The 144,179-nt window shown below is 44.8% G+C and overlaps 1 protein-coding gene across 1 annotated transcript; it reads right to left on the reverse strand.

Moving 5' to 3' along the window:
• Nucleotides 1-20,817: 20,817 nt before the first annotated feature.
• On the reverse strand, nt 20,818-103,611 carry RCOR1 (REST corepressor 1). Its single transcript, XM_033063211.1, has 13 exons — nt 103,534-103,611; nt 103,055-103,234; nt 102,903-102,962; nt 61,818-61,901; nt 44,329-44,381; nt 40,194-40,355; nt 37,530-37,648; nt 34,124-34,202; nt 29,423-29,617; nt 28,368-28,445; nt 28,151-28,208; nt 27,366-27,595; nt 20,818-25,218 (listed from the first exon to the last, which is right to left on the reverse strand). The coding sequence occupies exons 1-13, from the start codon at nt 103,580-103,582 to the stop codon at nt 25,177-25,179; spliced, it is 1,389 nt and encodes a 462-aa protein (XP_032919102.1). The 5' UTR covers nt 103,583-103,611; the 3' UTR covers nt 20,818-25,176.
• Nucleotides 103,612-144,179: the final 40,568 nt, after the last annotated feature.

The following is a 144,179-nucleotide window of genomic DNA, read 5'->3' on the forward strand; positions in this document are numbered from 1 at the left end:
TGCTATCAATGCTGAGGGCTTCCCAAAAGCCCCCCTTAATAAACACCACAGCAGCTGCACACCCCTCTGCTGAGACCGTGGTGCAGCTCCTGCAGGACATGAGGAAGACTGTGAAGGCACCCAGCCGTCCTGAGTGAGCAGAGCAGGGTGCTGCTGCAGCTCACAGCTGTCTGGCACTCCTCCAGGTGATGCTTGCTTGCTTTTCAAAAGCAAGCCACCCACAGCCAAGACCCACCACAGGGGGTTTCCCCAGCACTGGCTTTCTGCATGAAGCCCAGAGGCATCTAGGCATCTCATGGTCCAAAAGCACCGGTGGGTGGGAAGTGACCACTGAGCCCTGCCCATGGGCACTGCCCAGAGCACTGCTCCTGCTGACAACCTCCAAAGGGCTTGTGGTTTCTACCAGCAAAGTCCTTTCTCTGGATGGGGAGAGCCCAGAGGGCAGCTACCTCCATCAGAGCTCCTGTTTCACACCCGGTTAGGTGGGTGGGTGGGTGGGTGGATGGATGGATGGATGGATGGATGGATGGATGGATGGATGGATGGATGGATGGATGGATGGATGGATGGACGGATGCTTCAGTGCCTCCACCTCCTCAAAGATGCCCAGCCCCTACAGGGCAGCTCACTGAGGGATGACTCTGTCCCATCCTGAGCCTGAAGCTCACCCCTCCAACACCTTCAGGTCATCTCTGGGGACAGATGACCTGATGTTTGGGTGGAGGCCAGGCAGGTGGGAGGGGGCTCTGGGGCATGCCTGGGGTGCAGGGCAGAGGTGTGAGGGGAAGCAGCAGCTGCACACCTTCCCTAGGGAGCAGAGAGCTGAGCTACAAGTTTCAGTGCCAGTTTCAAGGCAGTGGTTCTCACAATTAACCCTCTGACCTCCCTGCATGCCCTGGCAGAGTCAGACAGGGTGGGTTGCTCAACTGGGCTTTGTACATCTCTGAGGGTAGAGATGCTGCATTCTCTCTGAGGGCCCTATTCCCATGTTTGCCACTGGTAACACCATAACATCCAGGCAGGCTGGAATTTAATCTCAGTCAATATCTGAAAATGTCATCAAAGCTGGAGCAGAGCTGGTCACTCTCACCCTTACCCCAAGTCTCCTCTGTCTGTATAAAACTGTCACGCCTCAGTCCAGCTCTGCTCCTCCTGAGCCTGCAGCATCTCACACATACACCAGGACAGGAGACAGTCTCTCAGCTAGACCTACTCCCCTCTCTGAGCTCACCATCCATGTGACAATTCACAGATTCAAATATTCTACCTCTTGCCATTTAACCTTTGTCAGCAGAGATAATTTGCAGAGGCAGATTGCGAGCTCTGTGGGACAGAAACCACATTTTTCCACTGTGTTGTACATAGTAACAGTTTCTATGTAATATTCCATAGAAATAATAGTCTTTATAAGACAGGCTAAATATAACAGCTCTAATGAAGTTACCTCTGGTCTTAAACATAACGTGCCACCTTTCCAGCCTGCGGGGCTTCAGCACACACATTGTTCCCCTTTAGCAAAAATAGGGGACTAGAATGGTTGTTTTTCTGTCCTCAGGCAGCTTTACTGCTTGTTTTTTGTCCTGCAAGCTGCTTAAATACATCCTTTACTTTCTAAATATCACATGGTGCCCTTAGGACATGTCACATTTCTCTTTTGCCACCTCCTCCTGCCCAGCCATTTCCCAGGTCTGTCCCACCACTCCATGACCTCCTCACCCCTGCCACTGCCTTTCTTGGCATCTCCATCCCCCATTACTTCCCAGCACTACCCAAATCTCAGCAGAAAACAAGTCTGCCACCTTCTCTTATGATCTTTTTTTTTTTTAATTTCCTGTGAGTATACCTAAAAATGAGGAGATAAATCTCCTAGGAAAGAAGCAAAATCATCCCCCAACCTCAGGATGAACAAAATGAAGCCTTTTCTGGTTAGCTCAAGCAGAATTGAAACTTCTCTCTAGAAGCTGTCAGCACAATAGCTTAAAAACTAAAGAAACTAATGACTTCAGCTAATGAATTAGGCAGCTCAGGCTGATTCCCACTTGTAAGTTACATGGCATCACACACAGTGCAGCAGCACAGCCATCCAGGCTAAAAATGTCCACAGCCATCTTCAGGGCTGCAGACAGTAATGGAAGGCAAGGGATTCCTTCCAGGCCTGAACTGAGAGTGCCTTGGATCAGTGCACCCTAAAGATGTAAAGTTATTAAGTGTGTTTGTTGGGACCATCTGCTCTGAGAGCTGCAGCAGCAGGCAGGGGAGGCTGCCTGCCATGGCTTGTTGTCTGTAGCTGCTTATCTGGAACCCAAGTCACAGTTGGCTGCTGGTCCAGAACTGAGAAGCGAGAGACACCCAAATGAAATGTAGTCAGCTCAAGCTTTGGCATTTCAGTCATGGGCTACCTCACTTCAAATCACTCACAGCTTCTGCTACACATGCAGAGGAAAAGAACACTCCAGAAGTTACAGATACTCCAGAGATACCCACAAACAAACAGTGGCTTAGCTAAAATTGAGTCTAGATATGGGGAGGTGGGGCAGGAGGGACAAGCCAGTATTCCTATCATGCATTTCAGGCTCACAGATAGTAAGAATCTCATTTTCCTTTCCTGCCTACCATTGATATTGTGTCCCACTGCAGGCAGTGTTTGGAGAACCCAAATAAGCAAACAGTACCCCAATGATGTGCCCCTACAGATGCAGGGCTGGTACTTGCTGTTTGCACACAATTGCCTTTACTGTGTAAAACTGACTTCATGCTCTTGTAAAAAAAGCCAGAGACCTGTCCCACATTCCTTCATGAGAGCAGGTACACCTGCTATAGCTGTGCCTACAGAACTCTATTCTATGGGCAGAGAAGGTAGATTCATTATCTGTACCCAGAGATGGGCTGGATGAAGTAGGGAAGTTCCCTTTAAAGTACCCACTTTTCATTCCCTGCGAAGGGCAGACCCAGGCAGTAGCACTCTGTACTGTGCACTGCCATAGGCTGTGGATCACTGTGTGACATGAGCCTGTCCTGCACACTGCCAAGCTGTCCAGGAGCTGGAGACAGGACCTGGGTGCCTGCAGCTAACCTGATGTGCTCAGGACCTGTGGAGCACTGTGCACTGCTCTCCCCACTACTCAGTGCTGCTCATGAAGTCGCTCTCTCTGGCAGCAGTGACCAGCACAAGTCACAGCCAAAAGCCCCGTGGCTGGGGTGGTTTAGTGCAGCCTCTGTGACTCCCTTTGCAAAGGGCAACCAGGCAGGGTGGGGGCTAATGCCACTGGTCAGCTGGCTACTGAAAAGTGCTCCCAGTAACAGTGGATGGTTACCTGCTGTAGTGGGCTGACCCTGGCTGGGTGCCAGGTGCCCACTCAGTTGCTCTGTCACTGCCTTTCCCACCGGGACAGGGGAGAGAATAGATGGGCAATGACCAGAGGGGTGAGACAGGGCAGTTTTATTACAGCAAAAAGAAGAAACAAGTGGAGATGTGCATGAACAAGAGCTAAAGAGGAAGAAGATCATTCTCTACTTCCTATCAGCAGCAATGTTCACACACTTCCTAGGAAGCAGGGCTTCAGCACGTGTAGCAGTGCCTCTGGAAGGCAAAGACTGAAAACTCAGGAATGCTCCTCCTTCCTCTTCTCTCCCTTAGCTTATATATCTGAGCTGATGTCATATGTTATGGAACATCCCTTTGGCTTATTTGGGTCAGCTGGCCTGGCTGTGTCCCCTCCCAGGATCTTGCTCCCATCCCTTTTGGCAGGTGAAGGAGTGTCCGAGGGACAGCACTGCTCAGCAGCAGTCAAAACACTGCTCTGTTATCAGCTACCCATGCAAAACACTGTAAGGGCTGTGAACGTTACCTGTCACACCCAATAGACCTGCCTAATGGGATCTCAGTTCGGGATGTTCAAATTACAAGTAGTAGGTCAATTTAGGGAGCTAGACCTGGAGCTCTGTGCTTGCAGGAGCTTGAGATGCTCTTCTGAGCATGACATTGTCACGAGGAACCAGCCACCTGCCAGGCCCAAGGTCTCCAGGCTGGGGCTGTAATTCGACTACAAAAAACCCCAAACCCCATGTAATGTTCTTATTCTGTTTTACCACTCAAGAAATGCTGTGTTTTCTGATGTGGCCAACAGCACCCAGCTGTCACTGCCAAGCAAAGGCAGCTTGGCAGCCACAGCACCCTGGCACACCAAACTGAGAGTGTGGCCACAGCCAGGGAAAGAAGAGCTGCACCAGAAGGACTGTGGAGAGGCAGGATCTTCCTTTTGCTTTGCTCTCTGTTCAGTGTTTTCCCCTTTTATTGCTTTCATTCCTCCCCTAACCTTTTCCTGCTGCTTCCTTCCTCCTCTCTCCTTGATCATGAGCCCATCCATGGTTCCTACCAAAGCCACTGGGTTTGGCCTCTGACATTTGAAGCTCCCAATACTGATCCAAGCTGTGCTCTCTCTCAGGCAAGGATCATCAGCTCCCATCAAGACTCCTCCTCCATCTCTGCACTGCATTTTGCCCCACAGCTTTTTCCTCACCACTCCCCAGAGTCACCCAGCTGTCTGAGTGAGGTTGGATTTGGAAGCTGCCAGCAGATGTCCAAGCTGCCAGCCTTGGATCACTGGAGCCAAGCACTGTGGATGCCTGAGCTTTGATGCCAGATCTGCAAGTCCCTCATGGGTGCACACAGTGCATCCCTCTGTCCAGCTGTGTTTGGACCCACAGCTCTCCCTTGCCAAGCTGCCATCTCTACTCACATCATCACCCTGTGCTCTGCTTCCAGCACTTGCTCAGAGTCAAAACATGCTCAAAGTCAAATGGCATTCACAGTGATTGGGTACCTGTGTCCTTCATTCCCACTGTTTCACCATGGCACAGTGAGCAAACACACTTCAGATTCAGCTTAGTGCAAGAAATTCTTTCATTAAATGCTCACCAGAAACCCCTCATTTTATTAATGCTGCTTATGCAGCACAGGACTCGGCATTAATCCAACATGCAGCCACCACCAAACCAAATTTGTTGCTAACAAACATGCAGAAGTGCCTGGCCACTGATGCATCCATGACCTTGTCTCCAGCATCACAAGGAATTACTGTTTTCATGCCTCCTGTTCCGTTTCCCAGGATGTTGAACAATCAATCATGGAGTGGGGAGGAAAGGGGAAATATTTCTCCTTGCTCCCAGGAGCTGCAGGACATTTCCAGCCCAAGTAAAAAGCATCAGGATAGCAGTCTGGCACCAAGTCATTCTACAGAAAAATTAGCAACTGTCCCCACTGCAACAGGAACAGGAGCTGGCTGGATATTTGTCAGGGTTTTGGCATGTGTGGGCTGGGGTTGGTTGGGGTTTTTTGCTTTTACACAAATTAATTTAGAAATGGAATGCAGAGGTGCCTCTTTTATAGCGGCTCAGCTCAGAAAAATGTTGATTTGCAGTTTTTGTGAGGGTTTAGGTGATAATGCTCCTCTTGCTTTCACTGTAGCAGCTCATTTTTACACTATGGACACACCAGTTTGCTTCCTCTTTGCTCATTTGTGAGGAATGCATGTCAGCTATATATATGCTGTTTGTTTTCTGTGTTTGTATTTCAGACCTCCTTTTTTCCCTCTTCAGGCAATCCTTATTGACAGCCTAATAAATACTACAGCCTCTCTTTCTTGTGGATTAGGAGGGCTGCAACTATCAGTTCAAATGCTCAGAATAAGCCATTTTTTCACTGCACATAATAGGGGAGGGGAAGAAAAAGCATCATAACCCATGAAGAGCAATCAGGCAGGGGAACAGCGTGCACACAAAATGCTCCGTGGCAGCTCTGGACTTACACTGTACCTGTTTCTGAAAGCTTAATTTGTCATTTCAGGATTTTGTGTAGCAGAGGATCCAGCTGCAGGCTTGAATCGCTGTATTCCCATCCGGCCAGCTCGCAGAAATCATCCAGGAGGAAAGACACACACCAGCCACCACAGGGTTGATTGTTTGCAGCAGACCAGGTTAGAATGAGTGTTCCAAACCAGCAGTGAGCCTGTATTTCTGGACACACAGAGCTGGGTCTGAGGTTCCTGAGCCAAGAGCAATCTTCTGGTCTTCTCAAGCACCCAAATATCTCAGGGTGCCACGGCCTCACCTGCTCTCCCAGAGATGGTGCTGCATTAGTTAATCCTGTGCTGCAGTATGGGCAGACAGCGGAAAGCAACACCAGATGTGCAGGCAGGATTTGCATCACTGATGTATTATGGCTGCAAAATTCAATGCTCTAGGAAAGGCCAAGGCATTGGGACTTACTGAAATCACTGTTTTTCCTAAAAAAGAAAAACAAAAACTTGTTCCTTTCCTTTACTGCAGGGAAATTACTCACAGACTCATGTAGCTTTGAGAGCACAGGGCATCAAGTGGACAAAACTGACAGGAGTAAAGGAGAAATGAGATATGAAATTAAATAATGGATTATAACACTTGTCTGTCCTGTAAGAATTTGAAAAATAAGAGACAGGAAGGTGCCCAGCACCATAAATACCATCAATAAAAGCTTGTGCGAGATTTTATTTTTATGAAGACATGCTCAAAATGAAGACAAGCAAAGCATGGCTTTAAAACAAATATAATTTTTCACAGTCAAAAAGATTAGTCTTGCTCAATAGTCTACAGCTAAGTGGGAAGAGCTGGTAATTAGGTGACACTAAAAAAGAAAGAGAACACTGCAGTCTCACCAAAAAAATGTGTTGGACGGATATCACTCTCATAAAGAAACTTCTGAGGTAAAAGGTGGGAGATTTACATCTAACTCAGTACCCTGAAATGCCTGCTTTAACACTGGGTAATAAGGGCTGCCAGAGACACCAAACTGGAAAAGACCCTGCTAAAAAAAGCTCAGTAAGGATTCACCATTGCTGAGGACCACAGCTGCAGAACCTGGCCAGAAACCCATGGTGCACTGAGCGAGCACCTCCCAACACCAGGGATGGTGCAGAGTCAGAATTGCAAGACCCAAGACAAGATTTGAAAAGTCCAGTGTCCTTGCAGAAAGGGTTTTCCATCCAGTGTGGAAGTACCCGTGGGCTTCTGCAGCTCTGCTGCACTGACAAGAGCACACTGCAGACCCAGAGAAATACACCCTGGAGCATCCCAAAGGTCCAGCCCCACCAGGAACAGCTGGCCCCAGCACAGAGGTGAGGAGGGAACCACCTGCAGGGATGTCTCCAGAAGCCAAGGCTCTCAGGGAGTGAAACACTGGTGTGAGGGTCTTTTTTAACCTGGATACCTCTGTGAGTGGGTAGAGGCTCAGTACAAGGGCTGGAAAGAAAATGTAGTCGAGCTCATGGCTGAACTCAGCCAGCAGAGTAGGAAATCATTTCTGTCATAGGCAGAGGCAAGCTGGAGGTCTGAGGAAAACAAAATGTTGAGCAGTTTTTTTCAGGTAGCAAGTTTCTATCCCAGAGCTGAAAACAGCTTAAGCTTCAGCATCTGGACTCATCTTCCCCAGCTCAGATGGAAACCTGGGTCTGCACTGTCTGTCCAGCATCCCTCATTGGGTTAAGGGAGGAGAACAGGCACCTTTGGGATGCAGTTCAGCTCATCTTAGAGATCTAACTTAGGAGGGCATGAATTTTGTCCTAGAAGAGGGAATTTTTCTCCATCAAATCAAAAGGGAGGCTTTATAACACAGGCAAACACAAGTTGGCCACGTGGGTGGCATGGTCTACACATGAGTTGGTCACCATCATCTGCAACCAGGATGGGATTCATGTCATCTAACTGAAGAAAAATATGTACCATAGTACAGAAGCTTGCAGATAATAAATACAGAGAAGCAGAACTAAAGATGGGAATAAAAACAAAATAAAAGCCCAATTCCCAGTAGTGGGAGAAGGCAATGCAGAAAGAGATACCTCTAAAGTAAAATGAAAAAGAGACAGAATTTAAAAAAAAAAAATCCAAAAACCTAAGCTAGTGTTTCTGAACATCCTGGAGGAAGCCAGATTCAGAGGCCAAGGCTGGCAAAGGTCTGCTTTTTCTGGGAAAATATATATATTGATTTTGGATCATTGTCCTTAAAATCCCAAAATAGTGTGATTAAAGATTACAAACCAGTAACCATGTGTCTAAAGTCTATCTGCCAGTCACAGCATAACAACTACGGAAACAACAGATAAACAAACCACAGCTTGTCTGTTACAAGTCAAATTGTTCCGGCGGGGAAAAATCATTGTGAATAAAATCCTCTGAGCCCAAAGTGATTTGGCTCAGTCTGGGATCTCTGGCTTATCTACCTCATGGGAAGCAATGCCTGCTGTCCCAGACCAGCATACAAATGTATAATGAGGTGTAATTCTGTGTGCTCATGGGCAATTCCAGCCTCTCTGAAGGGATTACTAGAGGGGCCAGACCAATAAGGGAACAGGAAAGCCTTGTCAGGTTCATCCAGGGAAAAGGGAGATGGGAGCTCTGCTTCTCTGGGCTGGAGAGTGAGGCTGGCTGGGCTGGAAGGGGCTGAGGGGCCAGCACAGGACACTGGGGGGCACAGGATGAGGAGGCCAGCACCAGGAATAACCAAGTCTTGCTGAATTGCTTGTTCAATGCCAGTCTGTCCTTCTGTCCCTCCAAACAGTGGGGCTGAACTGCAGTGTCCCAGAGCAGCCCAGCCAGGGCAGGTTTGGGAACAGCTTGAGTCTGCAGCCAGGGACAAGCAGATGATGCCTTTCTTCAGCTGGCAGGAGGATTTTTTAGATTTATTCATACACTGCGAGATGCATCCAAGTCATTACTCCAGTCAGGCAACGTCCCCCTCCTCCTGAGTGGGGAGGCTGTTACCCAAAGCTGGGCTCCTCCACCCAGCCTGTGACAGCTCCCTGCAGGGCAGGCAGGCTGGTCCCAGGGGATCCAGCACTGGCCAGGGGCTGAGCAGTTGCTCCTGGAGCTGCAGCTCCTCTGGGTCTCCGGTGGCTCCTCTGCATCCAGAGCACTGCGACTTCAGGGTCTGCTGCACGCTTGATGCTCAGGTTTGGAAAACAGGAATTTCTAGCCCCTGGCAGAGGTACAAGAAAGAATGCAGGAGGGAGAGGGTGATGGAGAAGAATTTGATGCTGCTCTGAGCACAGTGAAAAATAACCCTGCAGAGATAGAAAACTGATTTACAGCTAAGCTCATTTTTAGAGCGGCAGCCACCAACATCTGCTAATGGCAGTAGAAGTCCTCCCACTTTGGCTCCAGCTCCTGTATAAACTCCTCTGAAGGCTGGCAGGCATTTTGGGATGGTTCTTCCAGTATGTTTTATTGCTTTGGCGCTTCCAAAGGGAACAAATTTGTGTTCCTGATGGCCAAGGGCCACACGTAACCTGCAGCCTCCCTCTCATGGAGATTCAAACCTCCCCTGTCCCACACTGACTCGTGGATGCTGCTCCAGGCTGATGAGTGCTGGCTCAGCACCCACCTCTGCCAAGTCTGATAACAGCCCAGCATCCGACCTTCCTTCCACCTGGTCAGGAGGAAGGTTCAGGTAACCGAGCCCAGGGCAGGCATTGCCTGGAGTGTGAAACAGCTCCAGGAGCAGCCAGCCAGGGCACTGCCAGCAGGGCAGGAGAACAGCTACAACTTCTGCTCAGATTCCTCTGCGAAGGACTCAAGATGCTAATGGGTTTTAATTTTCCATGAATTTGCAAAAGCAGTATCCTGCAAAGCTGCAGATGATTGTTCATGCTTCCTCACCTAGTCTAACATTTATTATATTTTTCAAACAGACATTAGTATTAATTTAATCCTGATTTTTTTTTTTCCTGAAGCAGGCTATAATTAAATATGCTTTTCCCTGTGACATTTGCTGGGATATAGTGAGGCCAGGGCATTTTAAAAGACTCATTCAATATAACTAGCATTTCAATTAGTGTAAGCACATGGAGTAAACATTTAGAAAAAACAGCCTAGTCACTTGAACTCATCCACATGGGACAATTTGATTTTTAATTGACTGCAGTTTTTTATTTTTTCAAAGGATAGGAAGTCTGATTGAGTGCTGGAAGTCCTAGCAGAGTATGCATGCTAAAGCATGCTGAATTACATCTCATTTTCTCCTCAGAGCTGTCATTTATTTTCCTTTCCACAACTGAAGCTTCATGTTGACACTTAATCTCTGTGTTTCTGCTCTTACTTGGGGAGGTTTTCATATAGGAAATTTCCTACTGAGCAGCACTGTTTCACTGAAGAAAGCTTCTCTCTTGGTCTGTCCCATCATCATGCCTGAGCATCAGCTGGGAAAAGCGTGAGGAATATTTTCAATGGTTTACCCTTCCTCTTTAAAAACAGTAACAGAGAAATACAGTATCCATGTCATTCCTCTATTTCAGGGAACATCTCTTAAACAAAATACAATAAAGGCCTCCTTTGGGAGTTCACAGGTGCCAGCTACCTACCGAGAAGTAGGTCATTAAAGCAAGAGTCACATCTCACTGTGTATCAGTGCAGCATCTCACACAACAGACCCCTGACCTTGCTCGGGGTGCTGGGCAGGAGGCAGCAGCACTCTGCAGCAGGAACAGCCTTCCAGCCTTTAATAAGTTGTCTCAAATTACCATAGGAGACATTAAGGAAAGAGACATTTAATTACGTTCTCTGTTAGAGGAAAAAAAAAAAAAAGCCAAGCATCATTTTAATCCATCTCCCACAAGCATGGGGAAGGAACACCTTCTCTGTGCCAGGTCTCCTTTCTGTGCCATGGTGTCCAGGGGTCACTGGGAAAGGGCACCAGTGACTCCTGGAAAGCAACGCGGAAAGCTTAACTTTTCTAACCCACTATAAAGGCAGCTGCAATACAGCATTGGAGAGGTTCTCCTGCTTGGAGAACACCCCCTGTGATCCTGCAAGTGCCTGATGTTTGCACAGCCCCGAGTGTGGCATATTGGTGAGAGAGCTCCAACACTTGTGGGCTTGTCACAGGAGCCACAGGGAGAAACTGGCTGAAGCTGAAGAGACAGGCTTGGGGAACTTTCCCTGCAGGAAGCAGGGGCCTGGGGGCTTATAGGGCGAGGGGAGCATCTCCCTAAGGTGACTGCTCAAAGGCACATGCAGGAGGCTCCCACCATGGCAGCAGCAGCTCATCCTCGAGTGGCTCAGCTGGGCTGCAGCAAACTGGGTGGGTCTTTGGCTCCAGTTCTTCCCAAGACCTGGAAGAACATGGAGACAGCACTCAAGAATAAACTCGGCATCTGCACCATTATTTCTCTTCCCAATAATACTGCTGCCATACCAAAATGAAGCATGATTACAAAAGCCAACAGTGTTTCTAAAAATAAAGAAATACCAGTAAATGCCTACATATAAAATTCAGCATTTTATCTAACACTCCCAATTGAACTGAACACTGTGCTGCTCACTCTGCTGTTCCCAGGAAAAGCACAGTGCATCTCCAATTGATTTACCCTTATTACTCATTTTGTACTGGGGTTTGCAAATTCCTCTCCTGGTACAGCACATAATTTTTCTCCATTGCTGATGAACAGCAGCTGGCTGACTTCGATAAATCCCACTTGGTCACTATCAAGAATCTCCACAATCATTCCTCCTGCCCGAGTGGGTGAAACACTGCTGGCACTGCACTAGTGGGAAGCAATTTCAGTAGTTGCCTTTGTCCTTCCTTTAGCCTCTTCCACAGACCCCAGAGTTTTCCCATTATTTCAGATGCAAGAGATGCTTTCCTCAACTTAGGTGCAAGGCACTCCTCTCCAACAGGAGATTTAAATGGCATCATCTCTGGGTGGAAAATCACCTTTAGAAAGGCTCAACCCAGAACCATCAGCCACTCCCAAGGGGAACAGAACATCCCACTGTTCTTTTCCCATTTCACCCAGAGGCACTTGGCTTCAGCTGGAACCCAACACACCCCATGGCTGGAGTAAGATTTGTGAGCAGCTTAGCACCATGTCTGGTTTTGTGCTCTCAGTTCCTACGCACTGACAAGTGTCCTTAATGTGACACTTCTGGGGCTGGCATTTCCTGCCCCACAGAAAAGTTGCTGACCCAGGGGCTCTTATTAATTTATCCCTGGCCATGCTAAATAGGTGTGGACAAGACCCCAGAGCGAGGGTCCACACTCCCTTTTCCTGGCCATGAATATCCCATCCCCCCCTTTATTTTTGATAGAACTTGCAACATGTGAATACCAGAGATAAACAGAGTAGAAGGAGCAAGATGACGAGTTAAACATGGAAGCAGACCTGCCATGCCAAAGAAGCTCCTCCTCCAGCAAACCATTTCCCCACCTCTCACTATGGCAGCAGAGGTGGCACAGCAGAGCCCCACAGGGAATGCAGACCTGTGAGCTGTGCCTCTTGGTGAGAGGTGACATCTAGGTGACACGTTGCTGCAGGAGGAAGGTGGCATTCCTGGCTCAGTGCCACTGGAGCCAACCCCGTGCCCCTAGAGGAGCCTCCATGCAGCTCCCTGCCCCATGGGCTGGTTTTGCCTTGAGATCCTGGTGCCCCCCAGGCCTCCCAAGGAAACCACGTTGGCTTTTTCTCAAGGACACCTGGGGGCTTGCCTGGACTCTGCCAATTAGAGCCAGAGTTTCAGAGACTGCAGAACTGCTCTCATTTTGTATTTCATTTTTTCATTTAGATTAGTTCAGGGATCAGAAAATGAATGAGCTTAGCTCAAGTCCCACAAGCCTGCTTTTCCTCCAGGCAGCTAAACACGCTGCTCCACTTGCTAGGCAAACATTTAATCACTTTCTGCACTCAGCATCCTCCGTCACACAGGAGGTGGGCTCAAAGAGGCAAAGCAGCTACACAATTATTTCCCAAGCAAGTTGTGGCTGATGCATGAGGACAAACACAAAGACAGGAAATCACCTTTTGGATAGAAGAAACCTTGGATTGGGTTAAATGGATTTCTTGACTTCCAGAGCATCTTCAATGCAGCCATGAAACAGGAACCAGGTAACTGGTTACAGCCAGCAAATGACCTGTCTGATAATTTAATCCAGGATACACAGATGAAGGGAGATCCACCTCTGCAGGTCACCAATGCCAAATACCATGAGTTTGCTAGGAGGGCATTTAAATTCTGTAAATTCCTCCTTTCAATGAGAGGAGCAGCAAACTAATACTTGGTTTACCCAAAATAAGACTGAGGCATAGATGCTCCCTCATTTACAAGTAGCAGGCTGGAAGAACTGGCTGATCATAGTTTTCAACCTGGCAGAAGGCAATGCAATGAGATATGGCAAGTAGAAAACAAAAAGGATGCTGGGCAAATTAAGGCAGCAAAGGTAACTTAAAATTGAAGCCACTTGCTTAGGGACCTTGTGAATTCATCATTGCTTGAAGTCAAACCTGGGCATCATTCCAAGAGCTACGTTACAGCTCGAGAATAAATTACAGGTGTGACAGAGCTGATGTTCTGGAAGCACAGAGATATGATAAAGGCCGTGGAAACAGTCACATCAAGCGGATGCTATTATGAATAAATTGGCATTCCTTACCCGATGGGAGCTGCTGAAGTGTGTGGGAGAGGAAAGGGGAGAAAGGCATAATTAGGGCAAGCTCCCACAACTGCCTGTACAGATGGCTTGTCCTCCTGAGACATCTCCTCCCAAAGAGAACAGCACCACTTGGCCTGGCAGGCTGGATGAAGCCTTTGAGGCAAACACCAGCAGTGCTGGGTTTGGGAGAGCACTCCTCACTCGGGTACCCAATGCCAAACACATGTTCCACAAGCACTATCTGCTCCCTTTGGTCCTGCTGACCCAGGCACCTGCTTTGTGGGACCCTCTGCCCTCAGCTGGGCAGATTGGGCTGGAATCCAACACCAGCAACCTACCACATTACATCTGAAGGCAGCTGCATGTTTAAACCCCACTCCTTGGTTTCCAGCATTCAAACCTACAAGAAGTCATCCCACTTGATCATTTGTCACTAGATGCGTGGGTCCTTCATGCATCCCAGCACAGCTTATGCCTCCCCTTCAAACTATATTCATCCAGACTTTCTTTCAGATAAATCCCCCAAATAAATCATTAGTGATGAAGCAGTCCCCAATCCTCTAGAATAGGTATGCTTGGGCTGTCATCTGACAAGATTAATCACTTTCCAAGGCCACTGGGAACAGCCTCCCCATCCCTGCCTCCTCAGAGCTTTGCTGACTCTGGCAAAGTACAGGCTGGAGATGCCACCTGGCACTGCTGCATTGAACACAGGCTGTTTAGGATGAGTTTTTGTAGAAAGATAACCAAACTCAAAGTTACACAGCAATAAGGAATGCGGCACATCTGTCACTCAGCTCTGTTAATGATTAATTCCCTTTGCCACTGCATTTCCAGGACTTTGTCAAGAACTGATTTCTAGCCCTACCACACAGCCTGGGCTGAAGCATCCACCTGTTCACCCTCCCTGGCCAAAAATCCATCTCCTGCAAAAATAAATCCTGTCAGTTCAGGGCTCCAAGCTGCTCCCTGCTCCAGGGGCACAGCCTGCACTCAGTGCCTCCTTTCCATCCCCTGAGGACTCACACCACCTCCCTCCAGCCCCTCACCGTTCCTGCCATCGCCCTTCTGCAGCCTCAGCCTCACCACTAGACAAGAGGTGGATTTTTTGCCAGTAGATTTCAGTAACTTTGAATGGCCAGAGTAATGCAGATTTATGCCAAGCTTCTCACACAGAAGGCCTCCTCATAAGGTGGGGCCAGGAAGGAGTGCAGAGGAAATGCAAGGACACATCCATGCCCCTTCCTCCTGTAGGGTTGACAGTTTCTTCCCTAGCTTCTGCTGCAGGCACTATTTAAGACAGCAGCCTGCACACACTGCCCAGCTTCCAGCCACAAACACATGGCTTCCAAAGGCTTCTGAGAGCATTAATCAAACACTTCGGGACACAGTTTTCACATACTAATTTACTTAAATGACATGTTACTTTATCTTCTCATCCGAGACACCTAAACAGCTGAACAGAAATCACAAAGTGAATCTCAAAGGAATAATTAGTACATAAAAAATAAACCAAGCCAAGCTAAAGCCACCCAGGCAAGTGGCCCTTGGGGGTCTGCCTGCAAAACAACTCATTTAGAACAAAACAGTCACACACTGAAGAAATTTGGACACTGTTCTCCAAAGCTCCAGCTATTCTAGGAGAACAACCTGCTATAAAAGGCTGTGGTGAAAAAAGGGAACTTGTGATGCGCAGCCAGACTCAGCAGGGAAAACAACCCAAACTTTCATCCATTACTCAGGAATGGCGTTAGAGACAGGATCGTGGCAGCAGTCCCAAGCCCAAACTCCCCCACAGACTGATGGTGCTTCCACTGCTCCCAGTGTAGGTTCCAGGTACCTTCTGTTGATTTCTACCCACCCACGCTAATCTGCAGCTGGAGCACAGCCCAGCAACCTTGCTGATGTGTATAATTATCAGGACATTCTTCTTGTGCTCTCCAAGTTTACTCTGTGCTTTGATGATGCCTGGTTAGGAGTTTCCAGAAAAACCTGCTAAGAATACCATCATTGCCAAGGAGTAAGCCAACACCAAGAGCAATATCCTTCTAGTGTCAGAGAACTTCAGCCTTCAGAGAGCAAGTCCATGCTGACATCTGTCCAGAAGACTCCTGCATCCAGCTAAGGGATCCATCCCTCCAGTCTGCTACACAACCTCAGTCTCTGTGATGCTCCTCCAACAGGGACATGCAGCTCAACTCAGCCCCTTCCCACCAGCATCGACTTTTCATGGGGCTTGTCTTACACCAGCCAAAAATAACCCTTTGCTATTAGACAAGATCCACCAGAAACCTCTTTTACAAACCCCTTTTATGCTTGATCATACTGCCTATAATGACAATACTGGGGCTTTTGGTAGCCAAGTACCACAAGGATGAGGAAATGTCTCTTCCTCAGGTACGTAACTCCTATTACTGTGAAACATTAGCTAAGGGTTTTACCTCCCAAACACCACAGGCTGGCAATGCAAGCCCTAGCTGGTCATTATTCTAGGACTGACTAATCCATGGGAAGGACACATCCTAACACTGCCTATCTGCAGATGTCAGCTCACAGGTGAGTTAACCTTGCCTTAGGTTTGGCAGAAATTAGCAGCAATTACAGTTTTGCTCTGCCTCCATGAGCATGTTAGCAACTCACAGCACTGCTCAAGAAACCAGCAGTTGTTTGAAGCCTTTAGCAGGTTCTGAATTTTTAAACAAAGACATATTCTCCTGAGGGTTTACAGGCCATTAAGTAAACATTTAACTTTTTAGTAAAATGTAAAAACATTGAAAACCATCTCAATTACTCAGCTTTCATTAATACAGCACTGTGACCTCTCCATCCCAGGAGGCTGTAGAAACAAAGCTGAGTTACTAAATAAAAAAATGCACCTTTACAAAAGAAACAGACATGATTCCACTGCTTTATGACAATCTTTAAATGTAAGAACAGCAACAAAAATCATCCTCTTCGCTTCATTTTATAGATAGTGTTTTCTTTTCATAACAGAAGCAAAACATTGCAGAAGGATGGAAAACCAGACCACATTCACTACCCTCTTGTTAGTACAATTACTAGAGAAATCCTTGAGATTACCCAGTTCAATCCACAAAATTACCATCTCCAACGGACAAAGTGAAAAAGTTTCATGAATGCAACATAATTCCCTCCTCTGTGTCCTCAAAACAGGTCCACCAAGTAACAAGGAAGCCATTTCAGGAGCTGGACGCTCTCTCAAGTTGATAAAGCTTGCTAAAACCTTGCTCCTCTGACAGCACACCAATACATCCCTTCATGAGCAAGGGACATCCTTGTCAAGTTTCTGCTTAGCCCACACCTAATGAGAGGCTGACAGGTAATCATTTAAAACTGCATTTGCAGTTATTTACTATCCACCTGATCCAACTCTCCCTTGCAGACTATGTAAATGCACCTCACAAAGCTTGGATTAGGCTCCCAATTTTTTAATGCCTCCAGCAGCGGCTACACACTCTTATTTGGGGGACTTATGGCTTAATGCGTTAATAAAAAAATACCTTGGGAAATCCAGCAGAAGTTAGGGAGTCATAGGTTACTTTTATATGTACACATATACACACAAAATCAAGTTTTCTCCTTTTATTTTAAGAGATTTTCTCTGCACCTTGAGAGCCAGGCTGGCAGAAGAGGATTCAGTGTATTCCTCATTCTGGAGGCCCTAGGCAGTGTACATTCAAGGGAAGAGCAGATGCAAGTCAGTTGATATTTATTATGATCTTTTTTTCTTGACACTGAATGCTGAACCACAAATCTGGAGCCTTGGCAGATCCCAGCACTCACTGCTAACAATTCACTAAAATAAAACCATGAGGAAGAGAAGTTATCCATCCATGCCTTGGGCTAAAGGCACTGTTCATAACAAATTGCTTGACTAGTTTATTTTCCCTGTGTGCATGGAACAGTTCTCTCATATTATTTTTCTGCTGCTAAATCCCACTGTGGTTCTGGGTCACTCACTGAAAGTCAAAGAGAGAGGCTGCTTGTGATGGAGCACAGGCACAGGGTATTGTTTGCTTCCTGAGTACAGCATGGTGCTGAACCCACGGCCTCCCACGATTAATTGCAGAAACTGAAATCTTTATACAAACACTTTTAAAGGATAATTTGTTTAAGCTTAAAAGTTATCTTCTCAGAATGTTTGTGCTAGTGAGACTTGACCGTACAAGGGGGAGAACCAGTCACGCAGCAAAAGGGAATTAGCTTAAAGGAAAACATCCAATTGACTGCTTTTGGGTTTGGTTTATTAATAGTTGGTTTTAATTTATTTTTTGGGAGCATTAACTGCACAACATATTGATAAGAGACACAAAGCTACTTTTGGCATTAGAAAAGCTGTCCCTAAAGTTGTACTGGAAAGGCAAAATATGGTAGAAAATGTAGCATTATAACACTTTCAGCATTAGTGACACTTCTTCACAGGACACTTCTTACCTGAGCTGTCCCTTCAAGAGAGGTGGGATACAGGGCTCAAAGGAATTGAAATTTGGCCCAGTGGGGTTCCCTACACAATAAAGGTACATTTACAGAGCACTTAGAAGGTCCCAAGCCACTCGGGAGCTAGTTCTGTAATCAGAGGCAAATTCCAACAAGCAATGAAAATTTGGAATTTTGAGGACACATTTGTCTAGAAGCTCCAGAAGTTTCCAACAATCCCGGATTCCCCACTGTATCTTGTGTCAAGAACACAATATCCCAGAGGAACTTTGCAAAGCATTGGAAATTGGAAATATGAGGCATCAACATTTCTTTGTCAGCTCCAAGCACAATGCCCAGCACTGCAGTGAGGGGTCCTTGTCCCCTCTTGGGTTAAGCCCAGGCAGCCATGGCACCAGCGTGGTTAATGCCCAGCTCCCACACCAGAGACAGAGCCCTAGGCTCTACCTTGATCTATAATAAAGAAGGGAATAAGCACTTTCAGGATGTAATACGTTAGATCAATTTTCAACATCTAATTTAGGATTAAATTAATTATATCCTAGAAAAGCTTATTTCTCTCTAAGGGATTCTGGACAGCGAGCTCAGGCAGTGATAGCCTTACCCACTGATGAATCCTGCACCTTGCCATAGACTAGTCAGGCACAGGTGGAGCTCTGCCAAACCCACTGCACCCATTCTTCTATTTCATTTATTCACTTTTCATTGTGTCTTATTCTAAACCTTGAATACAACAAGGCAGCATCAAGGAGTCTGCAGTTGCTGAGATCTCCTATTCAACTTTTTCTAATAGAAATCAGTTTTGTCACCCACACAGTCTCATCTTCCATTTCAAAAGCCTATCCAGGTCTCGATAAGCCACAGTCCCAAAAGCTAGATGTCACACAAATTAGGTCTGTGCCCCCAAAGTGTACAGAGAGGGAAAAGCATCTCCCACTTCACATTTTATTTCCATCATCCCACACACCTTCTCTCCTGTTGCTAACTACCTTCATGAAAACCAAGAACACGTCCAGAATCAGAAAAAACACCTCACCTCTCCCTCACCCCCATCTCCAGCTACAAACAAGAAGTCAGCATGAGGTGATTCCCATTTCCTGATTGCCCAATGTGAACTTCTTACCTGGTCAGTGTTTTTAATGTGTTTGTCTGTTTTAAATCAGACAATCTTCCCCTTTGCTGCCCCTGTTAGGCTAGGCTGCAGCCATCCTCCACACAAACTTCTCCCCTTTCAGTAGGGGAAACTTCCAGGTCATTTCTCCATCAAAGTTCAGATCTCCTCTACAGTACTGTGCTCAAGAATTCCCTTCTTGATAACCCTAGAAACTTTGCTCCCATAAAATTTTGCAATGATTCCTCCTTAGTTCTTCTGCAGCAAAAGAAAACAATTTCTCTACCATTGCCAGCAGGCTTTTGCAGAAATGTTTTTGTTTGATTTTATTTGTACGTATAGATTTTGTTGACTGTTTACTAAAAACATGACCAGAAATTACATTTGCTCTTACACTTCAAAGGCTATTTGGGTGGATAAGCCAGAGCATGCTTTAGAGGTGAATAATAGGTTTGATACCTGGTTTTGTCTCTCAAACATTACTCTGTATCTTTCAGACTGGAAGATGGTTTATGAAATTAAATCCAGGTTTATACTGTTACTTTATAAAGTTGATACTTGGGGATCATATTAACATCTCAGCACACTTACCAGCACCAACAGTGAACTCTTTTCCCTTTCAGCCTGAACTCCAGCTCATACCACATCCTGCAAGGTAGCTCCTACTCTAAAGGAGAAATGCTCAGTGCCACCATGTACAATTTGTTTCTGTAGGACAGGCTGCCAGGAATACAGCATTCATTCAACACTGCATTCCCATTTACAAACACATACCATTACCAGGCACAGATACAGCACCCATGTTTCCAAAAACAGTGGCATTATCAGTACTTTACCTTTGCTTCTAGACTTCTCAGAAGAGTACATGCTCAGGCAGGGACAGTCCTCATTTCCTCACCATTTTATGCTCCCTGATTGAAAGGAAGTTCCTTCTTTTTTATCTGTTTCTCTTTGTTTACTTTAGGGTTGGGGGGCACATGGGCAAAAAGGGCTGGTTTATATTGAAGGTTTAAGTGCTTTGAGTAAAGTAACTCCCCTAAAAAAGCAGATTGCTACCTTACAATACTGGTACCGTATTCTCTACCAGCAGGGAAATTACAAGGAATGCTTTCCAGTAAGGAAACACCCTCAGCTCTCAAAAATGCTGCTTGTTCTTCCAAAACCCCAAATCAGTCTCCCTCCCTACCACTTTGCTTTGCAATATAGAAATGCATGACTAATTCCTGCCCTCCATAGGCTGCAGAGCTGGAAACCATCAGTGTCCTGCTGTAGGAGTTCTGCTGCCTTTGACACACACGAGCCAAGCAGAAAATTTCTCATCACCTGTCCTTCACTAATCCTGGACTCCCAGAGCACTGCTGGGACCTGCCTGCTCAAGGCAGTTTTCCCCAAACAGCCCCACAAAGTCTTGTCTGTGCTTCTGTGTTTAGTGCTTAGCAGCACCCCAGCATGTAAAAACAGAAAACATGATCTTCCTGAAGATTCCAAGTTGCAAAAATTTCCTGCCCTTCTGAGCACCTTCAATAGCAACACTGCACACTGCTAAGCTCTGAGGGCAAGTGTTGCCTTTTCCCATGTATTTCAAATGTTTTTTTTTTCATTTCAAAGATGACAATCCTGTTAATTTGTACAGCCAAGTGCTTTTTACATGAAGCAAAGAGGCAGTAGTCTATTCTTCAGGTCCTCCTTATTTTAGGGATGACACTGTCAGGAAGGGGGAAACCCCTTTTGCATCTCCTGACCAAAAGTTGAAAGGTAGGGGGTCAGTTACACATTAGAACCACACTTTACATCATTAACATTTTACTACATATTTTATTACATCAATGGCTTGAAAAAATTTTATTTGATGTCAGCAAACATTGGAAATCATAGAAAAATGAATTATGTAGAATTTCACAAAGGAATTTACCCCACTATAATTCCTCATACAGTAAAATAATCCGAAACCAAATGTTACTTTTCAGTGGCTAAGCAATTTTATAATGCTATGAACATTCATCACAGTAAGTGTGCTGAATAATAGAAAACAGGCAAAAAAGACATTTAAAATATTACTTACAACAGCATTATTACAACATACTTTCTTTAAAATCCCAACGAGTATTTCATCACTTCAAAAGCTATACAGCATTTCCATTATATTTGCAAACTTAACCTTATACATCTTTTAAAATCTTGAAAAAACTTCTTTTAAGCAATCTATAAGCAGTTAACAAAATTGATAAAATCTACATAATGGAATACTATACACTCCAGTATAAATTTTATTTTAGGAGAATATGAATGTAAACACTCATTATTATACAACATGCATAGACTATACTGACCTTCCATCTTCTGAACTGTAACTTTCACTGCAATTGTGCTTTACTATCAACAGGAAAAGCTGCATTAATCCAGGGAGTGGCAGAAAGTATTTGCTTTAGGGGCATTGCACAAGATCACTAGATTTTGACTTACTGAAGACAAGCTGAAGCTAATAAAATAATTTTTCTCTTTTTTTTGTAAAATACCAGCTCACTCATCGCTGAATGGGCTATGCACAAATTCATTCCAATTTGAAAAATAAACTCATTATCAAAAAAAATCTCCTATGATGTTTTTGCATTTCAGTGACTGGAGATTTTTGTTCACAAATCCAGTGATCAAGTTAGTGTAATGCACTGTTTGGCTCATATTTGGTGTGCAAGAATACCAACAGCATATTAGCGATTTCATAGAACAAAAACTGAAATTTAAAGTGACAATGAGCATATTTTAATACATAATGTTTCTGATGTATTTGTACAGGAAAGAAAAATGTTTGTCAGGACATTGCTTTAAGAGAGTAAGAGTTTCACTCTTATTTTAACTATTAAAAAAGTGTTATAGTGGATATTAATGGGGTCTTCCTGGTTGCAAACTTGTAAAAATATATTAAGAAACCATTATCCCCATTGGTATTAAATATATCGAGACACAACCATTGTGGTTGCACTACCAGGTATGGCTACTACTGTCTTAAGCATCTGATTGTACATTGTTGCTATACTGTTAAGCACAACTGAGGCGTGTATTTTTTTCCCTTGGTTGTAAGATTATATTACAAAAATTGATCACTGTTTCAAACCAGTTAAACACGAATATTCAAGTAACAAGGTTGTTTTAATGGATAAGTGAAAAAAGAAGTTACCTAGCACTTTACACAACTACATAAAAATTAAATAGAACAAATGAAATTTGTTTATGCATATGCAATACACTTTTATATCTTTAAGATTTCTAAAACTAAAACTTAAACTATCATTTTCTTTAACGATACCATATTTTGCACAATAACTTATACTTAGGAGAAATAATTTCCCATTTTCCACAAAATATATATAATTATGACATTCACATCGATAGTTTAAGAAACAAAATTTAAGTGAATATTCTTATCTTATGCAGTTATCTTTGTGGACCCTTCTAGTCAGAATGCAACCAGTTGATGTATCTAATGCTTGACCCATTTAACAAAAGAAAAACAGGGTCATCACCTAAACAAGGTCAAACCATCTCAAAAGCTAAAATGATTTTATCGCATTTAAAAACATAGTTCAAGAGAATGTAAAAAACTAAACGTTTAAAATACAGTGCTATTATATTGCATGTATCAACTACAATAAGATAGCAGTCAACTGAAAAGTAATTAAACAACTTTTTTCTTCCTAATATCACAAATTATACACATTTCCCCCTACCCCATGGGGATGAAGCCAAAACACAACTTTTCTGATAAGATGGACAGATTTGAGGGCAAAAACCAATGAGAAGTCCTCACAGGTACCTAAGTCTCCAGCAGAAGCCTCTCCTGATGAGCTCCCCCAGTTGGGATGCAAGCTCCCACACCAGCGAGGACCTGTCTCCATGCATTGGTACCAGCAGGAGGTTTAATATTTAATACTAGAGTGTTTCTAAAGAGCAGCATTGCTTTACACCACAACTGTCAACTGGATTCACAGTGCTATTTGCCCGGTCTTTATTCCTAATTCTCACTGGTTAACACCTAGCATTCCTTCTCAGAACAGATTCCCAGCTCCAACTGGCACAGGTCTGAAGGAACATTTGAGCCACCAGAGCTGCCAGTTCACAGCAACAGCTGCAGAGACACAACAGCAGCACAGGGAATAGCTCCCTTCCATCCTCCCATCACCTTGGAGGATCTCTCTGGTGCTATAAGAATGGAACTGCTCAGCAGCAGCTGCCAAGTGGCTGAAACAGGCCCTTTTGGGGCTCCACACTCTAACTTGCCCTAGGAAATCTCTACCTGTGCTGTGCCTGTGTGCTGCTGCCCAGTTTCTGACACTGAATTACTTTCCTCACACATGGCCCAAGGGTAAGGCCACACCTCAGTGCTACAAGAGGCCATGTCCCCTGCCTTTCCTGGGGCTGTGACAACACTGCAGGAGGTGCCAGAGCCAGCTCTGTTGCCCAGCTAGCATCAGCCTGCCCCACTCAGGTACAGAGAGCAGAGCCACCACAGCACACAGCACAGCAGTCAAACCTCAGCACCAAGTCCAGGGCTCGGCCCTGAGCTCCACCAACCTCAGCTGCAGGTCAGATCACAGGCTAGCTCATTTCAAGTTGTGTTAAGAAAGGCTGGTGCTGTACATCACTGTGTGCCATCTTGGCTTGAATCCTCTGTAGAGGAAGAGAGGCAAGACAGGTCCTTTTTTCCACCTGCAAAGACACCTGGTAGTTTCTTCCAACATCATTAAATTAACCATTTTTAAATGCTTTGTGACTAGTGTTATTTTGCAGCTTTCCACTGGACAAGAAATAATACTGCTGCTTCTAGCTTCCCTGGACACTGTCTGTTCGGCAGTCAGCAACCACCCTGTTCAAGGTGCAAAGTCCTTCCATGGGACTTGCAAGAACAGTTCCAGTTCAAGCCAGCTAGACAGGCCCCAGCATGGGCCATCTGAGCAGAGGGCTGGGATTTGAAAGCTGCATGCACCAAGTATTTGGAAAAGCACCTATTAGATTTTAAATTGCATATTTTGGTTCAGAACATGAAAGAGATGTGTGCTTCAGAAGGGTTAAAATGGCCAATGAAAATTAACCCAGTTCCTTCTCCATTACACTTCCAAGAAATCAAAAACTCTTGAAGGTTGAATTTTGTGCTCCAACCCTCATCCAAACTTCTGGTGGGAAAAGCAGTTTGATGTCTTTGGCAAACAGCGCTCTGAAGAGGAATGAGACACTGGGACAGAAAGTGATCTATGGTAGCCAAATGCAAAAAGGCACATATTCCCCAAAAGGAGAGGCACCAGACAAAGTTGTTTTGACTTAATCCCACAGAGGATCAGGAAAAAGAAAGTTGTGTAGCACTCACTTAACAAGTTACAATGTAAATGCTGAATGCCAGGGGTTAAATAGCGTATCAAACAGTTTCAGGTTAAGTATTCCCTTTTGCACTAAACAAAAGCCATTAAAATATACAGGAATAAAATGCTCAATTAGGAAGCTTTCTATGAAGCAAGAACACACAAATACAGTGGAAAGAATTGCACAAACCAGAAGTGTAATGAGTTACATCTACAACCTTGGCTGACCAAACCTTAGAAATAGCATTTCCTATCACTTTGCATTATTCATGATTGCTTGCTAACATGTCCTGTCACTGCAGAACAAACCTGACACGGCTGGCATGTGCACAGGCACCTCCTTTATAGAAAGCTCACTAATCATAGTGTCATCGTAAGAATACACAGGAAGCCGAGACCACGAGGCCATGCAGCAATACATACTTATACCCTACAGACCAAGTATTAAAAGAACTCCTAATGTGTAGAGTTACTGTGGGGCTGCTAAGGAGCTCCTTGTTTTGCAGGTTGGTCAAAATTTATAGACAGGTGTTACTGGTTCTAGAAGTCCCCATGCTTAAGCATAACGTTGGTGAAATGGAGAGCTGAGCTACCTGGGTGCTTTTGAAAGAAAGTGGAGGCAGTATGGAGGAATGAGGGGAGATTAAGGCAGATGTAGCACAGGACTGGAAGCGTTTGCCTTTTTTTTGGTAATAGCTGCTTGTCCACAGATATGATGCAGATGGCTGTCTGAGGTTTGCTAATACCTGATATCCTGGATAACACAGTAGTCAACACAAATTGTTCTAGGCTACAGCACCTTCTCACGAAGCAGATGCATATCTGACATCAAGAACAGAAGTAGCCTGGAGGAAAGGAGGGAGAAAAAGTAGATATTTAGTTTAAAACTAATACACATAGGCTTTCTTGCACCTTCAAACTTCAGCCCAAATCCATGGTACCAACAGTGATAAAACATACAACCCTGGCACATGGGAGGAATTCCAATGGTTTTCTTTATTCTGAGGCACACTGGGATTTGTTGTCAGGAATGTAAAGGAATTAAGACTGGAGTTGATGCTGCTTTATAACCAGCAGCCTCACCTCCCCACTTCAAATAAAAGGAACTATGGCCACTTGCTACAGAAGAGCCCAAAGCCCTCAGAAGCCTGATGAACCTTTCAGGAGGTTGGTGGCCAGACAGCAAGGCATGCCAGGGAAGAAAGCACCCAAGGGATTTCAGTGTTAGACCAGCAATGTCTTCTGGCTACTGCTGAGTCTCCTGGACTTGGCCAGACACTGCCTGTGCCAAGTGCCATCAAGAACAAGCACCAGCCATGCAGGACTGCACAAGGAGGGACCAGGAACCCACTCCCAGCCCATGCAGGTCACTTGTGTCATAATCCCAATGGCATTTCACTTTGGCCCCAGAACTGCTGAGACAGACACCCAGGCAGAACTGTGCTTAGGGCACCTCTGAAGCCAGGAGTTTCACATTAACAGCTTCTTTTGTCTGGTTCCCACCACTCAGCACTTGGTCTGCTCCAGAGTGGGCAATTTCCATCACTCATCTGGGGATCACAACTGCTGCTCTAGTAGTAATTTTACCAGACCTTGCTGTCATGCCTCCACTCTCCCAACTCATTTGGGATGCTCATTGCTCCATGGATCCTCATGCCCCATTGCTTCATACACCTGGTCACATCAGCCCACTCCAGTGCCTGCTGAAGCCATATTTTCCCAATGTCAAGTGAGACTCCCCTTTTTTGACCTCAGCTTTCAGAAGCAAGGGTGTATTTGAAGCTAGGAAGAATCTCAGAGGGCTCAGAGAAGAAAAGCTCTGCATTACAAACATACACTTCTACAGGTCACAGGAAAAGACAGTGACAAGAGCCACATATCTTTCAAATTGGTGGCTATGTACTTGCACCAATGCTGCTTGGCTCCACCTCTCAATTCTACAAGAATGGGACAGCTTCTCTCACACATGCCTGTGAAGACAATTTTCTGAGTTTGGTTTTGTTCATCTCTCATACCTTTGGAGTTAGTTTCCAAATATAAACATCTTTGAACTGCAAGTTATTAGGTTTCATGAAGCAGTGAAGTTCTGCTTTTTGAACGCCTGAAGGACAATGTCCAAGTGATCCAGCCCTAATCAGAGCAACAAAAATATGTAGCACACTGAGAAGTCTTTATCCCATGCACAACCAAAATTTGCCTTATGCTGTTGACTGTGCTTGCATTTACAATATACAGCTTTTTCAGCTTACAAATTAGGCCAAAGGGAATCCTTGATCAGACTTTTTATCACACAAACCTCTACCATGGTTTTCTTCTGCAAGATTAAATATTAGTCTTTATTGTTGATACTAAATTTTTGTAACTAACTTCCATACTTGAACACCCTACAGTCTCTTTGTTAATTTCAAACCTACATGGCCTTTGTAAAAGTGTTAACTCTGAACCTCCATCAAGAAGAGGCTGTTCCTAGAATTCTCCTTTAAAGAAACAGCTGTAAAATTAAGGAAACTTTGCCTTTAGGTAATTCCAAAGTGAAGTTTCACACACCCATCTTGCGTATAGCTTTCCTTCCTTCACTCGAGTGAAATCACTCATCAAAAATGAAAGAGCCAGCTTTGGATCAGAAGACTCTATGGTCACACAAAAAGCCAAAAACCACAAAGCCAAACTAGAAGAACTAGGAGAACTGACTGCAGGGAAAACATCCAAGTGAGATAAAGACGCAAGAGGTATTAAAACATCTGTATTCTGATGAGATGCACATACTGTCAGAGGGTTGCAAATTTACTGTTCTCCTTCCACTTTCATACAAGCTTGGATTTCCCACATCAGTACTGGAATTGTATATCCAGATGAAGTGAAATATGCAGAGATTGAAGATTGACAAAAAGGGCGCTTGCAAAGACTATATATATATATATATAAACACACACACAACTATCTGAACTGAGCTCAGATTGGGAATTTTATGTCACTTTTAAAGTGGATTTACCTCATCTTCCTCTTCAGACATTTTAGTGGAATTATCAGGGGATTTTACAGGCTTCTGGCTATTGGTTCCATTTGTCTCCTCTTTGCCGTGCTCTGCCTCCCACTCCTGCAGGACTTCATCTATGTTGAAACGACGTCGATAATTTACAAAAAAGTTTTTCACTTGCACCACAGATTTGTTTCCAATCACATCAGAGATTGCCTGAAAGTCTCGGCCATATTTCCTGATTGCTAAAAGCAACACAAAGAAAAATGAAAGCAGTGTGTTATTTCCACAAAGACCACAAATCAGGCTCAAGTCACAGCATAAAGATCCTAAGCTGAACTTCTATCAAGGTTTCAAACCTTCTTCAGATTAATCCAGGATAAAAAAAAGGTCTAAACTGTGCAAGAGACACAAGTTAAGGCCAGCCCTGGAGAACTGAAGAAAAAAGACATTTAGTAAAAGATGGGTCGAGTCAAATGTACAAGACCTGTTTAAATCTGCCTGCACTGCTTGAAAAGTTACACAGGCAAAGATCATAGCAGTCACTCCAGCAGAGTTTTCACTTTCTGAAGGCTTGGACAAGCAGACACTATTGGCAAATATTCATACGATGCCATTTATATTGCCCGGGGAGGGGAAGGGGGAATATTGCTTCCTTGTACAAATACATTCCTTGGGCATTAGTACATGGCAGTGTCAAAGTCCTCCTTCCTCAGCCACTGAAGAGAAACTCAGCTCTGAAATGCATCAGGGTTTTGACTATCAACAACAGAAGTACCAATAAACTTGCAGTGCCGTACCTTGTACAGCAAGAAGCTGTTCGTCTGTGGTCCAACGTGCGTTAAATTTTTGGACGACCTGGACAACAACAAAAATTAGGTAACTTCATTTATATATTTTCACTTGTATCTGAGCTTACAAAAACTTCTCAAAAGTGCAACAAGGAATTAACTGTTAGTCAAAGCATATCATTAGCATTTATCTTCACAATTATCAAAGGTCAGAAAATTATCTCACCTCTGGAAGTCTGTACTGTTCTATACCACCTTCAAGTTTTTCTTTGAGTGCGCTGTTTGTCTGTTTGATATTCTGAATCTGAAAAGAAAGTTTCATCCCTTTAAGGAGGATTAAAAAATGTCTTTGGACAAGCTTTTTTCCAGCAGCCTTGGCAGGAACCTCACAAGCTCAGCCTTCCAGTTTTTCTCACAGTCTGCCTTTTCCAAAAAGAAGGTTTGCTATATTGTAATAATGTACAGCAGGAACAGCTGACAAATCAGGAGATCCCATTTAAGTTATTCTCTGCTGTCTACAAATTATTTGGAGCAAGAACTGCCCCAGCTTCCAGGTCTGTATAAAGTCCAGCACAAGAAGATCAGCCCCATTTGCAGCAAGTAATGAATCAAAGACTGTTAAAGAGCTCAGTTTCTCCCAGAGTGCCAAGAAAAAGGCTTCAGGCCAAAATACCAATTCTATTAAGTTTAATAAAGAGCTTGAGACAGATCTCTGCTTTAAAAACAGCAAAATGCTCAGAACAAGGCAACAAACTCATGTAGCAAACCTGTATTTACTCACAGGTATTTACTCACAGGTTTGTTTAAAAGGCAGATCCATCAGAGAAGCAAAAGGTACATAGGAAGTTTGTATGATACCTTTTTCTAGGAAAGGCTAAGCCAAACATATCTGCCACTTCTAAAAGTACCACATGGAAAGGCAAAGAAAACAGCTGCTGCAGATGGAAATCATATACTGCTGAAACCAATGTCACCTGAGGAAAGTTACAGTTAAAACAGAAGGAATTCTGATCTGCAAGAAAAGCTAATGCTCCTTCAAGTCCCTGCTAAGAACTTCTCCTTGCTCCACTTCACGTGGAAAGTAGGCCTGCCACAGAAGTAAAACTTAAGAGATGTAAAACCCAGAGCTGCATTCAGAGCACAAGGACAGCAGAGCATCAACTAAGCATGTAGCATTGTACATCATCACTGCGCCAAGCTACAAATTCCTGCCAGTTTTACAGACTGCAACAGGCTCTACCAGCAAACCCAGCAATCACTCCTGTATGATCCTGTTCCTACCTGCCGTTTGATTGAGACTAATTCCATGTCCAGTTGTCTGAGTACAGTGGTAGCAGCTGTTGCATTGGCAGAAACAGCCTCCACATCTTCCTGGGAAAGGAACATTCCTTTGGGAGGTTTCCTCTTTGCTCTGTTCTTGGCCTGTGTACTGTGCTTCTCCTTCTTCACCTGAGGGACAGTTTCAGCAGGTGGCACCTGGGAAACAGCAGTCAGTAATGTTACAAAACTAAGTATCTTTAGAGATCCCTTCCAGCTCAAACCATTCCGTGACTCTGATTTTTAGCCACCATCAAAGGCTGGAGAACAGTAATGCCAGTATGTAGACAGAAAGACATTTTTCCTGTAAGTGGCAAGTCATGCAAACTGTCTTACACAAATTTCTATTTCCTTTAGCAGTTTTTCAGAGATACTGTGGTTGCCTTCTCTGCCCATTCTCATTTTGGGACATGCCCAATTTTGCATTTGTTAAATGTTCTGGTTATTTTCAAACCTCCAAAACCCCTCTTCTTGTTTTCATCAACAGATCTAAACACACCAGAAGGAAGCAAAGTGAAGTGTGGACACAGAAAGAACATAACTAAAACAGTTTACTGAGAATTTTTTTTACTATGTGACAGACACAGGAAGGAATAAACTGAATTTTTTAAAGGCAAAGGATAAAGGAGTGAGGTGACAACAGGATAATTCTTAGATTGTTACACCATTGCTTGGAAGCAAGGTTTTCTTGCATAGCACTTGTAAATCAACTGTTCCATCAAAATGGTGCAGTTTTGCCTAAAATAAACTTTAAGCCTTTTTTGGAAACAGGAGTATTTCACAGCCCACTTCCTGTTTTTATCCCTTATGTCTAAAGCAAAGATAGGTAGATTAGCCAGGACACTTACTACAGATCCTTCAAGAGCACACGCAACTCTAAGACAGCAAAACCATTTCTTCTAGAAGTCATACTCAACAATCAACTCATAGCTAAGATTTACTGCCCATTGACTGGGGCCTGGCCAACAACACAGAACAGAAGAATGGCAAGGAGAGAAAAAGCAGAGAGGGGAAGCAGTACATCTGAAACCTCTGCTTGATCACTGTGAGCTTTAAACATTGGCTTCACTTGGTGCTATTGTTTTGCAGCTAACATGCAGTTTCTACACAGTTTGTGGCATTTGCTCATTAGCATTCAATGCCTGCATTTGAAACCACATGAGGCTGAGCACCAAACCCCAAGTAAGTATGAGGTTCTGACTCCCAAAGGACTCCACCACAGCTGCCACAGACAAAAGCTTTCACCCTTCTCATGGGTACAGTGGCCAGAGCCCCACAGCAGCAATATGGACAGCTGCCTGCTCTCAACCCTTTTCTTCCATCCATTGGTGCAAAGTATTCCATGAGATGCAATGACTAGGGCAAGCCCAGAGGCAAGAGGTAACTCTTGCCATTGCAGGAGAGATACCCCTATTTCTCTCTGCAGACAGGAGTGATGAGCAGAAGAAACCAGAGTGGCTTAGCCACGAACAAGTCAAGTAAGCTCTGCTCTCTGCTTCAGAAGGGAGCACTTTGATAACTGAGCCAGGTAAATTATTCAGCATGGACAGACATCTCAGATCCACTCATATTTCATCTATGTACACTGCTTCCCAGGACCACGCAGCAATGCCTCACTACAGGTTCAGGCTGTCTGTTGACCAACAGGCAATGCCTGCAGTGCTAACATCCCCGAAGCCTCAACATTAAAGAAAAATAAAAGCAATTTAAAATGACTGTTACACACAGTATAAAAAATGCAAAGCTCTTTTGTGTTGCAGACAAGAACCAGAGCTCCAGCAGAACAATTTTTGACAGTTCCAAATGCCTCTAGGCCCCAGAAAAATTGGAACATCTAGTCTGTCCTGGAAACTCTTCTTTCCTGGCCACACACATTTCTCTAGAATTAAATCAATTTTTGAAAACCAGAGAGAATTAAAATGCAGGGATTTAGAAGGGATTTAGCAGTGCTCCTATTTATTTAGATATTGCCACTGCTATCCCAGTGTACTTCAGCTTACAAACCCCTTAATACAAAGTTCTTTTCCTCAGATTTCACTGTGTAAAAAAGATAGTTATCTCAAGCTACATAAAAACAAGAGGACGAAGTGGGAGGCACTTCCAGGAACAAGGAAGATACAAAGAAATCAGGTTTAGGTCATGACCTCAGTATTATGTAGCCAAATAGTTACACTAACACTGAATATTAAAAACAAAGAAAAAAAATGAAAAAAAATGAAGAAAAAAAAAATCCCTTCTCCAGTGATCCTCAAAGAGGTAAGAAGAAACAAATGAGAGATTTCAGACACTCTGAGAAATCCCAGTATTACTGGGTAAGTCAGAGAGCAACCAACAAGTCTCAGAGTTGAAAAAAGAAAATTCTCTGCAGATTTGGGACAGGGAGGTTCCTTATGGTAAGAGTCCTGGGCTGCTGGCACATCACAGCCCCTGCACGTCTGACCACATCATTAGAAGAAACCTAATGATCAAGAACAAACTTATCCCCTCCTGGTTACCTGCCCATTCTCTCTCAAGGCATTTCAATAAACCCTGTAAAATCAGAAACTGTAAAATCAGAAACATTTAATCATTGAGGTTGGAGAAGACCTCCAACATCATGGACTCCAATCTTTCACTAAACACTTGTCAACTAAACCACAGCACTAACTGCCATGTCCAGGCAGTTCATGAACACCTCCAGTTTTGGTGACTCTGCTATATCCCCAGACAGCCCATTCCAGTGCTTAACCACCCCTTCAGTGAAAAAATTCTTCCTGGTGTCCAACCTGAACCCTTCCTTGAGGACATTTTCCCTCATTGTGTCTCTGGTTGCCTGGGAGAAGAGACCAACCTCCTTTCAGGTAGTGGTATAGAGTGACAGAGGTCTCCCCTGAGTCTCCTCCTCTCCAGATTAAACAACTGCAGCTGAACTCTGAACAGGCTATGAAGGCTGTCAGCTCCACTTTGTCCTCCAGCACAATCCCTGTCCTGAAAAGTCCCAACAAGGCTGCCTGCCATGGCATACACAGCCAGACTGCATATGCTCCATGAGCTTCAGATTGGTCAGAGTGCCACAGCCTGTACCAGTGAGACAAGGAGCGCACAAAACCTTCCCCAACACTAAGATTTTCTGTAAAAATGTCTTGACAGTTATGTAAAAACAGTAACTGTCCAAACCAGACGCCTTATCTGGTTTGGCCTTTCAAGAGATGTAGCCAAGTTGGTGAAGAACTACCTTTCCCTCTTCTGCAGCAAATTCAGCACATGTTAGCATTGGCTGGGAAGGAAAAAATAATAAAGGGGTTTGAAGTGAGCTCTTTTACAGACACAAGGTTTGAAGAGCTTACAGAAAAATCTAGACTGTAAATTTATTGGAATAATGGGAAATGAGACAATAGTATTACCTAAACACTATACAGCTGCAGTACACAGCTGCAACTTAGAACCCTTCCTGTATGGGTGTTGCTGAGGCTTCTGAGAACTCAGTTTTTTATAAGGATTAATACAGATGGCTTCACATTCACTCTGCCCCTATGAAGACATCAAGGGTGCTGGTTCCTTCAGTGGAAACAATGGCTAAACATTCCTGGAAAGTCTAGAGAACACCCTCACGTGGGTGAAGAGCAGATGGGAACGTTGTGCTTTTCCAATTATTTCCATTCAAAATCATTTGTTGGAGAAATGAAACTCAATGAGAGTGACTAACAATATTGTTACTCTGGGACTTTTTTTTGATTGTGTGGGATCATGTTTTTAAATACATCTAGTGGGTTTTCCCTAAATAAAACCTTTGAAAAAAAAATTAAAATTTAAAGAGAATGACTGGGAGAGAGAGACTAGGAGAGAAATCAGGCTAGAAGAAACCAGGAAAGAGAGCTAGCTGCAAGGAGAGAAGGTCTTAAGCATCTTCCTGTAATTCATACATACAACCTCAATGCTGCTGAATGAGGCGTTTTTATTTAGTAACAGGTAACATGCACATGGAGATGAAGTATATGATTTCCTACAGGGCATTGCAGGCTGGGGTTGTATTTGTGTAACTATTTTCATCCAGAATTCTATGCCCATTGAAAATGAAGTACTTGCAGTGAGACACAAGTACTACATTTTGAGCTGATATAACAACAGGTTAAGGCCACGCTGCCAGACAAAATTAACTGGTCACAAAAGCTTTCTCCTTTACTTTTCACCAATACAGCTGCAATGCTGGTGCTAGTGAAGTGACAAATATTACTGGGAATTTCAACACATCAGGAATGTACCTTAGAGTCTAACGTGTACATAAACGCTCTTCTGTTGGTCTACCTGGAACAAAAGGATTTATTTCCCCTCCACCAAGCCATCTCCACAGGGGGATGTGCTTCTACTCCATCTCCATGCAGTTAGGTTGATTTAAACCACTGAGGGTGGTTTAAAATAACACAGCCAAAGAGAGGATAAAAAAGACTGGAAACAATCACATAGTACATTATCATGGGATTGTAAAGTGTTAAATTTTCCCAGCTCTATCCATAACAACTCATTTATGTACACTTGTCTTGATCCAAGAATAATTCTGAAGACAATTCTTTTGTTGTATGACAACTATACAAAGTACTAAAGAAAATTAGACACTGTCAGTTTCTATATGAAGTATCTAATAAGTAAACACTTTCATTTATACAGGAGTAAGAAACAGAATTATACCTCCTTTTTGCTCTCTTTGTTTTGTTCAACTTCAATGTCAATAGGGTTATTTCCATTTGCCTCCTCCATTTCATCCTCACTGGAAGACAAAAGCAAACAGTATTGAATTTGTTTGTGATAAACAGCATGCTAAAACAAATGCATGAATGTCACATCAAGCCCAACAGCCTTCCTTAGTTTCATTCCCAGGATTTGGTTTTTTGGGGGGGTTGGTGTTGGTTTTATTTGGTTTTGGTTTAAGTCACTAAATTCTTAATTCTGAGGACAGTGCATACAGGAACACTTCTCAGCAGTGTACTTAGGCAAAATAAATCTACATAGATGAAGGCAGGAGACAAGAAATTAATTCTGCAAGTTATCTTTTAAAGAACACAGGACACTAAGCATTTTTACTTCAGGCAAACTGAGACAGAAAGAAAGACTGAAAAATACAGCAAGTAGCTAAAACACAAGGTTCATACAGCTCCTCAATATTTAGCAAAACAGACATGCACAAGATGAACTCCCTCAAGAACAAGCACAAAAAATGCTTGGTTTCTCTTTTTTTTTTTTTCAGTGACAGCCTCACATTTTATTCTCCCCTGGAAAAGAAAAAGACGTTATCAGTTACAGAGTAATAATAGGCATGAAATTGGGGCCATATTGAAAGTGACCTTGACACACCTGTCCAGCCTGACTTAGGTGGAATTTTAACCATTTTCAGGATTTAGAATTTTTGTACTGCACACAACCGAAGTTAATTGCACCATTTGAAATGATGCCCAGAAACATAAGAAATAAGCTGATGTAATCAAAGCATGTTGTTAAATTAAAAAAAATCTATTTTGTCATACCAAACTTCATAGCCTGCGCTGAGGAGCATCAGCTGGTGCAGGTATGTCACAGTTTCAGGGCAGGGCTGAGTTCACAGGGAGCAGGAGCCAGCAGGCACAGCACCTGCTGGTGAGCTTGGCTGTGGCATCAGCAACTCCCTGCTGCAGTCACATCCTAGGGGGAATGGGCTACCATCCTTCTCCACAAGAGCAGGCAGTCATACAACCCACTTCTGCTCTCCCAAGCTACCTGGCTCACCAGCTGATTCACAAGACATCTAGTTTGGATAATGATGATTCCAGGCAATCAACTCCCAAGTATTCCCTCCCACAGTGATACACAAAGCCCCTCACATACAACTTAGAATAGCTGCTGAAAACTTGGTCCTGAATGCACTGAGAGTCGTGTTAGTGGCAATCTGACAGGTTGGGGGATTTCCCTGCCTAGCCACAAAAGGGATATAGGAGGTATTTGAGTGAGATACCTCAGACTGACTCTTCTCTTAACCCTATCTCCAAAAGAACTTCCTTGTGTTCTCATCTAGGTTCAGCCTTTTCACAAGTCTTTGCTGTGCTGATAGTTTGCTCTCATATTCTATCAAGTTCCCTAGACACAATCTAAATTAAAGCCCACCCCCTCATTTCTGCACTTGTAGACACTGATTGCCATAACCAAAGAACACTTCTGAAGTTCTGCCAACACCAAATGGCACAGTACAACCTGAAAATCCTAAACTCACCCAGAGTGGATTCCATACCCTGCATGGCTGCACTCACAAATCCTTTGAGGGTGTATGGGTTTGACTATTTTACATAATGGAGGGGAAGAACAGAAATCAAACATCAAGCTGACAGCCTGGTGCTTAGCTTCCTGCAGATGTAAATCAAGTTATGCATTTCCAATCCAGCTGCCTTCCTCAAAGGTTACAAAATTACAGCACATGGCAGCCCATACAATTCTTTCCCATTCACCAGATGTTTTGAGGTGCTACTTTTCCTAGCAAACAGGCACAGGTACTGAGAGCTGTATTTCTAAATTCCAATAATTTCATTTATGAGCACAGAACAAGAGAGCATTTTTTCATAATTTCATTTATGAGTACAGAAAAAGAGAGGTGAGTATTAGAAGACTCTAAACTACATAGTACAAGACAAACACATACTCCATATAAAAGATTCTCCCCTCCCCCCACCCTCCCCCAATAACTTAGTAGGAAAACCAAGAAACTAAACAAACAAAAAAACCCAACAACCAGGATGCAGAGTAGAAAAACAGGTAGCCTTTGCAGAGGAAAGAACAGCATGGAAAAAGAGGCTCAGGTCAAAGAAAGCAAACCCAATACTGGACAAGTTGACTGGCAGTATTCTCCCTGGCCCTGCCTGTTAAGCAAGTATTGCTGACCTAATGGAGAGATGGGAGAGGTTGAGTGAGTCATTGATGTAGCACAGCTCAACCCTAGAAACACATTTCTTCCCTCTTCCCAAACAAGACTTGCTCATATGCAGTGGAGCCAGGAAACAGCCAACTGGGAAATGCAACTACTCCTTTTTGCAGAATTTTGCCCAATTATGTCAGAAGTCTTACAAAGGCAGGCACACAAGTCTGATCTGTGAAGACATGAATTGCATTTTAGAGCAGGTTGAGAAGGCACCTGCATCACGCAGATAAGAGTTGCTGCTGCTCAGAGTGGTTGTTTTCCCCACAGTCACCTGAAACCTAGGCACTTCTGAGGCTCCTTCAGCTCCAGAACTAGGTGAAGTCACCAAGTGACAGAACTGTACAGATACTTACACCAATATGCACAAGGCCACTGTGCTGACCTACCTTCAAGGGCTTGCATGGGTATTCAGGAGGGTGAGCTTGCAGAAAAAGCATGAGTCAAGCTCATTTGCTAAAGCTCAGTAGCTAATGACATCCTGAACACCACCAGCCTCACTGAAATGCCAAAGCACCCAGCACTCCCAGGAACAGTTCAGCCAGAGAGCTCATCCTAAGTTCCCCTGTGCTACCCTCTTCTCAGCCACTCAAAATCAAAGGTTTAACTTCAACTTTCTCAGAGAATGAAGCAACCTTATGCTTGGCTGCAGTTTTCTAAGATGCAGGAGTGGAATGCACAGGCTGAGAGGGATCCTGCACTGGAGCCCGTTTCCTGCAGCAGGTGCATATTCTCACTCTGCTGAGCATCACATGGAGGAAATAAAGGCAGATTTCAGCTCTTTCATTAATTCCTTTTACTGTTCTGCTTATCAGCTTTCCTGGCTCTGCTGACAACAGTGCCAATCAGATTATAAACAGCTTTAATTCCAATTTCTCAACCCTCAAGCGTTATCAGAGAAAAAGTTCTAGAATGGTGGGACTGTAACCAGTGCACTAGAGGGCAGTCAGGAATTAGTGTCAAAACAGGGAGCACAGCTAACTGCCAACTGCCTTTTGGCTTTAAACAAAGCACAACATAGCAGGGAAGAGGTGTGGTACCAGGAAATGTTTTGGGGAGAATCCTACATGTAGTTTCTTATAAGCTAACAGAGATTTCTGGGATAGACTGAAGAAATCAGTGTGCAGTAATACACAGCCTTTCTGCTTGCAAACCTACCTTTCCTCACGTTCCCTTTTTTGTTTACGAGCATGACGGTCCATCACACTAGTTTTAGTCCTTGTCTTCTTCCAGGAGTAGTAAAATTTCACCAGGCTGGCTATTGATTTGTCAGGAAGCTGTAAATTAAAATGTATCCTTTTATATGTTTATATGCAAAGTATCCCCAGAAGTTCACATACAATGGGTTTGTTTTTCCATGGAACACCTGATCTCTTTGCACTGGATACTCTCAAAATCTCAAGCAAGGCAGTTCTGCAACCTTTCCAAAAATGATCAGTGAGGGAGTGTTTCAGGTTAGTGCCTACTATTTAGGACATGAAGATCTCTAAAGAGCATCTCAGCAAGCTTCCACTCACCAGTCAAGCAGCTGGTTCCCTCTAGAATAGGGGAACACAGCAAGAGCAAATCTGAAATGAGGCCTCAAAACTGAGATAACAGTTTTAAAGCCAGAACAGACCTAGAAGTCAACAAAGACACACATAAACAATCACAGAAACTGATGAATTGCAAACAACCCAAGCGTATCTCTGATGTTGGGTTAAATAGGTTTATTCACACCATTCACATGACAAAGTCTATTCAAAGGTCTCAACAAAGGATGTTTTCAAAAGGTGAAGTGTTACTGTATGGTGAACTGAGGGCACAGGAAAACACAAATTATTTTTTGTCCTCTTATACAAATGCCATTATCCTGCAGCTAGGGAAGAAAAATCTGACTCCAAAAAGTGTAAAACCACATTAAGACTAATTCTCTACTTTGGAGGTACTCTACATGAATGCTCTTACACAGGACTTCAAAAAGGTTAAAGTCCAGCCTTTTCTGATGAATGAAACATGTTTTACTTAAGTGTCTGATCCCATTTGGAGGGAAGAGCAGACTGGGAGGAAAACAAAACAAAACTCTGAGCAAGAGCCAGATTTCTTTCACACAAACACTGCAGTTTAAGTCTTGACCTGAGACAAGCCTGGCTCTCAAACTGCAGACTGACTGACTTCAGGTTCTAACAACTGATCACACCAGCACTCCCACTCTGGCCCACAGCTGCACACAGGCAGGATCCATCGGCCCTGGCAAAGCACAGGTGCTAAGTCAATGTTGTGCTGCCAACAGCCATGCAACAGGCTGGTGTGCTGAAATTAAAAAGAGTTCCACAGAATAAACTCAGGGACAAGGCTGTTCATGACAAACATCCACTTGGCTATAAACTTGTGCTGAGAGTGCCAAAATATCAGAACCAGCTCTGGTAAATAATGTAACTCGCCTTTCATTCTCTGGCTTTGGAGGTTTCTCCCCTCAGTTCCAATGTGCACAGGTGCTGATGGGACAGTATCAATAAACTAACAACTAACATGCTCCCAAACCATTGATTTCTGTCCCCTGCTAAACACAAAGCTTCGTGCCATTTAATTCCTTTCATGCAGAATCGCTTTCCTGGGAGCACCAGTAAAAAAGTATATCATTACCTAGGGAACAGTGCATGAGCTTGGCATCCCTGTATTGGAATGCACTTCACTCAGGGACCATGCTTCTGCACATAAACCTAACTGAGAATTTCTGGTTTTGACAGTTAACCAACCAAGGATGGGGCTTTATGTTCTCTTTTTTCCCCAGGACATTCCCCTGCCCTATTTTCCCTCCCATATAAGAGCACAGGAGTAAAGCAGCTTAACTCTTCAAGAGTTCCATCACCTGACCCAAGGAGTGGAGACCCTACGACTCCAAGAACATTTAGAAATGAATGTCAGTGAAGGACAAGGTACATCAAGGAGAACATGACAAAAACAAGCCTCTGACACCCTTTTGAAAAGGGATCTTCATCCTTGGAAGGCAAGTGACCTTTTGCTTTCCAGCAGAATCAGCAACAGACCTGTGTCACATGTGCTTTAAAGAGGCTGAACAGACTGCAACAGCCTAGGCTCACTTCAAAGGGTCACAGATAGTGGAACTGGGTCTTGTTGGAACACTCAAGAGGCTGCTTTACTGAAGGAGAGCAAAGAACAAAGTCCAGTTCATACCCAGGTGATGAACCACCTGAACACACTATCAAGACAGTTATTAAAAATTTTTACAACCCATCCTCTCCCTCTTTCAAAAGAAAATTGCACACTTCCTAGCACTTCCCTTTCAGGCAGAAACCTGTCCTTAAAGTTTTCAATCATACATTTAAAATGGTATCATTACCAACCAAAAGCAAAGGACTAAAGCTTGCAAGGATGTACAAGCCTACATCACAGCATCAGCTGTGAAGAATAGATTTCATCATTCAAACAAATTAATTCCTAAAAATCAGGCTGTAAGAAAGGCAATCAACTTTGCACAGAGATGATCTTTACTGCATATGTGTAGGCACATGTGCACAGACCATGCCTGGACTCCAGCTGAGACAAACACTACCATAGCACACAGGGGACTGAAAACTGTAATTTCCAACCAAAAAAAAATCACACAGTCATAGTCTATCCTGAACCAGTAAAGCACTTCAGGAAAACACTTCCATAGAGACTCAGGGAATAATACTGTTTTTTTCAATTCATGGCAACATTTTCCCTCTAACATCCCCTTTGGCCTGTTCTTTCTCAAGAGCATTAGACACACATTCAGCACAAACAGCACCGAAGACAACAGTCTGTTCTGCTTTCCACTCCTCCGAAACCACTTACCATCTGCTGGATCCTGTGAAAAGTTTTCCCATGGAAACTGAAGGCTTGTTCAAACAAGACCTTGTCTTCCACTGTCCACTCATCTGGGAATGGAGTAAAGTTTGGCAGATCTGCCAAAGACTTCTCAATGTTGTGCTTGTGCCAAAACAGCATCCCAAGAGCCTAGAAATAACACAGATACCAAAGTGACAATTGTAATAAAAAGAAACATTACTTGAAAATGGAAAGGAAGAGCTACAACATTTTTCTCAGGCAACACATTAGACATAATTTTAATTCTCAGCTACATCAAACGCTTCTCTGAGTGCAAGAAACCTAGAACCTGCTCCCCAGCTAGGCTGTGAAGACCAGCCTGAAATACCACACAGGCCATTATGTAATAAAAGACTAGCAACAGAAAGGTGGGAGAAAAAACTTAAGGAATTACTTCAGCTTTGCTGATCATTACTGATCATAGTATGCACAGATAAGCTATGCAAAGGCTTGGGGGAGTCTACCATAAAAAAACTGAATGAAGGGCAACTTCTTTCCAGTGTTAGACTCCATTTCCTGGCAATTAGAAGGATGGTTTAGTAGACTGGAGTTTTTCAAATTGTTTATGGGGTTCCTTGTGAGGGGGAAGGGGAAAAGCAGAAGATAATTAAACAAGAACTAGAAGAAGGAAAGGCAGAGAACATGCACCACCTTGACTTGCTGCTAAAAAGTCCCTGACCCAAAGGAGGAATAAATCTCACTCATTCCAGGGGTAGCTCTTTTGTTCCCTTGAGAGAGACCTCATTTTGCTGTTGCAGTCCCTGGTTCTCAGTTCTAAAGACAAAGTGCCTGTGCTGCACTTCACCACCTGCAAATCATTCCCCTTCTGCTGTCTCCAAGACACTTGTGTGCAGCCCCACTCTCCCAGGGCTCCACAGCCCTGTGTGTTATGACACAACACTACCTCTGGCATGCCAGCAACCACAGAGAGTCATTCTGGGAAGGCCTGACTCTGCAGAGCTAAAAAACAGCCTTTCACAATTGCTATGAAGTGAAAACAATCCCTAACATGCTGAGTAAAACATAAGAATAACCCACTCATCATATGCAAACTCAGCTCAGGTTTCGCAGCCATAGTTACCCTCAACTAGTAGTTTCACCCTGGCTGCCCAGCATTACTAAATCCCTCCAAAATCGGGGTTTCCCCATTATGCTTTGCTACGCAAAAAAACAGTTTCTTTATGGGATCTCACACCCCTGAGATTCTGCAGAGAGCATGCATATAAATGTTAGTGTTATCCAAGATCTTGCCCAGATTCTACTGGATTCTCAGTGCTGCCCACACACCATCTCCTTCCTTTTGCCACCAAGTAGTAATCTCAGTTGCAGGTACTTGATATGTCACAGAAGCCACACAACCAATATGGCAAGGATGGGGTCAAATATACTATTTTGCAGTCATGAAGGACTGAGTTTTCTCTCCCCTGACAATCTCCTTCAGCTTCAAATATGAGATCTACCTGACATCCTCATGAGGAAGCAAGCGAGAAACAAGGAGCAAGACATTTTGGAAGGGCAAGGTAGCATTAAATAGCACTGAGGTGTTAGTGAGGACTGAGGGGAGAGCTGCTTAAAGCAAGAGGCTAACGAAAAGATTTTCCTTACAGGCTTGTTTAACAAGAGATCAGTACTCCTCTTCCACCCGCCCTGGAAGAACTCTGCACATATACACAGGTAAGCAAAGGGCCTTCCCAGGCTGCTTTGTCCCAGAGTGTCTGAAAAAGGCTGGCAGGAAAGCCCAGGTCACAGCCAGACTTACTGTGGTGCTTCCAGAGGTCTGTGACTACCACAGCTCAGCACAACCACCCACAGCTGTCTGCAGCACCAGCTGAAGCACCTGCCCTGCAGGGAGCCTGCCCTGCGGCTGGCCAGGCTGCAGGGACTCCCATCAGCACAGTCCTGAACCTCCAGCCATGATCCAACAGCAGCAGAGCCAACAACAGGGCACTCAGCCACGGGCAAGGGGAGTGAAAGGACAGGGATGGGAGCCGGGCTGGCACAGAGCAGGCAGCTGGACAGGAACACTGCTGGGCAGAGGAGAACCAGGCGGCACACACCCCAGCACCCTGCCAGCAGCTCCCACTCCCTTTGGCAGACTGGCACATCTCAGCCTTTAAAGGGATGTTTTGGGCAGTGGGCACAAGAGGAAAAAAGGCAATCTCTGAGCAATGACTGTTAGCCAAGCCACTCAGAAGAGTAAAGTGACCGGCTGTCAGGGGAATGTGTGTGTGGGAGAGGGCTGCCTTGGCCAGCAAAGCCCAGAGACAGTGGCCAATTGCTAAAGTGAGCTTTTACTGGCTTCCAGGGAGTCTGTATCAGCCTGTCCAGTTACCCAGCCAACAGCAACTCTGATGATACCTGCTGAAGACAGAGTTTCCCTTGATGACACAAATAATCATCCTGATTTGAAAGCCTTGACATTTTTCCCTGTAATACAAAATGAATGTGTGCCTTCCAGAGCAATACAAGCTAGATCCTCTCCAGTTATTTCCTAAAAATGCCTAGCACAGCTCTCTAGGAAATCCCAAAGGACCTAGGAAACATGTTTAACTCTGGAGTATTATGTGAAAGTGCTACAGAAGGAATGAGGAAATTTTTAGGAGCAGGGACACTTTTACAAGCTGCTCTGCCACTTCACACTCTGATGTGGTAAGTCATGCAACTTCTAAACACAAAGGAGGAGAGAAAAATGGAAAAAAAGACTTCAAGGAAAGGAATGAGTGGGAGGTCTATATTTTCAACAGTAAACTTAATACAATTCTCTGTTAGCTATATTTAAGTTTTTCAAACCACTAGAATTCAGTGGGTTTTTTTAAAAATCACAAACTTCATTTTCATCAGTCTTCTGTATCTAACTTTACTTTCCACATAGTACTTCACCACTAAAACAATGAAACCCATTTCTACTATTCTAAATGTTATTCACAATAACCAATACTAGAGTATACCAATATCAGCTGAAAAGAGTTACCACCTTTATTTTCATTTTAAGTGCACAGCCTTTGGATTTCTTCATGTTAATTTTACTGCTGTTTTCTGCTCTTAGAAACTACAATTATCAAGTCTGATCATTCTTGGTTTTGTCAGAAATTTTGCTGGCTATCTCAACTTCGGTGTTCGTGTTCAGCAAGAAGTGTTTTTGAGCATGAGTATCAACCACTGAAAGTCTGACTCAAGGATGACAGCAGAATCATTTACATAGAAGCCCTTGCTCATCCTAACCATTTGTTTCTATGCTCACAGCCTCTGTCTGAAAGTTTCATAAACTTTCAAGTTTTTGTACTTGTAGAGACAGTATGTGATTTGCCAATACAGTAAGTCATGGAATTCCCTGCCTTCCCTTTCCCAGCAAGTATTAGTGCATGAGGAAACTTCATAGAATTCAGGAAAGTTTCTGAGGCACAGATCTACTCCCCAGCAAGTTTTGAAATCATTGTCAGTTAACACCAGAAAGAACAGTACACAATCCTACACCACAGGGAATAAAGGAGAGGTCTGTTCCTCAGACCAGGATTTCCATCCCCAGGTTACAGGTACTGGCTAAGGTCAGTGGATGCTGGCAAAGTCATCCCCTGTTTACTGCACTGACAGCCAAGGTGCTCATCTGAGAAATGTAAAATGATTTGCAACACAGTTTTAAGGTAAATAACTGTGGGGATTGGTTTGCCTCAGAAAAGTACATGATGGTTCAATAGCTCATTAATAACTGCCAAGACATCCATGAAGCAGTCAGAGCAGTCAGTTGGAAACTGCAGCGCAATCAGGCAGCTGTCCAAAGATAAGCCAATCTTTTTAACGTTGTTTAGGGGTTCTGAAAGTGCTCAAGAAGCAGGCACCAGAGGAAGCATAATACTCATGGCCAGACTCCATTAGAAATTATAACGGTTTTGTTTTTCTTCTTTTGACTCCATGTAAAAGTAGGGGTGAACTCTGTATCCACAGAGCACAGGCTACTTTTAGGAACAGTTGGTTTTGGGACAAGTAGTAGAGGAGAAAATAAAGAAGGTACAGAAAGAAAGAAGCACTTCTAGGCAGTCGCTTGAAGTAATGTTTGAATACTCGCTGAAAATATTTAAAAATAAAGTATTCAAAGGGTTGTTACCTGCTCCATATTGTATCCATGCTTCTCTTTAGCAATGGCAATATATTCATCCACTGAAAAACAAAGAGAAGGTGTTAAGTACATTTCATATAATGATTTCATCTCATCTTCCCTTCGCTCTCCCAGTCTAAAACCCAGCTCTGATTTCAGCCCTCCGCAGAACTACTGTTTCAAACAACTCAGGAACAGAAGGAAACATAAGAAAAATAAGCCACCAGACAAACTACTTTCCTTAACAAGCTTAACTGATCCATGATATCCAATCCAGTTCCAGTACTTCTGAAACACTGCCTATAGTACATCAGAACTTGTTCATCAAAACTGTAGACATGACTGTGTCAGCTGCTTTTTGGGATGTGTGTTCATTTTGTGGTGAGTTTTTTATTGGTTGTTTGGTAGTGATTCTTTTTAATAGCTCAAAATTAGCTGTTTTCTGAAGGAAAAACATCCCCAGACACAATCCATACCTACCAATAATACTGCCAGAATCCTAGTGTTGCACAATCACTGCAGATATCTTGGCAATTTTTTTTAATTCTTAGATTTCAGCAGTTTTTATCTTGGACCAAACCCCACATTCTTGTATCATTAGGCACCATGCACTTTTAATCTTTACAATGTGAACATGCTCTGAGAAGTTATATTTTGTATAGATGGGACTAAACCCAAACATCTTTCACTAATTAATCTAAAAGCTGAGAGTCCTGCTTCACCCAGTGGAGTGGAAGATGCTGAGTGGAAGAAGCACTGGTTGTCTGTATGATCCCCAACAACATGCTAGTACCCTGACCTAAAACTGACACACAGACCCAAAGCTTTCATCCCTCTACAAAATTCGGACTTCACAATGAGTCTCACAGCAGTGAACTCAGAAACCATTCTCCCTTCTTTTTCTACAGATACCCAGGGAGGGATGAAAGCAAATGCCAGTGCTGAGCACCAGACTCATGGAGAACATGCACAGCAAGGAAATGGTTCTGTACACTCTGCAGCTAAGGAAGCCACATTTCCCACAGTCTGGACCTCATGATTAACTTCAGCTCTCAAATGTGCTTCTCACATATTTTCAACCTTTATAAACACTCTTATGGAATAGTATGGCATTCTTTAAAGCTTTTCCTTCAAGCTGTGACAGCCCTCAATTATTCCTTCAGCTTATTAAACTAAGCTATAAGCTCAAAAAGGTACTGGGAAAACAGAAAGGATAAATCAGAAAATGCACAGCAGGAGAGCACCAGCCTCTTATTTTCAATTTGTCATTAATAATAAGAATTTAGATCTAGGTACTTAAAATAGACATCCCATCTTTAGACTTGCCAATAAGACCTGTGATAGTAACCACAGACCTTCATCTGGAAAAGGGAAGTACCAACATTTTGTGTTACTTTCCACAAAAAGGTGTTGGAAAAGAGGGCCTTTGTTAAGTGCCCTGCAAAAGTCCATGAGAATATTAATACAGCCATATCCTGTGGCAGAAGAGCATGCTGTAAACACAGGCACAGTTGTACATTAGCAAGGACACTCCATGAGGTTCTTGTCCTTCCACGCTCCCACTTGCACACAATGGCAACTCCCAACAGGCTGACAAACCTGTTCATTGCTCCATGTCCTAGATCCATTCAGTAAAAAGTTTTATTAGCCTGTTGGAAAAAGGTCTAGCCAAAACCATTCATTTGCACTGTTACAATACAAATATATCTCTCTAAGTCAACAAATTATTTCTAAGAACCATGTTGAATTGCGATGAAAACCATCTCTTCTTGCAAACAACCTTTTCTTGCACAAGGGAAACATAATACAATAGCTCCAAATGCAGTGGAGGTGCTTGGGACAATGACCAATTTCCTAGGCTGAATTTGTTGCATTGCCTAATAGAACATCCTGAGGGTTACTGATGCCTAATATGAACCTTGAAAATCAGCTCCGCCACAGGAAATAAAACCAACTTGCAAAACCACATCCCAACCAGAGAACATGATCTAGAAGGGACACACAGGGTAAACAGGGACAGAGAAGGGAACTGCCTCATATACACACATCCCTTCCCTCCACATGTCCAATGGGGCAGGGAACATCAAAGATAGGGGCAGAACAGCAATTTCAGGTGCTTCCAGAGTTATAAAGCCACAAGAACAAAGGCTGCCGGGAAACCCTACATGCAGCATTTTCCTGTTCAGCTAAATGCTCTCTGCTTCCTTAAAAAACAGATATTGCACATGCAGTGTTATATATTTTGTCTAAGGAGGACATGAAGGAAGGAGGAGGGAAAGGAGCTGAATTCTCTCAAGTCCAAGGCTGAATTAAGCTCCTGAATGCTAAGTACTACTGCATTAACTACTGTGCTTTCACCGTGGAAAGATCTACAGCTCCTCATTTGACTTCAGCATCTTATCTTTTAATATATACAAAGAGATGAGGTTGTTCTCCTTTCCAGAGCATATTATCTTTCTTATGCCTGATGTTGTTTAAGTAATGAAAACATACTTGGTCCCCAAAAAATCATTACAGCATTTTCTCTCCTACCTAAGCAAGAATATTAGCACAGTCCCCACATATCAATAGAATTTCTCTTCAACCAAGTCAATACACCACTGAGCCAAACAGTAGATTATGAGTCACTAGACACCATGAAGGTAAGCTTTCAGGAAAAGATGCTTTTACTGTCACAGTAGGTTCTGTACCGCCTCAGTATTATATCTCACTGTTACAGTGGAGGAAGAAAAAAGAAGAATAAGAAAAAGGCAGTAAGGTAGTACATGAGCACACAGCAATACTACTCCTAAGCACTGAAAGAGCATTTGTGGGTGAAGGACAGACAAGGAGTACACCACTGTACTCTCCTCTTGGCTTGTTTCCTGCCTGCTTACTGCCAATCTAGCCCCTTCTGCTTGTCATTTCTTGGTTAATTGTGAGCTCACTCGCTTTGATGCTTGCACCATTCGAGAGGAATGACAGCCCCTTAAGGAATCCTTCCGACTGCTCTTTCTTTACCTTCCCCCTCCATATGAAGTAAGGAAGGAAAAGCACCAGCTGAGTCACAGGATCCCTTTAGTCTCTCATTCCAGTAGAGCCCGGAATTGCCACAAGCTCAATGCTTCACATGCCACACCAGATAAAGAAGTGTCCTCTTCCATCTCTGCCTTCCCTCCACACTCCTAGCAAGTACAGAGCAGCAGGCACGTGAAATTCTGCTCCCTGCATTTCAGTGGCGCTCAGTCACGTTCGGTGTGTAACCCAGCAATCTGTTTAGACATCAGAGTTCAGAGCCAGAGGAGCCTGGGGCAGAGCCCTGCTTACACCAGAAGAGACAGCTTGCCAGCACAGCTCTGAGCTGCTTTCCAGAAGAGAACAAGCAAGAGCAGCAGAGCAATCCCAGCCCATTTCCCCTAGCATAAAATACACCACCAAGCACTCTTCCTTCCAGCATAACTTTTCCCTGAACAGGGGAGATAAGAGTATCCTCACTTCCCATCCAACTCATTTCCCTACACCAGAAAGATATTTCAACACAGACAGGCCAAAAATACAATGATACTTAAATAGAGACAGTTGTGTGACACAGGAGATGCATTGCTCCTGTGAAGGCTCTTGTTGCTACTAGAAACCAGATGGGGGGAGGGACAGAGAAGAGAGCCATTTCTTCACCTACTTGGCTGCATTTTTCTCTTACATGCATTTTAGCTGTGTAGGGGTAAGCAGGATCCCTCTGTCCATCCCACACCCAAAATGGAGTGAGCACTGGCCCAAAGAGCCCCTTCCGACAGCCAGTCATGCTCAGAAAGGCAGGAGTAGCACAAAAGGCAGGGATGCAGAGGGAACAGAGCCTCACATACACACTGCCACACCAAAGAGGGGCACAGAGTGCTCAGATGCTAAAACACATCTGATTAAAAGATGACTGAAGGACCCTGGGTATAGCACTAAGACAGCCAAAGAGGTAAGGGAAATGGAAGGGAGTGGCAAAGGAAGCACAGAAAGATACTTTCAGCCCCCTGCCCTCTAGAGAGGGGAGTTTGACCAAAATCATGTCCTTAACCCCCTGAACTTTGTGTTCTTGTTCCCAGTCAGCTTTCTCATAAAGACTTGCCTTTTGTTAACCGCCTCCCTGCAAAAATTCCTCACCAGAGGCAAAAGAAAGGGGACCCTCTTTGCTGACACAGGGAAGGAGGAACAAGAGCAAACAACTGCATTGCTGATTTTCAGTCTCACATCCTTGAACAGTGAATTGAGATGTAAAACATGAGCATTTATTTCAGGAGGGCAGGAGAACTCTGAAAAGAGAAATGCCTGAAAATAATAACTCCCCTCATCACCATTTGATCACATCACCATCTCTCTGAGTGGGTCCTTCCGCAGAATTTCTGCCCCCCACCCAAATTGTTTCTCAATGACCCCACAAGGATCAGACTGTGTTCAGCAGACTCAGTGACCCCAAGGCAGGTTTGCAGCATGAGTGAGTGTGCTAAAGCCTATAGGAAGCAACAGGAATGCAGAGGTAGAGCTGTTGCTGCAACCTCAGCTCACCCCTATTACTAGGGTACTGCAGGAGCTCTGAACACTTTGCATATTACGTGATGCAATACCCTGACAGAACAGGGTGAAACGAGGACAAAAGCAGCATCCTTTGCAGCCTCAGTAATGTGCTTCACAGGGTTTGATCAATGCTGGAACCTGCAAGGAATTCTGGATGTTGCTATACATCCATCTCCCTTGAGAACGGGAAAAAAAATAAAAGAGAATAAAAGAACAACAAAAAAAAAGAGAATCAAGACCCAAAATAAATCAATACTATATAAAGAAAATAAGGACATGTAGACACACACATGTGAAACTTTTCCAAATTCCAGAACACAATTATGACGGTATGCAAACAAGCGAGCACAGTTTTTGCCTCGCCTATAAAAACGAGCAGCTGCATTGCCGTCACGCTGCCCTGGCAGCACCGGTGGAACACTCCTGCCACCTCGTGGTCCCAGCTCGGGAGAGGAGGCTGCCAAAAGCACACAGTCTGCTCAACTGTCTCCCTAAAGTTAGCTGCAACTGGAAGCAGGGGAAGTAGGCAAAGATCCTAAACAAAATCACTTAAAAGAAACTAAACTCTACCTGATCTTAGAGGTCGTTCTAACCTTAATTATTCTGTGTTTCCATTCAAAAGGTTCTTATGCCCTGGAAAAGCTATTTCCTCTTACTGGTACGATGAGATGTAACAAGCAGAAGAGGGGAAGACCGAGCACAGACTGTTCTGTGTCCTGTGCTGACCCACCTGGGCAGGCACACAGCCTCCTTTAACACTGTTTCCAGGAACAGAGAGTGCTAGTTACACAGACACAAAAGCTACTTAAAAACCACTTCACGCAACTGAAGGCACAAGAGGATTTAGGCTTTAAGTCCATCGCATCTGCAGCAGGTGAGGATAAAGTCTGGGTACAATTGCAAGGCAAAGGAAAACTTACCCCTTATCTGGAGAAGCTTACTTGAATAGGACCAAGAAAATATATGCTGTAATAGGGCATGGTAACTTGAGTCATGGGACTCCACATTATCTTATCAATCTCCCACCTACTTATCTCCCCATTACTCAGATTTTACTTCTGTATCATCTCTTGCCCATGTACCAAGGACCATAGGGCACCACTGCATTAAAAGTCTCCTATGGCAGCAGGATCAGACTAAGCCCTATCCTCCATCCACCCTGTGAGCACAAGAACCTGCCTGGAATGCGAGGAACCAGACTGGCAAACTGTTCCACTCAAAAACTTTCCCACCACATCAGTTTCCTCACCCAAGCAGGCAGTTAAAGGCATACAAGCACCGAGTGGTGGCTGAAAGCACGGAGATGCTTTGATCTCCTAGGAGGGCCAGTCCCGGACCATCCTGTCACCAGCCCTATCCACACAGGCTGCCGCCTTTTCTGTACCAGCTCAAGGCATTGACCACCACCCTAGTAGAAAGCTTTTCATAGAAGTTTTATACAGTTGTGTACCATAGAAAAATCTCTTTTGTTGGGAGGTCACACAAGCCTGAGAAGAGATGAGCCCTCCTAGTTTCAGCAAGAAATAAGACTGGTTCAAGCCACAAGTGCGACTCATTCCTTGCCCCAGGACAGCAGAGTGGCAGGGATGAGCAGGCGGGTAGGAACAGGTCTACGTAAACTTGCCTTTTGTTAACCACTGGTGAGGAAAAAGTTGTTCACAGAACCACACCTGGAGCATAGAAACTGCAGCCTGAGAGAGAATAAATCAAGAAATAAAATGGAGTCCCCCACTGCTGGGAGCTTCATCCCTTTAGAAACCCTAATATCTACCAAGAGTTTCCTTTGTCACACAAAGGCAAACAGTCCCCAAGCAGTGCACACTAATAAACTAAAAACAAACGCCATATTGCCTACCTCATTTTTAATAATTTTTATACTGCTCTTTGAATTTGTCCTTAGATGCAGGCCATGCAAAGTTGAAACTTCAGTGATGGTTAAACATGCCACTCATCTGTCTTCAGATTTTGCTTCACCAGCTAGATGTACTGCAGACACTGGTGTACAGACAAATTGCCATAATTTTTGTGGTTTGCCAAAACTATATTAAACTCTTTACCAGGAAAGGCCTTTAGTGAGTACATATGTAACTTTTAAAGCCTTTACCAACATACGTTGCTTCCTGAAGTTGCACCCTCTGCTGACACCACCACACCATGAAAAGTCTCAACACACTGTGCATACACACAGGGCAGTGTGCTAATGAGGACTGCCATAAGGAAAGCCAGATGGCTGATGCTCTCTGCTGCTGCTGTTCTCCTTCAGAAATGCCATGTGGATGCCCATGGTAAGGACACCCACAGAGGATCCTCTGGGAAGAAAGACTGCTTCTTATACATCCATCACATTCAACCTTCAGTCAGAAATTGGCTCTGTCATAGCATAGTTTGCCATAGCAAACTGAATACCACTTTACTGGAAGGATGGCACAGGTTTAAATATCTACAGAGCCCTTGGCACCACGAACCCAGATGTTGCCAGATTTACTACAAAAAAGGATGGGAGAGACCTGACAGGGCAGTAACAAAGAGGAAATATTGTCTTTGGGACCTAGTAGAGAAAAGGAAGAGCCAAACTAGATAATCATGGGACCTAAACTGTGACCATGTGGAATCTGAGCACTGCTATCATTTAGCACTGCAAGCCTGATCCTAAGTCAGACACAGACACTGGACTGTATTAAATGCAATTATCAGAGCAATTGATATTGGGTTTAAAGCCCATGTGAGAACAGAAACCCAGCACACGTTAGCTTTTGGAAGGGATAAAACACTCATTCCCATGTATGACCTTCCAAGACAGAAAGAGACATTGCAGACAGGATAAACGCACACAGCAAACACCTCAACAACAAAGAGAGGTTATGGCAGAATAGCTCTTTGCATTATTCAGTACAGTGCTCTCAGTTCAGTCCGAGAAGCCCTAAAGCCAGATTTATTCTGCTGTCAAACCATGGCTTGAGTTCACCCTACTGGGAGGTTACAGCCTTGGATTATACACTTCAACTACAGGCAGCAACACACCCAAGCAACTCAAGTAGCAACAATATAAATACAGTTGTGACAAGAAATAGATCATTTTAAAAAAATAAAATTCGTCATAGTGTTCAGTACAGGGGATTCTAACTTGGGTTAGACGAAACCTCCTTTGCACAGATTTTTGTATAGAAATTATCATGCTCACTCCCTGAGAATGCCTGATCCAGTGAACGCCTTCCAAAAGCCGTATTTGCCGATTTCAAAACAAAACAAACAAAAGAACCCAAGAACAACAATAACACACCAATCTGACACACACTAATGACAGAATCAGTACAGGAGACCACAAAGCCAGGTTACCAACAATCCAATACAAGGTTTCAGTACCCTGCCTAGGAATATTCTCAGCTCTTCATCCATGCTTTATACATTGGAATTCTTGGTCTGCAAAACAGTCAGCGAGAACACCATAAAACTTCATTGAGTAACCTGCTGCCAACCAGCTTCAGAAGCCACCAAGGAACATCCAGACTGAAACAAGCTCAAGAGGGCAAAACCTCCCACAAGGTCCATTTTCCCACCTCAAAGAGATTTTTAAAGCTCCTAAAAACCAGAACTATTATATTCTCTGTTGTTGTAGGAATGTACACTAATGAAAGCCCTGTATGAGAGCCAGGCTTCCTATACAGCATGTGTAACTCCACTTCCCCACAACACAGGGTCTTTGTGCAGCATGAGGGCACATGCACAAGGGGTATGCGAGAGCAGAATAGCCATCAGGTTAAATTACAGCTCATTATTATTGCTACTGATAATAAGGTCCATGTCAAGAAAGGAGAAGCCACGCTGACTCCCTTTATATTGGACACAAAAGCAAAAGAAATAATCAATTTGTCCCCCGGCTACCTCCTTGAGGGATGTCACTTGGGCAGAAAGGAAGCATCGGGCAAGCCAGCAGTCAGTAAGAGGAAGGAGACAAGTCTGAGTCACACAGTTGCTGCCCTCAGCAGATGTGGATCATCCCACTACAGACAGGTCAGCCTTTGGGAGACACTAAAACTCAGTGCATCCATTCTTGTACTTATCTGCTTCCTATAGGCTTAGAAGCACGAAGATGTGTCTGACCTATCCAAGAAGTCCATGCAGAAAGACAGTAAGGTTCCACAGCCAGATCTTGGATAACATTATCCTTACAGTAGCCTCTAAACACATTTAGTAGTTTAATGTCGACAGATCTTAAGGTATTAAAATATCTGTCAAATTAGGTTGGTTTAGAAACAAATCAAGTTACAGATTCATACAGCACATGCTGAAACTTGTATTACATGCAGGCCCTCGCTCCTCAAGGTTGACCCTAAGATATTCTGTAGAAAAGCCTATCACAAACCAATGTTACTAAATAGACCCTGGAATATCAGTGGGGGGTTATCATGGCTTTTAGCCAGGAGTTAGAAACCCAGTGGAGTTAGAAACCCAGTCCTTACTGAGAAGCTACTATGTATATATATTACCACTAACCCTTGCAGTGCTAGAAAATTCCCTATAACCCTACCACAATTTGAACCTGCACAAGAAGCACATGAACAGGGAAGTAACTTAATGTACAGCGCAAAAGTAAGAGTACAGGAAAATTAAGTAGTAGGAGTGGAGTTCCTAATTAGAGCAAATAATGCCACAGCAAACACATAATGATGAGGGAAGCCCTGGCACATGTCCTGGAGAAAGCCAAGCTGCTTTGCCTCCTGCACTAGCAGAGCTGTAAAGGTCACACTTGGCAGCATATGAACTCATCATAGCAAGCTGTTATGGCTGTGACCTCCTCAAGCATTCCTCCTTGGAGACGTCTCCCACAAGAGCTCCTCCCTGCCTGTGCACAGCTTCCATCACATACCTATAATCACATACTTCCTGACTAACTTTGCTCTAAGGAAATTTTTTTTTAAAAGAAAAGAAAAGAACATAGAAAGTTACCTCAGTTCTTCCCTGACCCTATTTTTTTTTTTTTTACCGTAAGAGGCCAGAAAGAACAACCTTGTCCTCTGAAGTGCCCCAAGCCTACCGTTCCCAGCAAGACTGGGGCACACTCAGCCCATCCCAGGGCCGGGCCAAGCAGCGTGAAGCAGCTGCAGCCTCCCTAGTTCTCGTCACACTGGTCCTACAACTCGCACAGCGCCAACCAGGCTGGCTAAGGCTGCTCCCAAACGTATTTCAGATCAAGGCTCACTGCCAGGGTAACTCTCAACACAGCTATCATCACTCCATTACATCCACATCATCCTGTCTCTAAACTTCTCTTAGGAAAAAAGCTTCTTCGGAGCGCCAGCACCGCTTCAATCCTGCAGTAGTGGCAGTCGGCATTTTCAAAGTGGGTCATCTTGACACATTCCGAGAAGGCCTGGATCACACTGCAGTGAAAAGGAGGAACAAACAGGTGGCAGGAGAGAACAAGGCACATGAAGAAACTGGTGACTACCTCCCCCCTCCCAGCACAGCAGCAAAAATTCCCCCAGGATAACACAGCTACCTCAGCTAAGACATCCCTTTCCTGGATACTCTCCAACACATTCTCTTCTTCAGGCTTCTTTTATTTTTGTTTGTGGGTTTTGGGTAAAAAAACCAAACAAAACAAAACACAACAACACAATTCAATGTACCTTTGTTATAATCCATTCAAATACACACTCTAGCTCTCTCAAACTAAACTGCTTTCCTGACTCCACTACTGTGAAAGGGTTAAAAATTCATCTTAATTTAAATATGCGTTCAGGATCCAGAAACATCAACCTGCAGCAATAATGATGAAAGAACTGCTCTGAGATTTCCACACAGCGCTGCAACAGCAACTAGCACAGCAGATGACAAACAAAGGGGAAACTGCAGCTAAGTTTGAGGCAACTCAGCCATTTCAGGGATACACCCACAGCCTTTGAATGCTGGTTATCCTCTTTTTGCTATTCATAATATTGCTACTATTTGCATCAAAAGTTGCCTCAGTTAAAACAAAAAATTGTATTCCTTCAGCATCATCTTTTGATGATTTTCTGAAGTGCAGTGACTGCAGCTGCAGGGAAAAGTGGCCATGACTATTTCTACAGTTAAATTCAAGCAGAATCTTAAATTAAACACTGATTCTTTCATTTCTGAATTCATGGAGATGCATTCTTCAGCTACTGTATTTACATCCAAGCTTCACAGCTGCCAGGTTCGTTGCATAATATGAAATTTGGATTAGGGATAAACATAAATGCATAAATGCAATTCTGCTTTTACATTAATCCTTTTTGCTGTCACTGGGACAGAAAATAAACTGATATTTCTAGGTAACGAGCATACACAAACAGCAGAAACCTAAGTTTGGATTTTTTTGCTATCTTCACTTAAGCAACAAAAGGTCAGCATGTACCTTCAGGAGACAATCACAACTCCTGAAGTCCATCCCTTAGAGACCTAGCAGCTTTTTTTTCAGTACTCATACTTTTACTACTACCAAAAAAAAAAAAAAAAAAGCCAACACCTCAGCAAGTAAAACCCTGGACACAAACAAGCAGAAAAATCCCAAACAGAAGCACAATATTTTCCTTCATCACCTCACACAGCACTCAGCCAACCACAAAAAAACCCTAAGTATAAGCTCAGCTAAGAGTTCAACAATACTTTTTTCTCTCTGGTAGCAAAGCCTAAGCAGCTCCCATCCCTGGCCAAGGTGGCTGCACTTTTACTGAGTATCAACACAAGCTTTTGTGGAATCAAAAACAGGTCATGATAGAGGATGGAGAGTGGATTCAAAATATAACAACTGTTTCAAGAACCCTGCTTAGGGCATGATGGAGAGGAGGGACTTAAAAACAGCTTTTCTGATGCACACAAGACATACCCTCTGCCTCACTGCTGCTGCCTGAGGAAGGGTGCCTGTATGCTGGGGAGGACATGCCTCAGATACCTCTGAAGCAACATTCCCTTCAATTTTAAATGCATCCTGTAAATAGGGGCTTTATTTTCTAAAAGGGAGATTTTAAGATCAGCGCTTTCCCCAGTCTATAGTCTCCCATTTGTGGTTTTGTTCTCGTATTTATTTATTGCTAGGGCACTCTACACCCTATGGAAAATGAGAGTTAATGACAATAGTGATAGAGTCACGTTCACAGAATTCACAGGACAAAACAAGTAAGCCAAGGGGAAAAGGTCACGTCCAAACAGAAGCTCTTCTTAAAACAGCTATGGCACAAATACACACTGAAAACAGAGACCAGTCACAAAAATCACAATCAGACCTTAGAAGACATATTCATGTTCTTTATTCTGATAGTTGCTTTAAATTAGAGAATAGACAAAAGAGATTTCCAAGCTTGCTCAATATTCATTTTAGAAGAAAATCTAAAGAGTAATACAGAGTCCATTTTATGAAAAGATTAACCCTTGAACTAAAGCTGGAGACAGACTCTGGCCACTTAAACATGCAACCTGCCATCAGAAATTTTGGCATTCACCATCACAACAGAGAAGAGCTACCAAAACTCATTTGCACCCTAAGAAGGCTGCTGATACACTAAGGACCAGGGCATACTTAAAAATGTGGTTGGGACATGGGCTTTTTCAAATCCTGAATGCCAACTTGTAACTTCTTAGGGTGGAGCACCACACACTCCCATTACCCAGCCTGTGGCACAGTTAACTAAACCTCGCCCATCCAAACACCACAGGGTTAATATCTTTAGTAACCATAGCAACCAGCACTTCTTCCTCCATCAGAGCCTCAGCTGGCACATTACTGCCTTCCCAGCATCAGGTTTTGCAGCACATTTAGGGACTGCTCCCTTTCCCCCCAGCCACAGGGTGCGGCCAGGCACATTAGGAGGATGTTGGAGCACTCAGCTGTTTCACCTAATGCTGGCATTTCTCTGTCCCCATGTCCCCTAGGTCCTTCTATTTCCCCTCCACAGAGGGAAGGAGGATATCTGAATTTCCCCCATGTGCACCAAGGCAGGCATAATGTAAAACAGGGAGCCAGGTGCAGCCTCAAAAGAGGAGATGCCAAAGGATAACCTAGGTGAATGCTGAAGTTGGCAACGCCAATCAGCCACTGAACAGAAGCAGCACTGCAAGACCAGAAGATCCAGTTGCTATCCATGATCCAGTGTCCCATAGGTATTAGGAACAGTGTTTGCCTGCTCAGTGACACACCATATACATAAATCCACTGGAGATATCCACCAAGTTATCAATGAGAAAACAAAACTCCCATCTAACAGCACACACATTCTGTCAAGAAGAGAGACAAAACCTTACTTTCAAAGCAGAGCTTATCACTAGCAAAACAATACATCTTTCCTTCTTGTAGTTCACCTCTGAACTGCAGATGCACAAAAGCAATAATCACATCCTACTCTCTCCCCTGGTGTCCATGCCTCACTCCTGGGCAGCTGCTGCATGCCAACACTTGCTCATTTCTAAACCAACCCAAAGTCATTTTTTTGGTTCCACTCGCTGGTGCACTTGGCACAGAGAGAGACACTGCTGTTTTATTAATAGCTTCATGCTGGCCCAGCTCGATCCTGTGCAGGGTTTCCACAGCATCGTTACAATGCATTTTTCATTTCCCCTCCTCCTTCACCACGTGCCACTCCAAGAGAGCAGATGCCTGTCTTCCAACTAGCTGTTGCTGCTCCTCAATGTCACCTTGCTCAAGGCATCATTCTTCCTCCTCCGTCCTTCCCCACCCTCTGTGACAGAGCCCTGGCACAGCCAGAACAGCTGCCCTCCATGGTACCAAGTGCACAGAGCCTCTCGGGAGTGTCACTTCGAGAGCAAGCTCTTTGTGAGAGGTGTGACCCAACCACAGCACAGGGCATTTGGAGCAGAACTAGAAGGGGAGCACAGTTATTTGAAGTCCAAATGTTCCGTTACTGCATAGTGACATTTCTTTCTTTTGTCTTCAAAAGAGACATGACAAACTTCTAGTTTTGGGCTAACTTCGTGACTACTGTGGTAGCACTACTACGCAAATGATCCCTCAAAGACAGAAGTCTGGCAGTAGATATGGACCACGATGGCAGTACTCAACTTTGGTATTAATATGGGCAAAGCAGTAAGTGGTTTGTATCCAAGATTAATGGTTAACAAAGCAGAGGATAAAAAAAATCAGCAACATGCCAACACGTGCTTTCATCTTTTCCATTACATCCATCACTTTATGACACCCAGGTAAAAGGTTTCTCCAGTGTGATTAAAACATTTCTTCAGCACACTGGGTGCATGGGGCCCAAACAAGCTTTTAACTAATTGTGTGAGCCTGGAGCATCAGGTATGTAGATATCCACCAGGTCTTGGTTGACACTTGGTCTTTCCGGGATTTATTTCAGCAGCTTACAGGAGACCCTCCCACAACCTCCAACAGTTTGCCAGCCCTCTGCCAAACCCATCAGGTGCACTGCTCTGAGCATTGTCACAGATCTGCTCAGTGTTTTTTAGCACAGATTCTCCTTTAACAAGGGTGGGTTGCACAAGTTCCACTGATTGCACAGAACTCTCCCGCTCATGAGAGTTACAGTTCACTCTGAGAAAGAGCTAACATGTGCTGCTTCCATCTTCATGCTGAGCCCCAGCCACAGGAACAGAGAAGAGTTCTGTGATTTGCAGGTATAGGATGGATTCAAGGCTTTGGAGTACAAACAAAAGTAATCACAGGTACCAATGCTCTGTGGATTGGAAGGATTTGTTCACCCACACTTCTGCCTGAAGAGCAGTATTGAAATGGAAGTGCTAGCTGGGACTCACCGATATACAGCCCATGGGGCTACACCAAGCTCCTGGGGAACACAGCTCCTTCCACTTGCAATTTCACATTGCCAGTGAATGATCTCCCCCACCAAAGATAATACATCACAAAGTCCCATGGTTTAAAGAGGCATAAAGAAATATGAGAATTTATCACTACCCTGGATAACTCCCAGTAGTCAATCTCCAAAAAAAACCTCCACACACTCGGACATTTCATTTCAGTCTGTGTAGGCTTATTTTGCAGCCATCTATTTGTATTATGTGTGTCTCTTATTATGTTAAAATTTCTCTTTGAGAGAATAATTGACAGTAGTTCCCTTTCAGTCTCTTTTCAGTAAGCTAAACAGATGGAGTTTGCTTCAGATTCTGTTTCCAAATTATTTCAGCAGCTCCTGTCTCCATCCTTTTCTCAGTTTTTAAATACTAAAGCCAAGGTTCATTCCCCTGAATGCTGCTGGGTGGAAAGGCAGCAAACTGTTCCAGTGACTACCTCACTCTTTACACCCACATCATCTTCTGGGTCAAGCAGGACACTAGGAATTTTGCTGAATTACCTGCCCACTGTTTCCCTAAGATTGCTCTCTAAGCCATTTCTTTCCAAACACCAGGCTTGATGTAGAAAGCCAGAGATTTCAGTACTGAGATTCATAACCCTGCAGTTGGGTCATTAAGAGCCCACTGCATTGGCAGCAGTCCAAGTAAGGAAAAGACCCAAAGCACTCTACAAGACTGTCAGTAGCATTAATTTTATTTACCATCCTGTCAGTCTACAGCTCATCCACAATTTCATATCAATTCCCACATCACTGATGGAAATGTTGATCATCATCAGTCCTCTCACACATCCCCATGGACATCATTTAATTAGGATTCGCTACCAATGATGCCAAGACTTGTCACTGAACCTGAGAGTCGCTGGAGAGACCTCCTGTCCCCTGATGTTCCTTCATCATAAACCATAAAGCAGATTAGGGAACTCTGCTTGTGATACACTTAGTAAGTGCTCTACAGCCATTGCAGAGCACTGGTGTTTGAGGAAGTTCCCATCTTTTGCAAGGAAGGAGGACTGACTCAAGCTCTCATGCAATCAGTGCCTACCTAACAGCTCTCTTGAATACATTAGAGTAATAAACTTATTTCTATCAATCAATCCTTTTTTAGTTTCAAAAAAACAAAAGTTCCTATCTTCAGCAGCATTTGTTTTTCACAGTCCATTTTTAAGAAATGTCAGATAGAGACAGGAATACCTGATTCCTTTCAAAAGGATCAGCTCAGACTGACACAAAACAAAGCTATGACAAACCAGCCCCCACCCTGTTCTCTCATTCCCTGCACAGCTGCCCTCTTCCCATCTGGCATCCCCAAGGTCCCCTCAGTCACCTTTCACAACACTCCTTCAGATTTTTACTACTACTAGACACCTAATTTCTTAACTCCATCCCTGTGCATCAAATAGGCAACTGGGAGGTATTTTTTGTGCCATGGATGGTGTAACAGCCTCAAACATTTCACTTCCCCATATTCCAAATTAATTTTACTATTTTTTTGCTGTACCTCTTCTGAAAGGTGAACTCCCTGGTGAGTTTCATATCCTTACTGAAATGTTCAATATTTTGAGACATTCATTCTAGCCCCCCTCTTATATTCACATTATTTTCCCCAATTTTTTTACTGTACTAACAGACAACTGCCACCTAGTTTTTATTTATCAATGTCATACTACTTATTTAATTACTTCTTATGTTCATGACATCTTAGCAGATATTACATCCTATCTGTGTTCTATGAGTGTATTTTTGTGCCAATTACCACAGAATACTCAGTTAAGGATTATTTTACTCAATTCCACTTATCTTCGCTCCTTTTCCTCCTCCATTCTGTCTTCCCTCTTCAAGAAACCAGTTTCCTATCAGTCAGGAGTTAAAGGTTCCAAAGCTGAGCTGAGATTCAAAAGACATTCAGACTTGAGAGGCAGCTACACAATCCTGTGTCATGGAAAACCCATGAACAGTCGCTCCTTTTGGTGGCTGCAACTATTTCTTGCTGTTATACCTTTTAAGAGGTTTCTCGCTGTAAATAACTGTCAAATACATTCCTCTCCTCATCAGTCTTATTTATTTCAGCATTCAATAGCCAGCAGGGAGCAGACAAGGAGAGAAGGCAAACATGATCCTTGCAAAGCCCTTTTTATCTGCAGATCAGTACCATCATCCTTCTGTAATTTAAGGGGCAACTTGCTCAGTGGAACAAATGCCCCAGGGCAGAGCACAGGCCTTTCATGACAGAGCCAGTTGGTGCACAATCTCTGCTGCCTTAATTTGCAAATGCCACTACATCTTCACATGTGCCTTATGATGCATCCCAGGTCTAGGGGAAAATCAGGTATTCACTTAATAATGCCACCACAAAAACTGCAGAGGAACAGGAATGCACAATTCTCATTCTTGGCCCCAGAATCAGAAAGGATAAAAAAAAAAGAAAAAAAGCCCAAAAAGCAAGGTATAAGCACAAAATGAAAATTAGCCCTTTTCAGCTCCCTCCCCCAAAAGCGCTTAGGTTTAGTTAACTGCATTCAAACAGCAGCCCTTTAATCAAGGAGTCCTACTTATTCATGAGGAGAACTGTAGCTAGACAAGCCTTTCAAACACTAGTTCTGCCATCTGGCAGCAGCACTGAGACTTGTTCCCAGACACACACAGAGCGCTGTTAATTGCCCTCACGTGGAATTGCAAGGCACTGCAATTGTTCTGGCATTTAAAGCCTCCATGGGCTCCAGATGTGGATTTATCTTTGTGGAGAAAAAGGTACTACTAATTACCAAATATTTCCCGGACCACCCCCCCTCACCCCCCAACACTTTTCATTTTGCTCTTCCCAGTTATTCCTGTCATCTTCTACAGCACCAACAGCAAAAAAAGCTGATTGTGTAGGCCTGCAGATGAGTATTTTAAAGAATTCATACCACCAAATAATGTTTGCCACATTTCTCTTGCTTTCCCTGCCCCTGTGGATTTGACACTGAGCAGATGCACAGTGGAGAACAAAGATCATCTGGGGATTGCTTTGTAGGCTTTTCTTTTCTCAAATTAATTTCAATTCATAATGGAAAGGTCACAGATATAACCTCTCCACCAAAAGTGGCAACTTTGCATTTTTGAAGTGAGGAAAGTAGGGAATAAATAAAAGTAGTTGAAGAGACTTACATTTTGCTTCAGACAGATTCTGGTTAGGTGACCACACCAGCATGCCAAGATTCTCTCTCTCCTGACTTCGCCTTGCAAGTTTGGCTTAAGAGAAAACAGATACAAACCAAGTTACAGAGAAAGTAATTTCAGATGCAAAATGGATACAAAAGCAACTTATCTCACATCTGCAACTTTTAATCAAGATATAAAACCCATCCACAGAGTTAAAACCCCATCTTCCCATTCAGACCTGAGGCTTTTCCTTGTTTCTTCAATGCATCACCCTCTATATAACATGACAGATACCGCACACTCTCATGCAGTACACTAAGCAGCATACGTTAGATCTAAATTAAAAGTTAATTAATGTTTCTCTTCCAGCACACTTGATTATTTTTCTTCAAGCCATCATTAAATGAAAAAGGGAGGAGCTAGGCTCAGGCAGCAGGCTCAAAGCCCCGGACATCATGAGACTGCAGTGTGCAGACAGATTAACCCTTCAGGGTAGGTACATGCATAAAACTTCCCACACTACACTTCTGAGTGCCTCCTGCACCATCCCAGCAGCCCTTCTGTGCCTCCATCCCCCATACAATCAGGAATGCCCACTCAAATGACACTGGGTCCCTCAGGTCACAATCAGGTCCCAGTCTCAACTGCTCCAGAGAAATCAAATGCATTGACACCCACACTGAGACACAAACCCACACTTAGACAAATCTGTTTTTAACCAGCTGAACACCTGGCTGGCAGGAGAGCTCTGAAAGCCTCAAGTGAAGATTCATAGCTGCACATAGTTCGAAAAAGCATCTTCAAACTAAGGTATTTTTCAAGAGCAAGCTCTTTGTCAATTCTCATGATGTTTGGTCACAAGCAGTCAGAAGAGGAGGAGGAAGAAGAAGAGGATAAGGAGAGAAAAAGAAACTCCCTCCTTTGAGTCAGCACACACACAGCCAGCCCAACCACCCTCCCTGGCAGAGAGAAACTTGCAAATCTTGTTATGAATGAGTACCTACAATACTATTTCCACTACAAAATGCCACATAATGCTCAAGTTTTATGCAATATTTCAACACAATGCTATTTTCTCTGCATTGTGCAATTAGACATAACCACCACTTCACGATGCATTAAAAAAGAAAAAGATCTAGTAACACAAAATTACACTACAGTACTATGAACACTCATGGTTTCACCACTGCTTTTAACCTGAAATCTGCTCAGTTAAGTCGGGCTTTAGATGACAAAAATATTTTAACATTAAATTTAAAGCACAGACAGCGTGTATTAAAAAATAACCACCCGTCAGCAACATATTTACACTGAACTAGCAGGTTTTTTTCATGATACACACCTTGATTATCTTTCACTTGGGTTTTTGGGAAGGTTTCGCATTGTTTTAGGGAGGTTAGCAACTGCACATACAGGTATTTTGCATGCTCTGCATGTTCATTACTTTCTACACGAGACCAAAAAAAAAGGAATGAGAAGACACAACATCCTCTGTTGGCAAGAGATGGGAGGTGAAGACCTGATACAGAACACAAAGACTGCCTGAAATTAAAGTTACAAGTCCTGAAACATTTGGCATGAAATTTTACCTTCTTCCTCATTTCAAGTCTAGGCTGGAATGCAAAGAAGAGTCAACCCTAAGCCTCACCTTTAGCAAATTTTTCTCTTTGCTCTCCTTATCCAGGGTGGCCTGTAAAAGTCTGACATGGGTTTCAAAGAATAGAAAAGTAAGTAAAAAGTCTTACTCCTCACTTTAACCTACACTAAAAAGCAAGTTCCTATCCCATAAAAATACTCAAAGACAGAAATTACCAGTCAGGTCTCCATGAATTTAAACACTTCCACCCAAATCCCAAGACACCCCCGGTACCCACAGCAGCTCAGGAGCCGGATGCCCGAACACTGCCAAGTGAGCTGTAACTCCAGGCAATGGCAGCCTGCCTTTAGCACAGTCTCGCTTGCTGAACTGGCAAAACCAACCTAAATCAGGAAAAGGAAAAAGTTTTCTCCCAGTTTAGCAGTCTGAACCTCCTCTGCTCTGGGACACATCAGGTGCACACTCCAGCCCAGCTGCCCCTGTGAGGAGCAGCTCACCCACAGTAAGTTGGGGGAGGTTTCACCTGCCATGGTTAAAACCCCAAGCTAGGCTATGGGGCATTGCAGAAGAAACCCCACAGTCCTTCCAGGCTGTGACTGAGCCAGCCCTAGGGGGTGATAACCAGTGCAGGGAGGTACTGCAGGACCTCATGGCACCCAAAAGCAAGGTGGGAAAATGTGTTTCTCATGCTCCATCACAGCACCAAAACAGGTACCCAGGATCTCCCTCTGCCAAGGAAATGCCTTGAGTTAGGAGCTACCTCCTTCCAGCCACGCATTCCCTCCCTGGCCATCATACACAGAGGTGCCTGCAGATGCTGGGGTTCATGCCACTCTCAGGACCCCCTTCTGCCCAGTTCCTACAGCCCAGTGTCATCCCTCCAGCCCCTCTGTAGCACCAACCAGTCAAGCTACACTGGGTAGCCCGTGAATGGGTGTAAAGCAGCACCTCCAGGGTTCCCACAACTTATCCCCCACTCCACCTCTCCACCAAGCCCACATCTATCCACCCTCAGGTCTCATTCCTTGACACCTGTAGAGGCCAGTCCAAGGCACACAGCAGGGTTATGCTGAAACTCAGGCTTTTCTGCAAAGGGCAGAAGCACCTAAAGGCCAACACACACAGAAAGAAGGGAATGGGGTGTTCCTCAAACATCCATAAAGACTGATACTCCCTCCCTACATTCCAAGATGCTTGCCAGGTCCTTCACCTTCCAGCATCACATCCTCCCCAGCACCCCTTCTCAAGCCCACAGCTCCACATTTACCATCCCTCATATGTAAGGCAGACATGACAGGCATTCTTCCAAGTACAGTACTGATCCCACCATAAATATACAGAGCCTAAGTACTCTTACTGCATGATGTACCAACAGCAAGCTTAAGAGCTTGCTTAGAATTTGGAAGCACATTGAAATGAAATGACTGCTTCAGAGCAACAGCCATGAGAGCAGAAGAGGGGCCTCAGAGCAGAGTGGTTGTTACATTCCTTTACAGCACCATTCCAAGCACAGCTGCAATGCTCACCAACACTGTCCCATGCTTCTGAACAAGGAATACCAGGATGAATTCTGACACTCTGCACTTCAGTGATAAAGCTACAAAGATAATTCAATTTAATCTGTTGCGTATTTCATGTAAAAATAGCCACATAAGAAGGGCAAGGGTTACTCTTTTTTTAGGAGAACAAATCAATTTAGAATCAATGAGGTTTACTTGTTTAAGCAACTGCAGTTAAACCAGTGCAACCTGTGTTTAGAGAAGCTGTATACTGGCAGACAAGAAGATCTGACATTTCAGGTAATCCTGCACTTTCATCTAGCTACCCACCAGATATTTGTAAAGTCTGCCACAGCCATTAGTTCCATATCACAGTTGTGGGAGCAAACACTCTCTAATCTCTTTCCCACTATTAGCTTTCCCATTTGTCCCAAGTCTGCCAGGAATCATGTTTGCTTCCTCCAAGAGGAAGACTTTCTACTACAAGCAGCACCCCCTGAATTTTGTTCCACTATCAGAATTCACAGGGAATGCAAACTTTCATTGCCTTAACCCAGGCAGAGAAGGGCAGCCCCAACCAGACACAGTACCATGTTGCTTTTCCCACAGCAGTTATCAAATCTCTCCATTTTCTTATCACAAACCCCTACTCCACAGACTATACACTAAAACTCCAGAGAGAACCAATCCAGCTTAAAATTCACTTTGAGAGGAAAATGTTATTTTAAAAGTTTGTCCCATTTTACAGATGTGGTTTACTACACAAGCCCAAAAAGTTCTACTGTGCAAGGGAGGAGATGAAGTAGGTTAGAACCTATATATATATCAATATTATTCTAAAATGTTGTGGGGGCTTTTGTGTTTCCTCCCCACCCTGAGCTGTGAGGACACATCTCAAAACCAGTGTGCAGAAATACCCTGATTTGCACAGGAGAGAAACAACACAGCCACTTTATTTCCTATCACTTCTACATATTGACTAAAGGTGCTCCATCCCTGGGGGCTCCCTGAGCTAATGCACAGACCTGGCATGCTCTTGGCACATGCAAGAGCAGCACAATGCAAGATTTGAAACCCTGATCCACAGCAGCTAAGGCTCTCCTCACCTCTACCCAGGACCTGTCAAGTCAGGACACTTGATAGGGAAACAGGGATGTCTCCACAGAGGAGTTACCAAAAGTCACTGTACCAGTGTACATACATCAAGTCCCCCCTACACCTACTCAGACAGTATCTTTCCTGTCCTTCTGGCCCCTCCCCAATTTCAAGTTAACCATGGAGTAACTGGCATCAGAAGGAAATACAATGGTTCAACAGTACCACTGCAAAAGAAAGAGAATTGTTTCTCTTTCCACCATCTACCTGATAAACCAACACAAGGGATCTACCTGAGCTTTAAAAAAAATAAATAAAAGTAATCCAACCAAAAAGTTGTTAGTTTTAACTCAATACCAGTCCCTGGTTTTCCACCACATATATTTAGAGACAGGAAGAACAGTAAGGAAGCAGCGACAGCTGGGACACCTCCCTCAAGCACAGCACCATTACAAACTGTCTTAAGGACCATGGGTGGAATGGAAACCATTCACAAGGGCATGCAGGAAGGCAAAACACTGCCTGGGAGCAGGAGCCCAGCACTGTGCAGCTCCAGCCTGACACATCACGTCTTATTTTTCTTCTCCAAGTTAAAGAAACATGCCAGAATAAACTCAGTGGGAGCAGAGGCCTCTCAAAGAGCCACCAATCACTCTGTCATCTGTTATTTTGCTTCTGTGCAAGGCAGCAGTCCCAGCTCCCACTTGAGTTCCTGCACTTGAGGGACCTGCTCTGTCTCAAAGCTCTCTCCAAGGATGCTGCATGATCCAGCCACAGCTGTGAGACATTCAGGAGCTTTACATTTCCTTCTGACACCTGTACTGACCCCTTGGAGAAATGAGACTCACCTCCTGCAGATGTCAAGACACATTTTGCTCCCAGTTGCATCCTGCCCAAGTCAAAGTGAGGCTTGGGCAGGATGCCTCCAGCATTTTTCCTTCTCCATAACCCTTTCAGTAATCTCTGATGCTTTTGTTGTTGCTGTTTGCACAAGGTATTTCAGAGCCATTGAAACCCTCTGGATTTCAAAGCAAAGCACACTAACACATGACTATGTGAGAGCACTGCAATGCACACCATGAAGAGCAGGATCCTGCTCTAGTCAGCAGCTTCTGTTATTTAGAATTGACAAAAGGTACCACAGAAGAAGAGCAGGTCCACAGTAGATGCTTGATACAAACACAAACTTCTGTACCTTCTCTGGAAAGCAAATATGAGCCTTAAACCAAAGTTTAAAAGCACCATAAAACTATAGGGAATTCTTCAGATACTGATCTTTTGCAAAACAACAGGTAAGAATACACTTCCACATCTGAACAATGAAGTTAATAAACTGAAATACCCAAGATGGTGGCAAGATTCCCACCTACAAAAGCTACTGCTTTAAAAACAGCACTTACTGATCCCCTCAATTGGTACTAACTCATTTTTAAATCACACATTGCACATTTTAAAAGAAAGTGTAAGAAATATATCTTCCTTTTAATAAGCAACCCTGAGCATTATATATAAAACATGCATTGTGTAATATCCAAAGGTGAATAGATGCTTTTATTATTTGGAAGAGCTTGAGCTGCCATATAATAACTTAGCTGCTGAATGCTTCTTAAAGCAGTTTTGGATCAAGTCTAACATACTTACTTTTAGCAAAGTGAGATTAAATAAGTGCTTCCATTCCCAACCCTGCATTTTCTTTATCAAAACTTAAATTTATTGCATAGTGTAAATCCCCTGTTTAAAGCACCCATGATGGCTGTTCAACAAAGTAAGACAAGGGAGGCACAGGCTCCCATAGTACAAAAAACTTCTCTTATGGGTTCATTGGTATTACTCAGGCTCACAGTGTAATTGTAAATGCACAGCTGTGGCACAATAGCACAGCACCTATGTGACACAAGAGAATTCAAACAAAAGTCGGAGCCAGAAGGAAAGCTTTTTCAACCTTCCTCCCCACTACTGGCACTGATGTCCTAGGCAGCAACTCAAAGACATTTGAAGAACTTTGCTGCTCATCTCCACTTCCTTCTGCATGTGACTTCTCCCTGAGTCAGCAGATAATGCTTGTGATCCCCTTTCATTCGTGTTTTCCAAGGACTGCCTAGTCATAGCAGCTGGTAGCTCATAGAAATACCATCGTTGTACACACTATAGCAGTATTAAATGAAACAGAACTGGAATCCTGCAAACTGAGAAACATTTTTTAATTAAAAAGCTATAAATGAAGCAGCAGTTAGCTCTTCCTATACATGACTACACCCGGCTGGCACTATAATCTATATGCAAATAAAGTTCTGAGGGCATTTTTGTATCTGCCTAGGGAAACAAAAGCAACTATTCGGGCTTCTATACAGAGCAGCAGGACTGGAAACATGGGGTGAAGGACCTTATTGCCTCAAAATGACTGTAGGTGCTGTGCTACAAAACCCCACAGTATCACACGTTACAACTGTGTGCAAAATATTGCTTTAAAAATTACCCAGTTAAAGATTAATCACCCAGCAATGATTACAAAGGTCACTTTGCAGTGATAAAAATTATTACCATTAGAAGAACTGAAAGAGAAAATGAGAAAAAGCATAGATAGTAATAATTGCCTTTTCTCTAAACTAACCCATCCTAAGTTTGAACTTTGTATCTTTGTACTATTATTATTTTTAAACCTTTTAAGAACACATCTGATCCAAGATGCCTTTCCAGTTTAAGAGCCAGCAGTAATGCAAAAGCTGTGGCCTACATTCTGCCCACAGCCCAGGCCAGACCGAACAATAAAGCCAGAACAGATGTTGAGGCCTCGCCTTGTATTTTTTTTTCCTTGAATAATAGGAGTCCGCTCATTCTCTCCTGCAAGCAGGTGGCACCAATGTGCAGCCACAGATGAGGTCTGAATAACTATACAAGCAAACAGCCTTTCAATATACACTTTAAGTGTGTAAAATTTTCTACTTTTATACAATTCCAACCTGAGCTCTTCAGTGAGTTCTGCACATACAAGCCCTGCACTCCGTACACGTGCAGGAAGCACATTACCCCATCAGGAACAGGAATATACCCCTGCACATGCTTAGCATTGAGCAGCACACCTCTGCTAATCACAACGAGCTTTTGTCTAGGGGTTTTGTACTGAAATGTGAAAGGGTTAGGGTTTGTTTAAAGAGAAAGTCAAGTATAAAATTAAGGGGAGAAAGAAAAATGCACATTTGATCAAGATTTTTATCAGAGATCGCTTGCAAGCCTTTTTACAACACCATCCACTTTTTCTTTTTTTAAGGAGGACAGCTGCTAACTATACCACAGCAATCCTGAATGCAGAATCAGGAAGCAACAACCAGAACAAAGCCAAAGCCTGTAGCACACGTGTCACATTGAACCACTGAGGATTGATCACCTGCCCTCCCAAGCACACTTCTCCCTGCTCCACATCCCAGGGAGCATCCCCCACCTCCCCACTCTGCAGCTCAGTGCCTGAGCAGCTCCAAAGCTCCATTAGGACTAGAATGGGACTGGAACCATTCCACCCCACTGGTCAATACCAACAAACTCAAGCACCACACACAGGGCCTCACAGACCCCATACACCGTAGAGCTAGCACCCCACAACCCACAGCTGCCACACAGACCTGTATCTGCCAGTAACCTTGGTAATCCCTGCACACTCACAACCCTACAACAAAAAAATACCAATGAAGCACCTCCACAGAGCCACACGGTGAACTATTTAAGCTTGTTAAAAATAGGTAAATGTATGCACACAATCAGATCTGAAAAACAAGCTACAATAAGCAAACTACTCCTGACCCAACAAGACGACACTTCTTTCCTTCCTTCCTTTTTCCCCTTCCAGTTTCACTCAGGTGACCAAAAAGTTACACAGGAATGCCTACATGCACACAAGTTAAGATCAACACACAGAATTTAATACACAGAAAAGGAACAATAACACAGCAGTTTCCTCAAGTGCTAGGTCTTGTGCTGCTGACAAACATCTAGACACTGCTAAATCTATTTGAAGCCAAACAACCTACTGATGAGGAAGCAAAGATAAGGCAAACACATCCTCTCTTTCCATCACAGATCTTGATTCTGCTGCCTCCCCTGATCTTTGACAATCAGCAACTCTTACATGCACAGCTCCACATGCATACAGCCTCCCATTTCTTTATTAAGCTAGCCCTCAGCACTTCCCACCCAATGAACAGGGTCCTCTGTTGTGTTCCCTTAAGAACAAGAGCAGCTGCTTGGGCCAGTCCTGCCCATTATTCACAGGCAGCACTTAGGAATAACAAGACCAGGACCAGCAGAGAGACTTCCTGAGCCTGGTACTGTATCTGCATCACTGGATTTAATGGCCCTTCATGGGAGGAGGGAATAAAAAATATAAAAAAAATTAAAATCCATCAAATAGACTAATCCTTTTTGAGCCCATTTGTAATTTTGGCATCTACAACATCCTGTGGCAGAGTGCTTCAATTTAATTATATGTTTGTTGTCTGAAGGAGAACAAAGAAAGCCCATGCACACACTCCCTTCTCTACTCTGAAGCTGCTACCCAGTCATTTCATTTGGTGGCCCCATTTCCTGCCTTATGAGAAGCAGAGAATAACTGCGGCCTGTTCATCTCCTCCGTGTCTCTCGTTGTTTTACAGATCTTCTTCTACACTATTCTCAGTCATCTGCTTTCCAAGCTAGACAGTTCAGGCTTTTCTGCTTCTCCCTCGTATGGAGATGGGAAACAAGAATAATTCCTGTACTTTAGTTATCTTACAGCTCTAAGCAGCACGTACACATGGGGGAGGGATGGGAATGGGGCACAACCAGAACTGTACTCAGTGTTCAAACAGAGGGTACAACACAGGATTTATAAAACATGCCATAATGAGGTGTTGTTTTACTCTCAGATGCTTTCATAATAGCTTTTAACAATACACTTGCCTTTCCATTATTACCACTGAGTTGACGAAAAAAACAGTCTACCAAGATCTTTATCTAGAAAGGCAATACCAAATTTCAAGACCACTGCTGAACAAACAGTTGAGGGCAGTTTAGAGACCTCTCTGTACACATGCAATTAAGGGTTGTTCCACCCTACCCTCCCCCTCAATATTAGTTAGCACATAACAAGTGCCACCTGTCACAAGACTGAACACGTTGCCCATTCCCTCCATTCAGCAGATGCCCACACTCCCTCCCCCTGCTGCCTCCTCCTCCCATTCACATACTGTTTTCTGACAAAAGGACAATCCAGTTGTCAGTAGTAAAAATAAGGTGAGAAACAAAAATAACAAGATGCGCCATTTGAAATGGGGAATACGCCGTGTTGTTTTCTTTGGAGAGTGAAAAGTGCAGAATGACTCCTCTCCAACTCCCAGCTGCAGGACACGCAGGACACTCTTGGCTTCCCAAGGCTTCTTCCCTGGGGCAGAAGTGACACAAGGACCAAGAAACCAGCAGAAGGGTTTCTCAGACCTTGCATCTCCCCCTCTTCCCTTTCCTGTTAAACAGCAATGCTGCCTAGACCACTCATTCAAGTAGTCCCCACTCCTCAGCTCAAGCCACCCTTTTCCATTCCCTGGCAACCCAAACAAGCAGCATTTTACTCATCTTTCCCACACACTAAGGACCAGCTGGCCTGTTTCTATTGCCCAATGCAAGAAGAAACTAAAAAGTCAGTCTCAAGTGTTCACTAAGCAGAAATTACTTTTTGGTATTTTTAGCAATACCTCTTCCCTTCCCACCCATCGAAAGTTCACGACAGCCTTCTTTTGAGATAGTTTAAACTGATTAGTGGAAGTTACAAGTGCCTAGAAAGCACTGGTGACATAAAATGTAGATTCTTGGTGAACAGAGTGACTGGTTTATTTTTTCCACTTCAAAAAACCTTGCCAGGACACCACTCAAGAACAGATCTGACTAACTAGAACCCAGTCTCCAAAGAGTATGGGATATGGGCACCTCTCATCCTCACCCCACATCTCAGGAGATCAGAATAAATTTTAAAAAACTAATGACCAGTTACGCTCAATGGCTTAGGAAATAAGGCTGCTGGGCAAACTTGTTACTGCTTGGCAAGACAAGCAGACAGGACACAGTCGTGTCTGCATCCAGACAAGAGTCCACGCAAAAGGACAACTGAGAGAGAAATTCCATGTTACTCTGCTCTTGCAGTACCAAATAATTGTAGACAGTCAAATGAATCAATCAAGCACAGTCAGCTCTCTAAGACAGTAAAGCTTTGTCACATTATTTTGCTTTAAAACCTGGGTCAAACACCAATGATTTTCAAGGCCACAAGCAGAAAAGCCCATCACACAACAGTGGCAAACACATTTTTCAAACTCAGCTGAGTTCTCTGAATAGGTTGTACATCCAAGGAAGGCACCACCACGGCCCCTCCCTGAGAGAGGCAGTGCCTCCAAGAGCAGCAGATTCAGGCCCTGCCAGCACATGCAGGAGAGGCCTCACCTCTGTGCTGAAGTCACCTAAACTGACCCATTTCTACCCCAAAGCTGATTTATAGCTGATTTATGGCCTGGCTGGCAGAGCTGTGGAGATTGTAGCCTCCAAAAAGGGGACACAGCCTCCTCTCCCAACACAGCCATCTCCAGAAATGGATACCTGTCCTCAGGCCAATGTGAGCATACAAGAAGCTTATATATCAAATCCCACCCAGCACTGAGTCATGCACGATGTGGTGTGCAACTGCAATCAACAGGCTGCGAGCATGCCCAGTTTAACCCACACAAATCCGACTTCTAAACGTCTGTGACGGTTGCATATCCTCCTCTCACCCCCATCCATGACACTCTTCCAGGTCCTTATCCTCAGAGCACCCCTACCAGCAGATGAGAGCTTTTATCAACACACACACACACACAGAGCACTGACTGCCAGGCTCACAGAGGCTGAGTGAGGTTTCCCTGACCCTATATAAGAGCCCTAACTATGGATCATCCTCTCTCATCACCCCACTCTCAGAAACGCTGAAATCAAATAGGGACCCACAAATAACACATTTGTGGTATTTCAAATCCGATCTTGAAAACTCAGTCTGCTTCCAACTCTCCTTGGAGATGACTGGTGCATTCATTAGCCCACAAGCTCCCCAAGGTACAGACAGTCCCTCTCCTTCTGTCTGCATGGGGCCCACCTCCACACGGTGCTGCAAGGATAATATTCATACCCAAAAACACAAAGTCAGATTTAACATGCCCTTGAAATGCAGGCGGCTCCCGGATCACAATTTTCCAACAGATTTCACAAGTTAGTTTGTTTTTTCCCCATTTCTGCCAAACTCAGAGGCGCAGTAAAGACTATATTTAAAATGTAGCTAACAATCATGGCATTCTGGTTTTAACATTCGACTTTTACTAAAAGACTATCCAAAACAACTTATCTGGTTTCTCTCCTCCTCCCGCCTTCAAAGAATCTGAGAACTAGTTTGTCCTGCATCTACATTAATAATCAGAGCAAGAACACTGTATGATAACAAGAGAGGCTAAGCAATTCATCACTGCTGCACACCAAGCACTGCCTTGCACTCACTCCGCAGATTCCCACTTCAGCCGAACCTGATCCTAAAAGGTGCCAAGTAACAGTGAACCGAGCCCTGCAGACACAGGCTCTTGGCATTAAGTAGCAGCAAGTACACTTCAGCCCAGAGGAACAAAACAGGGGCAGAGCTCCGCAAAGACGCTGGATTTTCCTGAGCTGTCTCTGCGTTAGGATTACAAACGCTCCTTCTGCAGTGCCAGCATTTGCATACCACAGCATATTTACAAAGAAATCAATCGGGACACAAGCCCGGAGGTGAACACGGAGCTGAGGCCCACAGCACTCGGGGCAGCCTGCAGAAAAGCTCGTGGCTTTCTGCTCAGACGCTTCAGGGAAAAGCAAACCGGCAGGATCCCCTTCCCCACCCTGTTCAACAAAGAGGACAGAAGTTTGCAGGCGCAGGGCCCTACAGGCTCTCAAACGCAACCACCACGTGGTGAGCACGGGGAGCAGAGCTGACACAAAGAGCCGAGAAGCAGCAGGAGACGGGGAGAGGGCTGGGAAGGCCTCGGCAGCCAGGAGACGGGGGAAGGGGAGAGCCAGCCCTTTTCCCCAGCAGGAAGCGAGCACAAAGGGGACAGCGAGGCTAAGCAGATAAGGAGAAGCCCGCTGAATGCCAGGCTGGCAGTGCAGATAAACTGAGGAGCCAGGACGCTGCTGGAAGGAGCAGAGTGTGGTTTGGTGAGAGCTGAGGGAGGAACCCGGCTTGGCACTGCCCCGGGAGGAGAAGGAGGCAGAGGAAGGTTTGCACTGCACTTACCTGCGCCACAGCACGTCCCTCGCACGGCGCAGGCTGCGGCACGGCCCTCACACACAGCTACACAATTAACTTACTTCTGCTGTGTTCGGGGCCATTAGTCTTTCCAATCCGAGGAGTGAGATCCTATCCAGCACATAAATGCCTCCTTATTGAGGCCGAAAGTTCTTGTTTTCTCCAATTTAGGGGGTGGGGGAATATCTTTTAGGCACAATTTATGCTCAGGGCAAAATATCCTCTCTCTCCTTTTCTTCCAAAAACCATCGTCACTGTGAAAGCAACCAGATCATCCCTGCGTGTATCAGGAGCCCAGAGGTCTTGTTTTCCCTTTCCACAATTAGAGAATAGAAAAAACAACAACAAAGAAGTAGTGGCCACCCCCTAGCAGCTGTTTGATGGGAATACAGATGTGCCTCCCTGCACATCAGTTATGCTGCCCCACACTGCTCTCAAAAAATTCAAAGTGTGGCTTCCCAGCTCATTTTCTTCACCCAGTGACTACTGGATGACTCCACAAAAACAACCAGTGACTCCACACAACACCATACTGAGCTCCAGACACCTAAAGGGGCATTAAGCAATTGCCCCTGTCCTCCTACCTCCAGTGCTACCACCCTGGCCACTTTGAAACAGACTCCATATTAACACCTTCTGAGCATCCATGAGCCAAAGCAGTTCCTTGTTCTGCCGCCAGTTTGCTTCAAATCCCAACCTCAGCTCCCCCCAGCTTGTACAGAAGTGTTTAATGCAGCTTGTACACATGAATGAAGAAGTTAAAAAAAAAAAAGCACAGCAACAAGAACAGGGCAGCAAGGAAAACAAAACATGTAGGGACATAAAGAGGACAGAGAGCCTCAGGGAGGGACAGTATTCAGAGTTACTAGAGACTGAGAAGCTAAACCATGCTAAGGTTGCTGGGCCTTCAAAGGGGAGAAAAAAGTCTGTGCAGTGCATCTTTGAGAACACAACAGCCGTACAGGTGCATATGCAGGCTGCAGCACAGAAAAGCTGAGACACACTGGCACCAGAGAAGAAAGCAGACTGTCAAAACTACAAGACAAGACAGGCCAGTGAATACATATCATTTACCTGTAGCAAGGGGCTCTGCCAAGCATTTTGAGACACTTGTATCTTCCTTAAGAGAAAAGCTGTGTCCTCTTCACTTCTGTCCTGGTCTGCATTTTCTATGTAACTTTCCCAACACTATTAATTGCTTTTACTGAAAGATGACCATTTTGCCTGACATCTGGATTTTCACAGGCTGCTATTTCAATAAAATGCTTTAAAGACTAGACTACAAGACAGGTACCATGGAACAGGTTGTAGCAATCTCTATTCTTAGTGCACCTGAGCTCTGATCTGTGACCAGGAGCTGCAGGTACTGCTGCAACCCTGTGCAATTGAAAGTCTTCAGTCTTCTGCTCTGTGCCACCTTTCAAATACAAATTGCTATGAGTCCAGTTATATCTATACTGAAAGGCAAGAACAAGTGTCAAAATAATTCAAGGTACATTGGTTCCACATACTTCTCTCTTCCACTCTTTCTTCAGCCTCAGAAAGTCCTTCAGTCTCACCTCCCCCCTTGCTCACACACAACCCCTCAGCAAGAGCTTTGCACAAGTTAAACCAATACTTTTTAGCATGGCCAGGGACCCTGCTGAGAGTCTCAGCTTCCTTAAGACGTGCTCCAATTGGTCTGACGTTCTAACAACAAAGCTATTTGTAGTCAGATATTCATGATGCTGGCAGTGATTCTTGATATAATTACTAATACCTAGCCTGAACATACAACAGCAAACAAGGAAGAGCCCACAGCCTGTAAAAGATACCAAGCTTCACTTAAAAATACTCAAGAGTAAACCAGCTTCACCAAACAAAACAACTAAAGATCTTTTCCTATGCCAGATTTCTGCAGCATGCATTTACTGAGCAGAGCAACAAGAACATCTGACTTGCTCCTAAGACCCACCCAAGTGATGCCTGCAGAAGGCACTGGCTGGCTGTACCGGGCCTAAATGCAAGACCCCAAACATGCTCTTGTTAATGCTTCCTACACCTCTACTCCTGCATGAGAGCATCCAGCTGCATCACTGACATGCTCACACTCCCACACCTCCACAGACAGCTCTCCACTATCCTGCAACAACTGTGGGGGCTTCCCGCAGAAGAAGACACAACAGCTGCTGCTGCGCAAGACACAGAAGCAGCAGGGAAATGGGATTCCTTGAAGCCCAAGATATATACCATCTTCACCATAATTCAGCAGGAACATGGTTTAAGTTTTCTCAGCAGCTGAATGCTAGATCATTGCAACCAGGTATTTTTTCTGGAATATCCAGCCTAAGACTCAAACATCAGTGTTTCTGCTCCAGCAAGGCCTGAACACCAGCAATGCTTGCAAGATTGTTGGCACAAAGCAGGGAGACAGAAAAACCCCAAAGAAGTCCCAGGAAATCCAGAATATTCCTTTCCTTCCTGTGATTATCACAGGTACCAGCACAGGTATCCAGGGCTGGTAAGGCACAGCCTCCAGAAAAAGTCCCAACAACAATCTTGGACCTGTAACCACTTTGGGCACTGTACCTCAGACTGCCAAACTGCTGACAGCTGGGCCTTGTTTCCCTGCCCCCACAGAGAAAGAAGAAAGCTGCTTACAACACTCCATAAAAAAACACTTTCTCATAGTGGTGTTCCAGGTCCACTGCCAGCTGTTCCTGACTTGCAGAACAGGACAATCCCATTGCATCTGATGCTGTCCTGAACCCGAGGCATCAGCTTACATACAGGAGAGTTTAGATGTCTGTTGCTGCTGAGTTTGGTCTAAATCTGCAAACAGTCCCCTTCAAAAGCCTCTGTTTCTCCTTCTCACCCTCCACCTCACTGTCCTGCCCCCAAACACAACAGTTCAACTACATGTATGAACAGGTTCTTCAAAAGACATGATCAGTCCAAGAACAGCTCAACAAGTCTCAGACCCCTGGCATGTCCCCTGACAACCTCAGCAGCTCCTTATGCAACTACCCAGTCAGTATGCAGAAGAGTCACATGAGACTAGCACAGATCCTGGGAGAGCAGGTTTTAAGTTATTCCTGCACAGGAAAAAGGAGTGATAATTAAGCAATGTCTAGTAAGATTCCCAGACTCAATCTGTTTGAGAGTCCTTCCTCCCTTGACTAAAGCAGTACACCAAGAAAACTACACTCCCTTTTACACAGTTTGTTTAAATATCAGTGCTATCTCCACTAGAGAACTCTGCAGCAATTTCTAAGAAAGATGACACCAGAGCACCAGTTTCCACATCCCTGGCTTACTGCCCTTGGACAACAGTTCTTTCTGTGCAGAGTCGGCAAGGCTGAAAACTTGTTTCTGTCTGACACTGAGTCACAATGCAGCCTCCCCTCCCTTGCAGCCTAACCAAGAGCAGAGCCCTGCTGAAGTCCCAGTGTCTACAGGAACAGAGGAGCTACACATTTTTTTCAGCAAGCCCCACTTTGCTGGGTTGATGCTGCTGAAAAGTTAGAGCTTTCACAACAAGCTTCTACGTTGCTTCTCAATCCCTAAAACCGAACATCACACAGCAGCAGGCTCAGCATGTGCCCTGCAGCTCACACTCTGTGTAAGACAAGGGCACCATGCCTTTGCTCTGCTGCTCACCCCTCTGCAAGGAAACATTTCCCCTGCAGGAGGAGGGGAGAGAAAAAAGGCACAGGAAACACCAGGGATGGTACATACAAACAAAATGTAAGCATTTGTCCTTACAGCCATCTCCCGACAGAATACTGCTGAGTGCACACGTGTTGAGTGGTCAGTTGTTGTTCCCTCGTCAAGTTTATATGGGTCATGTCCAACTTTGCCCTGTGATGGCACCTTCCTGAACAGAGCACTCAGTTCAATTGTATCAGTCAAGGACATGGTACCAATACCACTAGGAAAGCAGATTTTTGTGCTTTCAGAAGCAATTCCTCTGCTGTTCCTACAGAACCATCAATTTTGGCCACTAAAAACCTTGCCACATGGGGAAGAAATACCTTTTTCTTTTTTTAAAATAGAAGCAGTAATTATGCTCCCTGGTTTTGCTATTTAGCTAGCCTAACAATCTTCCAGGCTTCTTGGTTCTCCTGCCTAAAACTCTTGAAACTGTCACACATTCCTACCACTTTTGCTGTTGTTAAAAAACGTTTTGAGATTCCCTTCCTCCTCCCATTTCTTTCATTTGAGTGATTTCAGTATCATTCTCAGTACTGCCACTAAAAGTAGCACTTGTGAACTGAAAGGGGAATTTCTCTAGCCACCTAAATTCCAGTAGAAAAATATACACACAGAGGACAGAAGGAATGGTTTATACATGTGTTGTCTCCTTGTGTCATAATGTAAAGACAGTCTTGTTCCCCTATATCATCCAGAGGTGTAATATTTCTGGAAGTTTGGAAACATGGGGACTAAAAACTACTTTTTTCCTCCCACCTTTCCCAGAAGTTTTCAAAGAAGTCAGCTGTAGGAATTTGGAACTTCACTGTCTCATTTAGGAATGAGAAACATATGCTTATTTGAGTCAGCTCATAAATTTCCACCAGGTATGCTTTCAAACAAAGCTCTTTAATACAGGGTACATTTGTCACTGTTCAAAGGTGAGACTAGAACATCACAGCACACTGCAGTAATAAATGCATTTGTTGCCAGTTGGTGAATCTCTAAAATGAGACAAAGGAGGGAACGAAAAATGTCAGAAATAGGAAGTATCAATATTGTTAACTCAAACAGAAGGTTAAATATCCTGGGGGCTCTGAAATGGTTCATAAATAAAGACCTAGTGTCATAATGCAAACATAAAGAAACAAGTACAACACCCCAGTCCGCATGGAAGAGTCCTTCATTGTGACATGAAAACATCAAGGACAAAAAGTAAATCTGATCCCATGTTACCGCTAATTAAATTCATACATACCAATTTTCTTTTTCTAAATGAAACATACATTCAAATTCATTAGTGACAGAAAACATTCTGAATAACTTAATTGCAGCAGTCATTTTCATTTAAAGCTTTTCACTTTTAATCCTAAATATACCTCAAGAATATCTCTTCTGACTTTTCCACAATGGACATGGTGAAAATGGACTCAGAGATTATAAATTACTCTTTTTTGCTGTCAAGTCCTCACATAAAGTACGTAACATCCATGACTTTTCCATTGAGATTAAGAGTTGTTTCATGTACTCAATCTTGCCTAGAGAACTATCCAGACTTCATGAAACATGCCATCATCAATGAATCAGTCCTAATGTCATTTACTTCCAGTTATGAGGATATGTGTTAGTCTGACCCTCTGACTTTGAGCCCAGAGTTCACAAGACACCCATAAAGCCATTTTATTCATTTATTAAAACAAACAATGAACCCAAGGGTATTATTTTCTTCTCATAGACCTAAAAGATCTGATCCTTGGAATGGGACTCCTTGCATTTCATTACTGATTCATGAAGACCTACCCTGCTAAGCTGCTTTGTGGCCAGAAGCCCCATGTTTTCTCCTCTGAAGCAGCGCTACAACAAAAGCTTAGATCACCTGCTAGAATGCTTATGCAGTGTAGTTCTGAAGAAAAAGCTATATAAAAATGGATTTATTTCTGACTACCATAGAAAGTGACTGAGCGTGGAACTAGGATGCTATTGGAAAACTGTTTTGTTCCCTAGAGCAGTAGTAAGTCATTTTACCTCAGTGCCTCAATTTGCTCCTGCCTTCAACATAGGTGACAGCACTTTGCAGAGGGCTAGAAAGCCTAAGGGTCATGATCAGGACAGTACTCCACACTCCAGGGCAAAAAGAATTGCTGCACTTCCATGAGTCAGGCAAGGACAGATCTTGGGGAAATTTCTCATGATGCAGTTCAAAGTGAGAAGACCACAAAAGTCAATTCCAGTTACCTCCTGGTGGCCATAGCATCCATCACACCCAGTGAATGAATCACCCACTGTGAGCAGCTCACCAACACAGGCAGATCACTGTGCCTGCTGAAGAACAACTTCCACAGTAGACTAAACTACAAAAACGTCTTTTCTGAGGTGAAAGGAAAAAACAAACAAACAAAAAGGTGGAGTCATGCAGGAGAGCTACTGTACTTTGTGGTCACACCCCCAATTATGTCTAATTTTTTCAGTACAGACACCACCAGCATATCTGGTTCCAGTGCTAATGAGAGCAGATACCAATGTCAGGCCAGTTAACCGGGTAGGTCTCTTGGTAGCTTTGTCCCTTTTGCTTCAGAAAAAGGGACCCAGATATCATAAAATGGCCCCCAGCCAGAGGGGCCAAAGCAAAACCAAAAACCATTCACTCCAGCCAGAGAAAAGAAAGAAGTCCTTGGCCTCACAGCCTCAGAATGGAGTCTAGTAGGAAATGAGAAGCCTTGACTACCTAGGAAAGTCTGCAGTTTCCCAAATATTATTTAAGGCTTCACAAAACTCCCTTCTAAATAGGAGATCCCATAGGAAAGGAAAAGGAAGGAAGGCAAAACCAAGCTATTCAAAAGTGACTGGACTTCCTCTGTAAGGGTTATAAAGCCTTAACTATGACAAATTAAATTCACAGCCTAATTCAGCTCACACAGGAAAAGCTTCCTAGCACAGACAAAGAGTTAGAACCATGTGCAGATCTGTAGCCAGAGATGTGCTACACAGCTCAAGCTTTACTAAAATTACTAAAGAATATAGCAGAACAATGATACCCATATACCTGAGTTACCAACAGGAGTTCATAAAGTTCTTTCTTACACTCAGGAATCTCACTGCTGAGTCCAGTTAACTTAGCTGTAGCTGCTAAGCCAAGCTAGGACAGTTATGTCATAACTCAAATCTCTGTACAGATACAGGAGATGGGAGAAAATTTAACTGAGCAGTTACTGGTGAAAGAGGAGTCGCATCACATTATGCACACTCTTGTACTGCAGGGAGGCTGCTCCATAGTTATACTGGTACGATTGTATCAACCCAGCAGCAGAACTTCACCAGGAAGCCAAAATCCTCTGTGTCCTTCGGGTGTGCTCCTCCGAGTCTGCAGAATTAAACCTTCCTTTTCTCCAGTCAGGTTAAAAAAGAGAGTAATCTTCAGGCTAAGTCCAAGGATACTATGATATTTTGCAATGTCTTTACATACAGTATCTTTGGAGGAAACATTGCCAAAATACAACAGAAAGACAAGGCAGGACAAATCCCACACTTATCCATAATGAAACTTGATAAATTATTACATGCCAAAAGAAAGTCTAGCCCTAGCTCAGGATGACTGATGCCAATAAAAAGGAATTTTAACTCTGTCTGGTAAAGTGTTGGATGGAAAAAATCAGACTGAACCACCCAGTTATTTACAGCATTGCACACTTCCTGTTTCAATGCAAGTCAGCAAGATCTTCTAGAAAACCCAGGAACAAAGAGCAGTAGTTAAAGGTGGTAAGTTAGTTACAGAGAAGCTAGTGATCTATCTCTCTTAAGACTTCAGAACAGAGGAAAACTGCATCTATGCCTCTCCTTTTCTAGCACTACTTCAAAAACTAATGCACAGGCAAAAGAAGTAATAAAGTAATAAACCAGAAAGAAGAGCAACGTACCAGTCATAACAAAGGAGACTACCTCTGCCTTTGGAGTTTCAGATACAATTTTCCTCCCCTGCTTCCCCAGTCCATCCTTCTGTATGTGCCACACCAGTTTATTCCAACCAGGCACTGCCACTTTGTGGCTCCCACTTTGGGAGGCAAGTGGGCAGAAGTCATTCTGAAAAGTTCAGAACAGTCTTACCTCCACACCTGGTGAACTGCCTGAAGATCATCACTGGAGACAGCTATTTAAGCAAAAAACTAAACTAATGAAGACATGACATTTAGGTTCTAGGAATCTTTTTGTTCTCATCATAAAAACTCTTAGACAACTAAAAAACATTTTAACATATCACTAAGCCTTAATCAAGTCCCTTGCCAACTTATAACTGTGGAAAATCACAGGTGATAGAAGACAATACAGTGGATTAAAATTAGCTACATAAAAGTAATAGGATGGGAAAAAACCACAATTCCCTCACATCATAAATTAGAAAAGAGGCTAAATGGCAATACAAGGTCCAGCCTATAGTCCTCCAAACCACAGTGACTTGTTCCACTGACCTAGCTGGGCTCTGGGTCACAGCATTTACACTCTGAAGTTCATGGATTCACTCCATAGCAGTTAAGTACAAAAGCATCCCTGGAGCGTTCCCAGTATGCACCCTGCTATATTCATAGAGGTGTGCTTTGTACAGTTACACTGAATCACCTCCCAGCAAGTCCTGCTCTAGAAGGATGTGGTTTGCTGGTCACACAGCATTTACATGGGGGGTTTCATGCAGATGACCCATACCTCTACCTCAAATATAAACTAACAGTGTATCCCACCATCAATCCCACATTGACTGCACACACAGCCAGTAACTCCAAAAATTTTTAAAACTCTAATTGATAAAGCTATGAGGAAAGACCTCTGCATGGTGACAGAAACAGTCACAGCATCTTTAAGAATTATGTGCCTCATGCACTGCTCTCCAAATACCAGCAACATTGCTCTCTGCTCTCCTGCAAGCATCTCTACAGCAGAACATGGTACTGCACACCTCTCTCTTCCAAGGCCCTGGACCAATTACTGAGAAAGATCATTCACTTAAAAGCATAAAATTTCAGAGCTGAGAAGACACAAGCAGCAGGCAGCCAGACTTCCAGCAACTGCTCCTGCACCCGGAGGCTCCATCCAGGATCCTGTGCACATACTGTGCCAAGCAGGGACCAAGCCAGCACAACACACTTCAGACTTGCTGCTTAGCCCACCAGTGTTCACACTCTGACAATTCAAAAGCAAGTTTCCAGGAATAAGTAGCGGGGATTTTTGTCACTAGATGGATGGATAACTTTTGTCAGCGTGATAAAGACACCCTGCAAAACGTCTCATGATAACCAAGGAACAGCTACAGACCAATTTGTCTGATACACGAAATGCCCTGCATAGTTGGTAATATGCCTTACAGAAATACGTTTGCCAGAACCCTTGGGTGCATACTAGCAAGCTGGTTGATGAGCCAGTGTTTGTTTCATTCTTCTCTCTGCAAGCCATTCCCACAAAGTACTGATTAGGGCAACGTCTGTTTGGCTGTAAGATCTAGGAGAAGCTGTTCTAGCTACTCTGACCTCTTGCCCTTTTGTTGGCTCACCTGTGTGCCCATCTGTCAGAACACACGTCAAACTACAGCCTAGTGTAATTGGTCATGGCCTTGGAGCAGCTCCTGCTTGTCCATGTCATAACAGCATCTCTTCGTGGTAAAGTAGGTCACTAGGAGGCCTTGAACCCTGAGAGGGGCCTCCTTAAATTATGCTTCTGCATCAGAGTAACAAGAGCTTATTCCCCTCAGGATGCCCTAAGGCTCCATTATAACTGAACCCAGGAAGATAATTTCACTATCCAATAGACCGCGGTTTTCACAGACCACAGCAGACACATTTAGGACCTGCTTTTAATCTCTCCCTTCCAAGAGCCAACTGAACACGAGTTCTGTTAAAGTTTCCAAATAACAGGCGTGTTGTACAGACACACCTTGCACAGAGTGGGTTGGAACAAACCTGAGATCCACTACCAAGGACTTTTGATGATCATGGCAGGCACTCAGCACCCTCTGGCTACCTTGCACATGGCCGAGTGACAAATGCTGTGGTGTCTCTGTAGACCAGCTGTCCTCTCATCACTTCGCAGGGGAGAGTTCTGTAGTTGTCACTCAAAGATTTTGAATTAATTTCCTGTTTTACACAGGGGAAAATCAGCATAGCTCAGAGGCATAAAACAATGAATGGTGTGACTGATGCAGAGGGTGTTTATTTAGGCAAGCAGTTACAGAGAAATCTGGAAAAACTGAACATGCTTCTGTTAGCATCACTTCACATTCCCTTCTCCAGCTTTTGCAGTAGCTGAGGCCTTTGAGTGCTGGAAATTCTGAGCTTCAGGCACTTGCTTGAACCCCGCCTGAAGAGTTTCCCTGCCCTCTCTGGTACCTTGAATTCTCTCACAGAGCAGATTTTCTTTCATGAGCAAGCAAGAGAAGCAGCACCATGAGCTACAAAGTTAAGGTAACCCAGAGAAATGTGCCCATACATGAGCAGCATTGTGCAGGACAGTGCAGGGAATCTGGTCCCTCATCACTCCATTACAGGCAGAGGGAAGGAGTTAAACTTTTGAGATGCATCAAGGCTGCTCATAAGGCACAGAACAGGTCTGTCCCAACAGAGTCTAAACCCAACACAGATTTACTTCTTATGTATTTCTCTTCCTTTCAAGCACCCTGAAGGGGAAATGTATAAATTCAGCCTCTGCCTTCCCTGTTAGAGACATCTCTCCCTCACCCAGTGCACAAATGCAGGCTCCTCCCCGAGGTAGCCAGGCAAGCCAAGCACTGGCTGCACCTGCTTTGCTTTGCAATAACACCGGACGAAGCACACTGTCTCCACAAAAAATTCACAGTGGAATAGTTAATGCACCTTAGTTAGCCTGCAGCCAGAAACACTTCTGACTTTTGGAAGACAGATTACAAAGGAACATTTCTTCCTGTTCTACCTCCAGAACATGAATTCGTCTGTTGTGGTCAGACCAGACTTCAGATGCATCAGCTCTGTTCATGGGACAGACCACAGTCACTGACATCTCCTCTTCCCATCTTGTCACCAAATCAGATGGGGAATTCCAGCCCTGCCTCATAAAGCACAAACTCTTCTCAGGCTGCTGTTTTCTTCTCTGATGTTTCTACATTCACTCACATTTGTCCAGTCCACTCTCATCTTTATACTGAACAAAACGGGTAGTTTTAACATAAAATAGAGAAAGCTAAAAGGTTCAGCTTTCTGCCCAAGGTCACACTGGAAGTCAAGCAATGAGTTTCCTATGGTGAAACACCTGTCATCATTTCCACCAAGTGGCAATGATTCTCACGTGTCAGGATTTCATGTGACTTTGCTTAATGAAACCAAGCTCTTTCTGGAGTGTTCTCCCTGCCACTACCTCTTACCTTCAGATGTCAGTGTTCTTTGCTGCAGGCAGAGTACTCTAAACAAAGTTTACCTTCTCTTATTAAGGAAAGACTTGTCTGTTGCCCCATTTGCAAAATCAACTGGAGGATATTTTTTCAGAAAAAGGTTTGAAGCCACTGGGCCAAAAGGAGGAGGAAGGGGAAGAAACACCATCACATTATCTGTATACCACACTGACTCACCTCCCAACTGATTTCTCATTCATTCAAGTCCAGCCTCCATTGTAGAGAGCTGACCCAGCTGGAGGCTAAGAGAATGCAAAAGTTAAGAACTTGATGAGTTCTCTCAGCTGTGGAGAACACACATGCAGAGCAGAGGTGCTAATTACTCATCTTACTACCCAGATTAACTGTACTCTGGAAGTTCTGTCCTGAACGGGAACAGTTTCTACTTTTCCTGTGGCACACAAATGTCCCAAACTCCTCTTTATGGACTGAAGTAAGTGCCAAGAGCCAAAAATGCCGCAGGCAAGAGAATCTATTTTCCCCAATCCCAAAGCAAGCTCATACTCTGACAATCCAAATTACTGAAAGAGGGGAACAGGTTATTTTTCTTCCCTTGCCACTGCCCACTTCTTGTTCCTACACATCTAAACGCTGGAAGGAACCTATCAGTCAGCTTCACTTATCAGTCAAGCCACTGGCAGTGGTCAGATATGCCCGAGAGCCCTTCAGAGGCTTGTGTCAAATCCCAGCATCCTACGTGCACTTTCCCCCATCACTGCCAATTAGTCAGACAACTATACAGAAGGGCCATTTTTGGTGCGCTGACAGCTTCCCCTGTCCAATTCATTCCAGGGTCTGTCCATGATCATTACTTCATTCTCCCCCTCACTTCACTAACACTCTAGCTGTACTTGGCCATGACCAAAGACTATTTATTCATGGCCATTTTGGAGGCAGTATTCCCACCACTTCCCTCAGTGCTAGCCCCTAGTCCTACTCCACTCAGTTGTAATTGTATGGAGGTAGCTCAGGACAACGTAAGTTAAATGGCCACTTAAACATCTGTTTTGACAAGAAAAGCTTTGTCATCCTACAGCTGTGTGACACAAATGCATCTCTGAAACAACAGGGTGCAACTGTACTGTGATCCAAGTGCACCAGGGATCTCATGCCCGTATAAGAATGGCACTAAATGCTGATCTTATTGAACAGGGTTCTGGGCACACCTGATGAAATTCAGCACCACAGTCACCAGCTGCTGCATCAGGGACACCACAATGGCAAAGGAGGGTCCTGGTCTGACCATGTGCCATGGGAACAGTGCCCGAGTGACTGCTTGCTGCTTGTTTTCCAGAAGGGGTAGATCTGTCAAACAGCACAAGGAACAGGAACTGACATGACTCACAAGATCTGAGTTAGACGTGTCCCAAAAAAAAAGATATGATGCTCTGTGCTGCTCAGGGATGAAGCAAGGTATCTGTAAAGAAGTGAGGTTTAGAGGTGGAAAGAGAGAAAGCTGTAAGGCTTCTTAACCCAAACAAGTATGTAGCCAAGAATTTATATGGAGTAAAACACAGAGGTGGAAGAAAAGGGCCTCTACTGTAAAACTCAAGCCTGAAGAGAAGTAACAAGACTTTAGAAGATCCACTCAGAGCTGAATCCAGACTCTAGAGCCTGCAAAGCACATGTCCTGCAACTTTACTCAGCTGAATGTTGTGCCAAGAGCTGGCCTGCATGGTGACTTACAGTATTTGGCTCTTCCTGCATCTGGCTTGGGCACATTCCTCAGAGCCAGCAGTTCATTTGGCTCACTCACACTTCCAGCAGCCTGCCACAATGCAGGTAATCATACACAAGGTCCCCATGCCCCGACAGCAGTACAAAGGGATGCTGCCTGGCTTCAAAGGACAAGCAGGACAACCAACAGGAGAGTAAAATACACTGGCAGGACAGCAGAAACACACAGTTGCAATCCCCCACACACCTTTATCACAGGTTATGGCAAGTAAGTCATGAGCTCCATGGTGACCAAGCCCAGCACAGCAGGGCCATATAAACAGTGCTGTGGAGGACATCACACTTTGCTGATGGTCACAGGAAATCACAAGTGACAGCAACAACAGCAGATGCCAAACACAGCATGTACCCCACTATATAAGTTCTGAGCTTCTAAGGACACTGTTTCTGGAAAGGATAAAACAGAAGTCACAGCAAAGAAGACCCCCAGCTGAATGGCCTGAGCAGCTGCAGGTCTGGCACGGGGCATGTGAGCAGAGAAAGCGACAGGTCTCCTTGCCTGGCAGGAGAGAAAGGAAGGACAGGCCTGCTCTGGCTCTCCCATCACCAGGCAAACTGCTCAGGATGCCAGAGCAGTACCCAGCCATGTACCTAAGCCTCTAACACAGACGAGAAGAGCTGCTGCAGGCAGAAGCAGAAGCTCAGCTCAATGTGGAGGAGTCAGGCCATCAGACACAGCAGCCTTTGGCTAGTTCAAGACTGTCATGAATGTAGCTTCCCTTCTAGCACCACCCCACCAGCCTAGCCCTGACTGTCTTCCAATCTCAGAAATTAAATTCAATTAAATTCTCCGAAGTTTAGAAGAAAGGATTTACACTCACCTAAACTGAAAACTGTATGTTTAATTATCAAATCACAAAACAACAGAAAAAATAGCCAAGTATCCTCAGAAGAGGACGCTAAAAACATGACATTTTTTTAATTACAGTAATTTCACTATTATAAGGTGCATTGAGTAGAAGTCGCACTTCTGGGTGTCAGCAACTTTTCATTCTTTGTCCATATCTAAGCCGCACTTGATTATAAGCCGCAGGTTACAATACAGAGTGTGATAAAAGGTATCTGTTCTATCACCATCTGTTGAGGGTGGGGGCCGTGATCCTTATCTCAACGGCAGATATTCTGCTAATGGGCCATCCATTGAAACCAGGCAGGGCATTGTTCTTTATCTTTTCACACCCCATCCTTCCTCCAGCCAGTCATTGTCTGCTAATGGCCATTGAGTCCCACTGTGTGACTGACAAAATTACTTCATCCCACTGGGAGTTGCTCCAGCCAGGGGGAAGAGCCCAACATTTCTTACCAAGATAAAAACAGAGGTTTTGGGACACTAAGGGAGCCCCTTTTTCCACTGGACTCCAGAGGAAAACCGGATTTCTCCACATCACCACTGGACCTCTGGAGGGAAACTGCACCTTGTACAGAAGCACTGCTCCAACTGAATCACATCTGTCACTGCAGGAGGATGCAGCCACCATTTAATGGGACTGCTACCAACACCCTGCCTGACGGGTGTCAGGTTGTACTCTGACTTTGTCAGGGTTTGAGGTTTGTTTCTTTGTAGTACTGTATTTCTCTTTTATTTTCCCTAGAAAAGAACTGTTATTCCTAATTCCCATATTTTTGCCTGAAAGCCCCTTGATTTCAAAATTACAATAATTTGGAGGGAGGGGGTTTACATTCTCCATTTCAAAGAGAAGTTCCTGCCTTTCTCAGCAGACCCCTGTCCTCCAAACTAAAACAGCAACTTTTTGTTCTTTGTCCGTATATAAGCCGCACCTGATTATAAGCCGCACTTTGGGTTCGGACCAAAATTTTAGTCAAAATGGTGCGGCTTATAATCGTGAAATTACTGTAATATTTTGCCCAGTGTCACTTTCCAGATGATCTTGGTTTTCTTCCTTCTTTCTATATCCCATCTCCCACCCTAGACACTTAAGCTTCCTGCTCTGCTGACCTCACAAGTCCTTCTCACATCATTCTTGAATCTTCACCGATTTCTCTCTCCCTACAGTTGCCTCCAGGACTACAAAATCTTGCCAAAATGCAGAAGATAAAACACGTTGTTGTCAAGTCAGCTTGTCCTTTTAACATATGGCACACAGAGTTTTGTTTCATCTCAAACTCAAAGCAATGAAGTTTAGCAGTCAGCTCTCATTAAAGTATTGCAGGAGGAAAAATTTTAAGCTCATTAGAAAAGAGTATTGAAATTTCTGCATTAGATTCATGAACACTGGAAGTTACTTTAAAAAAAATAAAAATCAAAGGCAACAGAAAGACATGTTTCATACAGCTTTAAAGCAATTCTGCCATTTGTTTTAAGCTTTCCAGTAAAATAAACATGGCCTTTGAGTAAGCATTTCATTCCACATCACTTTGGAAATATGTGACTGCTCTACGATTGTTCTGTTCCTGTGGACATTTTTGTTGGAAAAAGTAAATCTGGATACATATATTCTCTAGTCAGTAGCCACTGAGTCCCTAAAACAAAGGGCAAAAAACCCAAGGGCATCAAAAGATGCTTTTAATTACTTTTACACTACTGATGAGAATCAGGGATTTACTTTCTACTGCATAATCTCTGTGTGTCAGGTACTGTACAACTCACCAGGATGTTCTCTTTCAAACTTATTTAATAACACTTTTGTATTTTGACCAAGTTCTTGCCAAGCCCATACAGGGAGAAAATGACATGGAATAGAATTGTTTTGCTGAAATGCATTACAACTGTTATTCCTAAAGTTTCCAGGTACTTCCTGAAAACATCCCCTTCCCTCCATTCCCATGAGATGCAGAGATTGATGAAATACACCTCTGCAAAGGAAACTCCACAGGTAAGCCTTAGGCAGATCTTGGCTACAGCTTCACTTAGTCACAAAAGCAAATTTCAGTTAGAATAATTATGCCCAGAAAGATACGGAAAGATGGATTTCTTTTGAAGGCAGTATCCCATATCAAATCTGTTTCCACCTAGAGCACAGCTACTTAGAACATTTTGTTCAAACTGAAAAATTTCCAGCCCTTTGATTACAAAGGCAACCTGCCAAGTAAGAGTATAAAATTAGCACATTAGTGCAGTAGTGTCTTCCTCAGTTTGGATGCAGCTTTAGTGCCTCAACTACATGCCATAGTTTTACCAGGGTAAAACTGAGCTAAGAGTAACTAGATTCATTCTTTTCTACTCCAGAGGCTAAGAATCACTTCTACAGCAGTGAAACACAGATATCAAGCCAAATTATGTCTACTGATGAATGACAAAGAACAGAGCAGCAGTAAGAGTGAAAGGCAATCCTAGCACACAAGGAGAAGCCTGCTGCAAGAGCCAACAAGCACCAGGATAAGCAAGCAGCACCTGACCCTGGTAGCCCTTCCTGCTGCAGGGCGTATTGCAGCACAGGTGTTCCCCACTGTGGCTTGCAAGTGCCAAGTCCATTTTTCAAACCCTGGTTGTAACTGCTGCTGACTTTAGAAACACAACCTATTTTTAAAACGCATCATCAAAAAAAGGTTAAATGCAACCTTTTTCCGTTTATTCTCATGTTTGATAAACATTTCAGCAGGCATCTATCCAACTTAAGCAAGCTCTGGGTGTGCACCTGCTCCAAGCTTTGTCCCAGTCCTGGCTGCATGAATTAAATCCACTGCCTATATGAATATACAAATGATTTCTCCCATCCACCTCTCTAAGAAACCCCATCACATCACCTCCTACTCCCTCATCCAGCAGACACTGAAATCATTTCACAAGCAATGCTACTGCACCCAGTGGTTTCCTTCTCTCCAGCTGAAACAAAAGGACATGGCTACTGCTACAGAGGTATTGCTGTGGGCAACACAGCAGCCACAGCAGAGGGAGCAATAACCAGACAGGACAGCATTCCACCAAAATGAGCTGGAGATAGCTGCTTCCAAGAGGAGCCCAGTGTAGGCTCCCAGAGCTCAGGTAAGAGGGCATCAAACAGTTCCCTTCCCAGCAAATGTCTGAGCAACAAGGACTGCATCCAAGTCTAACTCTCCAAAAGCTCATTCATTTGCTTTTATGATCTCTAAAAATATTATTAGGGGTTCAGTAAGTTCTGTCTTTATTTTTCCTCCATCCTCCAATATAACTTCAGCAAGATGAGTACAATAAACAACATGAATCTGCCTAACATAACTACTCACACACACACTTTAAAGGGCTTTAGTATTTACAAATGTCTTCTCAATCTACATCCTTTCAAACCAGCAATGGTCAGACTCAGATTGCCATTTCCTCTCTGCACCAGCACATGGATGCTCCCCAGTCACTAGCTGCACCAGACCTCCAAAACTGCAAGACCCCCTCAACTCCAATCATCTTTGCATCTGCTCCAGCAGAAAAAGTAATTTTTCACTCAAATCTACAAATAAACTCTTGAACCCTTGCCAATTTTCAGCCTGCTGGCAGAATGGCTGGATTTGTGCCTGCCCTGTTTGCACCACAAGGACTGCACCTGACTTGTGTGTGGAAGACAGCTTGCTGTTTCACCTGAAATTGCCCAAGAAAAGAAACTGATCCCATGCACTCACTATCCCAGGCAAATCTTGGGGGAGAATCATCTTAAAAACCAAACAAAGAGGACTAAAAACCCACCCAAAATATAGAAAAAGCTAGAGCACAATGCAGCAGTTTCCCAGAGAGCAGACCCACTTCTCAGAGCCAGCAGAGGAAGAAATTATTTGCCAAGCAACTCAGCTCTTGGGCCAAAATCCAGAGGACAGCTCTGAAAAATCATCTTTCCACCACCAAGTTCCCACCAGCAACCTCTCTCCCAAGTTATTTGATACTTGCATAAAGCCAAACAGGAGAAGAGAGGTGATGAGAACTTCAGATGAGATCCAGCTGTACCCTCAGAGCCCAAACCTCAGCACACGCAATGATGAGGCTGAGACTACAGCAAAGAAAAGCTCTTGCATGTCCTCTCTGTTTGCAGATTTCAGTCAGCTAGCAACCTCAAGGTTTGCTTTATTCACAAAATTCATAGGACAGACCTCAGAGCTGCTCTCAGCAATGCAGCCTCAGTGCCCAGCAGGCAGGGGCCAGCTAAAGGTTCCAGACAAGCACACAGCCAGTTCCTGGGCAGCCCTGGCTGAAGCAAAGATCAGCTCTCTCACCTTGCTCACACACCTGTTTGCTCACAGCAGCAACAGTTCAGAGTGACATGACTGGCCAAAGAGACACATACTCCACCAGCTGAAGTGGGGGGGAGCATTTGCCCCTACAAGAACAAATGGTTTCCACAAGAGAAACTGAGGCAGAAATTCTCCAGTGATGAAGCAAAAACCTTAAGGAGCTTGAAAAGGCAAAAACGTCACTGCTACCCAAATGCTTGAAAAGCAGGCAGATACCATGGCCAGAAAGGCATGTAAGTTGTAAAAGAGGTTAAGGGACGGACTTCTGATATATTTCCCCCCCCTTACAGAGCAAAATTGTAACAAAGTAAAAATCATGACCACTTTCTTCCAGCCTGAGAGGGAACTTGGAACAACACAACTACAATGAAGCTCAAATATGGGTGTCTCTCCTGGATGAACAAAGTACCAAGAAAGAGGACTCGGGAGCACAGAGAATAGCACAGAAATCCAAGCAGGGCTGGGTAAACAAGAGAGTGGACAGAATGCATAAACTGTACTAAAACTCTAACGAAAGTTGGAGAACCACAAATAGCACTTAGGAAACAAAAAAACAGGGCTGAGACACACTAAAGGAAAGAAATCTTTTCTTGTACAAGTTGACTACAAAAATGTTTGGGGCAAACCAAGGAAGTAGGCTTTCTCCTCAGAAGCAGGTAACTTAAGGAAGGACAAACAAGGACTGCAGTTTGTTAGGGTGGTCAGAGGGAAAGGTATAGCAATGAGCCAAGATGCAAAGAGAAAACAACTTCAAAGCAATTGCTGTGGGAGGTTAAATTAGGTAAGAGTGTATTTTGCTAAGAAAGAAAAAGAGCAGGTGGTAATTGGGAGCATCTCTATAAATGGCCTTATTCCAACAGGAATGACAGTAACTGCAGAGCAAATGTTTATAAAATAAAAAAAGATCCATTTAAACCAGTGGCCAGAGCATAACTAATTACTGCTGTGATACAGGAAGCCAACAGCTGCAGGGACAAAGACATGCTGGAGCTCAGCCCTCAAGTAGCATACAGCAGCCATCACTCCCTGAAAGTTTGGGTCTCCAGTTCCCTTTGGGCCCCCATAATGTGCCATACATCCTTTGTCAGACGTCAACAATGAAAATAACATGAGGGAAGAGGCTGACAAAACACAAGCTTAGGACAGAACAACTTACCAAGAAGTTAAAAGTTTACACCAGCTCATGCAGCACACAGAGCACCTATGCTAACAATGTGCAAAAGTAGTGCAATTTTTGAAGGTGCATACCTTGCCTTAGTCATAATTTTAATTTTTACAGCCAGACTTTAAAAGTGATCTTGTGATATTTTAAGCCCATGACCTTTGTTTAGAGTATATGTCACTTTTAGCAGTACCTATTTTAATGCAGGCTAAAACTTTTAGACTGAGTGGCACAACGGTTTTGCATTGAGAGGCACATGGCTTTACTTCACAGCACTCAGCTTTTTACAAAAGGTTGTGTCAAAACCTACCTGCTGAAACTGCCGCCCCCGCCAGCCACCACCTACTCATGATTCACATGTACAAGAGGGGTTTCCCCCAAGGTTGGCTGGTGTCAGGGGATTCTTCTGGGGCTGGTTTCATTCTGCCAGCCTAAAGAAAGACCCAGAGCTAGGGGTGAGCCCAGTTGTCTTCCCCCACAGAAGTGGCAGAATATCTGGAGTGGGTTTTTTTGTTGTTGTTAAGACTACTTAATCCACACATTGAGCTGGGTCTGCCTAGCAACAAGTTAGAGTTTTAAACTTGTATCATCCTACTTGTGTTCCCATGGCTACTGTCATGAACAGTGTGGTAGCAGCTGCACAAATCAGCACAAGGGTCCCAGGAGGGACATCTTTAAGATTCCCAGACAGAAAACAATACCGAGAAAGTACAAATGCTACACCTGGTATGCCTGCCTGCCTTCACAGTCCTCTACTCCTCCCAGAAGCACCTACACCAGCTCCCTCCTAAGGATGGAGAGACGTCAGCCAAAGGAATAGATGAGCACACTGGCATCACTGATCATTTTACATTCTTTAGAATAAAAAAGCTTGAGTTACAGACACCACACTTTTAGCTTCTCACACAGCTGTTAGCAACCTAAATGCAGAACTATGCACAACTCCAGCCAACAGCACCTGCTACATGGGGCAGTGGGCTCTCAGCACAGGGTGGAGGAGAAAAATCCCCCCATCACCATTTGCACAGGGCCAAAACTCAAACCAGTGTTACTGATGAGAACAGGGGATGAGTTTAGATGACCAAAGAAGATGGGAAGTCAAAGGAAAGAGAAAAAAACGCCTTGCGTTTCAATGCAAGCAGCATGTAAAGAATTGCTATAAAAACAATGCTGTTATGTAGACCAGATTTTCCCAGTCCTGTCAATTCAATTCTTTCAGACAGAAGGTGATTTCCTCCTCAAGAAAGGTTTTTCTTAGTCTTTATCCATCCCCAAGCCCCGTGTAGAACTAGAATCTCTTTGTACCCTCTCCAGGGACCAGCAGGCATTGTACCCCTGCAAGCCTTGGTTATACATATTCCTTAGGGATTTCTGAACCCAGAAGCCACAACTACAATTACACATTTGTTATGTTGTGCTTTCACATTAGGGTTACAAAGTCTAGAAGGACACCAGTTCAAGGTCATGTACACTAGTAATTATTTTCAATATCAAACTTTCAAATCAAAACCTCTCTGTGAACTAAAGCCCAACCTGATAAAACATCCAGCCATCTAAAAGTACATGCACAAGCTACCATGGCAGGTTACCCCAGATACCTACAGAGAGCAGAACTGAAAAGCTGCAATCCACAGCCATGTGGCTAGATTCCCCTAACAAGGCAACTGCACTGCAAAAGCAAACTCTCTCAGGTTAATAGTTGTGAAATCCATCCAGGTGAAGAGCACAAAGTTAGGGAAGGAGGCAAGAAAGATTAAATAACTTTAAGGACAAAAACTCACAATCGTAAACTCCTGCCCCTGAAAGGGCAGGGGGATATTTTTCCAGAGACACACCTAGTCACACACAGGGTACCTATGAGACCCTACTGACGTCCCCTAGACATACCTGCACAATAGAGGGACGGGGCTGAAGGGGAAATAACAGACTAGAATTGCCTCACCAGAGGGGATTTATGCAATTTTATCACACTACTGCAGCCTCCTGCCCCCAGAGAGGCAACATTTACCAATACCTTCTTTATGAAGTTCAAAGAGCAAGCTGCTGCATAAAGCTGAATTTTTGAAGACACTAGGAAAGATAGGTTAAACTCTCTGGTTTCATCTCAAAATCTTACATGAGAAGTACAAAAAATTTACTGAGTTTGACCTACAACACCTAAAGCTAGTTCTCATCACAGCCAGTTGCATTTCAAAACAATCTGGGGAGCACAAAAGCAGCCCAATTCTCCAGTATGCTGGAGAAACTTTCACTGCCTTCACTAAGGCTGAACACATCCTCTTGCACTTTCAGAAAGCACAGAGTCATCAAAACTTTCATATGGAATGATAAATTAAAGGCTTGAAAATTTTAAAGAGAGACACCTAATCAAGCACTCCTTAAAAATGCTTTTTAAGATCAAGTTTAGCTTACAAATCAACTTTGTATTTTCAAGAACTGAATTTCAAACTGCTCTTTCAAGTTTAAACACCTAATGTGGGATTGCTCATCTTGTTATACCGCCAAGTCTAAGCCTCAAAAGACAAGGTCACCCAGTGCAGAAAGAGGTACAGACTTCCTAGAAAAGGGGCACACACTAACTACCCCAAATTTTTGGTTTTTATTTGCTCTCTATACTCAGCTACAAGTCACCATGTCTCAATCTTACCTTACACTTGGGATGGGTAAGGTAAGCCTTGGCCAAAGCCAAAAATTGCCCTGTCCACAGAAAACGGGGACTAGCACTAACCACAAGTTTCTGAGGAGGCAGTTACTTCAGATTTACCTTCCTGGCACATATTAAGAAATTGCAGATTAAAGTTACAACACAGTTAAATACATACATATGTCCAGCAGAGCACTGCCATCCATACTACTCTGAAGGTATGTGACAGGGCTAGAGCCCACTATAAGCCGCATTATACAGTGTGCCTTGATCACAGAGGCAAAGATTTCCGAGCTAATTATAATGACTAATCACAGGCAGCTCTAAGCCTTCACTTGGCCAAGTCACAGACCTAACTAGGACTGAAAACAAGAGTTTTAAGAGCACCTCATTAAGCAGCAGGAACCAGCTATGAAGAACAAAGCAGTCACTCTACCTAGTATTAATTCCAGTCCAGCCATTAATACATTTGTCAGTACATGAGACAGCTATTACCTCCACATACAAACACTGCATGTGCCAGGCAGGGGAGGAAGCCACAGGCTTTGGCTACACCGAGATTTGTTTGTTTACAACAGCATTAAGGTTTGAGAAGGATGTTCTCGGTGCTATTTGAATAATGAGAAAGCTCCAGAGCCATGCCTTGAAACATGTTTGAGTGGGAACTGTGCTCACCAGTAGAGCCTCTGCACCCCTTCACAGAACAAGTGAACAGGCTGGGTGAAACCTGACTACTGAGCAATGTAGGCTCAAGAACAGTCTCCCCTCAGGTGAGCAGCCCCCAGGTGAAAATGATACAGCACCAAACCAATGGCTGTACTCCTGCTGAGGTGCCAGAGGTACAGATAATAAAGTTTCCAACCTGAGCACTACTCACCTTTTTCTCCAGGGTGGATTTTGAAAACAGAGGTTAAGCTAAAGTATCAGCATCTACAAGTCAGCTTCACTCTGTAGCAGCACTGCAGCCTTTCCTGCCCTGGAGATTGGACCAGCAGTATATACAGCTGACAGAAAAAGATGAGACAGACTCACTCACACACCAGCAGAGTTGCCAGCCCAGTAAGGAGATGGCAGAAGTCACCTTCCTCCTTCCCCAGGGCTGCTGGACACCAGCCTGACCCCTTTGACTGTACCTGAATTCCTACCGTGCTGAAACAAAAACCCAAGGGCTTGGCAACAGTTTCTGCTGGAGCAGCTTGAGGTCGAGGATGTTCTCATCTGCTCTGCACTACAGCACATTCACAGAGGCTGTGACCTCTGAGAAGGAAGGCAAGACAAATATAGCCCATGAGGAAGTATGGCACTGAGCAGGCTACAACCAGGGGAAAAAGCTCTTCTCCCACCAGTTTAAGAGAAAACCTGCAGTATGTATATTTTCCACCACCTAATTCTGAAAGCACACTCTTGTTGGGTATGATGTACATCTCCTTAAACAACAGGGAAAGACCCAAGGTGTGTGTGGTTTACCAAGACACCAGGCAGCCTCTGTCAGTCCAAACACCTTGGGCATTAGTACATTATGGTTTGGTATTTCTGATTAGATCAAACACCCTCTTAACTCTTCCTTCTTTTCCAAAGGGACTGTTTCACTGAGTTCCTGCCTGTTGACTTTAAGGCATAGTCATCTGAAGAGATGAGATAGCTTTCCAGGATACCAGTATTTCCAGTTTCAGGAGTTTGGTTTTGAATTTTTCACTTGCTTAAACTGAGACCCCAAAGTCTCACATAAAAATCACTTATTTTCCTCTCATCCCTTTTCTGATGAGTCCATTCAGCAAAACACCATTTTCTCTACTACACCCATTGGGTACTCAGACTACTTGCAAACTATTAAGACTGTGAGGCACAGGACTAGCTGCACAGAAAGAACCAGAAAAAGCAGGCTGGGAGTTGGACTTGTCAAGTGTACATCATAAGGGGTCTTACAATAACCTCTTGTTAAAAGGTCCTGATTGTGTAGGTCAATAGGTGCCTCTGCCCAGAACCCCATGAAGCAGTTGATGATACAGCCTAATAAAACATGGCCTTTACAACCAGCAGAGAAATACAACAGTTCTAGGGGAATCAGACACCCAGGGGCTGTCCCAATATTATACTTTCAACCTTTGAACCTAAATAGGCAGAGAGTAGGCACATTTTAAAGCCAGAGTTGGATGGATGTATTAGCTTCCTCCCCTTAGGACATGGCCATGCCATCACTTCCACACAGTGATCAGGCACTCCAGATAAGAGACACTGACTATCTTGGTTAATTGTTTTTAAAACTCTTAGACACAACTACACTGCAAGGTTTCTCACTATAGTGAAAAAAGTTGCTGGTTTCTTTTTTTTTTCCCCTTCATTTTTTGTCAGTGCCGAAACAATAGACTGTTGGTCACAAAAGAAGGCCTGGGAATACCAACTGTTTGTGCAGGAGCACACAGAGTGCCGCTAACAGTGTGGAGCAGAGAACAAGCTCCTCAAGGATTAGTGATGTTCTGGCAGTGAGCACCTTCCAGTAGGCTTTTCTAAACCAAGGGGTGAAAGCACTACAGGTGGATTGCCTTCCACCACTTTTTACTTCTACTGTTGCAGCACAAAACCAAAAAAGTGGGAAGAGCGCATCACTGCAAACAAGGGATTGAACTCTCTCAGGTGACATACATGCCAAATTTGCGTTTCCACAAGACACTGTTGAGTCAAACCTGCTTTTCCTCATCTATTTCTACTGGAAAGAGCCCCAGAAGCTGCTTTCCAAAGATGACCGACACAACCAATACCCAAGATACAAGATGTGGCTTGTATTTTTACTGCCATTCCAACCAATACGGAAATCTGAAGCTGCAATGCTACAAAGGACAAAAAAAAAAAGTTTGTCTGCCTTCAATACAAGCCAAAATTTGGGAGTAACTGTTCTCTTCAGGGAGTTATTTAACACTCCTCAAAATTATGGAAGCTTTAATCATTAGTGAAATTCACTGGCTGTCTTAAAGTGCTCGCTAATGTTTTCTTCCTCCTATTCTCAGTATTCCAATAGCATAAATTAATAAGCAACAAATAAAACAGTCAAGTACAATATCAGTGCCTCCCTATACGAAAGATTTTTATTTAGCTTTAGGATATGCAATGTTTCCTTCCACTGAGTTTTTCCATTAATGGGACATGTGGGTTTCATTTGTATGGATTAAAAGAACCATAATAGTTTACCTCTTCAAAATCTTCCGTGTCTGTCTCAGAACTCACAAGAAATGCTGACCTACCAACATCAGCCTTTGTTTAACACACAGAACTTTGGGCTGGCAAATAATTGATTGTGAGCTCTAATAAGTGAAGAAATAGCAGACACAATAGCAATTTTTCACATCACATCTGTGAACTCAAGGCCAAACAGTGAAACACAGCTGAAGCGCAAGTTTTACTGAGTCTAGTGAGCTCTGGCATGGGATTTTTCAGCCCAAGAAGTTTTGCCTGTTCTTTTCCCCAGTTGAACCAGCTTGTTTGATACACACATTGCCAATGCAAAAGCCTTGCCTTTACTGTACAGCTATTCTTATTAGACAACAAAGGTGTAAGTAAGGTGTAAAGGTATAAGTACCGTACCAATAATAAGAAAGCTGTAAGTTTTTGAGATAATAAAAGAAGCAGGATTGATGTAATGAGAACATATTTTCCCAAAACACAGGAAGATTGGGATAGGTAAAAAGGATGGCAACATTAACTTTAGCAAAGAACCTACAGGTTCTGCCAGCTCATGGAATAGGCCTTGCCACCGTAAAGAGACTTACTAAAGAGCTGTGAGTAAGAACCACCTCCTACAGAGGATTCCAGCCACGAGCATTTTTACAGTCAAATAATCACATCAGGCCCTTCCTTGGCCACTGCCACAGCAAGTTTTAGCCACAAGGAATAATATAAACTTACACCAAGGTATTTTAATTCAGAATGTGAACCTGTCATTTTCTGGTTTCTGGAACTGTCATTTTCTTTCAAGGGTGAAGGAAAAACAAAGCAACCCAAGGAAAAACAATCCTTAACCCTTTTCCTCATACTCTGGTAAAGCAAGGGAGAAACAAGAACTTTGTATCCTTCACCATGTAAACAAAAAGATGATGAAGTTCTTCACTTTCTGAACTTAGGCAACCACTGAGAACACTCTCTTCACTTACAGACCATACCATGCAATAGTTTTTTGCTCTTCTCTGACTATTTAACTCATGATACCCAGACTAACATCTCACCACTGCCTTGTTCTACCTCTCTTGTCTCCTGCAGCTGCACAGAAAAGGATTTCAGACCTTTCAAAGCTTTCCTAATTTCACTGCTCGTTGCAGCAGCTCGCATGTGGCTGAGAAGTGAAACAAAATGAAATGCTTTCTCTGCCCCTCTGCATGGGGACAGAGGAACTTCCACATTAAATACTGGTGTAAGAATCAGCAATTACAGATAGACCTCAGCCAAACCCGAGGTATAACAGAACATTAAGTTTAAAAAAAGAAATACACACAAGGCCTGGTCCATATTATTTTCCCCTCAGACACAGTATTTTCTCACCCAGCTAACCTGAAGGTGAAAGCCTCCACAACAAACAACTTTCAAGTTTTAGGATCTTTTGGTCACCCAGTCACTACAATTTTTAGTGAGAAACAGACATAGCATAGTGTGTGCACTCTGGTAAAACTATTTAATAGATTTAACTTTTGACATTACAGCGAGACATGACAACAGTTTCAGTCAAAAGGTCTTAGTGCAGCATGCTAGGCTTATTTAGGGTTTTCTTTCTTAAAGAAGGTAACAAAAGAGATGTAACAAATGAACTTAATGTAGCTTTTAGCCTTTAGGACCAAGAAGAGATGACAAAATTCAGGGAACAACGTGGCATTGCAAAATGATTCCTGGGTAATTCCACAAGACAGGAAAAAAACTCTTCCATACACAAGCAGGTAAAAGTTCACCCCAAACTTCTTAACTAAAAGGTTTACTTTTCAGAAACAGGGGACAAAAAGGGAAAAAAAAACAGAGGCCAGTAAAGGAGGATCTGATGTCCATTCAGGTCATCAGAAGACTGATCATTTACTTTGGTGAACCTACCATGAGCTTGCTGTATTACACTGTGTACTCAAACACAATCACCTGCTGATCCCGTGTTAGGATACAGATTACTCAGAAAAAAAATTGTTTCTTCAGATCACACACCTCCCCCTCCCTTCCACTCCACACAGCACAGAAAGCAATAACCTTTGTATAGGTCACTGTACGTCTAAGTTTAAACCAGAACAATGTACATCTGAGTACACAACAGTGAAGAAGCAGCTCACAATATTTTTCCCCCCTCCACCTATTATGTTAGAGAAATGAATTGCTCAAAAGAGCATAATTCACCAGGGTGACCATAAAGCCCAAATACTGTGATACATGGCTGATAAGTCAGTGTGATGCACGTTGTGTGCTACAGAAATGCAGCGTTTGACCTACAGATTGAAAACCAGTGTCAACTGCTGCCTAGCTAACAGCTCCCCCCTCCTCCCCCTCTCTCCTCCTCCTTCCCCCTGTCCGCCCCCTTTTTCCTCCTGGTCAACCAAGAAATGGACCTCCCTTGTACATTATTTTGTCAAGAAAACGAAGGGGGAAACGAGTGGGAAAAAAATATTCTGTAAATGAATACAAGTAATACTGAACTTAAGAAAAAAAAAAAAAAAATTCCTCTTTGCCCTACCCCCACCTTGAGATCTTAACAGTTAGGAACAGACAGATATATTTAATAATATAAAAGGCATCCAACACTAGTGCACAGTCTAAGGATGACCCACGATAAATCTTTTTTCTGAGTCCACACAATAGTAACTCTCAGGATTATTCGATAAGGAGACACTGTGGCTTTCCACACCATTCTTTTTGTTTTAGTGTGAGAGGTGCGGAGGATTCAATTAAGTTTGGGTTGGGCAAAGGGACAACTCCAAACGTTAGGATCTCCAGACAGAAGGAGGGTTTTCTCCAGCTACAACCTCCACTTACAAAAGAACAATACCATTAAAAAAAAAAAAAAAAAAGCTTAGATTTCAAACTAAAGAGGTCAACAACCTGTCTTTCTATACACGGAGATACATCAGTACTACCGTGCTTCCAGCACCTGCCTTTCAGCACAGCCCCAATTCCTTTGTTTGCTCAAAATTTGCTTCCATACCACTTTAAATTAGCTTACAAAGAACCGCAGCAGAATAGCTGGAACGTGAAACAATTTTTTTTTGGAGGAGAGAGGCAACCAGCTTCTTAGGAATAGAGAAAATTAAAATACAGATCTAAGTTACTTCTAAATACCTTCGAAAAAAATTATAATTATAACTTGATGTCTTCTTGTTCCACCCCCTATCACTGAGACCACAGAAACACGAGTTCATGAGAGGATGGAACAAACGAAAAAAGAAGGAAAAACAAACAGGAAAAAAAAATCCGAACAAAAGGAAAAAAAAGAAAAAGGAAAAAGAAAGAAAGAAAGAAGAAGAAGAAGAAGAAAAAAACCCACCCAACTGCCATCTCCTGCCTCCTCCAGCCCTGCCAGCTTCCCTGTTCCTCCCTGCCTGCAAAGCGCCCTCTGGAAAGCATCGAGACTTCTTTTATCAACCGTGTGCGCTGGGGAAGGGGGGAGGAGGGGGGGTCCTTGTTCTTGCTCTGGGTGTTTGAGAGTGGAATTAAGGGGAGATTATTTTCGGACCCGGTGAGCGGAACCCGGGGCGGGGGGGGCGGGAGGTGGAGTACCCCTGCTCATCGGGGGGGATCCAAAGCACTGGGTGAGGGGGAGGACTTGCCCCCCTTAAAACATAATAAAGACTTACCGGGGTCGAAATCAGGGACCACCGCCTGGTACTGCGGCCCGACCCTCATTCCGCCGCCAGCTGAGGGAGGCAGAGGGAGAAGCGTTACCCGCGTGGGCCCGAGCGGCCCCTGTAACCCCCCCAAAAAACCGCACCCCGCACCCGCTCCTCACCGTGCTCCTCATCGCTGGACGACCCCGAGCTCCCCTCCTCCCAGGAGTTGACGCTGCTGTTGCCGTTGGGGGCGGCGGATAAACTTTTGCTGCCGCCGTTGTTGTTATTATTCGCCCCGGCGGCGTTCTGGTTCCTGCCCCGCCGTTTTCCCGAGACCTCCGGGCCCTTCTCGATCATGGCTGGCATTTAGGGGAGGAAGGGGAGGGGGGGTGTGGAGAAGAAGGGAAGGGGGGGGAGAGAAGATCAGAGTTTAAAAACTGCGGGGGGGGGGGCGGTGGGAGGCGCCAAGGGCGGGCGGGAGCCGGGGCGGGCCGGGCCGGTGCGCGGCGGTGGCGGCGCTGCTACATCCCCCACCGCGATCGCCCCGAACTTTGAGGCTCATCCCAGCCCTGCGCTGGGACTCCGCTCAACCTGCGCTGCTGCCCGCGGCCAGCCCCGCCTCCCCCCGCTCCTGCCCCTTGCCATTGGGCAAACCTACATTTTGGGAGGCCATCCCGCCCGCCCATTGGCCGGCGCCGCCTGTCCATCGCGGCGGCCCGGCGCTTCCGTTCGCTGGGCGCGGTGGAGGCGGACCGGGGCCGTGTGTGTGCGGGCTCCGCGATCTCTCCGCCCAGCGATACCTCTGCTCCGCGCTCCTCTGCTCCGAGCGGAGCGGCCGGGAGGCGGGGCCGCACCCCCCGCCAGGGAGCCCCTCCCCGGCCGCTCCCCCGGCTCGGCCCCGGTTCCGCCGCCCCGCCGGGAACTCGGACCCGGGAGGAGCGTGGCGAGGGACTACTTTGCCCCCCCCCCACCCGCCTCCCCCTTGGCGGAAGGTTACGTGTGGTTTGAATGGGATTCCATACAAAGCTCACTTGCCCGGGGGAAGCTGAGCCCGGCAGGGTCGGGGGGTTTGTGCTCGGTGTGTTCGGGACGGCTCCCGCCGGCAGCAACGGCGAGAGTCCTCCGAGGGGATGGGGGTCCCGGCGGCCAGGAGTGGCCTGAGGAGAGCAGGGGGGCGGCCCGAGCGAAGCGGCGCCGAGAGTGCGGGACAGCGCCGGGGGAGCGGCGGCAGCCGGCCGGGAAGCGGCCCCGCACGGACGGGCCCGCGGTGCTGCCCCGTCAGCCCGGCGCTGTCAGCTGCCCCGGGGCACAGCCGCCCGCCGGGCGTCTCGCTCGGTGCCCAGAGCCGCCCTCGCCCCGGGCGCCGCCCCAGGTCCCCTCAGTAACTCCGCGGCTCCCCCTTGGCCGTCGTTCGGAGCGGGGTCCGCACTCAGGGCCCCCCGCGTTCCCCGCGGCGCGCCCGGCTGCCCACGCGGCCCCGGAGGCGGAGCCGAACCGAGCCCGGCCGCGTCCCACGCTCCGTGCCTTCCCCGCCGTGACCCGGCAGCGGGGCGAGGCGGCGAACAAAAGCGGAGCGGCACCGCTCCCCTTCCCTTCCCTTTCCTCGGCACACGAGGCTCCTGTCGGGATAACCCGCACGGCGTGGGGGAGAACTGCTGGGGGAAAAACGGGGCGTCCAGCCTCGCCGTAGGTAAAATGGGCAACCAAAGTATTTCCAGACCGCACGCTGTTATTTGTGACTCGAACTGTGCATCAGGCTGAGGCAGCACAATGCACGGTCATGGAAAGCAGCTTGTGGGGTGTGTCTGCTATTTTCATTCAAATTAACTTCTGTAGCAAGTTTTTTTTTATTGGCCCGAGCAATTAAAAGTGCCATTTGACTAGCAGCGGTTATCTCGTATCAGCCAAACTGTCCCCAGCCACTCCCCGCCTCCCTCTGCCATTTTAATCCAAGAGAATTTGCACAGGGGGAGGGGGAAAGAGCTGCCGGGGGAGAGCCATCGTCTCCAGCCCCGACCATACCCTTCTCTATCTTGTGCCTCAGATTATCAAAATTATTTCACTTGTAGGGAGTAGTTTGTAAAGGGTCCTTAATATTTACGCACTATTTTTCTCTATTAAAATTAAGGAAAGAAATACCTTGTTGAGGTGTGTGGTAGTTTGTTTCAGCATACTGTGGTCTTTACAATATCTCCTTTCCCATCTTCTCTCGGTATGTGTGTTGTGTGTACATACTGATACGCAGTTTCCTTTGTTTACACATACACGTACTTGTGAGTATTTATTCACCCCAGTTATTTACCACTGAAAAAATAAGCTTATTTTCACTACATAAAAATAAGTACCTATAAAATAATAACGTTTTCTAGCTCACAAAACTAAAATTTATGATGGTGGCTCTTGATCCCACACTCTTTGAAAATACCAGTTCTAAATTAGGGGAGTCATTAGTGATGCTCTTAAACCCCAGCACTGACAGCCACAAATATTTCCCATTGCAAAGTGTATTAGTTCTGTAGAAGTGAATACATTTTCATGATAGACAGGAATGCAAACATGGCTGAGTGTTCATTATCCTTCTTTATATTCGAGGATTTCAACTCCAGAAATTCAAGGGCAGGAAGGGAACACCTGATCTTTCATTTTAAAATGAGCTTTGAAGGTCCCAGTACTGAAGAGGGGGGGAAAAAAAAGCTCACCCAAGACTTAGGCGGAAACATACCTGAACTTGAACTTGAACTTGAACCTGAGACCACAGATGACATTTGGAAACGTGTGTACAGCTTATGCTGAGACACACACGTGTGCACAGTTTTGCAAATCTGGGCCTAATTTTGGTCTTCCTCCACTTCCCCTTCCTTCCTCCCTCCCTCCTCCCCTTCTCATGGCCATTACCCACTTAGGCCCCAGGATTAAAATCTTAAGTCAATCATCTAAATTATTTATAACACAATTCCCCTGATTTGAACTGTTGAAACAACATTTTCTGCCAGCACTTCCCCACAGTGTGCCTGCCCCAAAGCCCTGCCCCACAGCCCCTGCCAGGAGAGGGGTTGAGCAGCTCCATCCTGTCAGAGTGGGATGGGGAAGCAGCACATTCCCTGTGCCCAGTTCTTGGCAGTGCCCTGAGGGATGCCACCCCTGCCTGAGCCATGCCCCAGGGCACGCTGTGCCCCTCCTGCCCGCTCACCCGGCTGCTCCTTGACCCCAGCAGACGATAAGCAGGTGCCCAGGAGAAGCAGCAGGTCCATGCCTTCTCCCCTGGCTGCCAAGGTCTGCCCATGTGCATGTGTGTGTGCATGTGCACTGTGCATGTGTGTGTGTCCCCAGAGCAGGAAGTCCCAGCGTTGTCACCGTCACAGCCCCTTTGCACCTGTCACAGCCGCTGTCCCAGGCCAGCAACACCCTCTTCATCCACAGCACGGCTGCTCTTCTTTTTCCAGCCTTTCTGCAGAAATTCATGAGCCTCGAATATAATGTCTCTGATGCTGATGGGACTTTTTGTTTCTAACCATTGAGAAAATTCTTCCTGTTTGTTTTTGCTTTCTGAACAGTGGTGTTTGGTTTCTTTATGCTTAAGCTAAAGAAGATTCCTGAATTTTTAGGAGTATCCCTAAACAGCATAACAGATATTGGTGTTGTTCTTGAAGGAAACTTTGAAAAATTGTTGTCTTGCCATAAAGAAAACTCTTTTCAGAGTGTAGGCAAGCCCGTACACAGACACTGTACACAAAATACAGAATTGTGTTTTATTTTTTAGCAGCAACAGTGAATACACTTTATGCAGCCTCTAACTAATGCCTAAAGAGCAACAAATTCTACTGTGGTTCACAGCACTTGCTCTGGAGAAAACCTGCGTTAACACTTCATTATTTTTAAGTTCTGCAAAGTGGGATAGATGGGAAGGAAACCCTTTGAGCACTAAGAGAGTCTCTAGTAGGTACAGGGTCTTGTTTACCTGGATCAAAACTTCATTTCTACACATCAGGCCATGATCCCACACATGACTGCACACACCTGTATGTCCAGCTCAGGCTCCTCAAGAGGAATTTCGTGTATGATCTGCAGCAGACTGAGTTATGTAAAGCAGAGATGGTATTTTCCTAGGACCTGAGCTTGGCTGCAACTTCTGGACAATACCATAATGCAGTGGTTAACCTGCTCACCTGTTTAGATATTATAGCAAAAAGAGTGGAAGAAAAAGTCTCTTCCTTATGAAGAGTGTCACTGTTGTGCATATACTGTGGCCTAACAGGTTGGACCAGCCAGGACTGTCATTTTAAAAAAAAAATCTGGAAATTTGTTTCTCTTTGTTAAGAGAAGAACACCTCTCCTTGCCAATTTTTAAATGAAAACTTTTCTTATTATCATTAACCCTGTCAGTCCCACAAGTAAAATACAGATGAAGTAGAAATGCAGCCAGGTTGCCCAACAACTGAGCAGCTTTTATGCCCTGGGTGAAAAGAAGAGTGTCTTCTGCCTCTTTCTTGGCCTCCTTCTTGCCCAGGTGAGTGTTTCAAGCCTTTTCCCAGGACAGCAATGCTCATCATGTATCCTCAGGGCTGCTAGTTCTTGCAACAAAGGGAGCTGGAGCTGTAGAAAGCAGCTCTCTCACCTCCTTCATAATGTATTTTCCTTGAAAACAGATGCACTAAAAATGCTTACCCCAGTGAGAATGTGCCTGTGTGTTTGCACAAGTATATATGTATGTATGTATGTATATACATATAGCTGGTTACCAGTAGTAAAAGGACAATTAATCATGCTCTAGACTGATTGTTTTTAATACTGAAAAGCTATTAATCAGGAAAATGCTACCCTTTGAACAAGATGTTTATATACTGTGGGTTGTTTTTTTTTCCCCTGGTGCTAAGCTGCCTGCTAATGCAGAGAGGAAATTGGGTTTATTATCTTTTTCTTTAGAACTTCATGCTCCAAGTTCGGCAACAATTTTGGCTGGAATTTGGAAAGAATGTACATGAGATGATGCCAGGTTCTCTTAGGTTTCAAGGGGACTTGGGTGTTCAAACCCCCAAATCTCTGGAAGCATTTACGTGCCTAAAAGACATAAACAGGCATGACATGCAAATTTCAAAAGGACCTCCTTTTGCTAAAAAAAATAAAAAATAAAAAAATAAAACACTCAAGAGGAATCTAATTTCATTTTAATGTGACTAAAAGACTTTTAAAATCAGTCCCTAAATCTCTTGCGGGCCTTTAGAAATTTGTCCTTGGAGCCTTTCAGCCTAAAAGTTGCTTTTAGAGAAGGAATAATATAGTAAATTTTAATCCAAACTTTTATTTCCCACTGGAGAGAATGGCTCATATCCTGTAGTGAGTGGGAGGCCAGCGGAAAAAATCGAGGGGGGAAGTGTGGTGGGAGTGAGAGGGTGCAGAGCCGGGGCTGGATCAGCAGGAAAAGCACTGCTGGCAGCTGCAGGGTGAGCATGGCAGGAGCAGGGGAGCCACTGCAGCTGAGGAAACACTGCCTTGGCCCGGAGCAGGGCTCCAGACTGACCCAGAGAGGAAGCACTGGGAGGAAGGAGAGGATGAGACTGAAATCCTGCACAGGCAGAGGCTGGCGATGCCAGGGAGAGCAGTGGGGTGAGAGCACAGGACAATCTTGCTGTGGGCAGAGCTGCAGAGAACACCCTCTCTGCCCCCACAAAGCGTGGACACAGCCTCCAGGGGGTTTGTTTCAGCATTTGTGCTGGGAGATATTTCACAGCTTGTGCAGCTGATGGGAACAGGAGTCACCCATCTGTACATGCCACTGTGAGCCCCCCCTTTGCAGAGTTTTGGCTTCTTTTTGGCAGGGGTGTACAGCTTTCCCCGCCACCCTCACAGGACTCCACTTCCTCCCTTTCCTCCTGGGACTCCTCTCAGCAAATTAATCTTGAAGCTGTTGAGGAGCCCTGCTCCCCCTGAGCTCCCCCTGAGCTCCCCCTGCCCAGCCAGCTGTGCTCCAGGGTTGGGCACCCTTGGCAGCAGCCAAGAGTGGGCAGCCCCTCTCTGTCCCCCGTCCTGCACCTCTGATCAGCCCTGGAGAAGAGCTCAGGAGGGGAAAAGGGGAAATGACAGCAGTGGAAGGACGTGAGACAGGCTCTGGTGTATTAACCCCTCCATAGCTGGTGCCTTCTCCCAAAAAACAAACCTTGAGTGAGGTGGGACAGGCACTTTCCCCTCCCTGGGGAGAGGAAGAGGCATGCAGCAAAATCAGAGTAGAAAGCTTCAGACAGCTGATGGGTTTGCTTCACTCAGTTCTGTGTTTAAGTTAATCTCTGTATCTGATGAGAAACATACTGTGTGAAGAGATTCATCACTTCTTAAAAAAACATATGGGGAAGAAATATTTCCTTTTAGGGAGCCCCTTAATCGTAGGGATGATTGCAGTTAACACAGCACTTAAACTGGGAATAAACCACTCTTTTTTTATAAACTTCCATTTCACTTGTCTCTGGAGCAGCCAGTGAGCAGTGCTAGTAGTCTGTGAAGGGAGATGGAATTGCAGGGGACAGCTGCCATCATTTTTAGGGTGTCTGGGAGTCAAATAACATAGTTCTTCTCACAGGAGATTTTGAACAAGAAATGCACACAATCCCTTCGGAGAGCTCTTTGTTACAAGACCTAGTGGGAAAAGGATTGAGGTTTAACAGTAGATATCTATTGTAAGAACTTTGCAAGGAATACAATCCCCTGGATTTCAGTGTTTAAATCAACCTTTTTTTTTTTTTTTTTTTTTAAATTGAGTGAGGGAAGAAGTTCTCCCCAGGAGCTGGTGCAGTTGAAGGATACTGCTACATCAAGGATAATTAGCTATGAGAAACACCACCCTGATCCAGCAGGAAAACTCCTCTATGCCAGCCCCTCCGTGGTGGCAGCTTTCCAGTGGCCCATGTCACTGCAGTCCAGGGTGGGAGCAGAAAAAGCTGCCCAGAGAGAGGTGTCCCACCTTTGGAACATGTCAGGCAGCCCCTGCCTGCACCTTATCATGCAGACACACTGGTGCCCAGGCTCTGACCACAGCAAAGTCCCTCAGCCAGGTGGTCTCCTGCCTCCCTGGGTGTCCTCCATGTGTCTTGCTGTCTTGCTGCTATCCTGGTAATCCCAGCAATGGGGAAGAGAAGTCCAGCTGAGAGGCAGCTGCTTGCTCCTGAAACAGTTCCAAGAAATCCCCGCATTAACTTTCTGCCAACACAGCCCCCTTTACTCCACCCCTCAGCCCAATCTCTTCCCATGACTTAGGGGATCTTAGGGAAATGCAGCCAGGGCTATCCTGCAGGGCCTCTGAGCACTGACATTCCCACGGGAAAGGGAACTGTTCGAATTAATCTGAAACTCCCTTCAAAACTCATAGTCATAGGTCCAAGCAAACTGTTGTAACACAGTAAAAATGTACAGGTTGGTATGTCCATACATGCCTGTGAGAGTGAAGAAAATCATCCTTCTGACGTATGTGGCGATCACTCTGCTGAAATCTCTGGAAATTCCCTTTGTTTTAAAACCAGGAGAAGGCTCGGGCCCAGCTTCTGTGACCACACCCCTAAGGCAGCACAGCTCAACAGGACTCTAATGCCAGCTTTTGATTGTACACTTTCTCTTCATTCAGCCCAAATATAATCTGGAAATCTCAAATGCTAGTGTTCTCAGAGGGAGAAAGAAAAATATGTTAGTTCCTTACTGGTATTTGTCTAAGGAGAACTTGCAAAACATGAAAACCCAGAAAAGAAATTTTTAAAAATCAGTGAAACCTCTATTTGGTGTCAAGTGAGGCACTTGAACCAAATCATGAACCAAAAAAAAAAAAACAATTTTCTAAAAAGCCATGACCTAGTACCTCTTAAAATCACAATTAAAAAAAAAAAAAAAAAAGCTACATTCCTATCTGCTGCAAGCTTTCCCCTTATTAAACACGGAACACACCAAATACAGATTCATTTCCCCTGCCCAGCAGGACTGAGCACAGGAGATGGATGGTCTTTCATTGGTACTCTCTTAGAGCCACTGCCCCTCTGGGATTCCCCTGATGACACCAGAAACTCTGATACCAGACCAAGCCTTTATTCTGTGGTCTTCCTCTAAGTTACATTGGTGTAAATCAAAGGTTTAAACTGATCCAAACCTGCTCAGTGGCACTGGAAGGCTCTGGATTAGTATCAAGCAAAGGCATCTGTCTCCTGCTGTTTCTGTGCCTGTGGTATCAATAGTGATTTTGAAAATTATTATTTCTATACAGTCTATAATGACTTAGAAGGAACAGTTACAGCCTGTTGTGCAAATGTGAATAATACTTGCTTTTTAAAAATGTGGATTTTTCATATGACAGGAACTAATGGCCCTTTCAGAGCAGTTATGGTCTATCTTGTCAATTTGGTTTCTATTCATGCATGCTAAGTGAATTTTTATAGCTAAACTAGGAGTCCTTAAAAATGGGCCTTATACTGGAAATGCAGATGCGACTTACTGTGAGTTGTGCTAGGAGAGCATCCCTGCCCCCGGGGAGCCAGAGCCAGTAATCAGAATTCCCTTTTCCCCTGCACATAACAGGACTTGCAGGCACTCTTTCATCCACACTGAGAGGCAGGAAGGAGAGGCAGAATTAGCCCCTCATTACAATAATGCTTCTCACACTTTCTCCAGCTACTCTCTGCAGGCATTAGTAAAGGGGGCCTGGCTGCCAGAAATGCTGAAAACCTACATCTCCAGTTAAAAGAAACCAGAGAGCAGAGTGCTCAGTGGCTCTGAAAAATCAGAGCCACAGAGCTTTAAACAAATGCTTTTATGCTCTTAAAATATAAATATATGGACTCACCTTAACTTTACTCTTACTGTGAGTACTTTGTTGAAAGGAAATTGTGCATTTTCCAGACTATCTGATTTCTCTTACAGCTTCACTATAAACTGTACTGCATACATACATCAATATATTTACCTGCCTCCTTCACAGCTTGAAAGAAAATGAAGCCATCTCAATCACCTTCACATTCAGCAACAGAAAAAACTATTTTTTTTCCTCACTCAATGCCAATTAAAATGCGAAATGTGAATAATCTGATCTCCACTAAATATTCCAATCCCCTCCATAGCACAGAGTGGATATAGCTCCATCCTCAGTGGCAACCTGAACCTTTTCTAGGACTGGAAAAGAGAAGGAACAGAGCCTGTACAGTCTTATTACTTATTTATTTAAAATGTTGTAGCCGTGCCTCCCTTCATCTCTTGGCTCCTCACCCAAAACCTGTGTAATGAGCAACATCACAGGAACCTCACTACCAGCAGACACGACACCTCCACTGAAATGAATGCATTTATACTGATTTATGGCAGCCAAGAGCTGCCACAGCATATCCAGGGAATACCCACCTCTCCAGAAAAAAGGTACACCTCTGACAATGTCTTCCCAAGGTATTTCTCACAGATCCCATGCCTTAGTGAGCAGGAGCCATCCCCACCCCAGCTTCTGATCCTGTCTCTGTTGCTGCACCCAGTGCCGAACCACCTTGTCCTGATCACAGAGACTCTCCCCTGGAAAGGCACAGAGCCAAACCTGGCATGAACCAATCACATATGTACAAAGGGAAATCTTGACAGCATCTGTGAACAGAGTTTAAGAGAAAGGAACAAAATAATACCACATATGTTAACAGATTGAAATGGTAGCTATGGTGACCATGGACAGACAAAGAACAAACCATTTCGACTGAATTCAGCCAATTCTTTCTGACAACAAACTGCAAGTATAAAGCAAACTTTGAAAAATCCCTAGTGAAATCATTGTAACAAATCCATTTAGCTCTGTTTGGCTTGTTTGCTTTCTAAATTTCCATTGCAGCTATTACATTAAACCTATTAATCATTGATGTAGTCAGTGATTTCCACTGACTAAAAATGGGGATTTTCTCACTGTAAAAAAAAAAAATTTAAAAAAAAGTTTAATTGATTGCATTTTCACGGAAAAAAATAGTTATTGTAAAATGGCAGACATTCATAATTCAGGGCATTTTCTTGTGCATGAGCGAGCGTCTGGGTTTTGTAGAATACAGGCTTGTTTATAAAAGTTGAATTACTTTCCCTATCCTGATATGCATCGTAGCTATGAAAAATGACTGTCCTGTTTATTGTGTATCACAGTGTCAAACGCCTCAGCGTCTCTTTCCTCCAGTGTGCCGCGGAGCTGGAGCTCTCCCGTTGAGGGCTGGCCAGTTGTGCCTAAGGGAATTGAGCTGAGGACAACGTGGGAGAGCAGAGCTAAGCTATCGAGGAGCAGAAAAGCTGCCTACTAAGAGCCAGCGCTGCAAACAGGCAGGCAGGAGATGGGGAGGATCACTCCAGTGCCAGCACAGCATAAGGCTGCTCCGAGTGCTGTGCAGCTGCTCGCTTGCTTGCAAACTCCCCCCAGGAGGCGGGCAGGGACCGGAGGAGCCCCTCAGTGAATGTCACAATGGAGACTCCAGCACATTGCCTGCTGTGCAGCATCCAGCACACCTTGATGGACACCCCACTGCCTGCTGGTTTTAGTCTGGAGACTGTTCCAGCACACCTGGCACGGGCGATGCTGCCTCTCCACCCTGTCCCTGCACCCAGCTGTGCTCACTGGGTAAAATTTCAGAGCACAGCACAAAATCTTACTTCGAACCTGTGGCAAAGCTCTGTCATTTCCCTGGGTGAGGGCTTAATATTTAACTTGGTGTGCTTGGTCCCTTTGCAGACTGTACAGTTCCTAACAATATGAATTTGCATTGTAACCATGCTTTTGATTCTCCAGGAGCAGTGACTTCAGATTTCTGCAGTGCACAGACACTCTCAACTCTACTCTCGCCTTTCCATCTGCACGAGCTCCTCGTTCTTTAAAGAACAGAACAAACCTGAAAAGCAAACTCACGAAAGTGCCCACCATTCAAACGCTGCTCTCTTTTATCTGTGTGCTGACGGAGGCTCTGGCTCAGCCTTCTGCCAATTAAATTAAGCTCCCAGCGATGCCATCGCTGCCTGCGTGACGAAGGGCACTTTCACCGCCTGGCTCTGCCTCCAGCTCCCCGCACACCACAACGGGACCAACTTTAAGGCCTTTCATTTCTGCCTAGCCTGGCCCTTCCCCGTTCTCTCCACCCACACATTTGGCTTTCGCTCTTGCCAGCGCACAGGGCAGGTCCTTGGGGACTGTGCTGGCTCCGTGCGGGTCCCCTGAGAGCAGAGCTGAGCCAGGACACGCACATGTGCTCCTGTCCTTTGTGCAGGGATGGCCGGGAATGGGCATTCAGTCCTGCACAGCCTCACCTGCTCAAGACCTTTGACACCTTAAGTGTGGCAAGGAGAACATGGAGGGGGGGGAAAGGGTTAAAAATTAGCACGATTTCTTTCGGTATCACCAGCAAACAGTAAAGAAACACTTCCTTTAATTTTATGTGCAGTAAACCCTCACTAGATGGCTCCTTACAGCAAGTAAATATGTTCCCACAGAAGGAGCACTGATGTGGCACAGCCTGTGTGAGAGCAGGGAGTTGCTAACTGGGCTGTATGGCTGGCTGAGTGCTTTGCATGGAAAAGCAGGATATACCACGGGGGTGTGTGGGTGTGCAAGCGAGCACTTACACGAATCACGAATGACACCACTCTGCCAGGTCTGAACTGTGAGTCACATGGGCACCAGTGTCTCAGGCACATCAAAAATGCAACTTGCCCTTTTCTGTAGGTTTTTATGTTAATTTGTTTCACATTCAACTTTTTAATTCAGAACAGAGAACTGGGCTGTGGTCAAGGGTACCAGCAGTGGAGATCCTGCAGCAGAAACAGCTGATCCCAGCAGCCAAGGTAACAGATGGTATTAAAGCTGAACCCCCTAATGTCATGTAATCACTCCTAAAAAATAAGCAATGCTTGCTTCTGAAATGCCCCTCCATTACCATCACGAGAACATGTTATTTATAATGTGTGTATTGGCAGGATGTTCTGGGCAGAAGAGCAAAAAGAAATGAGCTGTCATCTGCAGTTAACCTCTCATTCATACATCAGTGTGTGCATTCAGTGGTTCAAGGTTATGCAAGTTGATTGTGCCCTCATTAACGAGCAGTGTTAATTGGTGTCTATCCTGCTTTGAGATAAACATGTATATTACGTGTTAAAAGCACTGCAGGCTGTGGAGGAGCTGTATGATGTACAAATGTATAGGGGCCCTGCATAGGGAGCTGCAGGGAAAGGCTGTGAAATGCTAGGACTGATTTAAATCCACCAGCGATTCCAGTGTGTGCAGCCCACGTCCCTGCAGGACAGCTGGCACTGGCTCGAGGGCCGGGTGACTTGTGCTGGCAGAGCTCTGCCCCTGTGTGTGCCCCCGGCTCCCCACTCAGCTCTCGCTGCACCCCTGAGCACTCTGCCTACAGCCCACTTTTCAAGGTGAATTAGCACTGATTTTAGTTTCCCTTAAGCCCCGAGGCTGTAACCTCTGGCCATCAGCAGCTCATAAGTGGTTTAACCTCCAGTGCACCAGGGGAAAGAGACACAGAGGAAGGTGGTGTCCATCTCCATATAAACTGCCCCTGCTCAGGAGTCAGAGGCAGTGCAGCCAGGTCGGCTCCTTGTCTCTGTGTCAGCAGTCCTTAAGGCTTTATCCAGCCTCTTTTCTCTCACATTTCCCTCTGCTCATGTGCTGGCATGGTGCTAACTCAAAATGAGCTCAAGTACACAGACCCACGAGTCTCACCTCTCCTGGTGAGGGACAGAAAACAAGGTTGGACTTCATCAATGAAAAGACCTTTTATTTTTTCTCTGAGAGCTGCTGAAAATCAGCACAGATAAATACCCTGAACCAGGTCGTAATCAACACACAATATTGATGCAAATATTACTTAAATTAGAGAATTATGGCAATTACATTAAATAATCAACTGGAATATTGTAAATCCTCAAAATAATTGAGTTATATGTCTCATAAGCAAGCACAAGCCATTCCAGGCCAATGCAAGAATTTACCAATAAAGTAATATTTGATCATCTAATTAATGGAGCTGTTATCTCCCCATAACAAGCAGGGCTTAGAGCTTTTAGGCTGTTAAACACTTTGTCTCAATGTTTAAAAGCAAGTAGCACACAACAGACCTTTCCTTTTCTCAGTAGCGTTCCCTTGAAATGTGGTTGTTTACTTCAGGCCTTGAAGGCTGGATTAAGAGTGGAGATTGTTTGCTTTAAATTATACACACAAATTTTATTGTTATTCCTTCTGCCACTAACAAGCTATTTAATAAATGTCAAAGTGGCAGAGCTCACTGACTGCAAAAGTGAAAGGGTCAGATCTGTGAATCCAGAAATAATACTGAGATTTTCCTCTCTTTTCATGAAATGTACTTGCAGCACGCAGCGTTGAAGTGCTTCCAACTTTCATAGCAACAAGGAGAAGCAGCTCATGAGTCAGCCCAAAGAGGAAATATGTCATTAGCCAGGGAGTTTTCAACGTATGCAAACCCATCAACGTGTCTCTGGCATCCAGAGAGGAATTTTTATAATATTCGTTGTAGTCAGCAGTTTATTGCCAGAGCTGTGGGTGTGGGCAGGTATTGCAGTGGCTGAGGCTGTGATTGCCCCCAACATCACTGAGCATTTCACTCCATGGCTCTCATGCTCCTCCTTTTCAAGACAGGAAACAGATGAGACATATTTGTTTTTGATAACTGCTGGAAGGACCCAGCTAAGTCCTCGTGGTTGTACCTTGAGTTCCTCTTTATCCTTCATGTCGTGCTCACTGCACCAAGGAAGGGGTAGGGCTCTTATCTCAGCTTTCTGCAGTTCCAGCCCTTCTGTAACTGAATGAAAACAAACACAAAGGGGAAAAAAAAACAGCTTCTACACTTTCTTGCCTGTGTAAATTATGCATCACACTCATTATGGGGAAAAGGAAGACACAGATTTGGAAATCAGTTGTGAGTTTCTCCATATTTCTTAAAATTATGCAAGTGTTACAGCTGCATACACAGGGGACTTTCTTTTTTTTTCATGCAGCTTTACACCAAAATAAAGGCCTCAGTTGTTCTAGTTGGTGATTAGGCTCAATATTATGCCTCTGGGAATGGGAAGCAGGGGGACTCAGAGGAACAGAAAACTTAATGAATTCTTTATTTGAAGAAGAAAAAAATTTTCAAAATGTTTTCTAGAGCTCACAGGAGAGATTTGGAGGCTCTTTCCTCTTCAGGAAAATGCAGCTCTTCCACATGAAAAAATTAACCCTCATCTGCTCTCAGCTGCCCCTCACCAAAGGTTTCCTTGCCCTCAGAGCCCAAGCTGAGCTGCAGTGCACAAATTCTCCCACTGGCTAAAATGAAGTCACCGACCCTTTTACGATCTTTTTACTAATATGGTTCATACTGGCATGTCTCCCTGCAGGACTTGGGACTCACAGTGGGATGACTCAGAAACCAATCTTTTGTTGCACAACAAGCTTGAGGAATACAACCAGTGGATTTGCATGTTCTCACTTTGGATGGGGCCTGCAAGTGGTCCATGAACCAGGTTTAGGAGGCCTCTAATTTGAACAGGTTCCTGCATCCAGGTCTGACCCAAGAACATCAGACCTCAAAATGGAAAGCACTGCACCATGGGACAAAGGGACAGCAGCCCTGCCCAGCAGGAGCAAATGGGAAATATCCTTCTCTGGAAACACCTTTGGGTAGTGGGAGCAGAGCTACTGGGCAGCTGGCAGAGCATCAGTGAGGCAGGGCAGCAAATCCCCACTGTCACCCTGAGGCAGAGCTGCCTGGTGCTGCTGGGTCTGTGACAACACCAGAGAGGCCACAAACCATGACAGTGGGACACCACTGGAGCCACAGGCCAGCACAGGAGCCATGGGCCAGCCTCAGCTCCCAACAGTCCAATTAAGAAATGCACTGCATCCCAAGATTCTGCCACTGCTGCTGGGACCAGCACTGCAGCACTGAGGTGACAGGGCCACCCGTGGGCACCTGCTGAAGGCGACCCTAGTGCCAGCCCTGTCTACACCAGGAGGTGAGGACACAATGGTAAAAGCTGCCCACTGGCTTATTTCATCCCAGATCAGATGACCCTAAATCAATGAGCTGTGCCTGATGCTTCTGAGTGCACTCAAGCCTGCACATAAAAGAAGACTGGCAAAATAATCATGTTGCAAAATGCTGAGAATAGTAGAAGTGGTCACCCAGTGTATCCAGGCTGCTAAGAAAGCTCTTTTGATTAAATCAAACACAGAGCACAAGAAAAATGCTCACATCATACATGATGGTGTCTCCTGGGCTGCCTTATACTGAGATGAAAAAGAAAAAATTACCCATGCAAAGCCCACATCATCCATAATCTGCAATACATTTGGACAGAGGGAGGCCAGCCTTAACTCAAACCATGTGTGTTTGGCTTTAAATCCAGCATCAGCAGGACTCAGCCAGCCTGTGTGCCATCCTGCCTGCCCTGGATTCCCCGCTTCTCTCTCATATTCAGCATTTCTTTCCATGTTCACAGCTGAATCACTCTTGCATCAGCAGCATCACCATGGGCAGCGTTCCTTCTCCAGGGCAGGCAAGTGGCAAGACCCCCAGTCCTGCTCTGCTCCCGCTGTCAGCAGCGCAGGATCTCTTTTAGGATTCTGTGTCAGACTCCTGCAGGGCCCTGCGCAACTTTTTTTTTTTTTAATCCCAAATTAAAATTTAAGCTTCAAAGGCATAGATGTGGGGGGGTGTGGGGGGGTGTCTTCATGCAGACACTGTATTTCCTGGAACAGATCCTTTAATTTTGTGGCGAGCCGGAGTTGAAGACATTTGTATTCAAATCCTTATTTAGGCTCTAATGCTCTTTAGTATTGGATATAGGGATTTTAGACTGGAAATGGCACTTTTGACTTTACTATCACCCCAAACAGACAATCACATTTTAAACTGCTATTTCTTTTCCAGCCTTCTTACGCTGTTCCCCACACTCTCCCAGAAACTGTAATTATTCTGCCACATCTACTCAACTAATAAAATGTATTCTGTTCTATATTCTTCCCCCCATTTTCTTCACAAGTCTTACACCATCAAATAAAATCAAGGTTTTCATTTGTAAAGTAGTTATCAGTAGCTCAGCTTTTACTTAGAGATCTTTGAACAGGCTACAGAGATGGTAGATGGGTAGAAATGTAATGTAATAGCATGTACTGTGGTGTAACTTCCAAGCATCATTTTGTATGGGGTGTCCCACAATACCTTCTCCTTTTAGTGGGGGTTTACCCCTACAGATGATAACAGTACTGGTTCTAATAATTTTGCTGGATGTTAAAAAAAGACACCATCTAGTTGATGTTCATCTCACTCATGCCAGTTCACCTCAGTGTTTTCAATCCTGGCTGAACACGACAGGATTTGTAATCTCCATGGTCCTTGCAGAACAGCCCTGTCTCAGGGATCTCTCAGGGCTTTACAACCTCGTGTTGTGCTTTGTATGCTGGCTAAAATCCACAGGGATGGACATCACTGGGCTAGTCGTGAGGCAGGGCAGGACCACATCCCTCTGAAAGCACAGTGACTGAAACTCCCTCTGAAGGACTGAACACATTTAAATTCTCATCTGTGCCCAAAAAAATACAGTCAAGATACATAAAAGATTTGTTTGAATCTCAAGTCATTCCCAGATTTGCTCTTCTCTTTTGCATTGGTGGCTTTAGGAGCAGCAGCTTTTGTAGCTGTCCAGCAAAGGATTCATTCTCAAAAGATTCATGCAGCTGTGCCTGTGGTGTCCATAAAGTGCCATGCACATCATCCACTCTCAAATGTGCAGGTGTTTTCCTCAAATGTTCACACCTAAGCTGGGATGCATAGGCAGAGCCTCCCACTCACTAACACTTAATTCCCAGGCCTGGGGCCTGGGAGAGTTTTTAATCATAGGCTGGTATTGCTCCTGCACTTTAAAAAAAAATTAAAAATCCCACATTAAGGATGAGCTTGAAATTTTATGTACATTCCCTTTGCAGAAAACAGACTCAAAAAAAATTGGAGAAGAGGGGTGGAAATCAAATGTCATTCCCAAAAGGCAACAAGACAACATCCATTTATATAGTCTCACATTCCCTCATCTAAAATCAATAACAGACACAAATAAATGAAAGAGGCACGCCCATTCAGTAGATCTGGGGAATACTGCAAAAAAGTAGTTAGGAATAGTATTTCATATCCTTAGCATATGGATGTGCATTGCTCTGGGAGCAGCTTTCCATGAGCACTCCAGCTAACCAGCTTGCTGCAGAGCAATCTTTGAGCAGCAAATTTTAAAAGAAGGCCCATAAAATATTCCCCAGAAGACAATTTGGAATAATTAATCATAAAAAACTTCACACTGGACAGCTAATTTAGGAGCTCTGATCATCCTTTCAGTAGCTGGAAATACAACACTTGATGTGCTTGTCCAGTCAGAACAGATGTGTGTGACTCAGAGCTGCCCGCTTGAGAAGTTGTCGCTCACCCTGCACTGACAGAAAAGGCAGCTCACAGAAAAGTCACAAGTGAGAATGAGTGTGTGTGTGTGTGTTTGTGTCAGGGGCTTCCCTCCAGCACATTATTTACTGTGAATTACTTAGGCAGCTGTAGATTTTATTTGATAATTTTTCCCTTGATGTGCTCCATATAAAGGCGATGTTAGCATTAACCAAAGCTAATCCACAGCACAGTTGGGAAGGGGATTATTTTGCCAATGATTGGTTACTTTAAACATGGACTTGTGATCAAAGCAATATGGTTCTGACTTTTTCCTCGATTTTTTAGCTTTGTAGTATGGTTCTTCGTAATAGTACGTTACCGCTATAAGCATGCTGTGAATTTCCAATATAGCAAAGCTTTAATAATTTGCAGCCATAATTGTTCCTGCTTCAGTCTCCAATTCAATTTGGTGTGGAATTCCCATCTCCCAACACAAAGCTTAACTCAATGGTATCTGTGTGAGACAGACTATGAAACTAGTCTGGTATAATGGACTTCATTAGGGATAGGCAAATTGTTTTCATCTGTAATCTATTTTAAATGAAAAAAAAGGGCTTTTGAATAAATATTTTTCCTTCAGAAGTTATTAATTTCTGGGGGGAAAAGAGGCATTGCTATTGTTGCTTATTTTTTCCTTTGTTGTCATAAAGGGTTTGAAAATTATTTTCTGGTTGAATTATTTCTTTGGTTGAAATAACAAATATTTAAGCCAGGGGTGGAAACAACATCTTTTTATTTTACTGAAAAGTCAAACTGTGCAAGGAGCTTTCCCTTCTTTGCCTGCCCATCTGTAACCTCTTCTGATGCTAAAATCCAAGCTCATGGACTGACATAATAAGCACCCATCTCTAGACCTTGGTGGCCATTTCTCTGCCTGTGTGTAGATTTAGTAGCCTAAAACCGTTTTTTTAGTCCAGCCCAAAAGTAGCGAGCTGTGAGACTTTATATCTGTTTTTAAGAAGGAGCCTGTGTTGGCACAAGACCATTAACCCTAACCTGAACATGCACAGACTAATAACAGGTTAGTGGAAAGTCTTATTCAAGCCCTGCACATGGCAGTAAATTACTCCCTTGATGAATAAAAGCCATTACTTAGTATTTAGCATCATAGCAAGAAGCCTCTTCGGCCTGTTCCTAACAGAGATGTTACAGTTAATTTAGTGTAAAATTATCACCTGCTGTACAATAAAACAACAAACTGCAGTCAAATAATCTCTTAATAAATGAAAATGTGTAATAAACTGTGTCAGCACCACAGAGACTTGGCAAGGCTGAATACCCTAAAGGTACCAATCCAAACAAATTCACCATACAATATATGGCCTATGTCATTTCTGGTTCTTATCAGAGATGATTCATCTGGGAATCCTTGGCACTAAGTTTTACCTCTAAAGGCCAGGCAGTTATTACAATGATATAATTTCTGCCACATTAATTAAATATAATGCCTGTTAGCCCCTTTATAGGGGTCTATAAATTTGTTGTAAACATATGCTGTAGATGGGCATATGTGATCTACAAATGTAATAAACGTTCAGTCAGCTTCCTTTCCTTGCAGAGCTGGGAGAGGTCAGATGATCACAATGCCAGAAAGACCACAGATACCCAAAGGTAAACCTAATCTTGCTTCTGTCACACATTATGATGAATATATATACATGCACATGTTCATAAACAGAGACCTGTGTCTCTGCCACAGAGGGAGGCAGCACAAGCACAGGGAGCGTGGGTCAGAGGCAGTAGGCAGGACCTGCCACTGCTCTCACTGCCTGCAAGCTGCCAGATCCAGTGTTGGTGAACAGGGATCATAAAGGCCCTCCAAGCCAGTGCAGTTCAGCACAGCCCTTCTGCTGGCCTGTTCCAACTGCAGGAGAGCCATGGTTATGTTAAATTGCCTGAAGTTTATATTTCCGGAGATTCAAATGGTTGCTTATCCCAATATGAAAAAGAAGTAAGAGGGGAAACCGAAGAGAAAAGCAAAGCCCAGGGAACAAAAACTAGGTAACACTTTTTGCAGTCAGCCAGACCCAGACTTTGAGCAGCATCAACAGACTTTCTGAGGCATCACATGAGAAAGCTTAGGAAGATCATCCCCATTTCCATGCTCCCCTGGGAAGAGGAAGGCAAGGTGCTCAGTGGGCACTGCTTGCCTTGAAGTCCAAGTCCATCCATTTGAAAACTGCAAAGAGACCTTGGGGACTGGCCTTTCTCTGCCCCACTCCACACTGGCTGCTTTAGCAAGCACTGGGAGCCTGGTCCCCTCAGCCAGGTTTTTGCAGCCGTGTGGAGCAGGTTGTCCCTCCTGGAGCTGGCACAGGTCTCCAGAGCTGCTGACTCTCAGCTTCTGCTCTTGGAGGGAGCCCCAGGGTGGTCTGCAGAGTGGGCCATTCACACTTTCATGCAGTACTTATTCTTGTTTTGTTTCACGTAGCTCACAAGGCAAGAGCAAGGGACAGCTAGTGACAGCTGAAACCAATGGAGGGTCAGGGCAGACGTGGCAGGATGCAGCTACCTAGAAGAAATTTTAAATAAGCATCACCATCAAGAGCCCTTTTATCTTCCCAGAAATATTAGTCAAATTGTGAAAAACTGGGAATTACTTCTGTTTGTGTGCTGTGTCTCCTATATAGGCATTTCTGATCACATTCCCACTAACACAGCAAACCCCACAGTATTACAGTAGAGTCCAACTAGAAAAATGGCTTCACTTGAGAGAACTTGGGAGCTGCCTGGCACCCCATGCCAGAGGGCTGTCCCTGGTGCAGGACAGCACTGGATAATCCTTTATGTTAAGCATTCATCTGCTACCACTTTTATAATGCTATTATTGGTACAGATAACCCTGGTCCATCAATACTTCCAACCACAGTCTGGTACCAATGACCTCTCAAGTCTACTGGTTCACATCTATCTTCCAAGCTGTTGCTGGTGTCTTTACACAGGTAATTATACCCCAAAACTCCTTAGGTCCCCACTTCTCCAAGGTGACATCTGCAGAAGAGCAGTGGAACAATTTCATTCAGGCATTCAGGATGGAGAAAGAAGCTGTGCTGATACATAAATTTGGCTGGGCATCTCGAGACAAAACAACATCATTCCAGCCCCTACCTCCAGAAGATGGCCAGCATATCTCTTTACATCCAAGCTCCTGTCTGGAAGGCTGACATGACACTATTGATGACCCACAAGAGGTTTGGATGCTGCTGCAGGGCTGGGTGCAACCTCTGTGTGAGTGTGAGTGGGAAAGAAGGTTCAGGAGCACATGGGATAATCCCACCACCTGTTCTATGGCTCTGGCAGGGCACATATCATACTGGGCAGCACACAAGGTAGGACAAGTCTCCCTCATCACTGGCACACCCCTCCCATTGTTATACTAAAGGGGCCTCCAGCCAGAGGCTGTTTTACAAAGACAGGACCACCCAACCCATGGCAGAAGTTGGGCTTCTGACTTCCATGAGTCAGAAACTTCCAAAAATGTGCAGCCCAGGCACATTTCTGCTGTGGAGGCAGCTGCTATCTAAGTTGGCCTCAGGGACAAAGTGAAATGTTCTCTGTGCTTCAAACCAATGCTAAGGTTTTCCTCACTTTTAAGAATACTTTTGACCAAAAGGTGAAAGATTCACTGTGTTGAGCAGTGTAACATCTGCACCTCCTGGCACAGCCTCTGTCCTGTCATACTGCATGTGTGCTTGCAAAGGTAAAAATAATAAAAATTTAAAATAAAAATAAAAATAAAAATAAAAATAAAAATAAAAATAAGCAGTACAGTGGAAATATTTTTTTTCCTTATAAGGCCAGGAACAGTCTATATATCCATTTTTATTGATACAGTGCTTGTGAAAGTTTCTGCCTGACCATCAGGGAGGCAGGCTGCCCGGCACCATCTCTAAGATCCACAGCACAGAATTAGCCCAAGTCACCTCCAACAAGTTTCACATGGATGATGCTATCTGAAGAAGTAGAGAAAGGGATCTGGACAGTCAAAGGCTGAACATAATCCCTCCGCCTTTGGGTATACAACAGATGGGGAAACACTCTTCCAGCACAAAATGGGACCAAGAAGAGGACTTGGAAGTAGTGTGGTTTTACCTTCACAAATTCTTTTCATTCTAAAGATGGAGGAGAAGAGTGAAGCAAGTGTGGTTTTATCACAAGGATTCATGACCAGAATACTGAAAAGATGTTTGGAGACCTGTGAGGGGCCCTGACATCCATGGGTGGCTGTGCTCTTCACCTGGCTGTGCAGATTTGCATAGGGGAGATAGCTCTAGCTGCTTCTCTGCCAGAGGAAAACCAACAAGTCTGTGTCTGTGTCTGATGCAAAGGAGAAGTCACCGATAACGGAATGCTGTAGAAAACCTTGTCACTGCCAAGAGGGGTCGAGCCTGGCTCAGTCTCCTGCCAGGGGCAGCTGATGTGACACCCAGACCTGGCCACCAAGACACCGTGCTAACCAAAAGGACGTCACAGCAGTGAGACTTTTGATCTGACTCACTTTGTGGTCCACAAGCCTGACAGGAATTGCTGCCTGTGAACCTGTCCACCGTAGCACAGGAAACAAAACCATCAAGGGTGAAGCCAATGGGCAGAGCCCAGGGCAAGGCAAGCACTGCTCGCTCCCGTGGGGAGCAGAGGTCAGGGCTCCAGCTGCTCCTCACTTCGCTCATGGCTCAGTCCATAAGGGCAGCAGGACTGTAAGTACATCCCCACATCCTCCCACCCCCCCAGCATCTGCCTGCTGAAACAGTTAAACCACCCAAACCTGCTATGGTTTCAGTTTATCACATATCATGTACAGATCTCTCAGTGCTCACTGGCTCTCATGATGTTTGTTTCCCTCAAAATGTCATCCTATAAAAAATACCTAATTCAGCAGGGGGAAGGAGTTTGATATTTTCTTCTGAGGCTTTGGGTTTGTTTTTCTTTTCACCCAGCAAAACCACTTTAGTCTTCTATAACTGGAAGGAGAGAAGTGTGATCCAGGGCCTTGAACTGCTGTTAAAGGCTGAAAAGGAGGGACTGTGGTTTCCTTATTCCATCCCAGAAAGGCCTCTCTGTCTGTAAGGCTTGTGACTATATGATTTGACAGTATGATGTTACTCTGTCAATGAAAGGGACAGACCACTGCCTGCACTTGTGTTCCTGCTGCTGTCACCAGAGCACCCACTGAGTCTCCCATTCCAAACAAGATCTCCAGCCTGAGCACATCCCTTTCTTTGTATTATGAAAATGGCTGCTTATATGATTACTATTGCTACTGGCACTTCAGTCTGATGTGAAATTAAATGCTTGGTTTGGTAATGAACCATGTTTTCAAGTTTTTAATTAAAATTAATTAAAATTGAATAAAAAGAGAAGAAAAGTTTCAAGTTTGAAACTCTGAAATTTTTAGAAAAACAGGAAACTGTTCAGTTTTACTTTGCTTTACCTTTCAGATGTTTCAATGTCATTAAACTTCTGCATTTTTTGTGGAAGAAACCCAGATACTCCAGTTATGATCTGTAAAGCTAAGAAAAATAAACAAGAAGAGTTTCACTTAGCCTTTATCTGTTGCCAAATCAGATGTGCCTTTTGCCTGAAGTACAGTTACCTTATGGCAGAGCTGCCCATTGAAGGAGGATTTTCTCATAACACCCATGGCTGCTGCCATCCCTGATGTCCTCAGACAGATTCACTCCACTCACCTGGGATAACCTTGCTTTCAGTTTTGCCCAGTCCTGGATTTTCCCTTCCCCCATCAGAGGCAAAGCCACGTTTGCACAATGGTTCATTTTGCAGCATGGGCAGCAGACCAGCCCTCCTGTGCTGCAGGACAGCTGCAAAGGTGGGGGATCCCCCCAAACTGAGGGGAACATGACACCACCCAGGAGTGACTCCCCCTTGGCTGTGGAGTCCTGCCCAGGGGATTGGTCTGTGTAGCACTACACCATGCTCACATCCCTGACCTCACAGCCCATGATGTGCCTTCCCCATGCAGGACACACACAGAAAGGTGATGCTTTGACTTTTTAGAGTCACTCCTAACTTACACTAGCACCACAGCCGATTTAGAGACTCCTACAGGAGTAGCACTTGCATTTGGTTCCACATGATTATTTGAGTGGTAACAAGGAGCAGGATTTGGGCTTTTATTATGGTGTCATTATTTTGATAATGATTTCTGCTTAAAAGACACTTTTCCCCTCTCTGCTGGGTGCAAACCTCACACAGAAATCTCCGCAGAAGTGCATTAAAATGCAAAATTATTTCTGCTTCACAGAAGAACCCTTTCCATGAACACCTTTAATAGACCACAAGAAGTTTTTATTCTATTTTACAAAAACCCCCATTACAGTAAGGGGAAAAGAGGCAGGCAGGGGGATGTTTTAAGTGATGTGGAAGCTGTTAAACATTTTCACTAGGTCTATCAGAAATTCATATCAAGAACATGAAGTTGCAGAAAAGCAGCACACACACCCAAGAATTCCTACAATTGAGTTTCCAAGCCACCAAGTGCTGTTTTGCATGTGCCCAGTCATCAGGTATGAGCAGAGCCTGTGCTGCCCAGGCACTTTATTGAATTAGACCCAAGTTCCTCTGCTGTACAAACTGGGGAAGAAGAGCAACTGAGACCTCCAGACATGATTACACTCATGTTACTGGAATTATAGAGGATCAATATTGCATAAAGGAAGAAATAAACGAAAGAAACCTGCCTGCACCCAGTCTTAGCTCTGCCCAACAGCAGAGATGGTCCCACCACAGCCATGTCTCCGTGGTTTGGGCTTTTCCCTGGTGTGTGTTTCTTTCCTGGCTGCACAGGCTGGGCATGGCAGATGCACACAGGGGCTCAGCATCCTGAGCACTGCACACCAGCATGGTTCAACAGCAGTGGCTCCAAAGGGAGAGTGAAAAAGGTTACTGCTCAGTAATTAAAACTCACCAGGCACACAGCTGGGAGATGGAGCAAGAGAGGCTGCAGCTGGGTTTAACTTCCTTGAGGTGCAGCTGTCAAGGGAGAGCATCACACCATGGCTTTCTGAGCCCTGTGTTGGGTCTGCCAGTGCCCATAGCCAGCCCTGCAGGAGAAATCCCCAGGAGAGGCCTGGAAATGGGAAACAGCTCCATGGACAAGCTCTGCTCACGTATGCACAGCATGGATGTAACCCAACAGAAGCATAATCAACAGAGAAATAGCAAAGCAGCCACCTCAGGGTTACTCAGAGAGAGAAGGAGAGCTGATCCCATTTTTACCCCGCTTAGTGGGGAAAAGAAAATCCAATCACATTCTCTCTGCAATCAACTACTCAACAGCTTCCTTCTGTTCTTTTGATCTTTTGTTGTTCATTATAGATCTTTGTCTTTTCTTGCTCTGACTATCCAGGTTTTCCTCTCAGTGTAACCAAGCACACAGCTATCCTGAAACCATTTCTTCCTCTTCCTAGAAGAGAAATATTAAAGCACAGCTTTTCCTCCCTCAGTTCAACTCACCTCTCTACTTTCCACAGATGCCATTCCCCCTCACCTTAAATTTCTTCTGCTGAAAAAGTCCCTCAAAATAACTAATCCTCCTGCCTTCCTTCTCTGCCTCCCACCTGTTTCCCCATGCCTGCTCCTCTCCTGTTTCTGGTTTCTTCCCTTTCATCTGGTTTCTCTCTACCAGCTGGTCTCTACATATACAAAGCTCTCCCCTTCCTTCCCAGTCTCTCTTCACCCTATTATCATTTTTTCACTTGTGCTAATTAGGCCCTCGGTAAACATCTTCTCTGCCTCCCTTCCCCCTCCCTCCCTTTTCATGACTTCCTAGTCCCCCTGTCCTGGCATTTTCCCTTCTAGGGCTGCCTTTAATGCTCTCCTGGGATAAAGAGGGCAGTCAGTGCATCCAGAGGTCTGTGTGGGCTCTGGAAACCCCTATTAAATCACCCTTGCTCAGAAAGCTTGCCCAATCAGTGTCCCCACACTGCTGCAGCTCAGCACCAGCAAGGAGCCACTGTGTGATGATCACCCCAACCAGGGCTCACTCTCTTAATTAAGAGAAGGAGGTCAGATCATTACCAGCAGGTCAGGCTGCCAGCACCAGCTCTGCGAGCGCAGCCAGGCCGGGTGCTTTCCTCCCACAGAGTCCCCAGCTCTGTGTGAAAACTCCACTGCAGTCCCAAACCACAACCAACACAGGCTGCCAGGAAGGGCTGTGCATCTCTCCCTGCCAGGGGGAGCAGAGCCACATAGGAGCATTTCGTCTCAGAGCTGATATTCATGAGACTCGCCCTCGAGGACGTGTGTTACAGCAGCAGCATGACTTATAAACAGAGCCTCGCTCTGCATCCTGGTGGCACATTCCCAAGTCTCCAAATAGCACAGGTCACCGACAAATTGTATGGTTCAGATGCCAAACCCTTGGTATCTGGGGTGGCTCTAGTTAAGAAGCAGAGAAAGGAGGGCTTGTGGCTCCTGAGGAGTACACCCATTGCTGGGAGAGGTCAGAGGGGTTTTGGTCTATGTGTGTGCTTTTGTCAAAGCTGGACTGGAAGAAAGATTCCTCTCCCAAAAATGCCTTTGAACTGCTTTTCCCAGGGGTATTTTTGTCAGCACGGGATCCTCAGGCAAAGATTTCTGCAGCTGTCAGAAAACAAAATGCCTGCAAAGAAAACCAGTCCAGCTCAGTGTATGTTGTTTCGACGTCGCTGTCATTCTTCCTCCTGATCATCTCTGTTTGCCAGAGTGACCAAAGCCCTACTACTGGACTAGACCCTGTGCTGAACATGAGAAAATGAACTCTCTGGTACAAGGGGAATCATCTAGACAATTAGGTCTGGTTTGGAAATAATTTAGAACAAGAAAAGTCGATTTTTTAAAATGTTGAAAACATTGAGCTATCACTTATCCAGCTCATGCACATAATCCACCTGAGCACATAGGAAGGAAACACAAAAACCAGGTTTTGGCCAGCACTGTTTGTGACACCCAGACTTCGTCTTTCCAGGCTGCCCTAAAAGCTGTAGGGAAGAGCAGATATCACTCTCACAGGAGGTAACTGAGGAACTGGGTGTTGAGACATGTAAATACACAGCCAACTCTACCCAAGCATCACCCAGAGCCCACAGAGAACAGCCCTGGCAGAAAGATTTGCCCCAGCCCATCACAGCCCCTCCTCAAACCACAAGGAGCCCACAGGGCACCAGTGGGACCAAAATCCAGAGCAGGGCTCTGCTGAACACACATGAGAGCTGGCACAGGAACACTATTGTCCCTCCCCAGCCCTGCAGGGCCTTTCCAAGGACAACGAGCCACCGCAGCTGCATCTCTGCACTGCAGCTCTTCCCGCTTGGAGGAACACCCGTTTGGGATGTGTCTGACCCCACATGAACCTTCTCCCTCCTTCCCCTGCCAACTGCAAATGCGTCACTGAGGGATATTGCTAGAGCCAGCCCCGGTGAGAAGTCGGGTGCTTTTTATTGCAAAACGGATGAAAATGAGGCAGTCTGCACACAAAACTGTATCAAAAAGTATTTTGACAGGGATAAAGTTATTACCGTTTTTTGCATCTAACAGATTTTATTTTATATTAAACCAAAATTTTCAGTTTATTTTGAATTTTCTTTCTCTCTCCCCCCGACTTGGATTTAGAGGCTGTGTTAGCAAATGCCACAATGCAGCAGCAGTGCCATAAGCTCCCAAACAACCTCCTTGCTGACCTCACAGCACAGGCAATGAATGAAGGACTCCTTTAAATTGCTCTCTGTTTTTCCCTTTGTCTCCAGCTCCCTACTCCCCAGGACACAGCTTCCTCTGGGACCACTGAACAAACACAATCCATCTCGTCTTCCACAAATACTGAACTTCTGACTCTGACAGGCATAGATCCTCCAGGCTTGGGCTGCACCCCTTCATGTGTCTCTGGGTTTGTGAAGGCTGAGGACCACACCAGCTCCTCCCCAGCTCATGGTCAGTGACCCATGCCTCAGCAAAGCTTTGCCTGGGCTGGGTTAGCCCAGCACATTGGCAGTCCCCTGGGATCTGCATCCCTGCCCACCTAAAATATTGTTCCTTTGCAGTATTTGCCAGCTGCAGGGTGGAACAGGCTTTGCTCGCTCCATGGCATCACCCTCACTAGGTGTGAGCACCAGCAGGTCCCCACAGTCCAAACTGGTCCTGGTCAGGTACAAGCACAGGGGGCCTGGATTACCCTGAGCACTGCAGCTGGCTGGGAGCTACATGCCAGGGCCATGCCAGCTGTGGGAAGATGGGTAATCTCCAATGAGCCATGAGGCTGAAGCAGCCCTGACAAACTCTATCTGATCCTGCATCAAGCCAGCCCATACAGTTTGCTTGTCAGAATGTTTTAAGCCCATGTGGATGTGCAGCTGGAGCTCCTGCTGTACCTCAGCTCTGTAGCAAGGGGGGTGTGACAGCAGTGATCCAGGCTCCAGGAGCAGCTATTCACTGCACTGGCAAACCAAGATCGTGGCTCTCCTCTCATCCAGCTCCTGGTCTTGGGGTCAGACATCTGCATCGTGGCACGAAGCAAAAAGCAGCAGCATATTTAACTGTGCTTGTTAATGAACAGTAGCAGCAACCCTGTCCAGCCAAAAAGGTAGAATTCTAAGGCAGCAACAGTCTCCAGACAGGATTAACAGCACATATTCTGGAGATGAGGTACGGGTGCAAGAGGATGCAGTAGAGACGAGACCAGCAGTGCTTTTCTGCTAACAGCAGTGATTCATCCAAGAGAGTTAACTAAGTAAAGTTTTCCCAGAAAAACAGAGCAAGGTTTGTTCCTGTAATTCATTCTAAAACAGCTGACTTTTAGTTTTCCATTGAGCATTGGCCATTTCCTTGTCCACTCTTTCCAGGAAAACCTTTAGAAAGGTTGAGGGGGAAGGAGGGATGACAAGAGAAGGCTGTTCAAGAATACCTGCAAGTTAATTTAAAAAAAAACAGTGTAGAATGCTCTTCTGTGACAAAATGTGAGCATCTGATTTTCTAAAGATTCCACAATACTTCCTTGCTTTATTGATTTTATAAGAGGTTTGGGTATATTCCCATTTGGCTACATTTCCAGGCAGCTATAGTGTGAGTTTTACACACCCTCTCCCTGAGCCAGGCCTAAACTTCTCCCCACCTCTGGCATGGAAATTGCTCTCAGGGAGATGCAGGCAAGGCACAGCTTCCCTTCCCATCCCTACTCCCAGTGCTGGGTGAGGGGCTGGTAGCACTTTTAGAACTCCAAGGGCCAGATTCCTGGGGTAGGTATCACCCAGAAGGGTTTAAGGGCTGGAAGCTCCAAAGCTCAGCTCAGCCATACAAGATCCAGGCATCATGAGATGACTCATCCCAGTCCTGGTGAAACAAGGACAAGGCCACCACACCACCAGTCTTACAATGGAAGGGAACATTTAAAAGTGCTTGTTTGCAGCACCTTAGATAGGAAAAAAAAAATTGCTTCTGTCATAGGCTTTGGTTTGTGAAGGGAGGGAAATGGGTTTGCAGGGGCTTTTTATACCTTTGTGAGCTTCCACTACAAAAACAAAAGGAGGATACAAGAGCCCTGTTTCCACCATCAGCAATAAAATGTTACACAGCTACGGAGCTGAACCTGAGATTATAAAGTAAAACTAAGTTGAAATTTAGTACTTTTGCCTTAGGTCAAGAAGTTGCATTTTCGGTGGAACTTTAATTACTTCTTCCAGCTGTAGGTCTTAAATAAGCCTGTCTGTCAAAAGCCCACAGATTGGGTTGAAGTGGAAATTTCTGCGTAACCAAATTTGGAGCAGATGAAATTAAAGAAAAATAAACCACAGAAGAAAAACAAAATGACTTAATGTTCTAAGCTGGAATTAATTTTGCTTTCTTGACAGTCTTCTGGAAGGGGTCACCAAGTCCCACATGCCCATGCCCAAGGTGTTGGGCAGGAGGAGAGCCACAACAGTATTAATGCAGTGAAAACACCTACCAAAAGTTGAAGAAAGGCTAGAATAACTAAAGTCAAATTTCATTAGGTCACTCCTCAGTACAGCTGCATTTTATCATCTCCCAAGGTCAGTTTTCATGTGAGGGAGTGTCAAAGTCAGCAATTCACATCTTTTATTGATATGCCACCTTGCAGCAAGTCCCATGTTAAATTTAATGGGTGCAATTTCCAGCAGAGCAGGCGGCTGTGTGGTGTTGCCTCCCCCACAGAGAGCCCTTAGTCCTGGCTGTGTCTGCTCCAGAAACCAGCTTAGGGCAAAGCCAGGGCCACCCTGGGCTCAAGAGCTTTTTGGCCACCAAGAGCCATGGTAGGATCTTACAGCCCCTCCAGCATGGCTCATGCTGCTCTGCAGCCTTCCCTGGGGACAATGACCAGCCCAGCATGGGCAGCCTAAAGCAGGGTGGACAGAGCAGCAAGGATGCCAAGAGACATTGCTGGAGCATTAGTCTGCTGCCAAAGCACATCCCCCTGACCCTTCTGAGGAGACTTGTCCTTAAATCCCAAATCCACATTTCTAGACTCCCTCAGGTAATCTCCTTGCTCTCTTTTCCCCCTAAAGATAAAGAATGTGTTGTTCAGCCACTGTCACAGTTGGGGCAGCACTTGGCCTGGAAGAGAATGACCCTCTGCAGAGGAAAGGCCATGGGAGCAATCAGCTTGCAGCCAACAATCCATATCCAAAGGTGTGGGCACTTCATAGCTACACCACACAGCTGCTGGCCAGCTGCCACAGCTGCTTGCCAACACTGGCCTCAGTATTGGCAATGCCTGGAGCTTTTCTTCAGTGGAGGAACCCAGCTGGCCAGCCCTCCTCACCCAGCCCTCTACCCCACACTTAGTCTGGTCACTGGTCTGGAGCTGTCCCCTGCCTCCATTTCAGTCTGGGTCCACTCTCGCACGTTCTGTGTAGGGAAGCAGAGATCACTGCCACATTCAAAAAACATTTAAAAAACCCAACTCGGGACTCCCAGGAGAAGCCACACTGCATCACACACTGTCTCAACACAGAGTGATGTGATGTTGTAACAAACCTTACCCAGACCAGGAAAGGAAACTGATCCCCTACTATCTTCAATGTACTGAGTAAAACACAATCTCGCAGCCCCTATGAAAACAAAGGGCTCCCTCCACCCACCTCCCCCCCAGGGGAGGACAAGAGAACAGACAACTTGTGACAGCCTCACCTCCCACCACACTGGACTGTGCTCAAAGCACAGAGCAAGCATCCTTCACATCTCTGGAAGGAGATGTGTCCAGGGCAGGCTCCTCTGCTCGCAGCAGAACGTGCTTGTGGCGCATCCATCCCCCACCCACGCCTTTGCTTTGCCATCTCAGCAGCGCTCGGGAGGCCCTGGGCTTTCCCCTCCTTTTCAGTGACATTCACTGACTGTCAGGTCCCGTCCTGTCTCTGCACTGGGCTGGCAGCGAACAGGGGGTGCTCTGGCCCCAGCACTGGGTGGCACTCGGGTGAGCCGAGCCCCAGGCCCAGCCCCAGGCCGGGCAGTGCCCGCCCCCATCCCATCCCATCCAGGGGTGCCGCCGTGCCATTCCCTGCTCCCGTCCCCGCGCCAGATCACATCGCCCTCTAGTGGAGCTGGAGCCACAAAAAGCCTTCAGCAGCGGCCACGACGACTGGGGAAATTAAGAACAAAAAACTGAAAAAAACCTAGAAACTCCAAACCCAGCAGATCAGCTCCCGGCCAGGCTCCTCCTCTGGGAACAGCCGGATCCAGCAGCACCCGCAGCGCGGAGCCGCCGGCCCTGCGGGGAGAAATAACAGGGCCAAGTGCTCGCTCCCGTGAAAAGCAACGAGCCATGGGGCAGCTCCAGCCATCCCACAGGACATTCCACAAAGCGTTTGGTTCCCCTCCACACTCGGGGCTGGAGCCTGGGTTATCAAAGGCTGCTGCGCTTGGGATGAAAAAGCAACAAGCGATGTCCCTCCTCCCGGGAGAGAGGGAGGATTTTAAGTTGCATTTACAGAACTCCAAAATGCAGGTGCTTTTTGAGAGGGAAACACTCCAGCTATTTAGCCGGGGTGGTGGGTTCAAAGCGATGGGATCCAAGCCGTGGCTCTGAGCTACTCCAGCCTCCCAGCCGGCTCACTACATTGCTTCCACACCCAGAGGGAGAGGGAGCAATTATCCCACTTAGAACAAGATTTCAAAGCGCCTTGCAGGACCTGTGAGGACAGCAGCTTATCCCTTCCAAAGGAGGGGCAGCACCGCTGGGAGGTGGTGGCCTTGCCAGTGGCAAGTCCTGAGTTCAGTCCTTGGACACAGGCAAAGCGTGGGGGAGGCTGGAGCAGCCCTTTTTCCCAGCAGCGACTTCAGAGTGAACCTACCAGCTCCTTACAGGACAAAGCCACAAGAGAAGCTTCTCAGGAAGACCAAGAGGCAGCACTACCTCCTGTGAAAGCTGCCCAACTTCCCAAGGGGTTGATTTTCCTTGGCAACCTGACTCCAAATACCATAAGGGAGGATCAGTGCAAGACCTGGCCTGCTCATGACATTAACTCCAAGGAACAAGCCAGACTCTTGACAGGGCTTGGAAAACCAACAAAAATGAGAGGAGAATTGAACTTTCAAGCCATCCTCCGCCTAAAAATAGTTAAAGGTGAAAGAAACATGACTGGTTTTGCTTTTTGGGTCAGCACAGACAGTTCTGCACCCCTGCTCCATAGAAGGAGTCACCCCAGGATGCCAACAGTCACACCAGGATATTGTCCCAGTTGTCCTTGGAAAGATGGCCCAACTAGAGTACTTTGGGCCTCTTGCAGCCCCTCCTCAAGTGCTATTCAGCAATTTCTGTCTGAAGTTTCTGTTGCTCTGTGGTTTACAGAGTTGGACAGCTGCCACTGCATGACTGCACCACCGAGTCATCCAGCTGGAGCATTCGCTGAGGGGAAGCTCATCCAGGCTCGGATGCTGCAGGGAGCCTCCCAGGCCTGTGTCACTCTTGGACACTCACAACCCCACTCCCAATAAAGGCATCCTCCACACTCTTCCTGGGGTGATTTTGGGCACACCAGCCACTGGGAAAGGAAAGGTTTGTGGGTGGGAGCATGTGGATCCTTATGTCTCCTGGGAGTGTCACCTGGCTGGGATACTGGTCAGATTGCTGCACCCCAACAGGGTATGAAGGCAGAGACCCATATACAGAGCAAGAGTCTTCTCCCTCCCTTGATCCACCTCAACCAGGAAGGTTCATACCTTCCATTAGCGGACAGCCCTCCATGAAGGAGTTTCACCAACACTCAGTGAGGGTCAGGCATACAGCTGCTTTTTGGGTTTGATTTCTCTGCCTGTATTCCTTGCATCCGTGGTTCAGGTATAAAAGCCATGCAGGTGAGGTCTTGGTGCATTGTCTATTCAAGACCAGGCAAGAAAGAAAAGGAAAAGGAGGTCGGTGCACAAGAGGTGCTTTTCCTCCAAGCCTGGGTCAGTGGGTAACAGCCAGCTGAGAGAAGAATCATGGAGGCAAACAGCACTCAGGTTTCCACTGAAAACTGGGAGCAGATGCTGTGCAGGACACTGGACTGAGGTGTACAATGCGCTTTAGCTGGGCAGTGGGATGCAGCCGATCACTCACTGGTGAGGCTGTACTGTTTGGTGAAGATACACTGTTGGACTCTAGAGGACATTTCACATATCTCTCATACAGGCCCATTAGTCAGATCTTTCTCTACCCCACTCTTCCAGTTTTATTCCTATCCTTTACTCACACATCCACCCAGATCCTCCCATCACCCAACAAACACCCACCTAGCAATGGCTTGTTTCAATCACACGATGCTGGGCCAGCACTGCTCTTGCTGAGTGAGGGGGAAAGCAAAGAACCCTCTCCCCCCTCATGCTGTTCCTTCCATCCATGGGAGGAACAGCACCAGCCTCTGCCCAGCTGCACCCATCCTCCCCCCAGTCCTTTCTTTCCAACTCCTTCACCTAACTCGTGTCAAAGCTGCTGTGCTCTGCATGTTCCTCCATTGCCCAGGGCTGAACATATTGAAAAATTACTATGTTTTACAACATATGTAAATAATAAAAAATAAATAATCTCTGATCTGCTCAGCCATTCTGCTAGAGCCAATTTACCTTCAAAAGTCCTGAGATATGGCATTCCAAGCACAAGATTTTTAAGAGGCCTGAATAGACAGAGATGGAATTCAGCAGATTTATGTTTTTTGGGACATTGAATCTAAATTTGGAATCAGGCAGTTGCCTTCCTGTTAGCCCTTAGCCACCCGCTTTCCCAGAAGTAGCTGCCTGTTTCCAAGACATTTGGCAACTTTTCTGCCTCTCACATCATGACAACTTCCACTGGTTTCTGTAAAAGGACTTTAAATAAAAGGAAACTACTGTAGAAAGGTAGAGCATCCCCTTTGATATGGGTTTCAGAACACATACTCATTTATTCACCTCAGATTGAGAAAAACAGTGGTTTAAGTTCTAAGTGCACTTTCACTGAAAAAAAATGTACATGCAATGAAAAAGTTCCAAATAGTTTTTTTTCATTATTACTGATGACAAATTCCATATGTGTTCAACTGGTGCCAAGTTAGGTCTTCTAAACCTCTGACAGAACCTTATTTCATCTGATCATTAGTTACAAAATTAGTTCTTTGGGAATACCATCTCCTTGGAGAATCAGACAAGTTGAGAAAATTTCCCTCTAGGGAATCACTGGTTTAATGTTCAGATTCAATTCTCAGTTTCTGGTGTGCATCTCTAGTATATTGAGTAGAGAGTTGAAGACATTTAGTAGACTATCAATTTGAAATTCATGTTTTGTCTGGGAATGTGAAGTAGAAGCATGTTCATTCCCGACTTGCTATGAGCCAGTTCCCTCTTTCTGAAGCACTTTGCACACAGCACCATTACATGTAAAGCTAATTTTGCCATGCATAGGTGCTTTGCAGCAGTGCTCCCCATGTGAACACAGCTGCTCAGGTGACAAGGTCTGTGCCCCCAAGCACCACTTTAAAAGTGAAACAACTCAGTGATGGCCATGCAGCTCAAAGGGCAGAAACCCGTGTCAGAGGGATCCCTGATGCAACCTGCACCAGGAATGAAGGAACAGAAATGTAGGAGGAGAAGAATATGTCTATTTACACCTAAAAACAGACTGGACATGAGAGTGAAGTGTAGAACACACAGCTTCTGGAGGAGGGGAAACCTCACCCAGTCGTGCCAGGGCACTCACTGGTGCCTCTGCAGAGGAAGGATTCCAGTCCCTGGGGCTCTTAATCAGGCATTTAATATAATTGATCTTATTACACTAAGCATATTACTGTTAAGCCTTCAGCTGTTAATGTTCAGTTGCTGTTGGAAGGGTCAGACCCAGCCACAAATCAGCCTAAAAGTGACACATCTGAAGCAGCAAGATGATACTTCTGAGAGTAGTAATTACTTTGTCCAGGGAGTCTCTGAATCAGCACAGCAACGATTCCTAAAAGCACTGACTAGTCATTGTGAGCGACCTCTGGGACACTTCCCCCAAGGGCATCTGTCTGCAGACATGCCTTCCTCCAGCCTCACACTGCAAACTGCCCACCCTGGGCTCTCCTGCTCCTGAAGCCCCAGCTCTGAGTAACTCGGACAGGTCTGTTCTCCCATACCAGAGAGCATCCCACACTGAACTTGTTACCATCAGGTTCACAGAGCTTTCCAACCCCTATGCATTGCACAGGCTCTGCAGTTCTCCATCCTCCAAAACACACACAAGCCTCACTGGCCTCCAGTCCAGCCAGAGCCCACCTTCATCTTCTAAGGCAGAGAAAGGTTCCCTACTGGCACCACTCTGTCCCCAGCAGAAAGCTTAAGAAAACAAGCTTCCCTCCAGCCCAAATCCCAGGACTGCTACTAAACACACCAGCAAAGACTGATACCCAAAACCAGCACCTCCTCTTTGGGATTCCCGATCCAAACCTTTGAGTTTCTAAGTGCCCTCTATATCCATGAGTAGCTGAGAGCAATTACCTGAAGGCAAATCCTTAGGAGCCATAGGTTGATTTTTGATGCCTAAATGAAAGCTTTAACCATCCACCTGGTGAGGAGTTCATCAGCCAAGGGGATTTTTGTGTATATTTGGGCAGCCATGGTGAACAAGGGGTCAGAGTACAAGTGAGCTGCCCTGGGCCTGGGTCTCTCCACTCATCATCATGTGGAACCAGGCAGAAACCATGCTGGGTTTCATTCACACCATTTACTTTCCTTTGTGTCACAGGTTTTTTTTCCAAGAGGTTTTAATACTGGTCAGCTCCTTACATACTATTTGTCTAAGAGGGACTTCATCTTGAATACCCTTTTTTGACATTATCAGCTGTGATTCCACAACTTATAGAGGCTCAAATTATCTAATGTAAAAATCACCAATTATCTCAAAAACTATGTATTAGAGAGTGTCTTTTCATGTCTTCATTTTCCTCAGCCTTTTTAGGGCAAAATTAAAACCTTGAACTTGAGAGATGGAATAGAATTTAAGATAAAAAGAGTCAAACATTAGCTTTCAAATACCAGGAATGAGGACCCAGGGCTCTAAAAGGATCCTTGAATATTTGGAACCAGAACCGTATTACAAGAGCCATCTGTGCTAAAATTATTCATGTCATTGTTTTTACACATGAGGTGGAAATTTATATTTGCAAAGTATCCCATGTGATTTAAGCACCCAAGGGGAACTGAAAGAGAAAAATTCAGCCCTGAAGACTTATCTATTGAAAGTAACTGAAAACTGGGTGTTTGCTGATTCATTCAGTTTGTGACCAACTCTGTCATTGTCACTTACTTGATTTCCTTCTCTGTCATACCTCTCTGTTTCACAACGGACAGAGAAGACTGCATGGAAGCGTCCTTGGAAGCTGTAATCAGTTATCAGCACACTCAGATCTGTAACTGAAGGTTGTGGAAAATTCAGACTTGAAGCAAGAGTTCAGTGTAAGAAAAAGCTGGTTTGAGCTGCTGGTAGGCAAGAAAAGAGCAGGTAAAGTGAGATCTGTGTCACAGGGGAAGAAAAACAAAAAACCAGAACAGATTAGATTTCACAACACTGCCCACAGGATGCCTCTGTCAGACCAGTCCTAAGGAACACGCTGGGAAGTTGCTATCAAGCTTATCCTACACCCTGCTGGTGGAAATCAGGGACAAGGAATGGCAAACTCCATAGCAAAGGATTCCCGAAAAAGTCTTCCCGATGCTCATGTGCCTTTCTCCCACCACAGGGAGAAAGTGCTCCTGGACTGGAGCAGACAAGGGAGGTTGTGGCTCCTGAGCTTGCTGCCCGCCCCCAGGAACTCCCTCCATCCCCGCTGGGGAAGCAGAGGAGGCTGTGCATGGACTGCCTGCCATGGGATCTCTTCTGGCCAGCCTTTCCCAGGCCATCTGGGCCAGTAACATCAACAAAAGCAGTTTAAGGCCATGAAGTATGAGTCATGCATCCTGTGACAGGCTTTGCACACAAGGACTAAACTCTAGGATACACCATCTCCCACTGTTTCCGTGCACCAGGAGCCTCCAAACCAGTGCCACTCAGTTCAGCACAGTGACATTGTGCCCTGCAATTTGCACTGGTTCTTTAATGGAGGTTCCTGTCCCTTAGAAGCAGAGCCCAGCCATGCAGTAATCTCACTGATAGCTTGTTTCATACAGCCTCAGTCGTGCTGGGAAGAACTGGTGCTGGAACAGGAAGCCTGATGTTGGATAGCCCAGGGGCTTGCAGCGTGGGTTTGAGGCACAGCCTCTGGTTTCTGAGATGCTCTCTGAAGCATTATCCACAGCTCGTTAATATGACCTGCCCTGAGCAGCCTGCAGAGCACAAAGATACTCTATTGGAAAGTCCTTGGCTACTCAAAACAAACAGGGAAATAAAATGGAATGAAATATAACAGTTCCAATATAGACAGCATTCTGCTGTATTATCCCATTTGGAAAGGCTAAACTAAATCCAGTGGTGAGAAAAATCTTGATTTCACTCCTGATTTAGCATTTTCAAGGCTAACATGGGATTACAGTACATAAACAGGCTGCTCCCAAATTAGTTGACTTCAGGCCCTCCCTGGCTCAATAAGCAGTTGGATTACTATGGCCACATTTTGCTCTGCATTGCAGTAGGTTTTTGAGTGACTCCCTGTGAGCAGCAAGAAAGTAAAATATCACCCTCCTATTTCTGCATTTTTAGGGCCAAAACTGCTGCTTTCTCCCCTTCTGTGCCCCAGCACAGAGACCTTGACAAGGACAGTTCACCACCATTGGTAAAGACCATCTCCAGGGAAGACATGACCTTCGCTTTCCAGTTTCCTTCTCTGCTTTTTTTTTTCTTTTTTTTTTTTTCTTCTTCTCACCATTCCTTTCCCCAGAAAGTCCCCTCAGCAACAAGACCAAATTAATACTTGTGAGGAGTGTCTCACCAGACTGCAAATGCCTCTGCTCTTTATCCTAAAATAATTCTCATGTGAGTGACTAGAATTGCAAATTGTTTTACCTTAGCCACACACAGGACTTAAAATTATTAGGATTTTCAAAAGGGGCCACAGGGTGCCCAGAAAAGCCATGTCCACCTGGAGTGAAGCATGACCTCTGCAGGGTATGGCTGTGTCCTCTGTCACTCCTGAGGGTGGCTGTCCTGCCTGGAGCAGAGGGCACAGAGTCAAAGCTCTGAGGATTCTTTTTCAATGCAGGTGGCTTTGTTTGATCCCAGGAAGAGCTGCATTTGTATCAGATAATGGCTCAGGGTGATATTTGAAGCTGGCAGGTCCACGCTGAGCTGGCTGGAGGCAGCAGCTCCCCTTGTGTGATTTTCATGTTCCAGAGGATGGAGAGGCAATGGACACAGGGACATAGTCCCACCAGCTGTGGATTGTTCAGGGTGGCTCTTGTCTCAGCAGATTGACTTTGTTATCACCTGGAAATATCTTCTTGATAGACATTTCACTGTACTTGGTCTCAAACACACCTGTGCACATGTGTTCCCATCAGTGGGGTCACTGATGTCCCTCCTGTGCTGCTAGGTTGAACACTTTAAATCAGTCACTCAACAGCTAAGAGATGCTACAAAGTGACCTTTTGGGAAGGTGCAAATGCTGATCTCCGATCTGGGGGTAGCCCTGCCAACACACCCGTGTATCCCAAAACCAGCAGTTCAGCTAGTCCAGAGCCCAGAGAGACTTTTGGATTCAGGGAGAGAACCATGTGAAAAAGCCCAGAATGCAAATCACCCAAGAAATGTCAGCAGCCAGATCAAATCCAACATTTGCACTCAGCAGTACAGTGTGACAAAATCTCCACTCCAAAATTACTGAATGTGGAGGAAGTTTAAATCCAGAAACAAGACACTTATACTTGAATCAGCCACTATTTAGAGTGTGTGTTCATGGGTGGGAGTTGTGTTTGCATCCCATGCACACACATTTGTATGCACTCATTAACTATTGCAGTTTCTAAAAAAAAGTTAAAATCTAAGATCACAAGAAGTAAGGATCACTCGTATTAGTTCCATTTTTCATAAGCAAAGTCACAGCTGAGTCTGGCACCACGATTTGCTTTTGCTCAGCTCTTTTCCCACGGACAGCATTTTGGGTCAAAAACAACTGGTTTAGTGAAGCTGCAGAGAGCCAGCCCATGCCAGGGGCAAATTCCGGGCCTGGCCTAAATGAGTGTAATTCATATTCAAATCAGCTGAAGTTATGCTAGCCTGCTCCAGGACTGACCCAGCTCCTGCAGCTTTCCTCCTCAGATTGTTCCCAGCCTGTCACTGTGATGAACACACTCTCCCAGGATTTTGGCATAGGAGTGAGGCGAGGACAGCTCCGGACATGCTGATCAATCACAGAGCCTTACATTGGACAGATTTGAAATAAGTCACCAATTTACCAACTTCCAGGCATGTGACAATCAGGAGCATTTGAGGATACATATTTATGTTTCCAGAAATGAAAACACAAGGAGCTATTAATAGATGAATCTAAAAGCATCCCTGGGACCGTGTGAGGTGTCATCATCTGGCAGCACTTCACTGTACCCACTGCTGGAAATGTAATCATGTGGGTTGTCATCGTGCATCCACCCATAGCAGCACCACAGGCTCAACCTTGCTCTGGGGACAGCTCAGTCTCCACCAAAAGGGCAGCAATGTTTAAACTCCCCTCCAAAGCACTTAGAGAGGGAGTGCTGGAGCCCAGGCACAGGAATGTATTTTCTTCTTATCAATTCAGCTGTTTACACCTTCCCTTAGGAGACAGGATCCTATTTCCTCTCTCCCCAGGCAGAAGAAAGCCTGGAGCCATCCTCTGGTTTCATGACAATGGTACACTTCGGAGCAGGAGGGGACCTATGAAGGATGCTACTTAGCTGGGGGCAATGCTGAAGGAGGCTGCAGAACTTAACCTTGCTCTTATTTTCTTGGAATAGGACCTGGCTAGGGTTGTGAAACCCTGGGCAAGTCTCAGCTTGATGCCTAGACCTCATCAGCATATGACCCAGCAGACTGGGAATCATCTCTCATCCCCTGCATCAGGACCAGGGGATCAGGTAGGATTTGGCTGCACAGGCCAGGTGTTGTACACACTGTGCATCAATATTCAGCATGAGGAACAGAAATCCAATGTGTGTGTCCATTTGTTTTTGTGTTCCTCCCGCCATGAGTTCCCCTTGGAACTGCAGGCACATTAGACTGTTTTCCAGCTCTAAGATAGCTCTTATGCAAATAGGCAAGGCAGTACTGGGAGATACTATCCTTTCTCAACCTCTCTCACATCTGTGCTGTTGCCTTGTAGAGATGGAGGTGATGGCAGAAAGCAGGCTGAGTACCCACTGCTAAAAAATGACAGCAGGAGAGGAAGGTGGCCTGACCAGCTGATTCCTGGTTAAGTCCTCAGTTCCTGGGTATGGCAGGCTGCTGAGCTCCTAGGGAGAAAATATTCTTATTATTTAAATCCAAAAACATGAAATAAATAAGCATTTTAACCTCTTTTTTAACCTTTAATTTTTCTGGGAAAATTTTTCATATCTATTAAAATAGAGGTATTTCACATGGAATCTGTTATTGTCCTTTAATGCAGTCAGCTGGCAGCCCCTTCTAGAAGGGGGTAGAAGGTCATTCTACTATAATGCTGTTTCAAATAGCTTAAAATTAGTTACAGATTTATAAACAATTACATATTTATGTAAGATGAGGGATTTTCCTTGATACACATTTAATGAGACACTCAAAATATGAACTAGCTATGGTTTGGCATTTTGTTCATTTTTATGGTGTTTCTACCCATTTATTTTATGGGCTCTGGGGAGTGCAGGCTAAAATTGAGAGCTTGTAAGAGGTTATAAAAGAAAAGAACTGACATATTTTTCATGGCAGTTTGAATAGCCAGAATAGCCAGGTTGAAGAAAAGGGGGAAAAAAAAGCAACCAGCAATGTCTTTTATTCACATCTTAGGCAATTGCTTTTTCCCAGTGCTGGACCCAGACATGGGAACCTGTATTTTTTTCTCATGGGCTTTTTTCCACTGCACCTCACCAATGCAGCCCAGTGCTCACTAATGTGAGAGCATCTCCTCTATCTGCAGCCCAAGAAGGGAGGGGCTGTCGCTGTCCCCTCCTTAGGGACTGGGCCAGGCAAAGGAGAGGCTGCAAACAGCCAGGGGCCCGAGCAGAAAGCCCTGAGAGCCCAGTCATGGGGGTGCAGGGCACTGTACCTGTCTCTGTATGTTTAAAGCATCACTCCTACCAACATCTGTCAAAGCTGTGGGCACCTGGCACTTCTGTAAATCAGATTTTTAGGTTTTCAGCAGGCATTGAGAGAAAAAGAAAACACATTTATGGGCCTCCTGCAGTCAAACATCATGGAGGTACAGACACAGATTTGCACAAACCAGTTCCTCGTGACGGATGGTCG

This window comes from Catharus ustulatus, chromosome 6 (genome assembly GCF_009819885.2).
Source record: "Catharus ustulatus isolate bCatUst1 chromosome 6, bCatUst1.pri.v2, whole genome shotgun sequence".
NCBI classification, from domain to species: Eukaryota; Metazoa; Chordata; class Aves; order Passeriformes; family Turdidae; genus Catharus; species Catharus ustulatus.

Excerpts from the sequence above, each read along its gene's own strand:
- RCOR1 (XM_033063211.1), bottom strand. The coding sequence starts at position 103,582 with ATGGACAGGCGGCGCCGGCCAATGGGCGGGCGGGATGGCCTCCCAAAA. Across the intron at positions 40,356-44,328 it reads ATGGATACAATATGGAGCAG|GCTCTTGGGATGCTGTTTTG; the intron begins GTAACAACCCTT and ends TGTTATTTCTAG. Across the intron at positions 34,203-37,529 it reads AAAAGGGAACGTGAGGAAAG|TGAGGATGAAATGGAGGAGG; the intron begins GTAGGTTTGCAA and ends TTTGTCTTCCAG.